At 31.9% G+C, this 144179-nt stretch overlaps 3 protein-coding genes and 1 long non-coding RNA gene across 4 annotated transcripts; all 4 read right to left on the reverse strand.

Moving 5' to 3' along the window:
• Positions 1-44941: 44941 nt before the first annotated feature.
• Positions 44942-54067, reverse strand: LOC143078176 (uncharacterized). Its single transcript, XR_012979088.1, has 3 exons — positions 54026-54067; positions 52692-52765; positions 44942-44971 (listed from the first exon to the last, which is right to left on the reverse strand). It is a non-coding gene; the product is annotated as an uncharacterized LOC143078176 (long non-coding RNA).
• An 81-nt stretch (positions 54068-54148) lies between these two features.
• LOC143078607 (peroxidasin homolog) lies at positions 54149-72121 on the reverse strand. The gene is made up of 8 exons (XM_076253462.1): positions 72082-72121; positions 70024-70284; positions 65387-65647; positions 64657-64947; positions 60175-60459; positions 56721-57026; positions 54902-55039; positions 54149-54168 (listed from the first exon to the last, which is right to left on the reverse strand). Exons 1-8 carry the CDS (start codon positions 72119-72121, stop codon positions 54149-54151), a joined length of 1602 nt encoding a protein of 533 aa, XP_076109577.1.
• An 11851-nt stretch (positions 72122-83972) lies between these two features.
• Positions 83973-118469, reverse strand: LOC143078608 (uncharacterized). The gene is made up of 13 exons (XM_076253463.1): positions 118302-118469; positions 116111-116197; positions 114316-114528; positions 113546-113695; positions 112163-112375; positions 108272-108487; positions 107398-107685; positions 103416-103599; positions 88328-88512; positions 87609-87863; positions 86790-86829; positions 86050-86176; positions 83973-84378 (listed from the first exon to the last, which is right to left on the reverse strand). The coding sequence occupies exons 1-13, from the start codon at positions 118467-118469 to the stop codon at positions 84153-84155; spliced, it is 2352 nt and encodes a 783-aa protein (XP_076109578.1). The 3' UTR covers positions 83973-84152.
• On the reverse strand, positions 91339-102363 carry LOC143079816 (uncharacterized). Its single transcript, XM_076255429.1, has 7 exons — positions 101868-102363; positions 100250-100434; positions 99638-99704; positions 97648-98197; positions 96928-97098; positions 95512-95596; positions 91339-94182 (listed from the first exon to the last, which is right to left on the reverse strand). Exons 1-7 carry the CDS (start codon positions 102313-102315, stop codon positions 93133-93135), a joined length of 2556 nt encoding a protein of 851 aa, XP_076111544.1. The 5' UTR covers positions 102316-102363; the 3' UTR covers positions 91339-93132.
• Positions 118470-144179: the final 25710 nt, after the last annotated feature.

Below are 144179 nucleotides of genomic sequence, written 5' to 3' on the forward strand. Positions count from 1 at the left end.
ATTACCATCAGGACGGCATTTTAAAGAGGAAGTGGAGGCCTCCTGATGCTACCCCAGAGGAGGAATGGAGAGTGGTGTACCAAGTGGTGGTGCCTAAAGTTTATAGGCAAGAAATTATTGGTCTTGCCCATGACACCCCCTTGGCTGGACACTTAGGTATAAGGAAGACTTGCCTAAAAATATTGCAACATTTCTACTGGCCCAGACTTAGAAACGATGTTGCAGAATACTGCAAATCATGCCATATATGCCAGGTTGTTGGTAAGCCTAACCAGAAAATACCACCAGCACCTCTTCTGCCTATTCCAGCCTTTGACGAACCTTTCAGCAGAGTTCTAATTGACTGCGTTGGACCTTTACCAAAGACCAAGACTGGAAATGCGTATTTATTGACGATCATGTGTACATCTACCCGCTTTCCTGAAGCTATTCCGCTCAGAAATATCAAGACACCTACTATCGTCAAAGCTTTGATCAAATTTTTCACATTAGTAGGACTTCCTAAGTCTATACAGTCCGACCAGGGATCAAATTTCATGTCAGGTTTATTTCAGCAAGTCGTATACCAGTTAGGGATTGCTCAGTACAGATCAAGTGCTTATCATCCAGAATCTCAAGGTGCCTTAGAACGTTTTCATCAAACATTGAAGAACATGATTAGAACTTTTTGTCTTCAATTTGACAGAGACTGGGATGATGGAGTTCACTTTCTACTTTTTGCGGTTCGAGAGGCTGTTCAAGAATCCCTTGGATTCAGTCCCTTTGAGTTGGTATTTGGTCATACTGTAAGGGGACCGTTAAAATTGATTAAGGAAAAGTGGCTTACTGAACATACTGACTTGAATCTTTTAGACTATGTATCTAGATTTAAAGAAAAATTGTTTACTGCTTGTCAAATTGCTCAGAAAAACTTAAAAAATGTACAGAACAAGATGAAAATATGGTATGATAAAGATGCCAGGGACAGAATTTTTGAGCCTGGTGATAAGGTACTTGTATTTCTGCCAGTCCCTGGACATCCTTTACAGGCTAAATATTGTGGTCCTTATACAATAGAGAGTAAAATTAATGATTTGAATTATATTGTAAAAACTCCAGGTCGGCGCAAACAAAATAGAGTGTGTCATATTAATATGTTAAAACCATATTTTGAGCGTACTAATGTATGTGATAGTAAACCAGTTGCCACTTTAGGCATGGTTCAATTTGAGAACAATCATGACAAATCAGATGTAATTGAACAACCTTTTAGTTCTAAATCTATGGAAGAGACAGTTAGATTGAAAAATTCAGAAATTTTGTCAAATTTAGACTCAAAAGTTGCACATCTGTCTTTTGATCGTAGAGAAGAAATAAAAACTTTGGTATTTTCTTTTAAAAATCTTTTTCCAGATGTGCCAAACAAAACCACTTCTGTTTGTCATGATGTTGATGTAGGAGATGCTTCTCCAATTAAGCAACATCCTTACCGGCTCAATCCACTCAAACTTGAAGTTATGAGAAAAGAAATTACATATATGCTTGACAATGATATTAATGAGCCGAGTAACAGTGAATGGAGCTCTCCTTGTCTCCTTGTGCCAAAACCAGATAAAACCTATCGTTTCGTGACTGATTTCAGAAAAGTAAATTCAGTCTCAAAATCTGATTCCTATCCGATTCTAAGGATAGACGATTGTATTGACAATATTGGTCAAGCCAAATTTGTGAGTAAATTTGATTTATTGAAAGGTTATTGGCAAGTTCCATTGACACAGAGAGCTCGTGAAATATCAGCTTTTGTTACACCAGATGGCTTATTTCAATATACTGTAATGCCGTTTGGCATGAAAAGTGCACCAGCTACATTTCAAAGAATGATCAATAATGTTATAAAAGATTTAGACTGTTGTTATGCTTATATTGATGATCTTATTGTATGTAGTGATAGCTGGGAACAGCATTTAAAACATTTGTATGATACTTTTGATAGATTGTCAAAATCAAATTTGACTGTTAATCTTGGTAAAAGTGAATTTTGTCAGGCCACTGTTGATTATTTAGGGCATACAGTTGGCCAAGGTCAAGTAAAACCTATTATGGCTAAAGTGGGAGCTATTTCCAAATTTCCACCTCCTACAAATAGAAAGCAACTTATGAGATATTTAGGCATGACTGGATTTTACAGAAAATTTTGTTCAAATTTTGCTACTGTTGTTCAACCATTGACTAATCTTTTACGGAAAGATTCTAAATTTATCTGGAGTGAAAATTGTCAAAAAGCTTTTGAAAATAGCAAATCACTTTTAATTAATAGTCCAGTTCTGATTACTCCAGACTTTGAAAAACAATTTAAACTTGCCGTTGATGCAAGCGATGTAGGAATAGGAGCTGTTTTATATCAAGAGACAGATGATAATGTTGAAAAACCTATATCATATTTTTCTAAGAAATTAGATAAACATCAGAAAAATTATTCAACTATTGAAAAAGAGTGTTTTGCAATGTTGTCAGCACTTCAACATTTTGATGTATATTTGAATCCCACTGTATATCCTATTCTTGTTTATACTGATCATAATCCTCTCACCTTCATGCATAAAATGAGAAACAAGAATCAGAGGTTGACTAGGTGGAGTTTATTGTTAAAGGAATATGATGTAATTGTAAAACATATTAAGGGTAAAGATAATGTAATAGCTGATGCTTTATCTAGAGCTTATTAAATCACTTTGTATATATTATGTATTTTTGTTCATATTATTCATGATAAGTTTTTGTTACACTAAAACTTCTTTTAAGGGGGGAGGTGTTATGATATTGTAATTATTATGTTTATTTATGTTGGCCTAATTTGTGTTGTATGGCCTGATAGTTGTTTACCAAATAATCTTATAACTGTGCAGTTTATGAATCACTGGAACAATAACAGAATGATTGGAACTTTCTAGAATGATCCTGATAAAAGATGCGTAATTTAAACTTCTACGTTATTCCAGAAACTTCCGTTGTAACTTTCCAGGATTTTCCACAATGTTCCATTATAGAGTGTTCTAGAATTTTCCATGACAACACTATATATACAGACACTAAAGTTAAACTCTCATTATTAAACTTGGACATAGACATTGATAGACATTAGTATTCACAGCATTTGGATTGACACTTTTATTCTACAAACAACATCATACTGGATTGTGACATTAGTAGTGAACGTAATATTCAAATTGGATTCCGAAAGATTTCCGGATACAGATAAAGATAACAGATTGGACTCATATTTTGACAGTTAAGTTAACAGTAATATTTGTGTAATACCTTTTGTAAACATTTGTATAATAAATCTTGTTAATTTTTATAATTGATTTGTGTCTTTTGTTGGCTACAATTTAAAGGCGATTTCTGGCCGTAACATATATATTATTAATATTACGATTGCATGTATATATAATTTTCATCTATTTGTATATGATAATTCTATTCTACTATTATTATAGTGCAGTGCAAGTGCATGGTGGACACTCTTCTGTAAAAAAATCAAAGCCTTAAAGGCTGTAAAAGCAATTGCTGCCATGTTAATGTTTTGGGGACTTTTATTTTTCATCTACATATATAAGAATTAAACCTGACAGGACATGGTTGTCTAATGAAAAGCAAGAAGGTTTTGACTTTGTATCAATAAAAGACTTAAGCAGGAAATCATTTTTAATATGCTTTATATTTCACAAGGAGACAACAAGTTTACCAGGCTAAAGTTGGGGGTAATTATGGATTATCCCCTGATAGTGTTTGTAACTGGGCAATAATTACTTTTATTTATTTAATTTTAACAATTTTCATAATTAATTTAAATTAACCATTCAGTTAAAACATTTCACCTTTCGGGACGCTAATGTTGAAAAATGGGACAGAAATAAAATAACTTACAAGACATATAAAACATGTAAAAAATAAATATATATTTCAGCTTACTAAAAATATTTTCATAGTGTTACTTTGACATCATTTCTTAAAACTAAGTCCCACACATAATTGTTCATTTGATATGTGTCATCCTCATGCGATACGAGAAGTTTTCATGTCGCTAAATAGTCTTCTTGTCGCTTAATTTATTTTTCTTGTCCGTTCTTGACGCTTCTTGTCGCTAAAATTCTTCTTGTCGTTATTAGTGAGACCGCTATTTTTAGATTACAGGTGGTCATTTACACTACACGTATAACCTGTGTAGTGATTTTTATTTTACGATAAATTTATGAATGAGCGATAATTTTATGAATGAACAAGAGCACCTGACCTCTTTCTGAAACAGCAATTAAACATATAAAATCGTATTTATTAAGATATAATTCAGTCAAATTTTCACCACTAAATCAACAACTGAAATGATTCCATATTTTGTTGAAACATCGTACAACCGGAGAACAGAAATCGCAGGTATGAAAATGCACTTTTTTCACTGGTGTTGAAAACCATAAACTAATTTGACTATTTATGCATGACGGAAATTTAAGCGATGACAATACATCGGAGTCAACCTCAAGGTCATCCTCTGTAAAAAGGAGTCATATCATCACGATCATAGATGCTAAAGAACTTGATCATGTAAATGCAACAATGTAATTATCAATTGAAAGAAGGAACGAATGAAAAAAAATATTAGTATGTTGTTGTCCAAATAAACCTGCTTTGTCTTCTCAATTGAATCGCTCCATCCAATAAAGATGTACGGAGGAAGATCTTTGAAGAACAGATTGAAAAATGTTTTGTCTAAGAATTGCGGGAATATTCTAGTGGATGAAATAATTTATTGACTTGACTCTTAGGCAGCAACCATTTGATTTTCTGGGGGGGGGGGGGGGGGGGGTGGGGGGGCTATGGTTTTTTGTGGAAGAAAAAGTTTGTTTTTTTTTGTTTTTGATTGTGAGAAAAAAAAATTTGTTTGTTTCACCCTCAGCTGCCACTATATGTAGTGCTAAAATTGAAGAAAAAAATTGTTTTCGACTTGTCGCGAAAAAAATGGATTGTTTTTCGCCGCAGGCGAAAAAAAAAGTTTGTACAGAAAAAAAACCATAGCCCCCCAGAAAATCAAATGGTTGCTGCCTTATATAGTGGACTGAATAATTGTACATAGCAAGCAGCGAAAAAGAAAACTAAAACTTTAACACAAAAAGTGTTTAAATTATAAATTTGCAAATATAAGCATAATATTATGTACACCACAAAGGTATATAATTCAAATTGTTTGCATATTCATGTATTGCAATGAAACTATAACAAAGAAAACCTTACTTCATGAAAAGGGTAAACTATTCAGTCAGAATATGAAATATTTTTTTCAGTTCAATTTTTCATTATAAAATAAACAAGACAAAGATTTCAAAACAATATTTTTTCATTTATTTAAACATGTCATCATTTTGTTTCAGTGAAAGAACTTTACTCTTTGACCTTAAATTTTATTATACATTCCAAAATCAGAATTATAATCTTTATTGTCATATAACAAATAAAAAACATGTTTGTGACATATCTATATATATATATAAAAAAACTTGTATACATTTAAAACTTTTTACTACCAAACAGCATTCATTGCAACATACACATACTGTATATTTATATCTATATATTTATTATTTGAATCCCATAGGATTTTATTTTGTCCCATGGGATATTAAAAATCCCATGGGATAATAATAATCCAAAGGGATTTTTTTTGTCCCATGGGACAACAGATATCCCATGGGACTACAATTATCCCATGGGACCAAAAAAAATCCCATGGGATTGAACCAAAATCCCATGGGATAATGGTAAATCCCATGGGATAATGGTAAATCCCATGGGATTTTGTCCTGTCCCATGGGATATTGAAAATCCCATGTTTTTGTAAATCAAATAGCAAAATAAATATAACAGTAACAGTAGAAAACTAATGAAATTATTGAATCCCATGTAATTCCGCACATTTTGGTTATATACATGACACTGTAGTTTTATTTGAGGCGGCGGCGGATTTGCAAATGAGTGTTTTGCAAATTTAAAGTGTCCAGTGTTTATTGTTATTTAAAAAATAGTTTTAAAACAGTGACAAATACAAAATAAAAATCCCTTCGGACATGTTGTGCATTCAATGACCTTGAAGATGACCCTAAAGGGCAAAGGGTATTAATGATCTTGACTTTGACGTTCGGTCTTTTTTTTATTTTTTGGTATAAATTTTATCAAATAAACCCAAAAAAGTATTTCGAAAAAGTGTTTAAACAAATTTTGCGTATATTTGGTTAGAAAGCAAAATTCAAGAGGTCAAGGTTATGTTAAAAGGTCTTAGCAACGACCCTTATTTGATATAAAAGTACCTAACAACCATACAAAGTTGGGTTCAGATTGATATGAACTGTGATATACATCCTAATTAAAAGTAAAGGGGTCAATATTTTCAATACAAATTTTACCAGCCATTCTCATATAATTAAAAAATGCATAGCAACCATCCTTGTATTGGTGCTTTACTAAAGTTATAATTCATATTCCATTTAGACTCTCAAATTTCTTTGAAGAACAGGTATTGTGTTTCTTAAATAATTCGCATACATGAGTTTACTCATGTACATTTCAGTTAACCGCCAGCTACTTTTCTCCTGTTTTTACTTGCATTACAACTGCTGTTTTTTCAAAGTATTTTATCAATTTTACGGAAAAAATACCAATTGAATCATAATATCGTTTACTAGTGGTCTCGTGTTTAACTTTTATGTTCTTAATCTTAAATATTCAATGCATGTATAAAAAGGAATGTAACAAGACAGAATTTTTATTGAAACTTATATGGTTAAAAGAACAATTTAATAGTAAAAATTATCAATCAGATAGTAAAGGGGAGATGACTCTTTCAGTTAAAAAATTATACTGGACTAATAGGATTTTTTTAATTTTTACTTGTAACAAGAAAACAAGTTCGGTGACACCATTATTTTTTTTCTTTCTTTTAAAAAACATATAATAAAACCTAGTATCTTCTCACACTTATTCAAAATTCTATCTCGAAGAATGCACACACACGTGTATTTTTTTTCAAGAACAATCTAACCAAATTAAAGCAATTTTCAACGACTCGTAGCTTGTAAAAATAGCACGGTGACCCTTCCTTTTTTTTTTTTATAAAAAGCATAGCAAAATCTTCATTTTAGCAACTTAAAAGAAAAATTTGTCCCAAAAAGTCTATACTTATGATCTACCTTAACTACATCTATGTTAAATCATTTGTAATCGTGTCTTGTTGATAATTTTCGAATTTTAAGTTTCAGTCTGCTATAATATGGTATTTTTGATATAAGACAAAAAAGAAAAGACAGAGAAATCGTCTTTAAAGGGCAATAACTCCTATTAAAATGAGCTAACGATTTCAACGAAGCAGATCAAGTGCTGCTGATAAACTATTAATATAAAATTAAATGTTTCTCTTTTTCTTTTATTGTTTTCATGATAATAGACAAAATAGACAAGACGTAAATGGGGTATGTGCCCGTGGAACACAAATGACGCACCCGCTTGCATATCATATTTATGAAGTTATCAAGGAACATAACTAATGTATTTAAAAAGTGCAATTATTATGTTTTTAAAGGCATACAACTCCAAAACGGTAAAAGTGACGCCACCAAATTTTGAAATTGATCTGTAGTATGTGGCAATAAGCATGGTATACAAGTTTTTCAACATTTGGCTGAGGAAAAATAAAATTAGAACGATAATGAAAAATTCAGCATTTTTTAAAGTTTATAAAGGGACATAACTACAAAACTGTAAAGTTGACCTCACTTAATTTCGAACTTGATCTGTGTTTTGAGGTAATAAGCATTATGGATTTCGTATCATTTGGTTGAGGCAAACTAAAATGAGAGAACCGACACGAAAAATTTAGCAAATTGTATGTCTATAAAGGGGTATAACTCTAAACTGTTAAAGTGACGACATCCAATTTCGAATTTGATCTGTGATTTTTGGTAATAAGCATTGTGTACAGTTTTATAACATTTGGTTGATGCAAACTTAAGTTAGAGAACGGAAACCAACCATCGTGACGTACGTACGTACGTACAGACGAACGGACGAACATACAGATGGACAAGGGTAAAACTTAGTGCAATGTCTGCTTCAGCGGGGCATAAAAAGGTTAGAATTCATCTTTTCAGGCCAGAAACTCCCCTGTAAATAAATAATAGGTAAACCCCTTCTCTCGGTATATTAAAGGTCCTTACAGGGTTTTCTATTTATAACAATTTTAATTAACATTGTATTCCTATATTATATTTTAGCCATGTAAGCCATCATGGGATACACTTTTAATGTACATACTCTAATGATGGTTGTGTCCAAATCTGGTTTGAGGAGAAGTCCGGTTAAAAGACAGTTTTGCCAAAAATTTTATATTTTAAACATTAAGAGTGTACTGTATTTGAATCAATCAGTAAGAGATATAAGCCGATAACAGTCGAGAAAGAAAATCGAGACAAAATTACGTTTCGGTAACATTTAAAAACACAAGGGACTCAATACACAATATGGTAAGTAAATATAAGCCTCTATTAGTCCATTCTGTAAAATATTGAACAGGTCTTCGGCCTGCGGCCTCAGAAAAAAACCTTTTATAAAACGATCACTGCGAACAAAGTGCGGATCGGACACACACTTGGTTTGTTTGACAGATAAAATGCGGTAATGTCTTTCTTTTTTCTACTTCCCATATGCGTTGTCGTTCATAAGCGAAGTGTTGCATTATATTCATATTAAAAAAATAACTTAAAAAATCAACAACTTGTAAATCAATGCCGAAAACTGAAAAATTCTAAAAAGTATTATAATCCCCTAGTTTAAAAAGGAAGTTCTAGATTCGCTCTTTGTACACAGGATAAGGTTTAGGTTGTTAGCGGCCCTTGTATTGCGGCATGATCTATTAGATTTAAGAAGCATTACTTTATTGCTTTTTTCATTTTAATTGTAGTTGAAAATGATGTTAGGAAAAATAACAGCAATACCAGAGGTCAATTTCGATTACCAAAAGACGGACGAGGATAAATCGTTTGAAAAAAGATATTCATAAAGGCAACAAAAACCAGACTGGCAACAAAAACAAGACTTACAACGAGCATAATCAACTTATTGAAGGAGTTCAAAAAGAGACAACCAAAAAACATGAGAAAAAGGGCTGTGATATAAAAATTGGTAGCGTTAAAAATAAATTTGAAAGTGATTTTTTTCCCTCAAGAAACTGTTTTGATGAGTGACAAAATTATTGTATTGGAAGTTGACTTTGATAAAAAGGTTTTTTTGATTGTCATTTGTTCTTTGGTTGTATTTTTTCTTTACATGATCATGATGAAAACAATAAGGGTCATTAATAGTTTTTCTATTTCAGTGATTGAACTAAGATAAATTATAGTCCAATCACTGAAATAAGGAACAGGTAAAACAATAGAATGACGTCACAACAATGTTTTAAGTTTGTGTTAAAGATTTGAACTGATTTGGTAATCACAAATACTAAAATTCCAGTTTATATATGAAAATCTATCAAATTTGCTATTACATTTCATTTTCATTTTTTAGGCTAAAATGGAAGTTGCCGAATTCATCTTCAGTCTTAACATTTATATATGTAAGTGCTACCACTTCCATTTAAAAAAAAAAAACAATTAGCCCAAATGCTAACATTTCAGTATTTTTGCAGGACAAAATGACTCAGTTTCCTGACACGTGTTTCACTGTGTTGTCAAAGACGACTCATATTTATCTAACACACGCTTTCTAACTTCTTATTAATAGCGTTACAGTTTACTTTTTAAGCAAATTTGTAATAATTCTATAGTTTGGAGCCAAAAAGGGGTCCTGATAGGCTTAGTCTGTTCGATTACTAATTTCAAAGGAGCGTTTAATTTTAAGTAAACGACGACTATCCCATTGTTATGAGTAACAATTGGCTCTGAGACTCTATTAAAAATAACTTTTGCTTAAACAAACAACGTGGTTTTTTTTAATATTTTTTTTTCATCTGCCACTGTTGATATATAAACATAGAAATGAGCAGATGCAGGGTAGTTCTACTAGTTAGGAAAGACCATTTATATTTTGTTATGGGGATAATGGAAGTTTAATGAAATGGATGTGATAGTATTTTGATCTGAAGATATATAATATTGCTCAAAACATGCTAAAAAACAATTTTCTGTTTATTCAGATGCACATCAGCCAAACACTATTTAAAATACAAAAATCAGTGTGTACGCAATGAAAAAAAAATCGACGAAAAAATTTGAAATAAATAATCAAGATTTATAACGAGTGAAAATGAATATTTTGTCTATGCATAACTTCTTTGCTCGAAAGGCCAACCCCAACCAAAGAAATAAATTGGTCGATCTCTTAGCAGTTATATTCACTTTCTCTTCTTCTTGCAGATTCAAAAGACCTGTCTTAAAATAACATTTGGTTGTCTTCTGGAGAGTTGTCTCACCAGACGACATCTTTTAATTTTTTGTATATAATTATGTGTTATCAGTCTCATGCAAATTAAATTTGCTATATACATGATATAATTTACTATTCTTGATTAGACATGTGTTCTTAATATTATATTTTCCCCTGATTTTGGTCCCAATGAAACCTACAATATACTGTTGCTGCGCAGTTTTTCTGAATAATTAAATGGTTGCTATGGACTTTTTCAATATAAATAGATGGTTGCTAGGTATTTTTCTTATATAAATAAATGGTTGCTAGTCATTTTTACACTTCAAATGAATGATTGTTTACAACAAATGAGATAACACCCCCTAGACCTGTAAAGTTATGTCTATGTAATAGTTTATATAGTTCTGAAAGAAAGGTACTTTTTTTTAAATGAGGGTAGTTGCTGAGCACTTTTGACATGACATTGACTCTTTATTTTTCATTTGTTAATAAATAGTAGCTTAAAACGTACTGAAAATTGTCTCCATTTTCTCCATGCCTCTTTCAATTCATTTCCTTTCAAAATTCAATTATTATACACAAGGTCAAAGGTCAAGGTCATCAATGACCTTTGAACTGTGGACAAATTTACGATAATTTTATTGTCAATATTATATTTTGCACGTCATAGTCATTCAATAATTATTACTTTTTGATGATTATTTTAATAATATGGACACATTTTAGAGGTAAAAAGGCAAAAATGTCACATTTTTGTTTCCATAGCAACCATCATAGAACCCAATTTCCTAAACGTTTTGTTATAATTTTTTATTAGAAACAGTCACACTTTTCATTCATAATCACCGGTTAAATAGAGGTGGATTTAAAAATGTCTATTTTGTTCATACAAAATGTGTAAAATTTGTCTTCTGAACTATTATACTTAAAAATGACCTCTGCCTCTGCGGTTGTGACAATATTCAGCCAAAATATTTTTTGTATATGACATTGCTATTTTGTTTGTTAAATTTCATGTTGCTGAAAAATATTTATAAGTCTCATTAAAAAAAAAACTTGTTTTGGTTCGAATGACTGCAAAGTAGTTGTTTTTTCGATGCTAAATTCCTCAAAAATTGCGAGAAATCTCATTCACTTGGTTGCCATGGCAACCATTGCCTGGCAAAATATTAGTGGGCATTTTTCTTACTTTTAATTACACGATCACATATTTTGGCAAAGTTTCATGAACATCGGTGACTATGCGTGCCGGACCCCCTATATAAAATGGTTGGCGGTAATAGAGAATTGCTCTTCAAAACGTTAGATCTGACAAATAATGCATTTCTAATAGACGATGAAAAAAATTTGATGAACTTGTACCCCGCGTATCAGTGGACACAACTCATTTATAAACAACTTCGTACAAAAAATGCAGGACGTCTTTGTTACTACTTACTGTGCGAAAATCAAGGAATAATAAGATAAGGGATAGCATTTGGGAAGAACAACAAAACAGTATTAAACTTTTACACATTGTTTGGTGCTAAAAAATCGACAACACCTTAAAAATATTATAATAATATTTTATTGAATTAGAAGTGGGACATTTAAAGACGTATCGTATCCGTATCTAAACGTATATATGGCTTATTATTATACCTTACATATAATACAAACAATTCTATTGGATAACAACTTATCACGTGACATGGAATAATTCGGTTAATTTTCATTTAAATGCAAGGGAGGACGAATAACCCTTAAAATTTACACCAGCAGTGAATAACCCTATTATAACTCTATTATTCACCGTTGAATAACCTTTTTCGTGTCTAGATTTGCACTCGAGTTACCTCCCATGTATTGACGTCACAGACGTAAATAAACAAGATGGGAGCGTTCACGTTACACTGACAGCCTATCGATAGACGAGGAAATGAATACAGTTGGAAAGCAAGTTCTTGGAAACGTCCGTTGTCGTCAAGCTCTATCAGCAACAATAGCAGGGGGAATTAATTAGGTGGCGCTACAGTCGTCCGTAACGTCAAAAAGTCCGCCAAAACAATCGGCTAAAAGATTGACGTTTAAAGTATTTTCTCCAACTTGTCATGCTTTTATTATAATTAAATTTTTAAATTTGTAGGTTTGTTTACCAATATAATTTCTTTACGACATACACTTATTATAAAAAAAATAGCTTGTTATTGCTATTCCTTTATCCTGTCCGTTCAAAAAAAATAGCCATCTTTTTTGTTCGCCAAAAAAATCGATTTTTCCTAACTTGACGTATGCGTATCTAAATACAGAAAAGAACGGTTATAATTTTAAATAAAACCGAGCATTTTCATTAATCAAGTATATGCTGGAGTATCCGTATCGACGTATCGTATAACAAGTATATGAGGAAAGGCTATATTAAGTCAAGTTGGTCCCGATGAAAATATCTTATAATGCATTTAATTTTAATTGAGATCGGGGTTAAATCATTATTGTAAACAAATCTGTCTGATACGTATACGTCGATCTGTGCAAGTATTGCGATACGTGAATAATGCAAATGCTCTATTAAGGTAGCACTCCACAGTTAGGTGTTTAGTTTCGCATTTTGGCCCCTGTGGATTTTTCAAATATGAGAGCTAGTGTGCAATAAAATTAATTTTTGGATAGCTGAGTATTAAAACAGCCTTTGTATTGGGTTTATATGAACATCAAGAGTATGTAATGTATGTAATATAGGCTGTTTTCTGTATGACAGTCCGTATTTGCATGTCCCTACCATACATTGGTCCGGCAATTATTGTAATGTTTTTTTCCAACTTTTTATCGCACGAACTTTGTGATTGGATTTTACGAAAAAATGAGGCGAAAGACACCCATTTTTTATTTGATCATTAGGAAGATTTATGAAAACAGTTTCTAAAACGGTATTACTCAAAGGCATTGAAATTCTAGTTTGATCCAAATTTTGGGGGGATATGTGACATGTCCACCCCCCTTTTTGCAATATTTTATGGTAAATAAATGCAGAATGTTGCCATGGATACACATAAAAGGAATTTATTTTCACTCTTTTAACTTTTGAAAATCAAATCTATGGAATATACTGATTACATACATATGCACATGTACAACACAAACAGTTAGGTTAATGTATTAGAAATCCAGGAATAGGAGATGATAAAACATTTTGTGGCTCATTTTTAATTTTATTTTCTAACTGTGGAGTGCTACCTTATGGCACATCAGAAAGCACAGAAATGCACTTTTTAAGATAAAATTGACCACAAATCTTTAGTCTTTTATGTTCTTGTTTTAGTTCTGAATGTAAAAAATCTGCTAGGAATGCAATTTATGTTTATTTTATTGTTTACTGTCCTTAGCAACCAAATAAACACATTTTGACACTTAGACATGTTGCGGTCTTAAATTTGTACTCCATTAGCTTCGCCATTGTAACCAAAGATTGCGCTTTATATGATATCCTCAGAATGTATCGCTTTATATTTTTGAATGCGAATAAGTCAAATAAACATTTTTAGCAGGATTTTATATTATAATTTGGCATTAATTAAATTTAATGATGCCAGTACTGCTAGAAATTAATACCCTGCTTGAGAGCTTCTAAACCATGGTTAGGTATGCTATTTACAGCAAAATTGACCTATAAGTGCTTTCAAATACCTAAAAGTTATACAATTTGTCCTCTTTTAAGGTAATTTTATGATTTTAAATTAAGATAATGGGAAAAGTTTTAGAAATTTACCCAAAATTGAGACAGACTTGAAGTTTTTCACTATGATCCAGCATTTATTTTTAAATCACTTTTTGTCGCGTTTCAACATCAACTGCTAACCTTCATAAAATCTTTATTACTGAACCAATTCTAAAAACTAAGGTACCATTTTCATCGTAACAGCTAGTAGAACACAGAAAATATAATAAAAATTGAGGCAGGAGGGGAAAAATTTCACCTTAAGGTAGCACTCCACAGTTAGGTGTTTAGTTTCGCATTTTGGCCCCTGTGGATTTTTCAAATATGAGAGCTAGTGTGCAATAAAATTAATTTTTGGATAGCTGAGTATTAAAACAGCCTTTGTATTGGGTTTATATGAACATCAAGAGTATGTAATGTATGTAATATAGGCTGTTTTCTGTATGACAGTCCGTATTTGCATGTCCCTACCATACATTGGTCCGGCAATTATTGTAATGTTTTTTTCCAACTTTTTATCGCACGAACTTTGTGATTGGATTTTACGAAAAAATGAGGCGAAAGACACCCATTTTTTATTTGATCATTAGGAAGATTTATGAAAACAGTTTCTAAAACGGTATTACTCAAAGGCATTGAAATTCTAGTTTGATCCAAATTTTGGGGGGATATGTGACATGTCCACCCCCCTTTTTGCAATATTTTATGGTAAATAAATGCAGAATGTTGCCATGGATACACATAAAAGGAATTTATTTTCACTCTTTTAACTTTTGAAAATCAAATCTATGGAATATACTGATTACATACATATGCACATGTACAACACAAACAGTTAGGTTAATGTATTAGAAATCCAGGAATAGGAGATGATAAAACATTTTGTGGCTCATTTTTAATTTTATTTTCTAACTGTGGAGTGCTACCTTATGGCACATCAGAAAGCACAGAAATGCACTTTTTAAGATAAAATTGACCACAAATCTTTAGTCTTTTATGTTCTTGTTTTAGTTCTGAATGTAAAAAATCTGCTAGGAATGCAATTTATGTTTATTTTATTGTTTACTGTCCTTAGCAACCAAATAAACACATTTTGACACTTAGACATGTTGCGGTCTTAAATTTGTACTCCATTAGCTTCGCCATTGTAACCAAAGATTGCGCTTTATATGATATCCTCAGAATGTATCGCTTTATATTTTTGAATGCGAATAAGTCAAATAAACATTTTTAGCAGGATTTTATATTATAATTTGGCATTAATTAAATTTAATGATGCCAGTACTGCTAGAAATTAATACCCTGCTTGAGAGCTTCTAAACCATGGTTAGGTATGCTATTTACAGCAAAATTGACCTATAAGTGCTTTCAAATACCTAAAAGTTATACAATTTGTCCTCTTTTAAGGTAATTTTATGATTTTAAATTAAGATAATGGGAAAAGTTTTAGAAATTTACCCAAAATTGAGACAGACTTGAAGTTTTTCACTATGATCCAGCATTTATTTTTAAATCACTTTTTGTCGCGTTTCAACATCAACTGCTAACCTTCATAAAATCTTTATTACTGAACCAATTCTAAAAACTAAGGTACCATTTTCATCGTAACAGCTAGTAGAACACAGAAAATATAATAAAAATTGAGGCAGGAGGGGAAAAATTTCACCTTAAGGTAGCACTCCACAGTTAGGTGTTTAGTTTCGCATTTTGGCCCCTGTGGATTTTTCAAATATGAGAGCTAGTGTGCAATAAAATTAATTTTTGGATAGCTGAGTATTAAAACAGCCTTTGTATTGGGTTTATATGAACATCAAGAGTATGTAATGTATGTAATATAGGCTGTTTTCTGTATGACAGTCCGTATTTGCATGTCCCTACCATACATTGGTCCGGCAATTATTGTAATGTTTTTTTCCAACTTTTTATCGCACGAACTTTGTGATTGGATTTTACGAAAAAATGAGGCGAAAGACACCCATTTTTTATTTGATCATTAGGAAGATTTATGAAAACAGTTTCTAAAACGGTATTACTCAAAGGCATTGAAATTCTAGTTTGATCCAAATTTTGGGGGGATATGTGACATGTCCACCCCCCTTTTTGCAATATTTTATGGTAAATAAATGCAGAATGTTGCCATGGATACACATAAAAGGAATTTATTTTCACTCTTTTAACTTTTGAAAATCAAATCTATGGAATATACTGATTACATACATATGCACATGTACAACACAAACAGTTAGGTTAATGTATTAGAAATCCAGGAATAGGAGATGATAAAACATTTTGTGGCTCATTTTTAATTTTATTTTCTAACTGTGGAGTGCTACCTTATGGCACATCAGAAAGCACAGAAATGCACTTTTTAAGATAAAATTGACCACAAATCTTTAGTCTTTTATGTTCTTGTTTTAGTTCTGAATGTAAAAAATCTGCTAGGAATGCAATTTATGTTTATTTTATTGTTTACTGTCCTTAGCAACCAAATAAACACATTTTGACACTTAGACATGTTGCGGTCTTAAATTTGTACTCCATTAGCTTCGCCATTGTAACCAAAGATTGCGCTTTATATGATATCCTCAGAATGTATCGCTTTATATTTTTGAATGCGAATAAGTCAAATAAACATTTTTAGCAGGATTTTATATTATAATTTGGCATTAATTAAATTTAATGATGCCAGTACTGCTAGAAATTAATACCCTGCTTGAGAGCTTCTAAACCATGGTTAGGTATGCTATTTACAGCAAAATTGACCTATAAGTGCTTTCAAATACCTAAAAGTTATACAATTTGTCCTCTTTTAAGGTAATTTTATGATTTTAAATTAAGATAATGGGAAAAGTTTTAGAAATTTACCCAAAATTGAGACAGACTTGAAGTTTTTCACTATGATCCAGCATTTATTTTTAAATCACTTTTTGTCGCGTTTCAACATCAACTGCTAACCTTCATAAAATCTTTATTACTGAACCAATTCTAAAAACTAAGGTACCATTTTCATCGTAACAGCTAGTAGAACACAGAAAATATAATAAAAATTGAGGCAGGAGGGGAAAAATTTCACCTTAAGGTAGCACTCCACAGTTAGGTGTTTAGTTTCGCATTTTGGCCCCTGTGGATTTTTCAAATATGAGAGCTAGTGTGCAATAAAATTAATTTTTGGATAGCTGAGTATTAAAACAGCCTTTGTATTGGGTTTATATGAACATCAAGAGTATGTAATGTATGTAATATAGGCTGTTTTCTGTATGACAGTCCGTATTTGCATGTCCCTACCATACATTGGTCCGGCAATTATTGTAATGTTTTTTTCCAACTTTTTATCGCACGAACTTTGTGATTGGATTTTACGAAAAAATGAGGCGAAAGACACCCATTTTTTATTTGATCATTAGGAAGATTTATGAAAACAGTTTCTAAAACGGTATTACTCAAAGGCATTGAAATTCTAGTTTGATCCAAATTTTGGGGGGATATGTGACATGTCCACCCCCCTTTTTGCAATATTTTATGGTAAATAAATGCAGAATGTTGCCATGGATACACATAAAAGGAATTTATTTTCACTCTTTTAACTTTTGAAAATCAAATCTATGGAATATACTGATTACATACATATGCACATGTACAACACAAACAGTTAGGTTAATGTATTAGAAATCCAGGAATAGGAGATGATAAAACATTTTGTGGCTCATTTTTAATTTTATTTTCTAACTGTGGAGTGCTACCTTATGGCACATCAGAAAGCACAGAAATGCACTTTTTAAGATAAAATTGACCACAAATCTTTAGTCTTTTATGTTCTTGTTTTAGTTCTGAATGTAAAAAATCTGCTAGGAATGCAATTTATGTTTATTTTATTGTTTACTGTCCTTAGCAACCAAATAAACACATTTTGACACTTAGACATGTTGCGGTCTTAAATTTGTACTCCATTAGCTTCGCCATTGTAACCAAAGATTGCGCTTTATATGATATCCTCAGAATGTATCGCTTTATATTTTTGAATGCGAATAAGTCAAATAAACATTTTTAGCAGGATTTTATATTATAATTTGGCATTAATTAAATTTAATGATGCCAGTACTGCTAGAAATTAATACCCTGCTTGAGAGCTTCTAAACCATGGTTAGGTATGCTATTTACAGCAAAATTGACCTATAAGTGCTTTCAAATACCTAAAAGTTATACAATTTGTCCTCTTTTAAGGTAATTTTATGATTTTAAATTAAGATAATGGGAAAAGTTTTAGAAATTTACCCAAAATTGAGACAGACTTGAAGTTTTTCACTATGATCCAGCATTTATTTTTAAATCACTTTTTGTCGCGTTTCAACATCAACTGCTAACCTTCATAAAATCTTTATTACTGAACCAATTCTAAAAACTAAGGTACCATTTTCATCGTAACAGCTAGTAGAACACAGAAAATATAATAAAAATTGAGGCAGGAGGGGAAAAATTTCACCTTAAGGTAGCACTCCACAGTTAGGTGTTTAGTTTCGCATTTTGGCCCCTGTGGATTTTTCAAATATGAGAGCTAGTGTGCAATAAAATTAATTTTTGGATAGCTGAGTATTAAAACAGCCTTTGTATTGGGTTTATATGAACATCAAGAGTATGTAATGTATGTAATATAGGCTGTTTTCTGTATGACAGTCCGTATTTGCATGTCCCTACCATACATTGGTCCGGCAATTATTGTAATGTTTTTTTCCAACTTTTTATCGCACGAACTTTGTGATTGGATTTTACGAAAAAATGAGGCGAAAGACACCCATTTTTTATTTGATCATTAGGAAGATTTATGAAAACAGTTTCTAAAACGGTATTACTCAAAGGCATTGAAATTCTAGTTTGATCCAAATTTTGGGGGGATATGTGACATGTCCACCCCCCTTTTTGCAATATTTTATGGTAAATAAATGCAGAATGTTGCCATGGATACACATAAAAGGAATTTATTTTCACTCTTTTAACTTTTGAAAATCAAATCTATGGAATATACTGATTACATACATATGCACATGTACAACACAAACAGTTAGGTTAATGTATTAGAAATCCAGGAATAGGAGATGATAAAACATTTTGTGGCTCATTTTTAATTTTATTTTCTAACTGTGGAGTGCTACCTAATAGAGCATTTGCATTATTCACGTATCAGGATACGTACACGGATCGACGTATACGCATCAAACAGATTTGTTTACAATAATGATTTAACCCCGATCTCAATTAAAATAAAATGCACTATTATAATATTTTCATCGGGACCAACTTGACTTAATTTACCCTTTCCTCATATACGTGTTAAACGATACGTCGATACGGATACGCCAGCAAATACTTGATTAATGCAAATGCTCTAGAGGTCGGTTATTTAAAGGAGTATCAACCGTATCGTTTACGTTGACGTATCCGCATCTGCAGATTTTTCAAAAAACAGTATGTCATATATCTTTATAACCAAAGTCTATATAAACTTTAAGCCTCGGTCACACCTTACCGGATAGCACGAACGGACGCCTAACGGATGAACATAAAAGTTGTCCGTTGACAAAATTGTTATCCGTTGGGAGTCCGTTGATGTTCTGACCGAATAAAACGGACGTATAACGGATGCATAACGGATACACACCGGATATGCAACGTACGAGAAACGGACACGTACCGGACAGAACGGATGCCGAACGTACATCCAACGGACGAGCACCGCATAAAACGGACACCTAACGGAAGCGTACCGGATAAAACGGATGAACAAGATATACGGAAAAATTAAAGGCGACAATAATAATACATGTAAATCGCATAAATATTCAAAATGTTTCTGTGTAACTGGTTTTGGTTTGTTCTTCAAAATTCCGCCAAAGGGCAGTGAATAAGAACTGCTTAATTGTGAAGACGTGCCTATACTCTAAGATCGATTATGAATAATAAGAATTCATGAACCTTAAGAAATCTGACATACCAATAATTGGCATTTCTGACGCGAAATTTTCAATTGGCATTTATCCGTTTCAGATCCGTTCATCATCCGTTTTATCCGTTATACGTCCGGTAGAAGATCGTTTCTCACCCGTTCAACATCCGTTTTATCCGTTAAACGTCCGGTAGAAGTCCGTTGGTGAATTTATCTTTCAGACCTCCAAGGGATGTATAACGGACATGTAACGTATACAAAACGGAAACGAAACGGACACGTACCGTACAAAACGGACATTTTATCCGTTGGACGTCCGTTCAAAGTTTTGAACATGCTCAAAATTTTCAACCGGACAGAACGGACGTCGACGGATAAAACGTACGCTTAAGGTAGATCATAAGTATATATTTTTTGAGACAGAATTTTCTTATAATTTGCCAAAATGAAGATTTTACTATGCTTTTTTCAAAAATTAAATAAAAAGTATGGGTCACCGTGCTATTTTTCAAGCTATGAGCCGTTGAAAATTGTCAAAATTTGGTTAGTTTGTTCATGAAAAAACACATTTGTGTGCATAAAAAAAATTCTATGAGATAGAATTTTGAAATAAATTGTGAGAAGATAGGTTTCATAATATGTTTTAAGAAAATAAAAAGAAAACATGGTGTCACCGAACTTGTTTTCTTGCTACAAGTAAAAATAAAAAATTTCCCTATTAGCCCTGTATAAATTTTGTACTAAAAGAGTTATCTCCCCTTAAATGGCTCATTTGATAAAAATGATTTTAGAACCAAAAATAAATGATATTTGTTAAAATATTTTGAATAATACAATTAATTAACAAGTTTTCTTTATAAAGAAAAACAGTCTAACCATTGAATTGCAAATCTCTCTCCAAACTTGCAGATTTAGGAAAATAACTAGACCGATTTTGTACTGTGATTGTACAATCCAAGATGGCGGTATACCATGAATCTACCTTAACGGACATGCAACGGATATGGACGGACGTCTAACGGATAAGAACGGACGTCTAACGGACATGAACGGATTGAAAAAAAAGTTATCCGTTAGGCGTCCGTTCGAGCTATCCGGTAAGGTGTGACCGAGGCTATAGGTATACAATTATATCAACATCAATAATACATATAATACATACATAAACACAGACTATGTGACAGCAGAAGGTGTTGTAGTACATGTAATAAACAAACATTATTTTAACATTTCGGATCTAAGCTTAAAAGATCTAATAAAATATGAATTTACCTAAATTACACAATTCTTTTACATTATTAGTACTCATCAGTTTAATAAATTTGTACATGGGTCATCGACGGTTTTTTCCAATAAAATGGCTTTATATAAATTGTTCTAAAACCTTGGAAACGTAGACATTTGAGGATGAAATGAAACTAATACTCAGTGAGTCTATATCGTTTTTACAAAAAGTACAATGTTCTATTATTTCTTGTTATACCATAAAATCTTCCATTTTCTATGGCTAAGTTGTGGCTACTTAATCTTATTTTTGTTATACATGTTTTGTAAATATTTGGAATTGGTTTCTTAAATAAAATTGCAGACAAAAATTATCTAACATATATTTATAATTAGAACATTTGGAGACATATGCAACTGATCATCAAGTTCTTGTTTTAGACAATCCTACACACGTTACTTTATGACAGCTTAATATACATCAGACAAGTCACAAATAAGGTTTTGACTATACCATACATCACATAAACCAATAAGAAAAAGTTCATTCTTCATAAAATACAGCCAGTTACACTTATTATTTGGACATCTCTCTAATTCACAATACAAGTAGTTATAACAATTTTTCAATATACAGTTTGAAGTATTTCGCAATTTAAACCAATATTTGAAAATCTTACATTTTCTTGCGAAAATAAGTGGCAATCTACCTAGTTCTTGATATATCATAACATTGTTAGTAGACAACTTAACACCAAGTATATTTTTACAATAGTGCATGTGGACTCTCTCTATTGCCGGGGCTTTATGTATACCCCATATTTCGCTTGCATAACTCAATAAAGAATTTATATAAGTATCAAACAGTGATAACAAAGTGACATAGTTTAAAAACATACTTTTCACATTTCTTCTTAAAGCAAACATTGCTTTTCTAGCTTGTTCTGACAATTTCTGTTGTAACATATTATATTTGCCATTAAAATTTAAAAGTACACCAAGGTAGGTAAAATTATCAACAACTTCAATTTCCTTATTATCATAATACCATTTCTCATCAACATGAACTCTTCCACCTTTCCTAAACACTACAATTTTAGTTTTATCAAAATTAACACTCAATGACCATTTTGATGTAATTATACTCATATAATGTAAAATGTATCAAGCATATTTTGTAACCCCAAAACAGATTCTGAGAAAATAACCATATCATCAGCATACATAAGCAAAAATAAATTCAATTGTGTCATCTCATATGGTATGGCATTCAATCTTTAACATATAATGAAAAAAGTATGGGAGATAACACCTCTCCCTGCATCAAGCCCAATTCATTGGTAAAGTATTCAGAATTAAAACCATCAGCACATACACAAGTAGACACATTAGTATACATAGATTTAATTACAGTTAAAAGTTTACCTTGAATACCAATTTGTGATAATTTATACCATAGCATTAGCCTTTGAACAGTATCGAATGCTTTAGTGTAATCAAGAAAACAACAATAAAGACGTTTGTTTGCTGATAGGGACTTAAAAATTACAGAAATTAGGGCAAATATTGCATCTACAGTTCCAAAACCTGGGCGAAAGCCGAACTGGGAGTCAGTAATGACATCAAAAGAATCGGACCAGTCCATCAAACGTTGATTTGTTTCACCATATAGATTTTTAATAGCATGAAAGAAATTATTCAGTCATTGTTTAGAAATAAAATTTCGCAATGGTACCATATTATTTTATTTTGTTTATATTGACGCAGTACAGTGCAGTACTAAAAGCCGAAATCAAAATAAAAAATTAAATCCAAAAACTTACCAAAAATAAAGAAGTAAATGACGTGTGAGGTGAACATCGCTCACTTTAATCAGTTGTCATTTAATAGAATGCGATAAAATCAGCAAAAACAAGTTAAAAGGTAACAGGTAAAGTGATTTTTGATCAACTTATGTTTTACATCCCGGTAGAACCAAATAAGTAATAGTTATCCCACAAAGACGCGGTGTGTCAGTGTAAGATCACCCCGTGTCCGTAGGCCAGAGGGTGATCTACCACTCAGACTTGGTCTGAGTCAAGTCTGAGTGGGATAATTATTTTACATCCCAGCTCTTTTAGATTAGACGAAAAAACATTTACAATTCATAAAATCTAGTTTAGAACACCACACAACCATTATAATATACTTTATATATTCCTATATGATGTATACTTGTACCCTTTATGACCCCCCCGAACACGATGCGTAGATATAAAATAATGTCAACTCGCCCCACTTGCCTATCGGCCCACACTATATCGCCACTTTATAAAAAAAAATCGCCCCACTTTTGAAAAAGTGTAAAATCAAATTGAACAATCAGTCTGACAACTCACTCATTAACGAAAAAGGTTTAAACCCCACTGAGTAAAGGTGCCAACTGACCCCACTTATTAAAAGATCTTGCTTCCTTTAAGTATGTTAAATTACAGTGAGTTCGTAACCAGTCGTCCTGGTGTAGTGGTTTGTGTCGTGGATTGATATGCTAAAGGTCTCGAGTTCGAATACCAGCATATACACTGGATTTTTTCTACGTAAATTTTCTTTATAGTCTTGTCCGTATAATTAATTATAAGTTTTATAGTGGATTTGACATTACCGCCAAAATGTTAGAGAACAAAGGAAAGCACGCATAACAAAGAAACTCAAACTGGGGTGATCTGGCAGGGACGATCCGGCTCAGATCACCCCTTTTGGAACAAAGGAGCTGGGGTGTAATTTACATCCCAGCTGTTTTAGATTAGACGAAAAACCATTTACTATTCATAAAATCTAGTCTAGAATGACACATAACCATTTTAATATACTTTATATATTACTATATAATGTATACCCTTTATGACCCCCGAACACGATGAGTAGATATCAAACCGTGAATGTCAACTCGCCCCACTTGACAATCGGCCCATTCTATATCGCCACTTTATAAAAAATTCGCCCCACACTTGTTCCCGACTCGCCCCACTGTTGAAAAAGTGTAGAATCAAATTGAACAATCAGTCTGACATCAGTCTTATTAACGAAAAAGGTTTAAACCCCACTGAATAAAGGTCTGCCAACTTGCCCCACTTATAAAAAGATATTGCTCCCTGTAAGTATGTTAAATTACACTTAGTTCGTATCCAGTCGTCCTGGTAAGTGTCGTGGCTTGATATGCTAAAGGTGTTGAGTTCGAATCCCAGCATATACACTGGATTTTTTCTCCGTGAATTTTGGTAGATAGTCTTTTCCGTATAATTATTTATAAGTTTTATAGTGGATTTGACATTCCCGCCAAAATGTTAAAGAACAAAGGAAAGCATGCATAACAAAGAAACTCAAACTGGGTTGATCAGGTAGAGTCGACCCCTGTTTAAAGGAGCTGGGATGTAATGAATAATACAATTTGTACTAAATAAATCAATGTTAATAGATTAATGATGATCAATAGAAATATGTCATAAGAGTCTCAGTTGCAAACAATAACACACATGACGTAGCATACACAAAGCATTAACAGCAAATTCCGAAACACATTATTGCGTCTAACATGTGCACATACCTTATACTTATACAAAGTGATACGCATCAAATCTATTATCAAAAGAAACACACGTTTTTTGTTTTTTGAATAATACTCCTCTCAGCATTTACCAATGTAAAGGCTGGACTAAAGTAAATCATTTATAGATTGCTTTTTGTTCTTTCGTTCCAATTTGTTATACCCATGATTTCGCAGACACACGTAATTGATGATTAATTTGCTACTGTTTTACGGCTAATCAAATAAAAGGACTATATCGCAGCGAAAGTTTTTTTTTATAAATATGTTCATAAGAAAATCAGAAAACATGAGTTTTCAAGTTATTCAAACTATTGTAGCTTTAGTCTTAGATATATGATTATTTTAAAAGTTGTTTTTTTGTTTTGAACTAGCTGTCAGTCAACTACGAGTACTCTCAGATCTGTGCCTAATGTCTTTTTGTTATTGGGATGTACAAGTACCCGGCCACATTTACTTGTATTTTTGTTAATCTAATGAGCCTTTTTTAACTCATTTTTAAAGTTCGTTCTTATGTTGTACTGTTATACCACTGTCCCTGGTTAGGGGAGGATTGTGATCCCGCTAACATATTTAACCCCGCCACATTATGTATGTATGTACCTGTCCCATGTCAGGAGCCTGTAATTCAGTGGTTGTCGTTTGTTTATGTGTTACATATATGTTTTTCGTTAATTCTTTGTACATAAATAAGGCCGTTAGTTTTCTCGTTTGACTAGTTAAAATACATCGTCATTTCGAGGCCCTTTATAGCTGACTATGCAGTATGGGCTTTGCTCATTGTTGAAGGCCGTACGCTGACCTATAGTTGTTAATTTCTGTGTCATTTTTTGATCTCGTGTGGAGAGTTGTATCATTGGTAATCTTACCACATCTTCTTTTTTTATATTAATCATGTCGAATATTGACAAAATATTCATTGAGCTAGTAAACAAATTATTTAGAGCCAGCTGAGGACCCCTTCCGGGGTCGGGATTTTCTTGGCTGCTTTTAAGACCCATTGGTGGCCTTCGGCTGTTGTCTGCTCTTTGGTCGAATAGTTGTCTATTTGACATATTCCCCATTTCGATTCTCAATTTTATATAGGCTTGTTCTTCGTTTTTGTTAAATGGGACAAATATCGATATCGTCCCTAGGAAACAAACTATTAGAAAAACCAAGAAGTGCGATAGTTTGTCGATACCGACCGTGTAAGTGCTTTATGGCCAGTGAAATTAGGTTAAACCCCCCATTATCGATTATGCCAATACGACTAGTTTGAAATTTCAGTCGAATTTGACTATTTTGTACAGTTTCAAGAGACAAAATGAAACCTTGTATTGTACATTTACCTCTAGTATCTTACAGCCATACATTTTGAAATAAGTTGTAAAAAGTAGGTTCATATAGTATGTTTTGTGACATTTTTAAAGCAGATGTCTTGATTCCTGAACCGTTTTTTTACTCTCTAATTTCTAAATTTGTATATGACTTTAGTTTATGTTTGCATTTTCATTATTATTCACTTATAAACCGTAAAACATTTGTGAATTAAAAAATTGCAGATAAAAAAATCAAAATCATATTTATAAATAGAAAACAGTAATTATTATTATATGGATATTTGTATTCACATCAGGGGCCTGTTTATCGAATTATACTTAATAGATCTTAATATAATTAGGACATTATCAAAGATAATCTTTGGATGTATCTTTGTCCTAAGTGCGTTTATCAAACATGTCGTGACTAAGGAAAAATCGTAGGAATCGTCGTAACTGTATACAACCTAAATAGTTGTCTTAAGGATGTACTTAGGTGAGGTTTAAGAATTTGTGTCAGATATTCGGACTCCTTTGGGGTTTCCCCTGCTGTACACTGTGAAATATTTTACCCCATAACACCCATTTGTCTTTTCATATAAAAGTCATTCATCAAAATTTAAGCATATTCTTGATTTTCTTTCTTTTGATTTGAGACCCAAATAATACCAATGCAAATATAAGGTAAAGTCCGAGTCAGCTTTTTCCCGTCATATTTTAAAAATCAAATATCTCGAAAAGAGCCCCATGACCTATCTATATATTTAGCTTATTTTGATCCTTATCTAAAGATTTTCCGGGTTATAGTATTAATTTTCAATTCGTAATTTATTTAATTTCACCAAAGTACATTTTTAAGATGTTCTTATGATGGTTCTTAATTTAGGATTTATTTTATGTTGTCTAATTCGTAAATACGAATTCCACCTATGTCTACCTGTACCTTTTTCCAAATATTATTCTATTTTTACTTATTAAATGTGTTTTTGCTCCTATCTTAAAGGTACATGCACAAAAAGTTTATGTATGACACACCGCTATTCGTTTTTTCCATGTGGAATAAATTAAGAGTTAACAGGCATTGTATACATATAAAGCAAGTACAATTATTATACATCGGTTAAAAATTAAAATTTTCATAAATATTATAATAACACATGGATATTTTACTTCATTTAGTATTCTTGTAAAAAAAATATTTCACATAATTCAAATATGTTATTGCATCTTTTCACCGCATTTATACACGCTTGTGATCGTCTATAATTTACCAATATCTTAATGTATTTGATAAAACTATAAATCAAAATAGTTTTTGGTGCTTTGGAATTTTTCTTTTATTGTATTGGAAATTAAGTTAATATGTTTGTTTCACATGTACCTTGATGTGTGTTCAACAGTCAACATGGTCATATGCTATTTCTGGCTATAAATAAAATTTTTGTAAGACATAAGTTTTGAATTGTTTTATTGTGTCATGATATCAATCATAAGTACCTGTATAAATGTTAAATTATACATATTAAAGTGTCGTTGTAAAAAAGTACTTCTAAACGATTTATTTGTGATTGTTAAATGTTTATTGTCTCGTGTTGATTGCTTTCGTAAAATGAAATAAAGTTTTAAATTGTAGTACAATTCAAATTATTTTCTTTTATAGAAAACCCCCAAAAATATATATCTTTCTGTGTGCTAATGTTTTTTGTAATAGCCTCTCAATATTTTTTTGTAGATACTATCTTTGGTAGAACCCCGAACAATTGCCGTATACAAAATGTATCATTAATACTTTTATTAAGGACCGACCGCTTATTTGTAGGTTGTTTTAAACTATGCTGAAAGCATTCGATACATGTAGGATATCTTAATCGAAAACCAATAAAAATTCGAAATACTATTTAATAAAAGATGAATGCGACAGTTTTAAAGGTAACATTTTCTTCAATTACGATATATTAGAATGCAATTATTTTCAATCTCGTTCAAATATAATGTATAAAAAGTGTTTTCTGATCTTTGGTCGGGTAATTGTCTCTTTGACACATTCCCCATTTCAATTCTCAATTTTATTTAAACAAAAAAATCAAGCAACGAAGAAAGTTAGTTTCGGACAAAAAATATTCTATAAACATACTCTAAAATGGTAGGAATGTAGTTTGCTGGACACAATACCTAAATTCACTCTTAGTTGTACAGGTCCACATTAGCATGAAAGTTCTATAATACTTTTTTTCAGAGAAGATATGTCTAAAATGTAGGTGTACAGTACTATGTTTAAAACATTTTCTGAAATTATCTGTATAATGTATTTCCTACATGTAATTAAGATCACTTCAGCTTAAAAATTAAAGATAAATATATACGACAATTTATTTGATTTCATTATTTTATCCGAATTGTTCAAAGGAAAACAACTCTGATCATCTATACATTTTATGTTAAAATTGTTTCTTTTTGAATAAGTGTATGAAACCAAAATGCAATAAATAGATTTAACGTGTGTTTTCAATATGAAATTGCTAATGATAACATTTTACACTGGTAAAATGTTATCATAAGCAATTGGACTCACCAGGTAATATATATATCACATATAAGTTAACAGAGTTAACAGACCAAACAGTAGAATTATTTTTTCACATTTAGGTTAAGAGGAATACAACGTGAAACCGAATGAAATAAAATTGTATCGAAGCTGTTAAAACTAAAACTAAAATGAAATGAAATGAAATGATAGCTGTTGAGGTACCAGCCTTCAAAATTTTATTTTTAATAAATTTTAATTAGAAAAATACATTGCAAAGGTTAAAATGTAGGATTTTGCACTTTTAATTTTATTGATATAAAAAAATAATCGACAATAATAATTGTTCGCGTTGTGAACCCCTTGGTCCATCCAACGAAATAATCATTGTTCAATATAGCGTTTTTGATGGACTCGTTATTGCTCTACAAATAAAGTTGGACCATCCGTCAAAATACCAATTAAACCTTGTTCACGGCCGTTTTGTTCTTTATCGACAGTTTTACGAGACGTGTATGTCCAATTGGTTGTGAAGCTTGCGCGATGGGCTACAACACTTATTGATACCTTAAAAGCAGAGGCGCTATGATACAGGGGCCGTGTCAACGAAGCTGTCCTAGGACTAGGACATGTCTTAGGATGGTCTTAGGACACGTCTTAGTCCTAAGTCAGGTTAACGAAAGTCTCCTATAATATGATATGTCCTAAATTTTGTCCTAAAGTTAGGATGTACAAATAGGTGTCTTAGGATAGTCCTAACGGTTACAATGTCCCAAAACGTAATAAAAACAACAAATATGACATATTAACCTCAATACTAAAAATACTAACACATTATTAAACTATCATACTGTTATTAGAATTAAATTAATAAAAAACAATTTATTTTTTTGATATTTGTTAAAAATTCAATTTTATTATATTGAATTATTTCGTGCTGCCTTTCTTGAAGCCTAACAAAATACTATCACCATAAGCAACATTTTAAGACTTAGTCTAACCAAAACGGTACAATATCAATTTAAATATGGGAAACAAATAACTTCTTTTTTTTTTTTTTAACTAATTCTGATTCGTTACATGTAAGGAAATCGAGTGGACCTAAAGACAAAACAAGTTTATGTTCTAAAATTGCAGCACAAATATCGCATTTAACACAGTTTTTTGACTATTTACTTTTTGTTTTCGTATTAAATTCATTTATATATTTTATCATATCTTACAAGTGTGGACACATATGAGTGTGGATAGTATGTTTGGATGTTTGACAGTGTTTTATGACAAAAGGAGTTCAATGTTTTTCCTATATGGTGTTATTAGTTGTGTTGCACGATGAAAACTAATCTGAGCATTAGGAGTGTTGTTTATTTATTATTTAGTTTTTATGTTCAAGACGGGCATGGAAGAGACATTAATTGCATTAGTTACCAAATGATTATGATAGAATATGTTCCACATCTTTGATTTTGGATACATTTTGTAGCTAGGAGAGCAACACATAATACATTTTTCTAGGTTAATTTTTTCATGTGTTTTTTTTTCTAAATGGGAGATGATATCTAGATTTGAGAACATGATATAAGGAGCCTGTAATTCAGTGGTTGTCGTTTGTTTATGTGTTACATATTCGTTTTCATTTATTTTTTGTACATAAATAAGGCTGTTAGTCTTCCCGTTTAAATTGTTTTACATTGTCATTTCAGGGCCTTTTATTGATGATTATGCGGAATTGGCTTTGCTCATTGTTGATGGCCTTACGGTGACCTGTAGTTGTTAATTTATGTGTCATTTTGGTCTCTTGTAGAGAATTATCTCATTGGCAATCATACCACATCTTTTTTTTATATGTATTTGCTTACTATTTGTATGGTTTTATTTATATTACTTTGTGGACGATCGTCAGTATCATTAGTAAAAAAAATTGTTAAAAGGTCGAATTGTTCCTCAGATTAGAATACATTTATTGGTTTTTAGTAATGACAATTCCTGACAAGATGCTAGGGGCTAGATGAGCTAGGAAGTAAACTTCTGTGCTGATTTTTATCAATTATTTGATAATATTTCCTCCAAAGCTGGTCGAAGCAAAAAAAAATGACAAATATGAAAATGATTTCACCAAAAGAACTTTTTTGAGCATGCTTCAAAGACTCAAAACTGCTCCAAAAGTAATCTAAAAGAATTTCAAGCATGTCAAGTGGATATTATCAACATCTACTTAATTAGTCTTAATATGTCTAAATATCTAAAAAGTTATAGTATACAAAAGGTATTGCAAAATTATTCTCTTTTCATTTTTGTTTGTTATATAGATACAAATATAAGTGATACATGTACCACAGTATTTGTTGTGGTATGAAAGTGTAGTAATTAACATTTACTGTTACAATGTTAATTCACACAAATTTATTAGAATAAACAATTGAATGAAAAATGTTGAACATGTACAATGAAACATAGTTTTAGAAATCAATTAGGCCAGATAGGCCTTATAATTTTTTTTAAACATAATCGAATGACCATTTACACTCAGGACCAAGTCATCAGTAGGCAGTACAGATGTATTAAAACAACCTAGCATCATATTGCTAGTAGCGGGAGTAGCATGGGGTGGCTTCTAGCTTTCCAAAGGGCTGCCCACTCCTGTCAAGCTTTAATGATTTCCTATATAATCAACTAAATTTTTCCCACCAATAGGAGGATCTAGGGGGCAGACCCCCCCCCTTTTTTGTTGGAAAAATTTTGTTGATTATATAGGGAATCACTGAAGCATGACTGGAGTGGGCCCCACCTTATGAAAAGTTCTGGATCCGCCACTGCCACCCCCTGGGTCTGTCTATGCATCTGTTTATGGTTCTGCGTAATAGTACCAATACTGGTTTTTTTTTCACCTTCCTTACTTGGCCCTAGACGGTTGCTTATCTGGTTAAGGTTCTATCACTAGCTTTTTTTAGACTAGAGATTTCATGCGTACAAATTAAACCGGAACTCAAACGCATGTACTACAGACGAAAAGAGACAAAAAAAATTATATAATAACCTTGAGTTTACTTCAACTACTGATATGCAAACCAAAAAACAGACACAAAAATATCATAAAATAGCGATTGAAAGATTGATTGCACTTTGAATGTATATTTCAGACTGAGACACGTGTTACATGAGGAGCTGGTTTGTTTACAAATAATAATGTCACGTGATCACTCACTGACGTCACAATTTGCATCGATCTTGCAGTACACTAGACAGTTCGCTCAAACAGTACCCATTATCATGCAACGCAAATGTGATTGGTTATCAAATAATACAGAAATAATGCATGTACAGTTTTAGAAGAAATTAGTTCATCAAATAGATTAGATTTTCACTTTTGACACGAAAATATTGAGATAAATGGGATTAAACTGACCGTCAAATATGTCCAGAGAAGCACATCTGGAGAACTTTAACATAAATAAGCCATACTTACCAAAATTACTCTATATTAATAAACCCTATGTCAGTGAAATTTCACAATGATTACGATAAACAATTTTGATACTGACGATGATGCTGGTCACGGTTAAATTGGCGCAAAAAATATTCTTACTCCTATTGCTTTACGTAATAAAGTTTGTATAGAATTGAATTTGACTGAAGTTCGGCATACAAAAAAAACGTGGATATGCAGAAGCATGACAATATATTACTGATAAAGTGTGTATATATTTGTGCTGTTTCTAGGATAAACAACCAGATAACCAACAAGAATTTTATTTGCACAACTTTAATCATATAAGGCACCGACAAGACATCAAATGGGTGCGTAGTGCATCATTCTAGTATAAGGTAAAAACTGAAAAGAAAAAATAAACAACCTTTACAATCTGATCAAAACATCATAAAAGCATTCATAAAATGTTTCTCTGCTCAAAATTACAATGAAAATGACAAAAAATAAAATATTGATCAAAAGTGTCCCGAATGGCGTGCCATACATACCAAAAGAAGTGACGAATACATAAATGTCACGAATGGCGTTCCATAGATTTACAATTTGCCAGGAGTTTCATACACATTTCACAACTCAAAAATTTAACTTTACAATAGGAATATCAAATAAAAATCATTTACGGGGGTAGAATAAAAAATGATAGACAATATTATCAATATAAAAAACTTACCACGTTACGAGACAGTGAGGAAATAACAAGAAATAGTGGTCAAAATGCTTTCAAAACAATGCAGGAAGTGAAGAGATGTTACAAAAAATAGAGTCATATACGGAACATAAATGCCGGAATTCCGGATACAGAACACTCCCCGTCTGATATACACAGATATCACTTAATAAAACCATAACAAACACATATGAGTGATCTGCCATCTCTTTCAAATGGTTATGTCTGATAGCAATATCTGGTGTGGGTATTTCCTCTCTATTATGCGGAAGATTACCACATTCTATCAATGTGGGTAATTCCAACTGAACTTGTCCATCTAATGATTCAACTACAAAGCCCTACGTCCTGACATTTTCACGCGTCCTGAGCAGGAAGATAACACATATTCTTCTGATGTACCATGCACTCCAAAAGTGTCAAAAAAAAAAAATGGTGATGCCAATGAGTGATTACTCTGGTCGTCTTATATAACATAAAGTTTCAAGTTCTCATAATGTCCATGTTGTCCAGGTCTAAAAACTCTCACTGGCAAGATTTTTGCGCATGATCTACTATGAAATGATGTCCCACAAATTTCTGTGCACTTAGTTTCTATTTCTTCCTCCCCGCCGTGGACAGGCAAACTTGATTCATTATTATTCTGATCTATAGAGTCGTTAGACGTGTTAGAGCGATTTATATGTAATGCTCCAGGGTGGCGGTCACTGCCACATTCACTACAACTAATTGCGCTAGTACATGTTCGTTTTACATGTTTTGTCGATTCACAACAACCGTAACAAATTCTATTATCATTGATAAACTTCATACGTGTTTGGAAAGGTTTTGCTTTGAATGCTCTACACTCGTTTAACGAGTGTCCAGTATTATGCAAAAGACATTGTTTTTGTAAGTCAAGGTCACTACTAGAAACTTCGGTTTTGTGAACTGAAATAGCTGTCTTATACATGTATGCTGGTGATTTGGCTGTTGTGTTTGAGTTTTTAGGTTGATTAATCATTTGTCTGGTCATACGCCAAACTAGGGTTGTTTCTTATTTGGCTTAATTCACGAATAAACTTCACAAAAAATGTAAATGGTGGAAAGGTTACTTGTTTTTCTCTTTTGTATTGAGATGCTTTATTTGTCCATTTTTCTTGAATGTTGTAGGGAAGTTTATTCAATATAGGGAGAACTCCTGACGAGGAGTCAAAATACGCTAAAAGTGAATAATACTTGGAATCTTCCTTAATGGATTCAATTTCAGAAAGAATGTCTACTAACTCATACAGTTCTTTGTTGTCTTTCTGTGTCAATTTCGGAAAATTGTTTAATTTGGCAATTAATGAGGCTTCAACTGACTCTGGAGAACCGTAACGTTCATCTAAGCGTTCCCATAAACGTTGTAATCCTTTCGTTGGATCATGAATATTTGATGCTCTAATACTGTTTGCATGGCGTGTAGATTCAGGACCTAACCATTTCACCATAAGATCTAACTCTTCCATCGCTGTAACGGAAAGTTCACTTAATATGTTTTTGAAACTAGCCTTCCATACCGCATACATTTCAGGTTTATCACTGTACGTAGTTAATCTTGATAACAGCAAATCTTTCTTTAGAAGAAATCGTGTGAGATCTGTAGCAATATTCTGATGTGTGCTTATATCAGGATGAAACTGAGGTGTGTTCTGATGTGTCTTCATATCAGGATAATATTGAGGTGCGTTCTGATAATGCTTATATCAGGATGAGATTGAGGTGCGTTCTGATGTGTGCTCATGACAGGTTGAATTTGAAGTGCGCTCTGACGTGTGCTTATGTCAGGTTGAAATTTAGGTGCATTTGGATTTAATGCATGTTCTTAAACTTGTATATTAATATCGTTATCATTACAACCTGCATTTACCATGCTTACAATCGGCACATCATATTTTGGCTGTGACGGTTTTGGTGTTGGCATATGTGAATGTCGATGGACTGCATCACCTGATGTCTGATTTGTGAACGGATCACATGGTACAATATTAACGTCTGGGGTTAATTTTACATCTTTTACTTGAAGTATCTGCTGTTCAACATATTGATTAGTTCTTTCAAAAACAGTTTTTGATAGAAGAAGGTCAGACTTTTTACTACCACAAACATTTTGGTCATATTCTTCAAGCGCATCAGCCTCTGCAGTAGCAGCCGCCGCTTCCTTCTTATAGTTGAGCAATTCTAATTCAGCTTCCAACTCAGCCTTTTTAGTAAATGTCTTTGCACTTGCAACTTTTTCTTGCTCTTCTATGTAAGCCTTCTGTTTTTGTAAATCTGCCTCCTTCATGGCAAATTCAAGCTTAGCCTGGGCTGCTTCTGCCTTTGCACGTTTTCTGATTGCAACTGAGCTTGAGTTTGAAGAAGTTCTAGAATGAGCTTCAGATCTTTGTGTAAATTTAGATTCTTTTTCATCCTTGTCTGACACTTTCATTTGTTGAAGAGCTCGTTCTAAAATATTTTTGCACTTTGCATCCTCAATTTTGTGCTCCTCATACACTTTGAGACTTTCTTCTGTTTAAGTGTTCTTTAGAAATTTCATATATTCATCTGAATAAAGACTGTACTTGCAGTAACACAAATTTAAAGTTTTCTTTAATTCTAATAATGTGTTGGTGTCTTCTTGTTTTGTTGTAGAAAATCTCTCAAGACAAAGTTCTACTTCAGTTTGTACGAGTTCTATCTTCTTAGAATGTGTATTCACATTAGCTCTGTAAAGCTCAAATCCACGTTCCGTAAGAGTACGTTTTCTTGGATCCCTGGTATCACCATTTCCATGTTGTGAATCCATTGTCTCGTGTTTTTACTGTGCTATTTCTAGGATAAACAACCAGATAACCAACAAGAATTTTATTTGCACAACTTTAATCATATAAGGCACCGACAAGACATCAAATGGGTGCGTAGTGCATCATTCTAGTATAAGGTAAAAACTGAAAAGAAAAAATAAACAACCTTTACAATCTGATCAAAACATCATAAAAGCATTCATAAAATGTTTCTCTGCTCAAAATTACAATGAAAATGACAAAAAATAAAATATTGATCAAAAGTGTCCCGAATGGAGTGCCATACATACCAAAAGAAGTGACGAATACATAAATGTCACGAATGGCGTTCCATAGATTTACAATTTGCCGGGAGTTTCATGCACATCTCACAACTCAAAAATTTAACTTTACAATAGGAATATCAAATAAAAATCATTTACGGGGGTAGAATAAAAAATGTTAGACAATATTATCAATATAAAAAACTTACCACGTTACGAGACAGTGAGGAAATAACAAGAAATAGTGGTCAAAATGCTTTCAAAACAATGCAGGAATTGAAGAGATGTTACAAAAAATAGAGTCATATACGGAACATAAATGCCGGAATTCCGGATACAGAACAATATTTCTGTAAACGAAGTTGCCTGTATAACTCACTTGAGCGAAAGGATATCTCTATTTGTGAATCGGTTTATTAACCCTTTGAACCCAGGGTCGAAGTTCAAGATATTAACATATTAACTGAAATTTTTTGGGTTGCTTTTACATCATTGAGGCTATCTATTTTCATTGCGGGGTTTCACATATTTCAAATGGAATTATAGAAAAATTAGAATGTTGTTAGCAGAATCAAAACAGAAAATGATGAACACTTGATTATTTTTAGCAATACATAAATTTGATTGAGGGTCTGTGTATTCACATTATTTGTAAAACTCTCCTTAATTATTCCTGTGAAGCGTGTGCTTTACATCGAGGCTTGCTGTGCTTTACATCGACGCCACAGTGCTTCAACCAATCAGGGAATGTTTATTTGGGGCATTCGACCTATTCTTATTTCTACTCAGATTTTTGCACATTTTAATCCAAATTATAGAAAAATGTAATATTGTTAGTACATATAAAATAGAAAATGATGAATACTTTTATTTAAAGATGAATTGGATGGGGCTTCTGTGTATTCACATTATTTGTACAACTCTCCTTACTGATGCCATATTTTGGAATTTCCGTGACCTAAATGGTTCGCGAAAATTAATATTTTTATAAATATAGTATAGTAATTAAACTTCAAAAAGTAAATCGGTTCGATTGAAGTATTATACGGCGGCTTCACTGTTGTGCCTTTAAAATACACCTATTCACCATACTGCACGTACAAACTATGCTAGAGGAAAAACGATGATTTTTCAGTGTTATTTTCAACCCTTTTCAGATGCATAAAGCATTATATTTAGGACTATTTGGAAATACCCTTAAATTGTATGAAGATCAAGAATAACTGTATTTACCAATTTCATTCACAAATTATTTCTAGAACGGGTTTGTTGTGACGCCTCCGGGTGTGGGAGCTTCTCGCTGCATTGAAGACCAATTAGTGGCCTTCAGCTGTCGTCTCCTCTATGGTCGGGTTGTAATGGGTCTTTCCCGCATAAGCAATTTCACACAGCAAAATATAATGAACATGTTTACTTTTATATAAAGTTTCTTTAACAAGGGAGTTTATTAGTAAATTGTGATGTTTTCGCATCACTTAAGTAATTACATGTAACAAACTAACATAGGTCCAAGTAATGTGCAGTGGCTGATCCAGGGGAGGGTTTTCAGTTGGAACCGCCCCTTTTTTGCACAGGTATTTGAGGCATGGACCCCCCTTTCTTGGAATGGATTGTTGAGACTTGATATATGTTCATACATTGTAGAAAATTGAAAATAAATAAAAAAACACCAAACAATTTTTTTTTTGTGAGGTCCAAAAAAAGGGGGGTCCATGCCCCAAATACCTGTGCTTTTTTGGGGTGATCAGTGCATTTGAATGGGTACATGGTTGGACCCCCCCTTTTCACAAAATGGCCTGATGTGTTTCAGTTTAGATTAGAGTAACTGAGACAGATCCAACCATTTTTTTAAAGGGGGACCTCACCCAGGATAAGCAGAGGCGGATTTAGTATTTTTTTCAAAAAGGGGGACCTAATGTAAATTGAGTTTTTTCGCATCACTCACTAAATAACATAGGTCCGAGTAGTGTGCAGTGGCGGATCCAGCAGGAGGGTTCCCGGTTGGAATCGCCCCTTTTGTGGGGTGATCAATGCATTTAAATGGGGACATGGTTGGACCCACTTTCAAAATGGCTAGATCTGCCACTGATGTGTTTCGGTTCTGACTTGACTAGCTGAGACATTTCCAGCCATTTTTAAAAGGGGATCCTAACCCAGGATAAAGGGTCAGATCCAACTGATATCCCTATCCAAATGAATTGATCGTCAACAAAAAAGGGAGGTTCAACCTCCGGAATCCCCCCTCCCCTAGATCCGCCACTGACCAGAGACTTAATGTGTACAAACCTGACGTAAAATTATGTACTATTGAATAATAAATAATATCACATTACCTCAAAAAATCAATAACTGTTACAGTACATTTCACATGTTTCAATAATCCAAAAAACGATGTTTATGTAAGAAGTTCCCGCGCAAATGTCATGTGTTACCGGAACGGGAAACACACAAAAGAATTGTAGGTGCATGTTGTCATTCGCATTCCGATTAATTTACACAGTTCAATAAAATATATATGTTAACATTATCTATATTGGTTTTTAATTTAGTTACTAGATCAGAAAAATGATTTGTTTCTCGCAGACAACACAAAATAATATACATATTAACTCGACACTTAATCTAAACATCCCTACAACAAAATGGGACGACCAAACAGATTTCCTAATTTTGATAAAGGTGAAATATGTAGAATAAGAATTGTGCACTCTGGAATAAGATCATAAATAAAGCCCTATATAAAGTGTAAACCAAAAAAAAAATAATGTATGAAATCATTGTTTATTACATCTGCTTGCATGATAATATTGAAGTTGAAACTAACAACGATCACGTGTATCCTGTCAACCCCTGAAAAACAAATTATTGTCTTCTTGACTACTTCCGCAAACCGTGGTCTGGTAAAATGATATATTGTTATAGGTCTTATAGTGTATGTTAATAACGTATTATTAGTATTATGTTACATATTTAACTTTTATTTTGCGTTAATTGTTTTCCATATAAGAGTCATCCTCCCTTTCTTTACATATAAATACTAAAATGCAATAATATATATGCCATAAACATCTCTACATTTTTTTTCTCAATTAAATAAATGTGTTAGTATAGTTAGGACTGTCCAAGGACAGCTTTGTTTTACATCCTAAGACATGTCTCAGACACGTCCTAAGACCATCCTAAATAATGTCCTAAGACATAACTTAGGACATATCTTAGGATATTTTCATTGACACGGCCCCAGTATTTTGACATTTTGTTCATTCTTTGCAATGATATTCAATTTTCTATTTATATATCACATGCATATTTTGAGTGAATTTCACAACTTTGTTATTAGCAAAGTCAAACAGAGCAGTAACATTAATCTTTCATTGAGTTTAATTGAGGTCTGGATCAGACATGCAATTAACTGCTAGTAATCCGTAGTTTATTTACTTACCATTGTCATTTTGTTTAGTTTCTCCTGCTACCTATTCTTAAATCGGAATCTGATTTAGTTTAACTGTGCCTACTGATGTGTTTTTTTATATTCTACATTGCTAGAGTTACAGTGGAAGGTTGATATTTTTCAAAACTTGTTAAATTCCGATGCTTTTTGGCACCTGTCACTATAAAAGAGCCTTTGGACTTTGTAAGACATGTATATTTTTTTAAATTTTGGTTGATTTATATGTTTCGGGGTTAAGTACGACATCCATTTTCGCTGCACTAGAACAGCTTTTTGTTTAGGGGCCAGCTAAATTAAAAACCCCGACTCTGGACACAAGATTCCCCCGCTGTGTTAAAGACCCATTCGTGACCACTGCTTTTTTTCAACCAAGCAAAGACATCTAAAAATGAAATCATAATCTAGTCTGACACCTCAATCACCATGCAGTTTCCCACTGATCTTTTGGTATTATTTTTGACTTTTTTTTATGAATTTCAACGTTACACAAACATAAACAAACACAAAGATAATTTTCTATTAATATTTTATTCAAAACGAAGTAGATAATAACATGCTGTGTAGAATATGTCATTACAAAATGTGTAAACATGATAAATAAGTAATAGTTATCCCATAAGGACGCGGTATGTCAGAGTCAGATCACCCCAAGTCCGAAAGGGATAACTATTTTACACCCCAGCTTACAATTTTTAAGGCCTTGATAAATAAAGAAGAAAAAATTTAGTCGGAAAAATATGACATATTTACTAACCTGAGGATGACAGCATCTTCATTACACAAAAATCGTTTCGAACAGATCAAGGTAATTAAAATGTTTAGGTTTCGACTTTCTGTTGAAAATAATAATTATTGGGAGGGGCAATATCCCTTATCTTTTTTTTTTAATTCACCGGCATTGATTCGCTACTGTTTTATGTGAATTTGTTGTCTATATCAGTTATAGATCATATCACTCGTTTCCGGTATTCATGTATAGTATAAGGGAGTAACCATTTCATTTTTAATATGTGGGTGGGGGTTGGGGTGGGGGTGGGGTAGGATGAAATGATGAATTTTGAAAAAGGGTTGACAGGAGTTTTGAGTAAAAAAAGGCAGGGTGACAATTTTTGTAAAAATAAGTCATGATAAACTAATAATAAGGCAGGACTGTATATAATGGAATATAAAAATGCAGGACAGTGATTACCAATGATAAACAAAAAAGCGGGACAATATTTTTTTTTAATTTTTTTTCCTCATACCCCCCCCCCCCCCTAATACAGATCAAATTGTAGCTCCCTAAGAAAGTTCAATAAAAAAAATTGTACGGATTTTAAAGATCTACGTCTGAATCTATTTCAAAATTAATCACAGAAGCATGTAATTGATTGACCTGTGTGTTAATGTGTAACGTACGTTTAATTCATTTTCCTTTTAATTGATAAAAGTAATCGCCCAAGGAACCAGAAAGGTTTACAATATGAAAATTAGAAACCAATTGTTCAGAGAACAATTGAAGGTCTTTCCACCAGTTAATATCTATTTTGATATTTAAATATTAAAAATCAGTCTAAAATGTCAGTTCATATGGCTTTATGATGTATAGATATGAATTTAAAGCAAAGGTCAAAATCTAGAACGTCAAATAACCTATGACCTTGACCTCAATTTCAAGGTCACAAACTGAGGATCTCAAATCAAAAGACCCGAGGTCTCTAATATGTACCGATTATCAGGTTATCTGCATGTTGATATCGTAAAATATCAGCTGCGAGACATAATATGAAGTTTTTTGTCGAGTGAGCGTAGCGAACGAGATCAAAAAGCCTTCATATAATGTCAAGCAGCTGATATTTTACAATATCAATATGCAGATAATCTGATAATCGATTTATCCGGCTATATTTGCGTGTTTCAGAAGTGTTTTCTTTGTTTCACCAGCACACAAAAGATGACTTGATAAGTTCGGGTCAAAGTTATTAACGTCGGTTCAAACATTATGACGTCGCTGATATGTTCGGGTCAAAGTTATTAAGGCCGGGTCAACGTATTTGACGTCACAAAGACATGATACGGAATAATATTAAGAGCTGAACAGAGTGATATAGACAGTGGGACGACCGATAAGTATAGTTAATAAGTTATATCACTTTACACATAATTTTAGATATGATAGGGGCAAAAACTCCCATTCATTGTCTACGCACCCTTTCAACTTAAATTATTTAGTTACGACATGTCGCAACTAACAATTTAGTCAAAATAATTTGTCGATATCTTATACGGTTTCTGGAAATGAGTGGAAATAAGCCTAATTCAAAAATTAGAATATGACCTTGACCTTTGACCTTGACCTAATTTTCATTTTTTTGGACCAAGGACCTCAAATCAAAAGATCCTAGGTCTCTATCACTTATGGTGTTCCAGTTTAAAATACATTTCAAAATTTCAAATACAAAAGGGGAAATAACTCTCATATGGAGCGTTCATATTGCTTCGGTCGAAATTGGACAAATCATGCGAAGGATATAATGAGCAATTTTATAAAATAAATTTGTCGTAATCTTTTACGGTTGCGAAGGAGTCATGGACACAAGGAAAACAGTGTTTGGGGAGATAACTCCTACAAAGAAAAGTATTTAGTTACGCAGTGTAAATTTCTAAAGCGCATAAACTGTTCGATATTATATACCAAATATCTAAGCGACATATTGCGAAACAAATATTTATCGCAAGAACAAAATTAGGCGGAAGAAAAAAAAATATAATCAGAAGAAAAACAATAAGTCTTTCCACAGAAAAGTGGAAAGACCTAATAAAGCTAGCAATGCGTTTTCAAAAATGTTTTATTTTCATGAAAGTGTTTTTACGCGATTCTCTCCTTGAATGCTTGTTAATATATAGTTTAATGTTTAAACCCGTATAAAATAAAAAGATTGTTTAATCTCAAAGAATTGTACTATGAAAATAAGGAAATGTAGTTGGATTGCCAATGAGTCATTGTTGTCCAACAAAGTTCAAATAGAGTGAATGTTAAGTATTAAAGGCAATCATACTGCCTTTAACATTGAGGGAAAAAAAACATACTTTACAGTTTATTCAAATGACATGCTAACGATGCAAAAGGACAATAAACAAAACAAAATAAACAAATATGCAAGACAAATGTTTCAGGAACTACAACCAATTGAATGGCACCAAACGCAACAACAGCAATGAAATACAATGACTCATCAAAATGTCCAAATTTATAATAAAAATTATTTTATAGAACTTTACCGAATAACAAAATAAAGACACACCAATGATAAAAAAAAAAAAACACTGATGGTACCTACTTTATGACGTGAGTCAAAGATCAAAGTTGAAGTCCGTACTGTGATCTTTAATTTTATAATTAATTAAGAGTTATTTCACTGGCAATCATAAAACATCTTCTCGATAATATGCTTTCTCTTCTGTTTGTAGATGAGAGTGACACATTTGACCCTGGTGATATAAACTTTGCTTTAGATGCTAGCAATTTATTTGAAAACGATGCTCCTGTATTCAATCAAGCTACCAGATCACACACAGCTAGCGGTAAGTGTTCAGTATGGTTACGTAATATACTCAACAACATGAATAACGCATCACATCTTTCCATAAGCAGATAATCTATATAATTTATGTTTGATAACATTTTATGAACATGCAGTATATTTTCAACATGCTATTTGAAATAATTGACTTTTTTAGGAACAAAGTTCCTGTTTTCCGGCGTTATTGGGTATCTGAATTCCTTATAAAAAACTTTACATTAGAAAAGAAATTGATAGAGATGATGCTTTTTCAGTTGTTGAATATATATTTGAAAAATGATGACTCAGTTTAATACGAGCAAGAAAAAGTGTGTTATTATGTTTGTTAAATATTATATTCCGATTCTTAATATATCATAAGAGTTGTCTCATTGGCACGCATACAACATATACTTATATCCATTAAAAAAACAGTGGGAAATGATTAGTTAAAATACAAAACGAAAAGTGTTGTAACTTGACTAAAGAGTTTTAGAAAAGCGACTCCTAGCGATCCTACATTGAATTTCCATCGCCGTCGTCTGCGGCACCCGCAAATATTAGAAAAGAACACTGGTTAAAGATTTTGAAATTTTAGTAACTTTCTTTTACTATCTACCAGATTTTGACAGAAGCTTGTTTTTGTTCATAAGATAGTATCCAGAAGTAAATTTTGTAAAAATAAAATTTCATTTTTCCGTTATATACTTATAAATGGACTTTATCTGCAATGAAACATTAGATTCACTGTGTGGTTCAGGGTTTTAAAATGATAACTTTCTTAAAATATCCGGGATTTGTGACAAACTTGGACAGGAGCTTATTAAAGATCATATTATTTTACTTATAAATGGTATTTTTCTTTCAGTTATTTTACATAAAGTCTGCCGTTAAAGTTTTTAAAACATTTATAAGATTCATAAACTATCCTGGATTTTTAATAAGCTCATGCAAAAGCTTATAATAATCAATAGATAGTATCGAGAGGAATATTTTTATTGTGTTTTTTTTCCTTTTTTGTTGAGTGTGCGAGGCACTGGGTTCCGCGGCACCCTTACAAATTTTATTTTGCGAACTCAGGGAACTCGCTTCGACGTTGTTATGGTTAACGTGCTCGCCTCGAGTTCAGAAATGTTTAATCCTTTATGGGATCAAATCAAAAGCTTCAACATTCGATGGCATGAGGGTCTTGAGTGAGATCCTCAATTCTAAATTCTTTAATTTTAACATAATTTTACATTAATTCAGTACTTATGATTATTCCTATTGTTAATATTTCCCCACTCCATTATTCTCTATTTGATATTTAATGCATGGTTTTCTCTGCGTTTTTTTTTCTCTGTATCATTAATGTGTTATTCTTTCATCTGTAAACCATACATGTTTTCTTGCGGACTATTACTTCATGAGCTAGCAACTGTGTATAAATTTCTCATTACCATGTTCTCGTCTTTATTATGCATCTAACTTGCCACTGGACGACAAACAACCATCCATCCGACCATTTTTGGTGATACTATTATTTAATCAAATTACGACCAATTTAAATTTTTAAGAATGGAAATGTGTTATCCCCTTTTTGTCTTGATAACATGCTTTCTCTTCTGTTTGTAGATGAGAATGACTTTATTTTTTTCCTTTATCCACGAAAATTTGAACCCACGAAAATAAATGAATCCGCAGTATTCCATAACAATCAACCTACTCGTGATGGCCTCCATTCATTAAAGGACAGGATTCAACTTCCTTAAGTTTCATCATCTTGTTTTTAATATTTCTGATTTGTTTGATTATTTGAGTTCAGAGAAACAGTAGTCTACCCATTGAAATAAAAATGTTATGCATCCATTTATAAGATACAAATGCAGGCAAAACATAACACTACGTCTTAGAAAATCCAGAATTATAATACATAAGAGAGAATCTATCAATTTAAAAGTAAATTCTAGCTTGAATTTAAAAAGAAGAATACTTCGATTTTAATCTCAAATATTCATATTTGTATATACAGGTGGTGTCTCAAGTTGCTGTCTTGAATCTGAAAATTGATAAAGAAAAATATTAAAGCAATTATATCAAAATAAAAGTTAAAAAAATAGCTTCTTTTAAATGATGATGATGATGTCTATGGAAACTCGCATTGTCTATATATACAGAATTGTAACCTACATAATAGGTTGTTATCTGTTGTTTTTGAGGGGGTATTGATAGAAAAAGATGATAAGCCTATTGTCAAAAATTATAGAATACACAAAGTGATAAAAAAGACATATGACACTCATTGGCACTCACACCACATTCCTATATCTATATATGAGGAAAACCTAATACAGTGTCTGAAAAAAATGATCTTCATGGACGAAACAATTAAATCACAGTCACGAATAATGATTTCAAAGGATAGTTCGTATATATATTAACCGAACCGTGTTAAATGTGTGTCGTAAATCTTTCTCTTTTTTTGTGTGTGTTTTTTTTTTTTTATAAAATTACAGATGTGTACTATTTAAAATGTGCTTTCGCATGGAGCAATAAACATTCTCGCATGTTCTTTCTTAAAAATTAATCATAAGTCGTGTACATTTTCTAGTTCAAGAAAGGGGGTCGTTATTTTTATGGAATAATTTACAGAAATGGATTTTATATTATGATTAAGCAAGATATATAAAAGAAAACATACGGTAAAGTGGCATAGGTCGTGCAAGTGTGTCTGTTTTACAACCAAAGACGAATTTTCATATCGCAAGACCCGTTTTTAGAGATAACTTTGAAAGGGGATGATATTCATATAATTTAATTTTATTAAAGGAATTTATATATATCGACTGGGTCTGTGTACACTATATATTGAAATCTAACTTGCAAAACCCAGAATGTTGTATACCTCCTTCAGTGTCGATGTGGCATGCAGTATGTTGGCGAGACAGAGCAGCCATTCAACAAACGCATGAATGGTCATCGAAGTGACTACACTTGCAAGCCCGACCTACTCGTAAGTCGTCATTTAAGACCACCTGGGCACACACAAGCTGATCTCAAAAACCTTACCATCACAATCATAGACCACAACGAGGGTTGGTCGAAGGTCGACAGAGTCGCTCGGGAAAGATTTTGGATAAGAAAGTTACGAACAGTTTCCCCAGAGGGCATAAATGAAAAAAAACATAGAATGAGTCCCTCATTTTCCTGTCATCACCTGTTTCCAATAACTCCGGCTTTAGTACTGGTTTTACAGTTCGAAATTATTTTTAAAAATAACAGTTTAAATTGCAGGGTTCCATTCATTCGGGATGGATGTAAAAGTATGTAGCCACGTTCAATTATTTTACCTCATTAGATAAAACATTATTTTTCTTATCATTATTAGACTGCTATTCATTTGGGAGGCTTAAATATGTAGTTTCTGTTGCAATTGCCCAACCGTTGTCAAATTTGAAATATTATACCAACTTGGATCGATTAGGACATTTTTGATTTTTTCGTTTGAGGACTGCCCTCAATGCAGTTATAACATCTAAACTGTCACCAACCTTTGGCAATTTAGAGTTGTGCCAGTTCACATCGATAATAACTATTTTCATTTGGCATATCTTTGTAATCTTTGCGCCGTGTTTGGAAATTTAAAAATTGTATCAGCGTCTGGTGTTCGCTTAAATTGTATAAATTCAAGATTTTGAAAAAGTTTCTCAGTTTGAATATATTGACATGATTCATTTAACATCGTGCTATTATTGAAGAAGGATATCTGTATCCGAAATATCTAATATTTGTTCATTTTATAGTTATTTAATGGTAATGTTGTACCCTTTTTGACTTGTTATATATTATATTTTGTAGTGTACAGGGGCCGTGTCAACGAAGCTGTCCTAGGACTAGGACATGTCTTATGATGGTCTTATGACACGTCTTAGTCCTAAGTCAGGTTAACGAAAGTCTCCTAAAATAAGATATGTCCTAAATTTGGTCCTAAAGTTAGGACATACAAATAAGTGTCTTAGGATAGTCCTAAAGGTTACAATGTCCTAAAACGTAATAAAAACAGCAAATATGGCATAAACTCAATACTAAAAATACTAATACAATATTAAACTATCAAACTATTATAAAAATTAAATTTATAAAACAATTTTTTTTTTCAATTTTTGTTAAAGATTCAATTGTATTACATTAAATTATTTCGTGTTGCCTTTTTTGAAGCCTAAAAAATACTATCAGTAAAGCAACATTTTTGCGACCTACCAAAACGGTGCAATAAAAAGTTAAGATATGGGAAAAAAATTACTTCTTTTTTAACTAATCCTCATTCGATACATGTAATGAAATCGAGTGGACCTAAGGACAAAACTAGTTTAGGTACTAAAATTGCAGCACGAATATCGCATTTAACAAAGTTTTGTGACTATTTACTTTTGTTTTCGTATTAAAATCTTTTATATCTTCCATCATATTTTTAATTAACGTATTTATTAGTATTACGTTAAATCTTTAACTTTTATTTTGCGTTAATTGTTTTCCGTATGTACAAGTCACCCTCCCTCTATTTACATATATAAATATTAAAATACAATAAAATCTATGTCATAGAAATCTCTGTATATTTTTTTCAATTAAATGTATATGTGTTAGGATGGTCCTAGGACCATCATAGTTAGGACTGTCCTAAGACAGCTTTGTTTTACATCCTAAGACATGTCTCAGACACGTCCTAAGACCATCCTAAACAATGTCCTAAGACCTATCTTAGGACATATCCTAGGATACTTTCATTGACACGGCCCCAGAATCATATTACATGATCCATCGCCCTGTAAGATTGATCGTTGACTATTTATTCAGTCATTTTATATATAGATATATTATATATATATAAATTCCTTTAATGATATTCATATAATTTAATTTTATTAAAGGAATATATATATATATATATATATATATATATATATATATATATATATATATATATATATATATATATATATATATATATATATATATATATATATATATATATATATATATTCGATGGATAAATCTGTTGTAGAGTTGTCACTGACTCAGACGTACTTATAAATATAATTATTTTCTGTGACTGTATCTTACATTAATTTGTAGGATCCTTTACTATAGATAATTGAGCTGATCTGTAACAATAACATCTCCATGCCTTATATATCATGTACTGTAGTACGCCGCTAGATTAAAACGGACGAGGAAAGGTAACACACGGCCACTGAAAGCTTTATTATTGTAGAGCCCAGGTGGTCGTGTGGTCTAGCGGGACGGCTGCAGTGCAGGCGATGTGGTGTCACGATATCACAGTAGCATGGGTTCGAATCCCGGCGAGGGAAGAACCAAAAATTTGCGAAAGCAAATTTACAGATCTAACATTGTTGGGTTGATGTTTAGACGAGTTGTATATATATATATATGTTATATATATATATAGATTGCCTAACAATGTAATTTTAACACACTATTTAGTATGTAAATATAAGAATGTTTAAAATATTTACAAAATGATGAAAATAAACGCAATATTTCGCTAGACCAACTAGCTGTATCAAGCGTGCATCTATCCAGGTGAAATCAGATGTAGATGATAAGAAACTTTTGCAGCTCAACGTCTATGTTGTACTGAACTGCCTTTAAAATAAGAAAATTTTGCAGCTCAATGTCTATGACCTCTTGCATTTAGCTGCTTTGAAAATAAGAAAGTTTTGCAGATCAATGTACATGTTGCACTTGGATTTAGCTACCTTAAAAATACATAATTGGTAGTTGAAGTGAGCAACGTCCATTGGCCAATATTACGGGATAAAAAGGACGATGCTTTGTTTTAAATTATTCTTTATCTTTCCTGTATCTTTTTTCGTCTTTTTCGTTAAGACCATCAGGTTCTAAAGTGTGGAGTTGGTGGATCCAAAAGTTTTCTCTTCTCCTTCTCGCCGTGGTGTCCCATTCGGTGTTGACTTCTATAATTTGGAAAGTGACATTATCAAAAGGATGTTTCGTTGAACGAAGATGTCTTGTGAGAGGACAGTTTTTGTTGGTTTTGTACGATGAACGATGGTTATTGAGCCGAATATTAAATTTGTCCATTGTTTCTCCCACATACTGAATGCCACAAGTGTCACATGTTAATATATAAATTGAGTTCTCCGTTTTACAGTTGGAATTAGAGTAGATGGTATAATTTTGTTTTGTAACGGAACTGATGAAAGAACTGCTTGTATTGGCAGCTTTACAACACAAACAATTCCTTCGACCACATTGTTTGTAGCAACCAGGCGATGGATTAGGCTGCTTTGCTAATACAGATGTCACTAATTTGTCACGGATGTTTTTAGGTCTTCGGAAGGCCATGACTGGTGGTGAAGAAAATACTTTTTTTAGATTTAAATCATTTTCTATAATTTTCCAATGCTTCTGAACAATGGATGACACATTTTTAAAATCAGGATGGTAAGTGAGTACAAGGGGTGTTCTGTTAGCTGCTTTATTCTTATCTTTGTACTCAAAAAGTTCTTGGCGACTAGTTTTGTTTGCTCTTTCGAAAGCGCTATCAATGATGTTGTTATTGTATCCTCGAACAACTAGATGTTTACGAAGTTGTCCAAGTCTAGCATTTTTCGTATTTTCAGTAGAGCATATTCTCTTGATTCGCAATGCCTGGCTGAATGGGATACCACGGGAGCAGTGTTTAGGATGGCAACTTTTAGGAGAAAGGAATTGATGTTTGTCCGTTTGTTTGGTATGGAGGTCCGTTATAATGGTTCCGTTCTTGATGTAACTCGTAGTATCGAGGAAGTTTATTTTCTCCATAGATGATTCATATGTAAAATTTATTGAATGGTGGAAAGAGTTGCAGTGTTCTAGAAATTCATTAAGATGTTCTTGTGAATCTGTCCATTTGAAATCAATATCGTCAATGAATCGGAACCATGATAAGGGCTGATATGGAGCACTAGCCAAGAGGCGTTTTTCAAGTTGGCCCATAAATATGTTGGCATATGACGGGGCCATTTTTGTGCCCATACTAGTACCGTCTATCTGGAGATAGTGTTTTTCATTGAAAGAGAAGTTGTTTTTCTCCAGTACTAGTTTCAGAAGTGTAACAAGGCACTCAGTAGGAGGATTTTTTTTCACTACGAATGTTCCATGCCTCTTCACAGGCTGCTATTCCTTCGTCTTGTGGAATGTTGGTATATAAAGAAGACACGTCCATGGATGCAAGTATAGTATTGCTTGGTAAAGGATTGAGGCTTTCCATTTTCTTGAGATAATCAGTTGTATCTTGAATGAATGAGGGTAGTTCTTTCACATGAAGTCTCAATTGAAAACTACGTTCACACCTATGATTGCGTTGGATAAAAACCGCAATTTTTGTACGTGTGCATGTAAAGCAAATTTCGTTGTAGAAGGGTCTAAATACAGCACAAACAACATTTTCCAAAAGACCAAAAAAGTGAAAAAGTATGTTTAAACAAAGCGCATTTGACTAACAGGTCGAAAAACTGATGTTCTTAAACCCTGCTGACTGCCATTGGCGATTGCCAAATAAAATTGATCACGAGATGTAACAAAATGAATCTTAACATAAATTTAATACTAGTACTAAACAGAAAACGATAAACTTGTCACCAAGATGTCATGCCACAAACACAAGGTGTCAATATTTATTTTGTACACCAGATCTAGATTTCGACAATATATGTCTCTTCAGTGATGTTCGGGATCGAAACGGTATTTGGAAGCCCATATAATTTACTCTCAATTTCAGATAGACTCTTGAATTTTAAGAGTCAATATAGAATGAACGGATCATATAAACAGGAGGGAAAATATGATACAAGCGCAAACGAAAAAATATAAACGAATATAGTGTCTAAAAATAGCAGCAATCAACATTCAATCTATCTAAGTGTGGATCAGTTTGTAAATAAACTGATGCAGTTACTAAATTAAATTATATAAGTGTCTAAGAATGTGACTTTAACAAACTAATGAGTGTTATAAAATTAGTTGTTATACATTTTATATATTATTCACGCAATATTTCGCTAAACAAATTAGCTTCATCGGGCGTGTGCATCTATCTAGGGTAAATTGGATGCATGACAAAAATATCTTTGTAGCTTGACGGCTACACAAAATGTGTGTAAAGGTTTAACATATTGATTGATGGTCTATATAAAATATATTTTTGCCGTTTATTGTACATACCAATTTTTAAATCTAAACAAATAGTTCTTTTATTTAAATAGAATGAAACTCATGATTTATTCCTTTGGTTTTGTGTAGAACTGTTCTCATTAAGTCCATCAGGTTCAAGAGTACGTAGCTGATACATCCAGAACCTTTCTCTCTGTTTTCTCCTTTCGGAGTCCCAGTTTTGGTGTACCTCAATTATTTGAAAGGTGATATTATCAGAAGTATGTCCTGTTCTTAAGATTTGTCTCGTAATTGGACAGTTTCTTCCTTTTGTATAGAACGACCTGTGATTGTGAAGTCTGATGTTGAATTTAGTTTCTGTTTCATTAACATACTGCAGCTTGCAAGTTCCACAAGTAAGAATATAAATACTATTTTCCGTTTTGCAATTAGATGTAACATAGATGTTGTATCGCTGCTTTGTTACTGTGCTGCTGAACGAGTGGTCAGTGTTGGCGGCTTTACAGCACTTACAATTGCTTCTTCTACCGCATATATATTATCTATTTTGGTATATAGTTAGTAAAGCAACGTTGTGTTTTGGTATCAATTTTCTGATAACACTTTATGAAGTTTCTTCTTGAGCCTTTTTGAAAGTCATTCATTGAATGATGATTCGATGCCTCTGATGGTGGACTGATAGTTCCCGAGAGTATCACCAGCCCAGTAGCCAAAACTATAGTATTTTGGATTTTGTTTTATTAAAAATTGTTGTGACGAAATTTTGAAAATTATTTCAAATTAAGGAATGTATCTCCGTTACCTCTGATTCCTTTCCAGGATTTGTCTTAACATTGTTTGTCCTCCTTGGTTTATAGGTCTTCATCTTTTTAATAAGTTTTAAATTTTCATATATTTCGGCCTCAAGCATCACTGAAGAGACATTGATTGTCGAAATGCGCATCAGGTGCAGAAAAATTAGTACCGTGTATGTTATTACCTTTACAATACATATTTAAGGAATACACATTTTGAAACCTATTAACACATGAATAATGCTTATTCATGTAAATTTGTATTAGGATCCTCGTTTGCATATATTATATGCCAGTTTTCAATTTTAATTCTTTTGTAGCACTTTTCGAGATAGTAATCTAGAGAAAAAATAAGAGGAAACCGTGATTTAGGAAAAGTGCAACCTACCAGGAGTTGCTTGACAACTTCAATTATAATTAACTATTCGTGGATGTTGAATCAGTGATTTTCGGTTTGATAGTTTCAGTCTGAAGGTATACATTTTTATACTAACAAGTACAAGTGCAAACTAATTTAAATTTATCTTTTAGAAATTACTCTAATAAGCAGTAGGTTTGCAGGTTTATTCTAAATAAATATTATGAAGACCTTGAACTTTGACTTGTTTCATTGTTTGTGTTGAAGTTCAATTATCAACACCAATTTTCAAATTGACAAAATAAGCCGATTGTGTGTTTTTGGGTATTTTGTTTGCAGAATGGCTGTTTTCACTGAAGAGGATAAAAATAAACACCAACAACGGCCGATAATGGACGCAAATTGATGACATGTGACAACTTAGCTCAAACCTTTGTTGTCTTTTGTCAATTCTTGGTAACTGTGTTCGTCCTTTATTCTTCCAATTTCGTCGTAATCAGATGAGCTTAAAATGAAAAGTTAATATTTACAAAAACAGTAGTTTTATTTGATTTCAAATACTATGCTAATAGGGAAATAACTATTGCTAGTATTTTGAATTATGTTTTCATCATGTTCATTGGAAGTTCGTTTCAGCATTTAAGTCCAATCGATTCATTTAAAATTTATGACTGTTAAAGTGTACCATTATAGGTCAAAGTACGGCCTTTAACCTTCAAGTATAAAAACGAAGATGTGGTATGATTGCCAATGAGACAACTGTCCACAAGAGACCATAATATACCAAGGTGTATTTTCAAAAATGATTCAAATGCAATTTCGATGTAATTAATGTTTTCATTGGAAAAAAGTAATCATCATACCCAGAGTTGACATGAAAAACTAAAGGAATGATCTCATAGTTCGAAATTCATTAATTAACACATTTTTTGCCTCTTAAATAATATTATCGAAAAAATAACAAGACCTACCTTGAAACCGCTGTTTTGATGTTAATTTTTTTTTGAAGAAAATGAAAAGCGTAAAATCTTCGGTTTGAAAGATGTCATTTGTGTGACGTCACGTATAGTCCAGGCAACATAGAAATGTGATTTCTTTAATAATATATATATATATATATATATATATATATATATATATATATATATATATATATATATAAAATTCACACTTTTCAACTAAAATTTTTTATTTGTCAAAGTATACTTAGAGAATGGAAAGTTTTTGAATGAATTATGCTTTGCCCCGGAACAGGAAACATGACTTATCAACATTAGTTTGTTCAAAAGACTAGAACAAGGATTCGAGAAAAATTTGAAATTCATACAATGAGAATGTTTACCATAAAAACAATAGGTTTAACTCGTTAGCATTGGATATCGATTAACCTCAACACTTGTTGTCTGATTTAAATAGTTATTGCTTTGCGCCATGCAGGTGAGTAAAAAAAACATTAAAAGTAAGTTGAAGGTAAACAAGGAAACTAAAAAATAAAATTCACTTCTTACTGTATCTTCTCTTTTACTTTTCGTCACTGTTGCACAGTTATCTTGTTATAGATAATTCTTTAAAAAAAAGGTCAACTATGCAGTACATGATGGAGTTAAACATTTCAAATATAATCAGGATATAAATGTAGGAATGTCATACAACTGCACTGTTTCATTCTTTTAAAGAGTTTTATATCACCGTTACATGAAAAATAGGCAAATTTGAAAATCATCGCAACAATTCATTTTATTTGAATATATTATGGTATACGTACCTTGTATCCGGTTGTGTTGATTGATACAACTTGCTGTTTTCTAAATATATGATATAATTTTTTTAATTAATATAATAATCAAAAATAAAATTTAAAGTTTTTTCTTCAGAATGACTAATCATACTAATCATACCAAAATAAGTCTTTGTTAAAAATAAAAAAGTTGAAATAAACATGGTTTGTGGTCATTTTTATAAATTTCCTGTTTTCAAAACTTTGAATTTTTCGTAAAAACTAAGGATTTTCTTATACCAGGCACAGATTACTTTAGCCGTATTTGGCACAACTTTTTGGAATTTTGGATCCTCAATGCTCTTCAACTTTGTACTTGTTTGACTTTATAAATATTTTGATATGAGCGTCACTGATGAGTCTTATGTAGACGAAACGCGCGTCTGGCGTACTAAATTATAATCCTGGTACCTTTGATAACTATTTGAACAGTTAGACAGAAATGTGAGTCGACACTTTAACCTTAATAATTGAATTCATGACAAATTTACCGAATATAGTGATAGAAAAAACTCCATACAACATACCTAAAGATCAGTTTGTTCCGGTTTAGTTTTTAAAAGCAGAACATTTTATATTTGGACTTTTATTCATTTGAATATGTCAAACGTATTTCTTATAATAAACTTTAACTGCATTAGGTAGCGTTCATGATTTTTACACTAGGTAACTGTATATATATTTCTTGTAATATTCCAACTCCCGGCCGCCCCACTTTTTTTTAGTAGAAAGACTTACCTTATATACTAATTTGTTTAAAAAAAATCATTACTTCAAGAATAGGGCGTCCTCTTTTATGAAAAATGTGAAATGTTAATGCAATGAAGAGATCTCACAAGAACTTTATTAATTCAGAAACCTTACCTCTTTTAATGTTAGCCCTTCTTTTCATAGTCTTTAAAACAATTATCGTCAGACCTGCCACTATTAATATAAAAAAGAATGCGCCTACGCTTGCACCAATACTCTTGAATAGATTATTCTCCGATCTGTTATTTGAACCTGAAAGAATAACATACTATTCTTTTGTCTGGTCATTCTCAAATATATAACTATATTACAAATGGTGTAGCATTTTACTATTTTCATTGGACATTACGATCACGCGTTTCAAAGGTTATTTAACGTATCCGTAGCCTTGTTTCTATTCTTACGTATTTGGACACTATGTTTCCATTTATATGTTTATTGGTGGTCAATATGAAATAATCCGGCTAAATTTAGTAAAGTTTTTCACTGGATATTTCAAGAATTTTATGTTACATGTAGATGCTTAGAAAACAAGAGAGGCGAAAGTTACCAGAGAAACAGTCAAACTCGTAAATCGAAAATAAACTGACAAAGCCATGGCTAGAAATTAAAAAGACAAACAGACAAATAATAGTAAACAAGAAACAACATAGAAAACTAAAGGTTAAGCAACATGAGCTCCACCGAAATCTGAGGGTGATCTCAGGTGCTTCGAAATACAAGAAAGCTAATTCAACAAGCTATGACGTTCTTAAAAATATTGGTATCGTCAATAAAATGTTATAATTCTTGCAAAATACAATTTGAAAATACTCAGAAAGAACATTGAACGTCTTTTCCTAAGACATGATTTAAATATGTTATATAGAAATTAAGGACTTTCAATCAGTCACTATGTTATATATTAACCTGTCAGATAATATTGACAATCGGATTTCGTCATCGGTCAATATGTACTTTTTGGTTAATATGTCCTGATAAAACAAATATAAAATGCGTGTTGGGTGTCCAAAGATTTTCATTGCTAAAATATAACGTAATAGAGAATTGTTCAATAAGTAACAGAAAACAAACTGACCATATATATTGATCTTGTATTCAATACCAAGAAGCAATAGGTAACTGAGCTTTTGGTCTATATTTCAGAGTTGCCAAGTTAATATAAATATCTTTATTTGCAAAACATACAAAAACCAATTTTGGTTGTGGCAAATACATTGACAAACAAACATAATGAAACATAATGAAAACTCGACAATATTATAAGAAATATGATAAAAACAGTTACTGTTCTCCTTTCCTCAGTTCTAATGACTCTTTAATAAAAGAAACAACTGCTTTTACATCATTTGGTGTTGATGGATTAAGTATTATCACGAGTTTATCAGTAAAATTAAGTGTATTAACATTTACATATTTTTGTATATAATATTTTAGAAAGATTTCTCTTGTATTTTTATTTATTTTACAGTTGAAGAAAAAATGAAATTCATCGTCTAAGATATAACATATTTTACAATTTCTTTCATTTCGTGGTATTTTGGTATATCGTCCAGTTTCTATGAAGAGACAATGTTCGCTTATTCTAAATTTGGTTAACATTTTTCTTGTCTCTTTACTTGGGTGTGATAGGTAGTATTGCATTTGGTTATTTATATTAGGTTAATTGAAAAAAACATTTAACAAAAATATAACATAATTTTTACACTATACCAAGTCATTTACAGATGTGTTTCCCTGAATAAACGCCATCAATTTTTCTCGAATCAAAACATCCACAGCCAGTTAATAACAGGAAACGTGCAAGATTAGCAGTCTTGTGACATATAAAAAGATTGCTTGTAACCTACGATAGATTATGTTGCGCATATGATAATAGATTATATATTTGTATTAGGTAGTAGAGGATTAAATGCCTATTAAACGTACTCACCTTGTGGCTTCACTGTGAAGGATTTAACATACGGAGGCCCTATTTTGTTATATGCAATAATTGTATAGACACCATAATCTTTTGTTGAAACTTCGGTTATATTCACAGTTGAAATATGTTCGACATTGTTAAATGAATTAGTATAGTTCACTGTATAATCTTGTCCTGTGACAGAATGTCTCATAGTCCAAATGATTATAGGTTCAGGGTAGGCTAAGATATATACTCTAATATTCAAATCGCCATTTTCCATAACTGCAATATCTTCAAGTTCTTCTTGGTATCTTTGATCTATACGTGCACTGCCTAAATCGAAAAACGGATTTTACATCTTTTACATTTCTTTAGAAGAAAAATAAAACAACTTAAGGTAGTATGGGTGTCTGTTGCATTCTTCGATAATTAAACATCAGAGCAAAATAGGTCAATATTACACCAACATAGATCATTCAGAGCTGTTTATTTTGACTGTTTTTCCACGCAGTTGTTGTAATATCCTAACTGTCTTCACCTTTGGAATTTTAGAGTTTAGCCAGTTCATATCGCAAATAACTGTTTTTATTTTTGCATATCTATGCAGTCTTTGCGTCGTGTTTGGAAATTTTAAAATTGTACCAGTGTTCGCTAAAACGGTTATTTGGTATAAATTCAAGATTGTGATAGTGTTATAATTAGGATAGATTGACATGATTCATTTTACATCGTGGTCATACTGAAGACGGATATCTGTTATCCGAAATGTCTAAAATATCTATAGTTACATTTGTTCATTTTATTGTAATTTTTTGGTGATGCTGTACCCTTTTAGACTGGTTATCTATTATATTTTGTAGTGTACTGTATCATATTTATATGATCCATCGCCCTTTAAGATTTATCATTGGCTATTTATTCAGTCATTTTACATAATATATAATATATAATACATATGCAGGGCTGTAAGTGACAACTTGGTTTTGAAAAAAAGAGACCCTACAATTGTATCAATGGACACCGGTATCAGTCCTGTCAACGTATATTTGTTCCTTATAATTTTTGTTCCTGAAGGAAACAATATTATAATAATATTTGTTCTGCGGAAATTATGTCATGGAATATTTTTTCCTTCTGTATTATATTTGTTCCACATATATTAGGAACTTATCTTATATGTTGACGAGTATAACACATGTTCCTATTATGCTGAAGTTTAGTTTACACCTGATTGATTATTATATAAGTCAAATCAGATTTTAAATGCTGATTATATTCTAAACCAAAACAGATTAAATGCTAATTATTTGATTATTATGTAAAATGAAAAGTGTTAATATGAGTTAGACATATTCACATGTACGTAACACCACCTGAATATATACTAAAACATGAAGGCTGATGAGTATAAGAAAATATGTTTTTAAATGATGGGACATATGTTGAAGGTTAGTAAATAATGTTTATTATAACAAGTTCAGCTGTGAAATATAAATGTTAATTCTAATGAGAAAAGTATCGTTTAAAGGTCAAATATGCATAAAACATTTACTAAATTTTATCATCGGTATAAGGACATCATTCGTAAATATAGCTCAACACGCAGACTTCTTATACGTTCAGATATTTCACATCCAATTTTTTATGGAAATATTCTTAATAAAGCACAAAGGTGTCAGCATTCACCTCAAAAACTAACAAAACCTTTGAATAGACTTATTAAGAAGGAATATAGTTACGATACTGTTGTCAGGTCATTAAAAATTGCATATTTTGGCGTTAATATTGATTCACTTATAGGGTCTTTGCATCGGAACTAAACACATTTATTCAAAAACCAGTTGTTGGCATGACACGGGTTATGTTCTTCTCATATATGTTATGATGTTATGATACTAAACCCCTAACGGGAAGGATTGTGCCTGATGTTCATATGATGAAATCATAATCTTTCAGTCAGTTTAATTGAAGTCTGGAGCTGGCATGTCAGTTAACTGCTAGTAGTCTGTTGTTATTTATGTATTATTGTCATTTTGTTTATTTTCTTTGGTTACATCTTCTGACATCAGATTCGGACTTCTCTTGAACTGAATTTTAATGTGCGTATTGTTATGCGTTTACTTTTCTACATTGGCTAGAGGTATAGGGGGAGGATTGAGATCTCACAAACATGTTTAACCCCGCCGCATTTTTGCGCCTGTCACAAGTTATGATCCTCTGGCCTTTGTTAGTCTTGTATTATTTTAATTTTAGTTTCTTGTGTACAATATGGAAATTAGTATGGCGTTCATTATCACTGAACTAGTATATATTTGTTTAGGGGCAAGCTGAAGGACTCCTCCGGGTGCGGGAATTTCTCGCTACATTGAAGACCTGTTGGTGACCGTCTGCTGTTGTCTTTTCTATGGTCGGGTTGTTGTCTCTTTGTCACATTCCCCATTTCCATTCTCAATTTTATACTAGTAATTGTCGATAATTCAGAAATGATTATTCAATGTCTACAACATTGGGAACAATTATTCCCCATATTCATGATACCTGTTCTTATAATAATTGTTAATACCAATTTACCATTTCGGCAGCAGTAATGGATAGAATATAATAATAATTTTGGGTCGGAAAAGATATTACATAATATTTTTTCCAATCAGGAATACATATTACATAATACTTTTTCCAATCGGGAATAAATATTACATAATACTTTTCCTATCGGAATAATTATTACAAAAGATGTTTTCCATTTTTTTATTAATTTTAACATGTTTAATGAATAATATGTCAAAATGATACAAGTCAAATTGTAACACCAGTCATGAGACAAAATTTCCACCATAATATTTATTCCAAAGATAATTTATTATGTAATAAAACTTCCTTTTGGAATTTATTTTATGTGATAAAAATTCTAAGTCATTGGTCCTTTTATTATGCTGATGGAATAAATATCACATAACAATAATTCCAATTGGAACTTTTGTTATATAATACATTATCTTTGGAATAAATATTATGACGGAAATTATATTCTGTGACAGTTCAAGTCAGTCATATTAGGCATCAAAATTCCGCGAAAAAAAATTAATTGCAATATTGATACATTGAGCAAAGACAACATTAAAATATGTTCGGAAAATCCGGAAGCGTCATCTTAATTCGAAAACAATAGCTAGATTTGTATTTCTGTATCCAATGATGGTCCTCTTTATAACATAAAAAACCCACCTCTCATATGCAACTTTATCATAACCTCATTTCAAAGTATGAAACATTTTCTCAAATCAAAACGACTAGGCGGCATAGAAATATACATAAGTTGTTTATAGAGAAATATTTAAGGTATGCAATACGCCTAAATTGCATCACATGTAACATTGCACGTTTTGGTTACTGAAATGATCTCATATGAAGTCCTTTAATGTATATACTTTTTATAGCGAAAATGCAGTGCTTAAACACTATAATTATAATATGTACTCACAGAGAACAAACAAATCAATTTCGCTGAATGCATTTACTAATTCCCCATCAATTACGTTAATGCCTTGACAACGATAAGATCCAGTATGTAGACAATTAGCTTTCGGGATTAAATAGTTGCTTTTGAAAACATGTTCATCTTTTTTTAAAACTGTGTTAGTGCTAGACAATATCCAACTTATGTCTGGTACCGGGTAACCATTAACTTCACACAGAAAGTCAACAGATTGTCGTTCATCAACAGTATTACCGTTTAAAATTTCCAATCTCAGTATCGTCGGTGAATCTATAATATGATATGAAAAATTACAGCTCGCACAAATATATTGTATATACACAATGAAAACTTTTCGTTAAAACCGAAACACGTCAGGTTAGTAAAACGTATGTTAGAAGACAATACTTGTGATTGTATTCCTTTTACCTTATATTTCATATTTTACGAAGACATACATTCAAATGGTCTATACAGTTCATGTATGTATACACATATTTTTTGGATGATATTCAAATTGCATATTTCGATCGTTTCCTTTTCAAGCGAATCAATGCAATCAATATGTTGAAAAAGACATGACGATGAGAGAGACTGAGCAGTACAACTGGGCGTTTCAACCCCAGTAAGCACCTTTTCCAACCAACAAACAAACAAAAAACCAAAAAAATGAGATACCAACGATAACGTACAATTGTTCACCATAAATACATTGTGTCTATTTTTCCATTATAATAATTACCATATCCGTTAATAAACAATGAAAATAGACAAGAGACAACACATACACACACAGGCGCATACCCATTAGAAATTATAAAGAAATAGGAACACAAGAAATGGAACTTTACACGAGAGAAGGTAAAACTTGTCAAGTCGGTATAATTATTTTCTTCTGTTTCTAATGCCTTTGAAATTTAAGGTATAACTTAATTCATTTCACTTGATTGTGCGGTGTAAAATCTAAGACCAGTCCATCTATGGACAGATGTTTCGGGATGAACTCATGAATGAAGTGTCCAGTTATTCGTCACAAATAAAGGCAACAGTAGTATACCGCTGTTCAAAACTCATAAATCCAGGGACAAAAAACAAAATCGGGGTAACAAACTAAAACCGAGGGAAACGCATTAAATATAAGAGGAGAACAACGACATAACACCGAAACGTAACACACACAGAAACGGACCAAGCATCAGACAAAACACCACGAGAATAACAAATATAACATAAAAACCAAATACATGAATTTGGGATAGACAAGTACCATGCCACGTCTGATCTCAATATCTCAAAAATAAGAGAAAACACAAACGACTCAACGTTAAAATGCAACACACACAGAAACGAACAATAAATGGCCATCTCCCTGACTTGGTACAGGACACTTTTAAAGGGGAATAAAAGTGGTGGGTTGAACCTGGTTTTGTGGCATGCCAAACCTCGCACTTTAATGGCAAAGTTAAATATAACATTGAAATGACAACATAATATTACAGGACTACAATACAAATAAATAGGAGAACATATTAGACAAGGAAAAACATGATTAATAGATAACAAAAAGCATCAGGTTTAAAATTCAATACGCCAAAAACGCGCCTTGTCCACACAGGACTTACAAGTGACGCCCAGATATAAAAGATCGAAAGTGAAAAAAGTACAAAGTTGTACAGCACTGGAGATAAAAAGTTGAAAAGGTTTCGCCAAATACGGCATTGTTTTTATGCCCGGGATAAGAACATTCTTATTATATAGAACAATTCATGCTATTGCAAACAGTAAATTTTATCAAATGAATATGAAAGAGATATACATAAAGAAACTGAAGTATTAACTAATTACAGAAAACTAAACCCGAATACATAACGCCCAGATATAAAAGATCGAAAGTGAAAAAGGTACAAAGTTGTACAGCACTGAAGATCAAAAGTTGAAAAGGTTTTGCCAAATACGGCATTGCATGTTTTTATGCCCGGGATAAGAACATCCTTATTATATAGAACAATTCATGCTATTGCAAACAGTAAATTTTAACAAATGAATATGAAAGAGATATACATAATGAAACTGAAGTATTAACTAATTACAGAAAACTAAACCCGAATACATAATGCTATTAAAGTTTAACACAGAATAGACACACCCGAATCAGTCCAGGCGTCAACGTAATTACAAAAATGTGACGTCACATACGATGGCGAAAAGGTACAAACGTTATGCCACATTTGAATTTATGAAATTTAGAAACAGCATGACGTCACATATGAAAAACTATCAAAGTGAGATAGAATTAGGATTGATTTAAGATTATATCATAACTAAATACTGATAATTAATTTAAACAAAATGCATATTGCAATACTTATTAATAGCAATTAACTGTAATATATATATGTCCATTTTGTTATGAATCCAACTTCAAACGTAAAAAATCGTACAAAATTTAATATAATTAATAAAGGCGGTGATTAATTTTTCTATCCGTAACACCTAAATATAATAAAAAGACGTCAACACATTTGACAAAATCCGATGAGAATTACAAATCATACACTCAGTTAAATTGTATATCGGTTTTGTGACACTTAGGTGATTAGAAATCAACGGTCATCATCCTTATCACACACATCTTCGAGTTGACTGTTCTTATGCAAATTAAAATGTAAGCTCCGCCCGATTAGTTGAAAAGATATTGGTAATAGGTGCTTGTACATGTCGATTTTTCTTACGGGTTCATACTTTTTGAAGAAATAAAACTGATTTCAAGATCTGAATCGACAATGCAGCATCCATACAATGACTCCCATTTTTCACGATTTATAAAATTAGGTTCCGCATTGATGGGGTGATCATGTTTATGAATTTAAATTCTGACTAATAAGACCTTCATCGGACATGAAGCAGACATTTCGATTAATATAGAACGGAACAAAAATAGTAAAGACAAGAATTACGATTGTAGCAGGAAACCTGAAATAGTACGGCAGCTTTGTGAAAAATTGTGCACATCCTGGTAAAAGCATGAAATATGGCAGAGACCTTCCTCAACTATTACTCTTTTATTTCAGATAGGGAGGCATTTTTAAAAAATGTCTCACTTCCGGTTAAATCCAAAATGGCGAACATCGTACTTAAATCAGCCAAATATTAGAGGCCAGTGTGTGAAAAGGTGTTTTTATCATGCTGTTATAATAATATTTTGTACAAAGCTTTGTTATGTACTACTTTTGGATATATATTATTGATTAGATGTCTTTAAAAACCCTACACTTCAGGTAAAATCCAACATGGCGGACAATGTACTAAAATAAGTTTTTTTTTAGGGAGGGCGAATGAAATGTGTTTTAACGTATCGCATTTTTTTAATTGAGTATATGTAAGTTGTAGATTATCTATCAAAACAGCGCCTAGGAATAAGGAATACATTCAAATCAATTGATAGCTATACATATTAAATTATTGTTTCTATATTACAGGACAGCCTGATATACCCACACCTTCCCGTTTTAATGGTTTTACACTAGTAATTTTGGGGCCCTTTGTAGCTTGTTGTTCGGTGTGAGCCAAGGCTCCGTGTTGAAGGCCGTACATTGACCTATAATGGTTTACTTTTTTAAAAATTGTTTTTTGGATGGAGAGTTGTCTCATTGGCACTCACATCACATCTTCCTATATGTATATATATCTATATACATTTTAGCACCGAATACATACAAAAGATCTTGTTGTATATGAACGAGACCGATTAAATTGAGTATTGAAAAAAACTAATTGACCATGGAATTATTTCTTTATATGTTGTATGCATACTACTGTTCCTATCCACAGTAACCTTTTGCAGATACACTTTAGTTCTTATTGTGACACTACAAAATACACCAGCACTTCATATTGTCTAATTTATTACAACCTTACTTGTCAATGACTGTTGTCGATATTCTCTCATGAATAAGGTATTTTTCACACTAAGACATCTGCTTTTGACACCATTCGTATATACTATATATTATAAAAGTTAACAGCAAGATGTAAGCAAAATATATTGGGCCAATATCCAAAGAAATATCCAACCAGTACGAATTAATATAAAATTATGTAACCTTTCTTTTAATTTTTTCATCCAATTTTAGTTTTGTTTTTGAAATGCGTGTCCATTTTATCGAAACGGAAAGTTCAAATGATTAAATAAAAAAATCAAACACACCAGACAAATAGGAAACAAATGTTATATTCCTGACTTGGAAATGGCCTTTCCTTGGTGGAACAGACCTGCTTTTTAGCTAGCTAGACTTCTTCTAAGGCTACCATCTGGTGTTTATATATATATATATATATTTTTTTTATCTTTTTAGAAACAAGTTTCAAAATTGTTTAGATTTCAAATAAAAAACATAAAGCTGTTAAACTGTGAATTTAGGTAAAGCTTTAAAACGTAGTCAAGATGAGACGAATCAGCTCTGTATGCCTATCACTGTAATTACTTACGTTGTGGCAAGACCTCAAATGTGTGCTTTAGATCATTTTGAATTCCATTTGTTACTTTTAGAACGTACATTCCATACTGAGGTGTCTTCATATCAGTAATATAAATTGATGATACATGTTGATATATGCCAATTGTATTATTTGATCTCACTATTTCATTGGAACCATTTTTAATAAAAGTCCAAGATATTTTTGGCTGTGGGTAAGACAAAAATATCACATTTATTTCCAAAATACTATCATTGCCGACTGCAATTCTTGATTGTAGTGTAGCGACTGGTCTAGGTGAACCTAAAACAGTATACACATATCAAAGTTTGTTTGAGAAGGAACTTAAATGTCTAAATAAAACAGATACACGAAGCATTCATATTGCAATAGAACAGTAAGTAACGGAAAGAATTTTATAAAATTAAAGCTAATCCGTAGTCGTTTACTTAATTTCAAAAAATAGAAAGTTACAATTAATTCTTTGTTGCATAGTACTTTTATCATTATAAAGCTGCCAACAGAATTTAAATTGCTCATTGATAAAGAATACAATTGTCAAAACGGTTAAACTAGATTTTTCTGACGATATTTTGATAAATTATTAATTTTGTCCGTTAGTTACTATCTTAATGTATTCTGTCTCGATATGAATAGATCAACAGCTAAATAGCAGCACCAGCAATATAACTTTAAAACACGTACTCATTATTACAAAGGCATCAACCAATTCAATACTTACACAATACAAACAGTTCTTTAGTTTGATTGGACTTTCCTATAGAATTCTCTGCTGCACATGTATAATTCCCAGTATCATTACACAAAGGAACCAACCCGTAAGTAATTGGATTTCCAGAACTTTGTTTCTCTTCGTCATTATAAAACAAGCGTCCATTAGGCTTAGGAATACCATCAATTTCACAAGCAAGTCGTGTTTCTACATGTTCAGGAATTGTAAAATTTTCACCGTCGATAGTAAGGCCTTTAATTTCTGCACCATCTACGTTTTCAAAAATATAAATAAAGCAGCGTTTTATCACATGGATATTTAATTAATGTAGCCACATATAACCACTTATATATTTTAATATTTTAATATGTATTTTAATATTTTAAATGCATACAAAAAATTGAATAAATTAAAAATCAATTTAGTCTGTTGGGTAAATATGCCGACTACATGTATATAAAGATTCCACTTCAAATACTCATTAAGATAGAATTCACCTAGTTCAATGTCTTTTAATCATTAACCTTTCTGCCAACAATCCCATATCACACACTATCAAAATTTTAAAAATCAAGGTTAGATAGGCGTACATAAATGTGTTTCTCTGAACTTCTTCCATCCATCACTTCAATCGAAAAGTGCATTTTCGACCTATTCTGAAATGAAACTTAAAAAGGATACTCCGATGTGTCGTGTAGGTTAAACAACATGTAATTGTCATGATAAAGAACTTCACGACAGTTCGGGATCCGTTCCTAGATTTTTTAAGGGAAACGTTATGTTGCTTTCCAACATGATTATTTTCCCAGTCTCTATCCAAGTTTCTATTTCGCTAGTCTTATTTTGGACGACATTCTATGTGTATACATGGCCGATTTATTCTCATCCTATACTTGAATTTAAAAAATACATACAACTGTATAATAAGCTATAACTTATAATCCTATGCTGAATAGTAGTTTTACTGAGAACTAAATATTGATCCACACAAACATAAGCAAACAATGTGATACGGGTTTAGCTATGCGATAAAGGGTAAATTATAAAGACTGAAGAAGAGAATCTTATTAAATATACCTCATTGTGTAATTAATACTAAATATTGGATAATGAATTATATAACGTAAAATTGAATCGAGTAATCTACATGAAACAATGCATATAAACTTACATGTAACAATAACAGAAACATCCATAGATGTCATGCTGCTAACAATATTACTGATATTACATCTATAGAACCCAGTTTGGTTCCTTTTGATGGCAGGTAAACTTAAGTTATCGTAGGATACAAATTCGCCGGTATGTATGGTCCATGTTCCCACACAAGGGGGTTGACAGGTTGCAGTGCATGAAATACTAGTTTGTAAAGATTCGTTTTCCTTTATTTCATATTTCGTTTCGTTTGGAGAGAGTACAACACGAGATGGTCCATTATTTCTTACTTTATGGTATGTAAGTAGGCAAGACAATGGGTTCCGTGGATTCCTTACAAATCTTAATATATTGGTAACAGGAAGTTAGTTAACTTCTTTATTTCTTTTCTGTCGGTTGAGCGAACAAAGGTGGTTAGCTTTAGTTACAAAGAATACTGGGGACTCAATGGTTGAACGATTTGAGTAATTTGTCTACTGTATCACTTGTCCCTCAACACTGAGGTGGTCAGTTCGAACACCAAACGTGGCAGGTGCATTTGATCTCAATCTTAAATTGCTAGGATCGTCATTTTTTCTGGCAGGTGGTTGAAAGTTTTCTCAATGCACCCAGGGTTCCCCAACAAACAAAAATGACAGAAATGATATAGCTAATAGATATGAAAGGGGTGTCAAACATCAGCAATCAATCATAAATTAACCATGTGTAGCATTCTTGAGTTAAGTGATTTTTCGTTGTTATTGTTTTTACTTTAGATTTTATTTATTAATTTTCTGGCTGAGACTAAGAGTAAAAAGAATTAAGAGGGTTGCGATCTAACATAATGGTTTAATACATCACATTTTTACGTTCCTGTCATAAAAAATGCTTACTCGTCTTTATAAGACATATCTGAAAATAATCTTCTGGATTTTATCGACTTCATGTTTATTGATATAACGTATACAAGTGAAAATATGAAGAACAATCTTGAGTGTTGACTTTTACCTCGAAAATAAAATGCACGTGAACTGTCCATTTCAGCATATTTATACTTTTTATTCAAATTAAGCACAGTTTATATAGTCGTAAAGGATGATTTCGGCAAATGATTTGCCAATGTTACAGAATTGAAACCGTGATCACGTACATATGTAGACTAATGATTTTTTAGTAGTTCACCATATAATTTATTTATCTCTTTTCATTTTTTTCAAACATTGATAGTTTCAGAGGAAGCATTAACATAGTCACTCATGGTAACTCGAAAAAAAATTTTTTTTTACTTTTCTTTCAGACATGCACTTACATTTTTGGTATAAGGTATAAAAAACAAGGTTATACTGGGTTTTTGCCGAAAAATTCATGTTTAATTTGAGGAGGTATAGTGTTTTTCTGGTATTCTGGGTAAAATAATGGACAGCTCAGAAACAACTGCTGCGTTAAAAATGACCAAGTAACAAAACTATTAAATGATATTAGATATATTAGATACATATCTACTCACAATGTACTATAACATCTATATCCGTGGACAACATGCTGCTGACTTTATTATTTGCATTGCAATTATATATCCCGGCTTGACTTCTATTGATGTTATGTAAACTTAACTCGTTAGACGGCAAAATGTGTCCCTGTGGTCCTATCCAATTCAATATACATACTGGCTTACATTCCGCCGAGCAGTTTATTTTAGGAACATGCATTCCTTCAATTACGTTGTATTTTGTGGTATTCGGTGAAAGTGTTACTTTTTCTGGTCCATCTGGAATTATTGTTTATTGTATCATCAAAGATAAAAAAAAAAAACACCGATTAAATACATGTATTTTGTTAAACTGACTTCAGTAAAGGAGACTTTAAATAATAAATGTTTGTTCATCACTTTGTTGAAAACTGTGTCTTTTTATTGATTAAGCTTTCTTCAAAGTACTTGTATGTATGCTTTGTCAGAATGTACTTACAATAGAAATTATGGGGAAAATGTATAGCAATAGTTATAATCTAGTTGGTTGAATGCTATGGAGTAACCGTTTCACAGATGAGATCAGATTTGTTCTTACATCGTAACTACAACCCCCTTCCCTTTGAATGAATGTGACCTACCAAATTAGACTATTTACCGGGTGAGGAACATGATGAGCAACACGAAGGAGGCCACATGTGGAGCAGGATCTGCTTACCCTTACGGAGCACCTGAAATTACCCCAAGTTTTTGGTGGGGTTCGTGTTGTTTAGTCTTTAGTTTTCTATGATGTGTCATGTGTTCTTTTATTTGTCTGTTTGTCTTTTTCATATACAGTCATGGCGTTGTCAGTTTATTTTCGGTCTATGAGTTTGACTGTCCCTCTTTCCGAAATTAGAAACATCAGAACAAAAACAAAGAGGCTTTCTGATTAACAAACAATTTCACATCATGCGCATGACGACCACATCTATTAGTTTAATACGAAATACACACCATCTTGTGATAATCACTCGACACAAATATGTTCTGATTGGTATCCTGTGATTTTGCTTAGATTCTATTGATTCGGATGTATTATAAGATTGAAAATGCCTGGTTGACAGACGAAGACGAATATTATATGGAAGTCTATTTCTGCCATCGAGATATATTTAAGTTAGCATAATTCATCGCGATAAGTCAAAATAAAATAGGTATTTTGACGAAACATTCAGATTTTATCTCAACAAGTCATGAAATCTCTTCGCAATCTATCTTGATATTTTTTTTTAACTTGTAAAGATTATTATCTTGTTATCATGTTTTTTCTTATGCCAAAGCCAATTTGTAGCATCGGCATAAATGATAGTCGTGGTGAAGTTTAATGTTTTTAAACCAATATCACGACCTTGACGCCAGTTTTCGAGAAAAACTCGAGATATTATCTAAACAATTTACGATAAACAGTATCGCGATATTTATTATGATGAGATGAAATATCGTAAATTATTGCGAAAATTAGCATCAAAGTCGTTTTATTTGTTTAAATACGTTGAACTTCTATCACGACTACTCTTTATGTTGATTCTACAAATTTGTAATGGCATACATCAATCACGATATCATTATAATTATCTACATATTTTTTCTTGATTGATTGTGAATTGGTGTCTGGATAAAATCCTTATAAGTCGTCAAAATACCTGCTTTATGTTGATTCGTCGAGATAAAAATTGTCAGCGCAAATTTACCACGATGGCGGAAATAGGCCACCATGATATTGCTATATATGATTGCAAGGTTATAAACTTTGTCTGATAGGCACACTATGAGGAAGGGATCTCTTCTTTTATAAAGGTAAACAAAGATGATGCTAGTTTTAGTAACTTTTGTTCAAATGATATATCAATTTGATGCAAAATCACGGAACTAATATAATAATGGGATGTCATTCATTAGACATAAATACTAATCTTTGGTTGAGTTGTCAGTTGTCTTAGTGCTTCAGTTTTTAATTCTTGTGACTTATAATCAATGATAACACATTGTTATAAATACGTACAACGAACACTGATGGTTACATCCGTGGATACCATATTGCCAAAGTCATTACTAGCATTACATTGATATGTTCCAGCTTGGTTCCTCTGGGTCTCCTTCAAACTTAAGATTTCAGTTGATATCACTTGACCAGTTTGTTTTATCCACGTTAAAGTACAATCTGGCTGACAGTCTGCTGTACACGTGATATCTGGAACATCACTATTCTCATCAAACGTGTAGGATGTTCGATTTGGAGACAGTATCACTTGGTTAGGTCCATCTGTAAATAGAAATGTTTCAGAAAAAAACAGATACATACTTATAGTGTTGAGAAGTTAATATTTATTTTATTTTAGACTGCAGATAACTAAAGCTATTTTAATGTTTTTTACTTGCGTCTTCTCTCCAGTTTTAATTTAATTTAGTAAAATACCATGAACCTGTGGTATCAAATGTAGAAAAGATGCAAAACACATTTTTTATACTTCTAGGTGCTTACGGGGGATCGATATCTGAGGAGGGCTGTAGCATCACTAGACCTGTTTTAGTTTTAGTTTCATGAATAAAGGCAAAGTAGTTTACCGCTGTTCAATAGTCATTTATAGTTTAACTGAAACAAATACTAGTCATAAACAAAAATCGAGGAAGAACATCAACTCTATGAGGGATAACAGAAACACTAAACCGCTACAAAAAACGCCAACATACATAGAAATGGACTATGTGATACTTAAGTTAAGAACTGTGCAGTTTTTCCAAAACGTTTATATTTATTTCAAGTGTTATATGAACACAATAAGTGAAATGCTATACTCTCGTTTTTGTACAATACACTGATATTACAGATTTTCTTCACTTGGTTGTCCATTATTTTGTCAACGGAAATGGATAAAACAATGCAACCTATCTATTTAGCAATACAATAGGCATCAATTTTTTTTTATTTCTTTGACTTTAAGAAAAAAAACTTGCTTAACTGTGATTTTTAAGTTTCAAGATTATGCATAACAATCAGCCAATGCTTTGAAGTAGCTTCAAGGGATTTTTTTCGATTTGTGAGCATTCTAAATTTCACACCAGGTGCATTCGAACAATTATTGTATGCAAAATATTGGATTCTAAACTATATGTTAGACTTTCTATGATTAATAATGCGAACTGCAATGAGTACTATTTCATTTTTGTACGACTTGTAGCTTTAAAATAGCACGGTGACCCATTATTTATATCATATTCCCAAAAAAAGAACCCACAAGTTAAATCTTAATGTTTATTAAATTATTAGAAAATTCTATTTGAATAAATGTGTACCGATGACCTTAAACAGCTAAACAGACTGATTATTCGAGACAGTATGTATGTGCCTGTCCCAAGTAAGGAGCCTGTAATTCAGTGGTAGTCATTTGTTGATGTGTTACATATTTGTTTTTCGTTCTTTTTATTTATAGAAATAAGGCCGTTAGTTTTCTCGTTTGAATTTTTTTACATCACCATTTCGGGGCCTTTTATAGCTGACTATGCGGTATCGGCTTTGCTCATAGTTGAAGGCCGTACGTTGACCTAAAGTTGTTAATTTCTGTGTCATTTTGTTCTCTTGTGGACGGTTGTTTCATTGGCAATCATACCTTATCTTCTTTTTTATATGTACTGTTTCATTACTAGTATTTCATCATATGATAAAAAACCGATAATGAACTGTTAATGTTAGAAAATATAATGAATTGGACCTCTAATAGCATGTCTTACATAAAATTTTAACTGTAGATTGTGCGTTGTGACATAACATGTCTGAACAATAAAACCTTTCGATATGTCATCCAATGGGTAACTTAGCATAAAGATTTTAATGATAAATTCGCTACAAACAAATGCAATTGATTATATTATGAATAGTACGGGTGTACTCACATATCCGGTTTAACATATAACCATACAAAGAGGAAACACAAACTGCATAGAAAGACGTGTTATATTGATCGACAGCAAAGCAATCATTATCATACTGTCTCATTGATATGCGCCATATCTACTCAATTTTAAAATACCATAACATTGTCTAATAGTTATATGAACTTACAGTTAATAATGATAACAATATGTCCTTTTGATGTACCCATTTTATTCGTAGCTTCACATTGATATATGCCATTATCTATCAGTGTTGCATTATTGATGAATAACTCACTGGAGTTTATGATAGAAGTAGGTCCAACCCATCTGAAAGTGCATGGAGGACCACAAGAAGCATTGCATATTAACGGTCCGAAATTACTGCCTTCATCTACTCGGTAGATCGTATTATTCGGATAAACATTTGATGGAATGGCTGTAAAAATAAAGTTTGAAAGGTATGAACATAATTTTTCAACAAATGTATATTAAACAAATTAAATGGCAAACTGTTTCTCATAAAACAATTTAGTTGTTAAGGGGGCTCGGGTGTCTTCCTCCATCTTGGAATTTGAAGAAACAGATAACTTTTGTCTTGATATTTGATGAGATGTGCAAATTTTGAGAGTTGTATGTAATTTTTGTAAAAGACTTGATATAAATATAGAAAATTGTGTGTTTTATTATAATTACAGCCGTAATTTCTCAAAAACACCTTGTGTGTGTGTTTGATTAGATTTTTTTCAACTTTGCCAATAAGCGGAGATAACTAAGATAAAGTAATTTTTATATTAGAAAGTGTTTTACCTATTTTGATATGCAGCAAGAAAACAAGTTCGGTGACCCTGTTTTTTTCATTTGAGAGCATATTATAAGAGCAATCTTCTCACATTTTATCTTAAAGTTCTGATAGTACGTTTTCTTTTTATCACACAAAATTTGATTTTTTATGCATTATTTATACAAAATCTGACAATTTTGCACAACCTGTAAAGTGAGAAAAATCCGGTGACTCATACCTTTTAATATGGTTTTGAAAAAAGTATGATAAAAACTTCATTTTGACAAGCTATCAAAAAATTCTATCAATTTTAATTAAGGCGCCCGAGCCACCTTAAATTTGTACAATTTGGTCTCTGGTGGAGAGTTGTTTTATTTGCAAATATACAACATATTATATTTATATGATCATGGTTCTATAGTGTCATTAGTGTATGATGTACTGATTCATGACAATAAATTTAACAAAACTACGATCAACTGATTTTAGCTGATCATCGGTTCTTTTGAAAGAGGGACGAAAGATACCAATGGGACAGTCAAACTCATAAATCTAAAACAAACTGACAACGCCATGGCTAAAAATGAAAAAGACAAACAGAAAAACAATAGTAAACTCGACACAACATAGAAAACTAAAGAATAAACAACACGAACCCCACAAAAAACTAGGGGTGATCTCAGGTGCTCCGGAAGGGTAAGCAGATCCTGCTCCACATGTGACACCCGTCGTGTTGCTTATGTGATTACAAATCTGGTAAATAGTCTAATTCGGTAGGTCATATTCATGAAAGGGAAGGGGATTGTAGTTACGACGTAAGGAACATATCTGATATCATTTGTGAAACGGTTATTCCATAACGGTCAACCAACTCGTGATGAAAGTATCAATAACTTTATCAAACATACAGGGCTTAAAATATTTGTACACCAGAAGCTCGATTTATCAATAAAATAACCACCATAGGCTCTTGTATCGAAAACGTTTAAAAGACCATATAACACGTACATGTAGTTGAAGACCATCAACGAACATAATGATGATCAATCGATTCAAAATAATGAGGTTTATCTACACTGAGTATAACATCGGCATTTTACTCTCACAAATGCTTTAAGCAGAACACTTTTCGTTTTTCGTTTAAGAATAGGATTTATCTATTTTGCTTTAAAATCAAAATAAGGAGATATTTGTATGATTGCCAATAAATACAATTAATATATAGAACATTGAAGAGACGAAAAAAAAAACGAATTTGGCTTACTTGACCTTCGAATGTTCGGTTTTGAACGCTTAAAATTAGTCAAGCGCATTGGATGCATCACATTTATAAATAGTAATTTTCTACATTTGAAAATGCCTGTACCAAGTCAGGAATATGACAGTTCTTGTCCATTCGTTTTTGATGTGTTTTGTCATTTGAGTTTGCCATGTGATTATGGACTTTACGATTTGATTTTCCTCTGAGTTCAGTATTTTTGTGATTTTACTTTTTACGCTGTCATCGATCATTCTACTTTTCATTTGTTACTAGTATAAAACATAAACAGATTTGGCATGATTGCAAATTAGACACATTTCCAGCATCGAACGGCACTTATCAACAACCCCAAACCGCATATACAAATTTCAGACATTACAAATGTAAAACAAATCAAACGAGACAAACTAACGGCCTCGTATGTGTACATCACATGTTAACCACTGAATAACAGGCTTCTGACATGGGTTTTGCACATACAAAATGTGGCAGAGGTACTCATGTATCTGACGTCAAAATATCATTGGACTAAGGAAAGTCATGCAACAGCTAAACAATAAAACAAATCATGAAAAACATTTAAGAACAAAAACTACTATGCAAAGTTTCATGCTTTCCTCATCAAGTGAGCAATTCTGCTCTATAATTGCACCAATCGGCCGGATTAAGAATAGCTTTGATCGTTTTGCATTACTTGACAAAACGTTCGATCTTATTACTAAGCGGGCTTTCTTTTCTACATAAAAAAATGCCTGTACCAAGGCAGGAATGTGACAGTTGTTGTCCATTCGTTTGATGTGTTTGAGCTTTTTATTTTACGTTGTTAATATCAATGGTATTATAATAACATGTAGCCTTTACCTATGAAGGAGGCTCGCGGGTATAACATTTCAGAAAAAACATTTCTTTCCATTACAAATTTTATTTATTACTTCATTAGTTGTAAGTTTATCATATGGTTCAACAATCATTCCAAAAATCAAGTCGTTGTGGCCAAAGATGACTCTTAAAATGTATGCATCATTGAAAAAGCTCCAAATTATCTCCCTTTGGTGCAATAATGCCGTTTTTTGGCATTAAAATTGAAATATCGTTTTTTAACTCATCGGTGACCTATATTTTTCATTATCATTTTCAAATAAGCTGTACTTAAACTAAACTATGGTAAAATTTAAGCTATTTCTGTCATTTAGTTCTTTTTTTTTATTTCGATATTACCTCTGTTTCTCCTAGTTCAAAAGAAAAAAGTACCTTTTACAGAAATGTGTGCTTCTTTCGAAGGCAGACTCTGAGCGTAAATGAACGGTGATCCCATTTTTTTAAAAATTTTTATAGTAAGTATAAGATAAAGTTCATTTATAGTAAATATAGCGAAACCCAGATTAAAAAAAATCGATTTAGACACGCGAGCCCCTAAAAATACACGAAATAAAAGCGAATTTTATTTTGTACGTTTTTCAAACAAATTAAATAAATGTAACACATTGTATACCCGAATTTCTGTTTGCGTTATGATTATTTCCAATATTCCCCCCCCCCCCGAAACACTACCACTTGGCCGGATATTGGAGTTCATGATTTTATGAGATTTATCATTTAATGATGCGCCGAAAGTTTTCATAAGCACTTATGTTTATGAGTCGTCAGTCTACAAAGTCTTTGCAACCATCATTGTCAGCTATTTTGATTTTGTAAATATTTGTCCTGGTTTGAAAGTTTAAAATATCTCCTACTTTAATGCAATAATAATTATCACTTTAAGGGGGCTGATATTTTTATTGTAAAGTAATAATAGTATGGAAATGCATATAATTATGTTTGATTATGCTATCATAAATAAAATGAAAATACCTGCAATAGTTACGAACGTCTCCATTTGTTCTTTATTTGATTCGCATCTAAGTGTTAGTTGACCTTCTCCACCACTGGTATGGTTATAACAGATCCGTGTTGACAAACCGTTAGGATCACACCAACAAATTCCAATATCATTACAGTGTTGTTTACCATCAAGAGTACACTAATTGGAAGATAATTTTTGGAGGATGTTATGTGAAAATATGGAGTTTCCATTTGCAACTACAACATAAGTTGTTGTCCGTTGATCTATATACGACTCATAATAACATGTGATGTTGTTGCAAGTATTTGGAAATATGTATTCTGATGAAGCTATAGTTAAACCTTCTGTTGGTCCTGCTGTAAAGTAAAGAAAATCTGATTTTTCAGAAAATGTATTGATAATGAGTTTCACGTAATTTCATGTATCCAGGTGAACTAATATCGAAGGTACAATACAGAAGTTAGAAAAAATATGCCATTGAAACATATGTTTGTGAAAAATCAACACAAGCTTGTCCTGCATTACATGTAACAGTATTCGTCCATACCAATTTTAAACAAATTAAGTCGTCTCGCAGGCCTGCATTTTGTTTGGAAAATTAAGTGTTCACCCCAAGAACCGGTTTGGCCAGAACATAACAATTTCAAGTTTATTGATAATTTACACATTGTGTTTATGTTAAGAATGTTAAAAAGAACATGTGTTTTCATAGTTTAGGATTTTATTCAGTATAGGTTGAAAAATACAGACAAAGTTTATATGTTAATGAACTGTCTTATATTTTGACCTTAGTGGAAACATAACAATGTAATCAGTTTATTGCAGTTTCCATATTTCATTGTTGAACAATAATAACATTAAACCAATTTTCTATTTCAAAAATATTCGTATATACAATTTATATTCAGTACGTATAAAGAAATTAACAATATAAGTTTATTTTAGAGCAACTGCTATTTGGTTGATCTATTGTGAGACATTAAGTAATCGAATTATAGTCGTTTCGTACCCTAGCCATTTCGTGCCCCCCATTTCGTACCCTGGCAAAAACCATTTCGTACCCTAAATGTTGGGTACGAAATGAAAAATGTGGGTACAAAATGGCAGAGGTACGAAATGGTAAAGGTACGAAATGACTTGCTTCCAAGTAACCCTTTTTAAATGCTTCCAATGATTTTTAAGTGAAGCTGTTGTAAAAGTGATGTTTGGTGAAAATTTATTTACACAATTTCTTTATATTAACTACAAAAAAAACTAAAAAAACAAGCACTTTCGCATTCTCCGTTGGTGTAAATGACACTTTCACATTCTCAGCTGTGTTTATGACACTTGCACATTCGCCGTTGTATGTAAATGACACTTGCACTTTCGAATTAGCCATTGTGTGTAAAAATGACACTTGCACATTCGCCGTTGTATGTAAATGATGATTGTTCATGCGACGACGACCATGATAACTTAATTTCAGTCAGTCTTGCGTTGAATACTTGAGTGTCATTGGATAAGGCTTGTAAGTTTTGTCTGTATCAGAAATGCTCATGCTCGTTAAATTCAATAGCTCGTGCATCACCGAAATATTTTTTGACTTATGAGCTCGTGACTATAACTGGTACAATCTCACTAAACATAAGAGTAAACATCTGTGAAGTCATGACCGCAACAGAATTTTCGTAGATTATTACAAAAACCCGTCAACGATACACCATGAACGCTACAGATAACCAACAAATGCAAGCACTTCGTTCATTATTTTTTTTTCATACGTTAAAATAATGTCAGACAAATAATGCATTTCTAATATGCGATGAAAAAGATTATAATAAACGATGAAAAAGTTTCTCACTAACGATGAAAGAGATTCTAATAAACGATGAAAAAGTTTCTAATAAACTTATACCCGGTGTATCAGTGGAAACAAATTATCACGTACACGGATGCCAAATCCGCATTATCATTTTCTATGTTCAGTGGACCGTGAAAATGGGGTACAATCTCTAATTTGGCACAATGTTTAGAAAGATCATACCATAAGGAACACGTCTACTAAGTTTAAAGTTGATTGGGCTTCTACTGCATCAAATACTACCTTGACCATGAATTTTAACCTGAAGCGGGACAGACGGACTAACGAACGGATGAACGGACGATCGGACGAACGGACGAACAGACGGACCCACAGACTGGAAAACATAATGTCCATAAATGGGCGTTTAACTTCATATGAAAAATGCAGAACGTCTTAGTTACTATACGTCTTAGTCACTACTAAGTGTGCGTACATCCAGGAATATCAAGATAAGGGATATCATTTTTAAAAGAAGAACAACATAACAGTATCATACTTTTGCACATTGGTTGGTGCAAAAATAAAAGAAACCCACAGTAACCGCTTAAAATATTATAATAGTATTGTATCGAATTCAAGTATCTTTGGTGACTGCTTGGTTGTTCACCATTTAGATATTTGTATAAAACAAATTATACACGTCAGTCATTATTTAGAAATTTATATTACGCAATGGTACCATTTTGTTTTCAGAATCTTTCGAGTTTATTTTTTTAGTTATTAGAACTGTACTGTGCAGTCCTATGTTGAATAATTTTAGCTTACAGCACAATTTATTATTAAATCAGTTAACTTACCAAAAATAAAGAAGTAAATGAAGTATGAGGTAAACATCGCTCACTATAACATGTATAATCAATTGTCATTTTATAGAATGCGAAAAATCAGTTTGAACAAGTTTAACAGGTAACAGGTAAAGTTATTTCTGATCAACTGATGTTTTACATCCGTGAAGAACTTAATTATGAATAATTCAATATGTACCAAGTAAATCAATATTATTAAAAATTGAAATATGTAACGTGCGTCTCAGTTTCATACAATATCGCACACCAGACATAGCATACACTTGCAGCATATTCATATACATATTATAACGTTTTGTGAGATGGCGAATCATCGAAACACGTGTACATACCTATCAATTTTATACAAAAAAACAAAACATTATTAACTCGGATATCAAAGGAGACACACATAATTCGTTTTAAAATAAGACTATCGGTATTCAATTTACTAAAATATGTCAAAACACAAGGGAAGGCTGGACATTAGTAAATCGTTCAGGGATAGCTTTTTTGTTCTGTCATTTCAATTTATTAAAATTATTGTTTCGCAGACACATTTGATGGATTGATCAATTTGCTATTTTGTTACGACTTATTAAATAACAAGTCTTTATCGCGGCGAGAGATGTTTTACAATAATTTTTTATCCAAGAAGTTTTTACAAATCAGAAAACGGAGTCTTTCAATTTATTCAAACTCTGGTTTAAAGCGAATCTGCCCTAAATCATGTGGAATGATTATGTCGAAACCGACCGTGTGAGGGCTTTAGTCAGTCGAAGTAGTTTCACCCGCATAATCGGTTATGTCGATATTATTAGAATGACATTATAATCGAATTTGACTATTTTGTACAGTTTCAAAGGCCAAGGTCTTGTAATGTTCCTCTTGATTTTGCAGAGCTAACATTGGTGGAATTAGTTTAAGACAAATACATGTAACATGTAATTCGTACTGTCTTTTTTTCTTTCAAAAACTATTTTTCATTATAAACATACAGTAGTAAAATAATGAAAAGAAAAGTAGGTGTTTAAGGTCAAAATTTTAAATGGCCCTTCATGGATAACACCGGAGAATTCCATATATCCGATAAAAATTCAAAAATAAGAAGATCAAACCTCAAAACATTTGTGTAACATAAGCGATGAGCATTGCATTATACTTAAAACATTCATAAGGAATTCCGCGGAACCCTTTGTCTAGTCTGATTGCTCAGTGAGATATAAGTTTATCATCAGTGTTTTTCTTAACCTATTTATGAAAATACAGCCATAAATTTTAAAATCAATTGAAATAACTAGGTTCATATAGTATATTTTTTGACAGTTTTAAAGCAGATGTCTCGATTCCGGAACAGTTTTTGTACTCTTGCCATTTAGAATGTTTAAATCTGCATACTACTTTAGTTAATGTTTGCATTTTCGTTATTATCTATTTACTCAACAAACACTGTAAAACATTTGTGCATTAAAAAATTATAGACATGCAAAAATCAAGATTATATTTATAAACAGGAAACAGTCATTATTATTAAATAACTATTTTTTATTACATCAGGGGCCTGTTGATGAAGTGCTCACATGACAAGGACCATCTGTTGACGTATCGTTGTTCTATGTGCGTTTATCAAACATAGCGTAACTAAAAAAAGGCGATGAAAATGTTTTTGCTTCTATCTAAAATATACAGCACAAAATAGTAGTGTCTGTATGACACCCCGGTATTCATATTTTCAATGTAGAATAAAATAAGAATAGAGGGGTACATTCAAATTGAAGCTAATACAATAAATGGCCATTGAAAAAATTATGAAGGAATATTTACTTTGAAACACAACATAGTTTTGTTTTGCTTTTTATAAATATTACAATATCACAACATGATGATGAAAGATCGATATTTTATACTTGTACAAAAAAATATATGAACAATTTCAAGTATGTTATTGCATCTTTTCTGCACATTTATACACGCTTGAGTGTCGATAATTTACCAATATCTTAATGTATGGATGAGACTATAAGAATAACTTTTGATACTTTAGAACTTTCTTTTATTGTCTGTGAAATGTGGTTATGTTTGTTTCACATGTACCTTGACCCATGTTCAACGGTCAATATGGTCATATACTATTGCTTGCTGTAACTAAGAGTATTTGCCAAACATAAGTTTTGAATAATTTTATTGTGTCATAATATCATTCGTAAGTACTTGACTGTATGAATGTTAAATTTCACATAATAAAATGTACTTCAAAACGATTTATTTGTGTTTGTTCAACGTCTATTGTCTTGTGTTGATTGCTTCTGTAAAATGAATTAAAGTTTTGTATTGTAGTACAATTCAAATTATTTTCTCTTATAGAAAAACCCCAAAAATATAAATATTTCTGTGTGCTAAAAGTTTTTGTAATATCCTCGCAATATTTTTTCGTAGACAATATCTTTGCTTCAACCCCGAACTATTGCCGTATAAAAAATGTATCATTAATACTTTTATAAAGGACCGACCGCTTATTTGTATATTGTTTTAAACTATGCTGAAAGCATTCGATACATGTAGGATATCTTAATCGAAAACCAATAAAAATTCGAAATACTATTTAATAAAAGACGAATGCGACAGTTTTAAAGGTAACATTTTCTTCAATTACGATATATTAGAATGCAATTATTTTCAATCTCGTTGCAAATATAATGTATAAAAAGTGTTTTCTGATCTTTGGTCGGGTTATTGTCTCTTTGACACATTCCCCATTTCAATTCTCAATTTTATTTTAAAAAAAATCAAACAACGGAGAAAGTTTGTTTGGACAAAAACATTTTTTAAGCATACTCTAAAATGGTAGGGATGTAGTTCGCTAGACACAATATCTGAATCCACACTTAGTTGTACAGGTCCACATTTCCATGCAAGTTCTATAAAATTCTTTTCAGAGAAATTATGTCTAAAATTTAGGTGTACAGTACTATGTTTAAAACATTTTTCTGAAATTATCTGTATAACGTATTTGCTTATTAAGATCACTTCAGCTTAAACATTAAAGATAAATATATACGACAATTTATTTGATTTCATTATTTTATCCGAATTGTTCTAAGGTAAACAACTCTGATCATCTATACATTTTATGATTAAATTGGACATACGATTATCTTTCTTTCTTTAATAAGTGTATGAAACCAAAATGCGATAAATTGGTTAAGCGTGTTTTTTTTTCATTATGAGTTTTGTCCCTTTTACACTGGTAAAAAAATTATCATATGCAATGGAACTCATCAGCATTGTTAACATATAAGTTAAAAGACAAAATAGTTGAAAATAGAAAATGACCATGTTTCATATTCTAATAGACATACAATAATAACCGAATGCAATAAAATGCCGTCGAAGCTGTTAAAACTAAAACATAAATGAATGAAACGAAATAACAGCTGTTGAGGTACCAATCTTTGAAATTTTACTTTAATGAATTTGAATTAGAAATACCGGCATGCATTGCTCTCTATCAACATAACATAAAGGTTAAAATTTAGGATTTTGCAATTTAATTTTATAGATATGAAAAAATCATCGACACTAAAAACTGTGATACAGGAGTTGAATGTTGGTCAGTTTAATTGAGGTCTGGATAAGACATGGAAGTAACAGTTACTGTTAGTAATGCTTTCTTAATTCACTTCTAATTGTCATTTTTCTTAGTTTCTTCTATTCTTAATCTGATTCTGTTGTTTAAACTGATTTTTTCTGTGCCTACTGATGTGTGTTTGTTGATTCTACATTGTCTAGAGGTATAGTGGAGGATTGAGATCTCATAATAAACATGTTAAATTCAGCCTTTTTTTTTAGCCGGTCACTATTTAGGAGTCTCAGGTCTTTGTAAGTCTAATATGTTTTTTTTTGGTTTATTTATATATTTCGGATTTTAGAATGACGTCCATTTTTGCTGAACAAGAATAGATTTTTATTTAGGGGCCAGCTAAAACCCGCCTGCGGATACGGGATTTTTCGCTTTGTTGAAGAGGTATTGGTTGTCTTGGGCTGCAATCTGCTCTTTATTAGAGTTGAAACTCATTGACACATTCCCCATTTCCATTTTCAATTCTGTTTACGTTTAAATTCATGGGTCCTTAACGATCTTCGACAGCTTGCTTTATTTAGCCAGTTAAAACTGTTTTTATTCGAACGTCACGGATGAATATTTTGAAGAAGAAAGGAGCGTCTTGCGTACAATATGATATATATGTTAACATTGATATTTTTCAACCGGGCAAGGACATCTTAAAATAATATCAAAGCAAGTGAGACACCACAATCACCATGCAGTTTCCTACTGATCTTTTGGTATTTGCTTCGTCTTCATTCTATGCATTTTCAACGTTATTAAGCAAATAAAAAGATGATTTTCAATTAATATTTTATTCAAAACGAAGAAGATAATACATATTGTGTAGAATACGTCATTACAAAATTTGTAAACATCATAAATAATAATGCTAGTATATCACTCTATATAATAATCAAATATCACAGCTCAGTAAATATCAAAACAATAAACATTGCATATTAGATAGACCCGTTCACAGAAAATTAATATATCTTATAAATATTTAGCAATACATTGTACATATCCAAGAGCAAGATTTCTCACTTAAATATTATAAGTGTTTTCATAAGCCGAGGTTAATAAATGCAATATGAAATAAGATATATATTATGAATTCTATTATACCTTTTTAGTTATTTGTACAACATGGGTGTCGGATCATTTTGATGTCAAGAGAGACGGAATTAGTTGAAAAAAAGCACTTTTTATAAATGCAAAGTTTGGATAAATATTTAATGAAATTCTAAAAACAAATTTGGTTAAGTTTGTCCCCACACCATTAAATAATTGTAGCCGAAGTAGCCTGAACATACCAGGAGATATTAAAAAAAAGAAGGAAACCAACAACGCCATGGCAAGAAATGATTTTAAAACAAGTCAAGTCAACAAAACACCACATAGAAAACACCCCAACAAAACTGGAAGAACAATGATGACTTTTTTGTGCTTATAGTACACGGTTGCCCTACTCAAACTATTATTTTCTTTCTTCGATGTACCTTGAATTGGGGTCAAAACTCTAATTTGGCTTAACAGTTCGAAAGATAATATCGTAGGGAACATGTGTACCAAGTTCAAGTTTAATCATGTTTATCAAAATTTACCTTGACTAAAAAAACTATAACCTAAAAACTTTCACCTGAACCGGGACAGGCGGCCAAACGGGCAGACGAACCGACGCACAGACTGATATAAAATAATGCCCATATATGGGACAAAAAAATCTATGGAAATTCTAACCTTAATAGCTCTGAAGACGTCCGCAACAAAGACATTTTTTGTAGTTAGGGAACAATGTTGTAAAAATCCATATGATCGTTATATAGACAATTATTTTTTTGTCAATACACTATGAAAAAGTGTGATACTATGACAGTAAGTGACGATTCAAAAACTTTATCATATCGCATCATTTGCTAAAATGTTTAAATACATACATACATACATACATACATACATACATACATGCCACAACAAAATCCCGAATTCTAATGAAAATATAAAACGGAAAGCCTTGAAATTGTCTTTGATACTTGTATCTATACTCAAGCTTTGCACCATACCATAAAAATATACCCAATTTCAAAATAAAAAACAACATAGATTTACAATAATCCAAATTACTTGAAGTACACTTAATTGTATTTGTTTTCGACCAGAAATAGATGATCTGGTGTTCTTCTGTCACCGTCCTGGAAGTCGAGAGAAAATCTCGATGCTGATGAATATTCATTCTTCAAACGTGGTGTATACCTCTGATCTAACACCTTCATAGTTGGTGGTATGTTTTGTGTTGCGAAATTAATTGCGAATATGTCATCTGCTGGGTTTCCTTTCGCAGACGTATCAATTTGTCTATGCCTAAAATACAAAACAATTTATTGTAAAAATACAGCTTTGATTAAGTTATTTTCTCTTTTTTTCTCTGAACATAATCATTTGATCCATTTCATTTTACATTTAGTACATGTAATACATGTTGTGGCATTGTTGTTGTCTAGCCATAGGTTTTCTGTTTAATATTATGTGAGCTGTCGTATGTCTTTTCTACTATGTGATATATCTGGTCTGGTTGAAAACCAACGTCTGTCATTGTCCAACAGTTTGAATGTGCTGGATCAACAAATACGCAGCCATTTCAGTTCGGAATGGGGACGAAACTTCAAAGTCCTATAGATATATATATATATAATGTCATGTTTTCGTAGACGGAGAGAACCTTTGCAACAACTCATTTATTGATTTCATAGTCTGCCTGTCGCAATTCAAGATACCATCATTTTCCAATTATCGTCTTAATTCCCAACCATCATTCGGTTGACCCATCTGTGTTTTGATAATTGGATGACGTTAGCAACAATAAAGTAATTAGTATTTTTAACAGGTGTTTCTGTCAATCTTTAACTGCTTTGTTTGTTTTATTTTGTTTAACTATCAAGGATCTCATGGTTGTTGTGTTTGTTAATAATTTTGTATTAAATAATTATAAACGTCGGTGGAAATGTTAACTTTCATATATTTTGACATAAAAAAGATGTATAAAATTCCATATAAGAATAAGATGATGGTTTATTAATGACAACGAAGGCTGGAAGATCAAATGATCAACTGAAATTTTTAAGAAAAGTACATTATAAATCATAACAGTTCGGAAGAATTGACTACTGAACTGATGATACCCTCGGGGACTAACAGTCAAGTAGCAGTGGTATATACCTAGTGCTAGTAAATGAACATAAGACTTTATAAATTTCGTACGTCAGGGGTACCTTTTTTTTTATCATAAACAAATCAAAAGCCAAGAATTTTCAAATATCTAAAACCGTGTGGAGCTTTATATAAATTTTTTTTTTAAAGAAAAGCCAATCTTATCAAGAGCCAACTTTGTCTGAAATAGAAAGAACCTTAGCGTCTAGGTAATTTCTTAATTCATCAATGCAGAATTTTAGAAAAAAAATATTGTGTTTTTGTTCTTGCGTCAAATTAATGAAAGTTGACTTTAAGCCAAAATAGTCCATCAAGAATCTATCTTGTCGTTGTCATGGACCAATTAAAGAATAACCTTCTCTATTTGTTTTCAATGTAGCCATTTCATAAGAATAAAAATGATAATGAAAAGAACGTTATGTTTGAGCTGAAGAATTTATCAAGGCATTTAAGGCAAAAAGAAAGAGATATTACCATCTTCATAGTAAGCTACTTAACAACCATGAGTTTGGGTCACATTTATGAAAAATCGAAAGCTTTTTCAAGTAAGTATCAAAAATGTTCTCAACCAAACACAAAATTTTGGTGCATTCTTTTTAAAATATTAGCCGGAATGCAATAGATTCTAAACGCAAAATGAACTTATTTGAGAACAAAATATACAATTGTCTCCGTATAAGAGTTCATAGTCGGCTTAAATATCACATTTATGTACATTATACATCGTCGCAAATCTTAATTATGGTTGAAAGACATCAAAACCATGTGAACCTATGTGACCCAAGCAAGCATTTATGAATAAAAAAAGACACTATTTGTATTTACCCGATATCTTTATGTTTGACCTTGTAAACGATGAGACCAATCAATGCTCCTAGCACAACAAGTCCAGCTATGATACCAAACGGAAGGAAAATATTGTTTTCATCTTTTTCTTCATTTTGTTCCTTTTCTAAAAATGTATTTCATGTAAGAAGTGTAGTATTCTCAGTTGTTGACGCTTTATTTTTTCGTTAAGCGGCAACAACTGGGAACTTCCCAAACAATCGTTTAGAAAAAATGTCTACAAAATGTGAACCAAATAATGCAAATTGTTTACGATTTGTAGGTATGGTCGACAGAGAGGTCTTATAAATAACATAAAAAAACCCACATTTGCCACTTTTTAACACGAGGACATACTTCATGTACTTTAGAAATCAATTTTGTCATGACAAACAAGCAATCTGAGTTTTTATTTTTTACTGATTCCTATCAGTTGAATTCTTTATTAAAGAACTTTTGTTTCATTTTAGCATATGCAATTTTCCAGATACAGTATGCAATTTTCCAGATACGGTAAACGATTCTTTTATTGATGTTTCTAACAAGCCATAGCGTTAAAACATTTCCTCTTTTACCATTATATTCATTTTATTTGTAATGTCGTTTTATCATTTAAAAGTAATTGGTATCTTTCAAAAATGTTTTATTTTAATAATTGACATTTGAAAAAAAACAGAAATCCAATAGTAACAAATGTCGTGCTCTTTCACACGTGATATCTACCATATTACTATACATACCTGTTTCCGTGTCTTCAGCTCTTGTTAGAGGACACGTTTCCTTGAAAAAAGAAAACAATCATTTGTAATTTAGCATACTAAATTGTATGCTAATAACAGTGTTTTACAAGATAAAAAGGTTTTTGAAATGTGTAAATTTTCACGTAGCGTAACAATGACTATCTTATCACTTATTCGAACTATATAACTGTATATCATGTAGGAATATATATATCAAAGGTTAAAATTGGCGGCTTATTCTCTGCTACAACAATAAACAAATAACAAATTTGAAAGACTGCAACATCAGACAATCGTGAGCAGGGACAGCCATAACGAGAATAACGGGGTTCACAATATGTGCGAGCAAAATCTCCCCTCAACCTAGGTCATTATGTTTAAACAACAATATGACAACAGACTGCAAATATTTGAAGGAGAGGGTGTGTGCCTGTCTCAGGTCAGTTGCCATATTGTATCAGGAAAAAATTGTAAATGAAAATCTTGATCTGGTTAGAACTGAAAATAGAAAGCATTGAAAGAGAGAATGAAAATGAACATTCTGCAGGAAGAAAAATGAAAATGACAGAAATCGCATATAGTAACAAGAAGTAGATAGTCAATCTGCAAACCCTAAAATTATGATCGAGAACAAAAGAAACCAGTTCAAGAAAACAATGGAATTAAACCCAACGATGTTATCTTGTAGGTGTTAAATTAACAGCAATGTACATATTTTTCAATGGGTGCATCCCAATGAAACTTGTACCATCTTATCACGTATAACTAATTTCGAGCTACCTACAATTAAAAGATAAACGAGAAGAACAATGAACTTACAATAGCAGTACATGTGAAATTGACTGTGGTACAGGTATAACATTCCTCGTCATACACAATTAAAGTGACGACTTCACCGTAATTGGAACCATCATTGGATAACCTGATCTCAAAACCATCGGCAAAGACCGTTGTGTTGGGCGTTGATCTCTTTCGTCTAGCATTTGCAAACTCACACGACACCATGTAAGAATGTTTTATTACTGCTTTCGAAATAGTTGGTGGTCCTAAATACGATCTGTTATTTTCGAGAATCTGAAAACAAATGACATGTTGAAAGTTAAAATACAAGTGATGATTGAATAGAACGACTACTTAAGACATTTTTTTCAAAGCAATAGAACATAAAAAATGTCATCTATCTATTCAACTTTGGCTAAGGTTTTATTGTGGGTCGGAAGGAGACTACAGTGACATTATTTAAACATTCTTATTGCCCATGGAGTATTACTTTATAAGAGAAGGCTCCACTTTTTGTTTGATTTTTGTTTTTTTTTTTGCTTATTTGCATATATTCATATTCAGTCGGTTTACTGTTGCTTGCTTAAATTCAGATGCAAAGACCCACTTTACGGTGTAAATTGGTTGTCTTATCCTGAGACTCCCGATTTTTGGTAGGGGTTTTGTTGTCCTATCGTTAGTTTTTCATTTTGTGTTTGTTTTGTTTACCATTTTGTGTCTTATGGTCGTTCATATTGAAAAGTCAAATGATAAAATACCTCAAAATGTTGAATGTTGCACCAAACATCAGGAGGCATGAAATACCCCATAATGTTAGTCTTTTTACAGGATCTTTTTCGTGATTGACATAACCCTAGTTCAGGTACGCTTATGTTGGTAGGTGGTGTGGTCCTTGAGGTGGAACAATCCTCCCCACCAAACATGGTGTTACATACGCATTCACCTGTTTATTAAAAGAAGCAAGAATTAAAGCCGCCTCATCACTGAAATCAAAAAAATCTGAAATGGTAAAAAAATTAAAAATAACACATTTTGTTTGTCGCTTCCGAACATGATATCACATTCATCCTAAAGAATGATTATGTCTGCAACCAGCATAGTAAACTGTTAAAACATTATATTTAAGGTAAGGTTTGCATGATATGTGGATTTTTTTCTTAGTGGTATTATACCAATATGATACATCATTTTGTTCAGGTAGGAGTACCGGATAATTTAATGAAAAAAAATCAAATATCGCCCGTCCCGTTTTTTTGTAAGAAAAGCTCAAAAGTTCGGTTTTTGGCGTTTTCAGGGGAACATTTATTTGCACTCTACTGATTCAATAATGTATGCAAGTGACGATAAGCAAATAAAACTGAATAAAACATGTTTAAACAATTGTTGTCCCTTTATTAATAACAAATTTCAAATCAAAAGTTCATAAAAAAGTACTAAAAATCAAAAACTTTTTTTTTTTGGTAAAATTTAAACCGTTGCCATGGCAACAAAAAGCAGAAAAAATCATATTTCCCGTTCCACCGTTTTTGAAAAAAATTGAGGAGGTAGAGATTTTAGTATTTTCAGTTTGATGATCTAATAAAATTGATATGTCACCGAACTCGTTTTCTCAGAAATGGGCGTTATATCTTCATCATGTCATCTCGGTAAAATGCAAAAGTAGCTTTTTTGTGGATCTTCAAAGAAGATTTCACTGTCAAAGACTTTAAGTCTTGTTAGATAGCTTTCGAAGAGGCGGATTAAGAGGGGCACCTAGCCCCTCTCCCCTTTCTCGGGGAAAAAAGGGTTGAATGTATAGGGAATCAATAAAGCATGACCAGAGCGAGTTCCCTCTAAGGCAGTCAGTAGGCCCCAGCTTATGAAAATTTCTGGACGTGCCACTGCATTCTTTTAAGAATCATTCTGCCTTGTAACCAATGAGAGCAAACCGTGATTAACTTACCTTTTATGCTCACATCTATCTGCCAGTAGGGGAGTTATTTAACTTTGGTCAAACTTTGTTTTACATGTACAAGTATCTGATTTCGAAGGAAACAAAAACACTTTCCGTGCTTCTAATGTTATATTTTAATTCATAGAATAATATTATGATTGACATTGAGAGTAACAAGTACTTCTTTATTATCCAATGGGGGCCTCCAATGTTTGGTGAATTGTTTGTGTGCAGCAATTGGATTAAAAGACATAAGTTGTGAATATGAAAGTCATGTACAGCAGCAGTGTTTATTCCATTCATTTCAATCTAGACATAAACAAATATTATACAAATATTTATGAATAAGCAGAAAAAAGCCCTGCATGAAAAAAGATAGATTTCTGGTATGATTTGTCCAATAGTTACACTTATAATGTTCAGATTTGGAGTCTTTTTTGTATGACAAATATGTACAGTACTGTAGTTGTCGTTTGTTTATGTAATTTATACATGTTTCTCGTTTTTTATATAGATTAGACCGTTGGTTTTTCCTGTTTGAATGGTTTCGTTTACACTAGTAATTTTTGGGCCCTTGATAACTTGTTGTTCGGTGTGAATAAAGGCTCCGTGTTGAAGGCCGTACATTGACCTATAATGGTTTATTTTTATAATTTGTTATTTGGATAGAGAGTTGTCCAGATCCAGACATCCTGGCATTTAAAATTTTCAGGGGGTGATGCCAACAGGAATCCTCTAGATTTTTCATCTATTTGAAGGTGATACTTGATTATTTATATTGCATGGCCAATTATTTTGTAACCAGAGGATAAAGTATGTTAAAAATAAAATTCTAATGCAACAACGTTTGTAACGTTCATTTTGATTGGATAACGTCACTTATTTACATGGCATCAATTGACAATTGATGCTATGGGACGTACGCGCAAGCGCAGACGGCAAATGGCAGATTTTAAATTCATGTTTTAACGTTGTTTTCTGTCAGTTTCATTAGAATGGAGATAACAATATTGTATTTTAAGCTCCGACGGCATCAATTGGGGATTTGATGGTCGCAAATTAAGTTTACTGGCGACGCGGAGCTTAAAATACAATACAGTTATCTCCTAAATGGAGATATTATATAGTCTTTAACAATTATATTTAAAGAGTAAAATTACTATATTAAACAGGTATCGATAGATATCAATTGTATTGATTTGCATTGAAGTCTGGAAAATCCAGAGGATTCTCATTGGCATCACCTCTCAACATTGCTAACGTAACACACATGTTAATCATTGATTGGTCAGTTACATGGTGTGATGTCACTGCAAATCTGAAAATTGGCACTCACGCCACATCTTTCTATATCTATATTCTTGTTTATATACATGAAGATAGACGAAACAGAAGATTGACAGACAACACAAAGCAGTTGTATATGTATTGTTCTTATATAAAATAACTAATGTGGTTATGTAGACCTGTAATATGAAAATCTTACTTTTAATTTAATAAATTAAAATTAGTTCAATAAAGACCACTTCTGGATATCTGTTTTGTATACCCCATTATGTGATTTGTGGTGTGTTTGTGTGATTGGCATGAACATTTTATATATGTCTTTTTTCACATCTGCTCCCTGGTATAGTATGTTGGTTATTGTGTTGTTCAGTGATTACAGTATTTATGCAAGTTTAGATGAAATTTTATAAAGTGAAAAATTGTCCAACTTTCTGAAGTATAAAAGTGTTTTGGGGATCTTGTCACTTTTTTCAAACGTAGCACTATGACCTTCACCTTCAGTTGAGTGATCAATACAACACTTATATTCTCAAAGAAGAACAATGAAACTGAAGTATAATTATTTCTTTATCTTTTGAAAATAACTTAATAAATGTTCTTAACATGAACAATGTAAATTAAGAAAAATAACAATAGGATATATATATATATATAAGCTGGTCCAAAACTACCAACATCTTCAATTACACCCAATCCATTACATAGCCAAAAATACAAATGGTCCTTTATCTGTCACCCTGTCATATCTGTTCTACTAAAGTACCTATAACTGTTCCAAACCCAAACTGACTATCACACCCTCAAAACATCATACTGAAGTTCCCATAACTGTCACACCCTCAAAACATCTTCCTGACGTTCGGATAACTGTCAGATCCTCCAACCATCATACTGAATTTCCAATACCTGTCAAACATTGGTAATACCATACCAAATTTCCTACGACTGTCACATCATCATGACATCATATACCCAGGTTTTTATAACTGCCACACCCTCATAAACATCATACCAATGTTCTGATAGCTGTCACAAATTGGTAACATCAAACCAAATTTCCTATGACTGTCACATCCTCATAAACATTAAACCCAGTTATGATTTTCACACCCTCAAAACATCACACCAAAGTTTCTATAACTGTCACACCCTGAAAGCATCATACTGAAAACCCGATAACTGTCGAACCCTCATAAACATCATACCCATGCTCTGATAGATGTCAAACATTGGTAACATCATACCAAAGTTTCTATAACTGTCACCCCCTCATAACATCACACCAAAATTTCTATAACTGTCACACCCTCATAACATCACACCAAATTTTCTATAACGGTACCACCCTCATAACATCACACCAAAATTTCTATAACTGTCACACCCTCATAACATCATATTCAAGTTTCTATAAATGTTACACCAACATAAACATTAATCCCAGTTTCTATAACTGTCACACCCTCATAAACATTAAACCAAGTTTATATGACTGTCACACCCTCACAACATCACACCAAAGTTTCTATAACCGTCACACCCTCATAATATCATACCCAAGTTTCTATAACTGTCACACCCTCATTATATCATTATACCCAAGTAGTGGAAGGGGCATTAAGATTTACCATTGTAGGTACACATAGGCTATTTGGAATTTATTGAATATTTAAAGAAAGTCCCTCAACCTGTACAGATGGACTGGACGTACATCCTATAATTGGTTTCCATTCTCTAACTTTAGTATGCTTTTATGAAACTTATACACAATGCTTATTACCAAAAAGCACAGATCAAGTTTGAATGGTGTAGCATCGCAGTTACCATACTAAAATTATGCCTTTTTACAAACAGAAAAATTACTGAATTTTCGTTTCCATTGTTTTCCTCAAATAAATGTTATGAAACTTATACACAGTGCTAATAACCACAAAAGCTTATCAAGTTGAAATTGGTGTAGTATCACTTCTACCATTTTTGAGTTATGCCCCTTTTCAAATTGAAAAATTGCCTTAACCAAATATTTTGAAACTTATACACAATGCTTATTACCACAAAACAAAGATATAATATGATTTTTGGTGGCCTTACTTTTACTGTTCTTTAGAAACACCCCTTTTCAAATTGAAAAAAATGCTGATCTCTTTGTTTTTGTTTTCTTCCTTCAAGTTTGCCTCAAATAAATGCAATGAAACTGATATGCAATGATTATTAATACAAATAAAATTGAGAAAGGAAATGGGGAATATGGCACAATAGTTTCAGAGAAGAATTTTGTAAAAAATAGAGTGAAGACAATATTAAGACAACTACGGACGCCAAGTGATGCTAACAGTATGAAATTCACTCTTCTTTCTCCAGGAAACTAATCACAGATGTTAAGTTCTTGTTTGTTAATCTTATATGCAGATCAGTTAATAATAACTTTAAACCAGAGTTTCTGTTATGCGCTAATCTAAGATGAAGTGGAGAGACACCATTTCTGGCCAACTTGGTCACTGCTGCTAATGACATAAATTTCTGTTGTAAAATTTCATCATATCTTTTCTTCACATCATGAAAGGATATGTGGAAAAGGTCTTCATCAAGCACTTCCTTCTCTATTTTTTCTGTGAATAAAGTAGTCAATACTCTCACATCTTCTTTTGCATCATGTGCTTGATAAGTGCAGTTTGTAAGTTTACTGACGAGATTTTCCTGCTTGTAGTTGCCAACATCACACTTTTGGAAGATTCTTTTTGAAATTTTCAGAGTGTCAACAAAACCAAAAACATGAGAAGAAAATTCTGAAAATAATTTAAATTCAGACATTCTATTACAAACAATAGGAATGTCAAAATTACAAGCATTGTGTCCAACAAGTATGGGTTGAGGAACTTTCTTTAGATATTCTATAAAATCCAAAAGAGCTTCCTGTATTGGTTTTGATAAGACTGGAATACCTCTATGGAACATAGTATTTGTTCCCCTATCGTATCTTAGCATATTCACAGCAGATGCCTGTTCAGAAATTTCACAACGTGGCTGAGCATACACATTAAAATCATCACCAGCTGCTATTTGCAAAATGTCACTATTTCTCCCTCTGCCAGTTGTTTCTGTATCAAATACAACATATGTAAAGGCATTTTCAGGTAGTGTTAATCTATTGGGAATTTCTGTTGTTTGGGTTAGTTCTTCATCTTGATGTAATTCAGCAGCTTGGTAGTAGGTAACACCTTCATGAATTTCCTTAGTTGCTTCTTTCCGACTTTTCAATATTTTTTTCAACAGACGTTTCCTCTTTGCTTGTAAACTAATCTGCTTCGCTTTTTGAAGCTTTCTCTTAGCAGCAATTTTTAAGGCCATTCTGAAGGTAAATTCTCCCGGTGATAATCCTACAGCCTTGTTAACCTATAAAAAAGAGACAAAACTTTATATTGCCACTAGCTTTATAAATCAAATATAAAGATATAGATTGTAGAACATTTGATGAAAAAGTGACTAAAGTCAATTCTTTTCCCTTATGGTCATTAAGGTAAATAAAAGGTCAAATTTCCTCAGATAGATCTTTTTTATACTTTGCCAAAATAAATTTTTGTCTATGCTTTTTAACGAAAAACTAATAAAAAGTCAGGGCTATTTATCAAGATACAGGTCATACAAATTGTTCAAATGTGCCCAGATTGTTCATGAAAAAAACACATTTTTTGGCATTATTAAAGAAATCTATGAGAATTTTGAGACAAAATAGAAGAAGATAACTTTTTTATATGCTTAAAGAAAGTTGAAAGAAAAAATGTTGTCACCAAACTTGTTGTATTGCTACAAGTAAGATACTAAATTACTCTTCCAGTCCAGTATAAAAAAAATAGTAAAAGATTTATCTCCCCTTAAATGGCCAAGCTGAAAAAAAATAATCTAAAAACACAAATATTTTGTATTCATTTGAACATTTTGAATAATGCAATATATATCCCCAGGTTTTCTTTCTATAAATCAACAGTCTAACATATAAATTCCCAATCTGTCTCCAAATTAGCAGATTTATACCATGAATCTACATAAAAAATTTCAATTAAGGGGAGGTAAAAGATCTGCAAAACCTATAATACATCCATATCCAGGACAGTATGATGATAGTGGACTTATGATGAAAATATTCATGATGTAAGTGTCATACTAACATATAAAGTACACAAGAAGACAGACTACTCAGGCGGATTAACAGCAAATACAAGTTTTAAAGCCTTTTGTTAGACTCAGCCAGGAATCTAATCCCAAACCTTCATTATGGGCAAGGCATTGACTTAGACAAGATTTCTACTTGATGTTGTTGAAAAGTAACAGTTTGTATCAAGTTTATTAAATAATGTACACAAATGTAGCTCAACAATGTGAACCAAGTTTTGTGTGAAATTTTAATATCCATATATCTTTGTCTCTGTGTCATTAACTACATGACTTGGCATATTGTTTCCTTTATTTTTCTTAGGTCAGGTGAAGCCTGCAAGACTGTACAGAGTATAATAATTCTATACTCAAAATGTAGTTGAATTAATGCTTTTAACATGTGAAATACAGACCAAATTACAAAAACTTAACAATAACCAAAGAATCATGAAAATGAAACCATGGTCAGATGAAACAAAGCCAGACAGACATGTAAACCTTACAATCATTCCACATACCAGGTTTAATCTGCCTGCCTGTCTATCACTTATAGTTCTATCTAACACAAACCTTTTCTAAATACTTGTGACCCTCGTTCTTCTGCAGAACAGATGCTGAAATTCTCCCTGTCAGAGATTTGCTTGATCCAAATGACCTGTAAATATTAAGGTTGAAGGTCCCATTTATAATGCAGTTGAAATAGTATTTTTTGTATGAAAAATTAAATGCAAAACAACATGTTTACAATGAACAATGAGGCAAGTGTTGACAGAATAAACAAGTGAAACTGCGAGCTACTGCTCACTGATGATACCCCCGCCGCAAGTGGATAATATTAATAGTGTAAAAATATCCAAGTGTTTGGTAAACAGGAAATTGTCGAGTGATAAATCTGAAAACGCATCACACGGTATAGCTGACTTATATAAATCCTGAAACCAAATTTCAGAAATCCTTGTATTGTAGTTTCCTTAGAAAAATGTGACGAAAATTTTCAACTTGGCTATCATGTGTAAAATCATACAAGTGTTCGGTAAACAGGAAGTTGTCAAGTGACCAATCTGAAAACGCATCACACGGTATAGCTGACTTATATAAATCCTGAAACCAAATTTCAGAAATCCTTGTATTAGTTCCTGAGAAAAATGTGACGAAAAATATTCATTGGACGGACGGACGGACTGATGGACTGACGGAAGGTCAGACAGTGGTAAAACAGTAAACCCCCCTTTTTTTAAAGCGGGGGTATACTGATTGGTTTGATGTATAAATTATTAAGTGGCTAATTAAATGCATATTAAAGGATAAAAATATTCCAAAAATTTGGTTGCTTATATAGGGAATCAATGAAGCGTGACTGGAGCAGGCCCCTTTAAGGCAGCCTTTGGCAGTGATATTGTTGGCTTTTTTCAAAACTACATCTACCCTTTTTATAAGGAAAATATGCGTCATTTTCATGGAATTGGGAAATCTGAAATAAACCATAAATTTGACTGAAACTCCAATTCACAGACCCATTTTCAAGAGTCAAACCCTGCTTTAAAATAAGACCCCATTTTGTCAGTAAATTAATGATACATAAATATACCCTCAAATGTGCACATAATCCTAATACTGAAATTTTAGGCAAGAAAATTGATCAAATGATTGTTTTTCAGTTTGTATTTATGCACAATTTCTACTGAGACTGCACTGTTTGGGGAAAAGGTTGTCTTTTTGGGAAAAATTTAGTCATTTTTTTTTCAAATTTGGATTATTCTCCAGGGGGAAAAGACTTTATATAATTATTTTCCACTTATTTAAGGCAAACAAATATCACTGATTGGGCCCCCATTTATAAAAATTTCTTGATCCGCCAGTGATAGTTGTTGATTTGTGTGTTATTTTGATCTCGTGTGGAGAGTTGTTTTATTGGCAATCATACCCCATCTTCTTTTTTATATCATTTAAATTCTTATTCATTATGATTATGAACAGATATCTTACTTGTTTTTTGGAGCTTTTGTTGAAACTATGAAATTAAAATTCTCATTTGCTTGGGTTGATCCTAAGTTGGTCAAGCAGGCAGCTCTATCTTTTTGGCTGTTTACAATGGCTTTAAGATCTGTCTGAAGACTTGGACATGTGAGAGGCTTACCCTGCGGTAGACTGCGGTACCTATAAAATTGATTGTTTAAATGTTAAGGATAAAAATCACAACCCAAAACAACTTTTTAGACACAAAAAAAAATCAAATAATCAGTTGTACAATACATGTCAGTAAATCTGACTTCTGTGTTTATTGGCTAAGAATCTCAACATATATTTTTTTATTCTTGTTTTATATTTACCTATATATATACATTATATATTAACATAGTGGTATCAACTAATAACTTTTTTTCCTTGAATATTTTGCACAATTGGACACCTTATTGTTATTGAACTTGTTATATGTAATCTGTATAAGAAAATAACAGACTTTAAACAGATTTTTTAAAAGAACTTTATCCAGGCATCTCATCTAATTTCCCCCTGTTCTTTGGGGGGTTAACGCTGCAAAGACTTTACAAGGCATCATTGTTAAGAAGTTAAAGCTGCAAACCAATTTTAAAGATATCCAGTTCAGAAGAAGATTAAATGCTAAATATTTACAATAGTATTAGTAGCATTAAACTAATTGAAATAAATATTTTTTTCTTTTTCTTAAAGTACTTTGTACTATACCTGAATTGAGAAGGATTCTTCTGATAACTGCACCAGGTAGCATCTTCACTGGCACAAAGAGAGTGGTCACCATATAAATGTGGAACTATAATATCCAGTGATTTTCTAAGACTCTCTGGCTCTTTTGTCTGGCATTCTTTTATGGCGTACATGAAGCATCTCCCAATGTAAGATATTACATTTGGTTGTTTTAGAACTTTATATTTGTGGCTAAGCTTATATAGTTTTGATGTGATGCCTTTTTTAGTGTGGTTACTGTCATCTTTCTTCTCAATGGAAGGGAAAACAGCTTTCAGTCGAGAAGTTGTGGTCGAGTCATTATCACCATGGATGACATCTATTGCACATCCAGTTTCCTCTAACTCTCTGGCCATTGATATTGCCATGTCAGGCTCCATTGCCTTACTAGAACCATCCCAGTTTTTTGAACATTCATGTACAGGTATAGTGTGGTTTTTGCTCTGATGTAGGGCACATATCTGGCAAGATTTACTTCTAAGAGAGAACTGCAGTACCTTTCCTGTTTCTTTCCCAATTAATGATGCATGGCCTGAAATTATGGACGTTGTTTTTACATAAAATGATTCCAAACAGGTAAATTACCGTGAAGGCAGATGTAAAAGTTATGTCTCTTGTAAATATTAATTATATATATACAAATATATCATGCTTACAAGGGGTATTTGCCAAAAATACCGGTTGAGAGGTACAAATTTGATTACCTCGAAATCGGTATTTTTGGCAAAGTAACCCCTTGAAAGCATGATATAATTGTTTAATTCCACCGAATGTTCCACCTCAGAAAGTTTATTATTATTAGGTATCATATGAAATTTCGACTTGAATGTAAAAATTTTGTATACACTGCAGCTGTGCTATTTGCGCAGTCAAATTGCATTGAATGTATAGTTCATTTTTTTTATGTACAGTCACTGACTGTATATATATCTCCCTTTTTATAATAAGCTGGTTCATCAGTTTCAGTGAAGGGTAATACAAGTGGATTCCAGTTTTATGTGACCGGTTGACAATTCGTTTCTGTTGATTTTTATTTATGACGTCATTCCCAAGATTTTTACGTCATTCGGTCCAAATTCAATAATGATGCTTTTTATCCTAAATATTTCATCTGTAACCATATACATGATATATAAAGAATGGCCATGAATTTGTCATATTAGAATAGAAATAATTCATTGAGCTATTTTTAGACATGGTATTCCCCATCTGCCATGGTATTTGCTATGGTATTTCCCATCTGTCATGGTATTTGCTAGCAAATACCCCAGCACATGGAATTCCCTAATGGCAAATACCCCGGCAGAGAAAAGAAAATCTCAATATATAGAAATTGGTGAAAAATACCATGGTTTTCATCCAATCAAAATACAGCATTATTACATAAGGTGGAATTACATGTAAAATTACATGTGTACAAGTTTTATCAGATTTTTATGACATTTATATCATTTGTTTTTTATCAGCAATGTTTAGGACAAATTAGAAAATCAGTGTAGATCAATTATTTTTAAAAGAGTTATGTCCCTTGAAAATATCAATTATATTGAAAAATGTATTGTAAGCATTCAAAATGATTCCAAATGCTTACATTTCTATAAGATAATAATACATGCAATATGAAAAGTTTAAAATAACTAAAAATTTAATTTATTTTTTGATTATTGATCTTGGAGTAAGTTTAAGTTGGACAGATAAAAAATGTGCAACATAATGAACACTGACATTGGTTATGTAATTAAATCCTGGCCATTAGTTTTCTCGTTTAAATTGTTTGCCATTTGTCATTTCACTGCCCTTTAGAGCTAGCTTTGCAATATTGGTTTTGCTCATTGTTCAAGACCACATGGTGGGACATATAGTTGTTAATATCTAAATGTTTTGGTTTATAGGGAATAAATGTCTAAATTTAGCAATCATACCACATCTTTCTTATTTTCATACAAGTAAAAATAAACAGAAAAATTCTCACCTGTATTACTATTATAATTCCATCCTGTACCCCTTTTCTGCCACCCACCGTCAAAGCTTACTTCCATCTTTAAAAAAAATAGATACATACATCTTAAATACATGTACTGAAGAATTCATGTTAGGCAAGAAATAAAATTTGAACTGTTTGATGTTGCCTAACCAACCATCTATAAAGCAGTCTATCTGTATTCTAAAAAGCTGTTTTTACAGAAGCAGATTTTGGCAACAGATTATAAAATATTTTCTCTTTCAATGATGAAAATGATGAAATACATAGTTACTTTCCAAAATATTGTTCCTGATCAATATCAAGCCAGTCCTGAATCAGCCCCTTATTTAGAAATTTTTAGTGTTTATATATGCAATTGTAGTGAGTTTAAGTGTGCACTTTTCCAATAATCCCTATTTTCAAGTAAGTAACCGGTCCATGAGTTTTATTTGCTACAAAACAGGAGAAAAGCTCAGCAATTAGCCTTCCTTTTCGTCTGACATGTTTTTAAAGCTCATAAAAAATAATTTTTGTATTTTCCAACAATGTACATATATATTGTATATATTTATTCATGATAATTAATATAAAAATAATCATTTGGAATTTTAAGTTTATTACCTTTCCATTTCCCTTTTCAATTTCTTCCTTTTGGGCCTCAAGACAAGATTTTTTGGCTACAGTCTCCAGAGTTGTATCGATCTTTTGTTCCCTTCTCTTAAGAGTGGACGGCACAACTGGTGGTAAATTTAAAGCTGCAAGCAAGTTGTTAATCTGTACTGGGCCCATTCCTGTGTGTACCATGGCTACAATATTTTGCATACATATTAGTTTTAAAGAACAATTGCTTGCAAGAAAAGTCGCATTTTTATCAGATTAAATGCACCAACACTGAACAGAAATATCAATTCATTATTAAATCATGATTGTCAAATTGACATATTTATTCCGTATTAATTTTTCATGCAAGCTGATCATGAAGGAAAAGTTGAAAATGTATACATAGTATTGGATGAACGAAATTTTAGTCATTGAGCTTTATAATAAGTCACTTAAACTTTAATCCCTTTTTTTTATTACATAAGGAAGAAATCAAATTAGGGACTGCCTGATCCAACACCACTTTTTTTCCAATAATGATAAATCTCATCTTAGGGCGAAATTTGATGGGCATAAAATTTACATCAGTCATCATGGTAATATACTTTTCTTTTGCCTAATATAAATCATTATAATGTAGACAGGAAATGAGAAAATAATAAATTATAAAGCAGCAAAATTTAATCTTTAACCTAAGTATAGTATTGGATTCAAACTTTAACTGGTCATGATAAATCTATACCAAATATCAAATATCAAATTAATATCTATGTAGATCTTCCCACTACATCAGCTTGTCTTGCAAAACATGCATTGGACTTAGACAATCGCTGAAATGCAGTTGTAAGGGGAAAAGAGGGGGGTGGGATTAATCTTTTAAATGGTTTAAAAATAACAAAACAGTGTAAGATAATTGATTTCTTCCTATTGAAATCAAAGTGATTTTAATACCCCCACCCAGGGTTTGAAATTAGCAGGAGCCCACACGCCAATAGCCCCTAAAATTTGATGTGGACTACTTAAATTTCAGTTTTCTTGGGTATTGGGTCCGTTCGCCCTAATAACATGTTCTCCCTGGGATTATTCGTCCATAGCGTCCATTGCCCTACTAAAATAAATATAATATTCAGGGCATTGAAGTTAAATAAACTTATTCAGCAGTGGCGGATCCAGGGGGGGGGGGGGGGGGTTCCGGGGGTGCGCACCCCCCCCTTTATTTTTGCCGATCAATGCATTTGTATCGGGACATATGTTTTGCACCCCCCCTTTGCCCTGGGTTCCCTGGGTTAGCATCCCCCCCTTTCGAAAATTCCTGCATCCGCCCCTGTTCAGACAGATTCAGTCTATTGCTTGTTTAGGATCAGAAAATAATAAGACAGGGCGAATGTATCCTGAGCAAACAGGTATCAGGGCGAACAGGTACTAGGGCGAACATAAATCAGTGAGAAAGGACCCAGATTCCTTTTCTTATATAGGAATATATATTTGGCATACACAATTTAAGCTGTGGGCTACAGCTGCCAGTCTTCAGTTCAATCCCTGCCCACCCCATCCGTTACAATTGTAGATTACATAGTTGTTCCCTTTCATTTTTTTTTCTATAATATTTAAATGTATGTACACAAAACATTGTAATTACCTAGTGCTAATTTTGAATTGATGTCAAATGTTCCGTTGTTTCTCTTTCCTGTTTTAACGTCGTTTAATGAACTACACACACTGTTCTGACACCGTATAAAAAGTATGCTGCCTAAACCATATCGTCTCTCGCTCTCGATGTCGGCCAGGTGTAGTCGAGCATCACACGAGGTGCAAAACATCTGTTGGGCTAAGGCTTGAAGCTCGACTATCCGTCTACCTGTTTTCCAGTCATTATTAAGAGATGGGTCAATGGTACAGCTTGCACCAAGTTCAATATCTGAGTCTGAGAAAACTGGATAGGTGTTGGCATGCACGTAGTTGTGATCTTCTGTAATGGGCTCATCAACAGGATGACTTACTAATATATTTCTTCTGGACTCTTGAGCTTTGAATTGCTTCACAAATGACTTTTTCGATTGAAATTTTCCTGTTTTACTTCGCAACATTTTGCAGACGATAAGTAGAATGTTTGCAAATTAAGTTTGCATTGACAAGGTAAATTTCGTTGATTTCAAACGCTCGAGTGAATCAGCGTTATTCCACGATTTGAATACGAGTTGTCTCCCTGTGAACGCAAACCTTACCTTAATACACGCAGATTGTAAACATTTAAAACATATTCGTTTTGGAATGCTTAGAGAGTAATTATAGAAACTTGCAAAGGAGTTCAACACAACTCAGATAATGGCAAAATATGTATGGGGAGTGTAATCTCAATTTGAAAATAATTCCTCGAAGGACAATTTTATGACTACTTGAATATTATATAACAAGTGGATTTTAAGACGATAAAATGATAACTGAAACGTTTTTCATCAGAATCAAATAAAACATTTTTTTTCATTTGGTTTAATAGTGATTTCCTTTAAAAGTTACAGCAGGACAAAATCAAATATGTAGTAGTATTAACCACAATAAAGACCCTTCAGAAATATACAAAACATGGAGCATTTATAAGGGACACGTTTGTTATTATAGCACAAAGCTGTTTATAAGACTCTTAATGTCTAGCTTTAATAACTCTAGGAACTAAAATTTTGACAGACAATTCTAGGAATAAAAGAATAACACAATTGTTTAAAGGTAGAGTAATAAAAAAACTTGCACTCCTTTAGACTTGGGTCTAGTTACAAGAGAAATACATTATTATATAAACTTCATGTCCCCTTAGATAAAAACAAGATAAACACAACACTGACAATCATAACGGTCTGAAAAAGAGTAAAATCACAAAAAATAAGTCCCTAATCAGATGGCAAAATCAAAAGCTCAAACACATTACATATAGCTAGCTAAAACCCTCACGTGTATGACAGTCGGATCGAATTCCATGATATTGACAACGGTCCGTGAACAAAACAAACAGACACAATAGGCAAAAATGTCAAATATACAGCAGTCAACATGGTGTTATAATCTTAATCACTTAAATAACCCAAACAAATATGTAACAAAGAAGCACAATATGACATATATACCAAGCATATTAGCACCAATTGAAAACAAGAAAACACACATTTGCTATATTACAATGATATTAACGTACCGTTGACACAGTTCCCATTAGAACTACAGTTGTTTAAACAAAGTAGACTTGTAAGTTTTTCTAGCACAGTTTTACCGTCGTCTGTTATTTCTTCCTTTAGAGTTTGGTTCCTCTCCAATTCTTCTTTTGCCGTCATAAGCATGGTGTCCAAGGTGGTAGACATAAAAGATATATCACCTGAAGCCTAGATTAGAAATAAATAATTGAAAAAAAAACTATTATTTAGAATATTTCCATCATTTAAGCATGTATTTATCAGTGATGTCTTACTGAACTGATGATAAGAGTAAAAAAAGCTATACAATGTGTTTTAATTTTGAATCACAATTTTCACTTATGCATGGCGGTACTGTCAAATTTAGTTCGAAATATAACGGTCGTACCACTTGGAATGATTTTTTTGTAGACATGTGCCTTACAAAAGAACTTTTGAAAAAGATTGCTCAGTGTATCAATATATAATGTTTCATTAGAGTAGACATTTTTATCGTTCTAAAGAGGAATCAGATTTCCGTTTAGACATATACATCCATCAATCCATGCCTCAATATTAAATATTGCTATATACTTGTATTTTCGGTAACACTATATTTATCTTACAAATTTCAGCTAATAGTTTAATAATAAAAAGTATATGTTATTGTAATACTTTTATAAAATAACGAACTTTAGACGTATATACTTTTCTTCAGATCTTGTTATTATATATGTATCGTTTTGAAGTCACTAGCACACTTAGTGAGTAATAGTATAACCTACTATCGTAGGCGAGCCATAACGAAATACCTTTATATCATCAACACAGGTTGCTATGTAGTCACTTGATTTTTCCCCAGTTATTTCACTTAAATCTGCGGGAAATCTTTTGCTCAGATATTCATTACAAGTAGACTCTGCAAGTTCATACGTCCATTCATCAGTCCATTCCGGTACCTTAAATAATCGACAAATTATTGATACATGTGATATATCATATTTCTGTATTATATTTATACATAAGTTTTTACCTTAAAAATATACATGGAAAAAATCAATCAAAGTTCAAAAGATAAATGTCCGACTTTTTACACATGTTTACTAATCCAGAAAAAAAACAAAAGTTTAAAAGAACTCCAGTCACAGTTGGACAAAGTGCGTCGATAAGAAATTGTAAAATCAGCTAAAAATATGTTAGATATTAGATTGAATGATAATGATAACGTAAAAGCAGAGCAAATAAAATCATCGAAAGTATACCAGCGAGCCAATGTTAATTATCAGTCTATTTATTATATGCAGATCATTGTACTTATTTTTAACGACAAAGACATATATCATATCGTGTATGTGTTGTGTATACATTTTTATGTTGTACACATACTTTGTACATATTTTTGTACAAGTTATCAGTATTTTGTTAATGTCTCTACATAATTATATAAAATAAGCACATTGTCTTTGGTTCAGCTTATCATTGTTTTATTTCTACAACTTCATGCTACAGTCTTGCACATAGTACTGACACACAGTATATATATAAACACTAAGAAATATTTTAAACATAGATTTGGTATTAGTGAAACAATAAAAATGTAATCTAAACCAATCAGGTGTCATAGTTTTGTAGCTTCATGATATAGAGAAAGGGCGTAATGTGAGGCTGTATATGAATATAAATTTTAATATTAATTGGTGAGTAAACCATCAAACTGGATAAATATTGAAGATAAACTTGTATCACCTGATGAAAAGTAAAATCACAAAAATACTGAACTCCGAGGTAAATTCAAAACAGAAATTCCCTAATCAAACGACAAAATCATAGGATAAAACACATCAAACGAATAAAAAACAACTGTCATATTCCTGACTTGGTACATGCATTTTCAAATATAGAAAATGGTGGATTGAACCTGGTTTTATAGCGCGAAACCTCTCACTTTTATGACAGACGCATTAAATTCCGTATTTATTACAACGATGCGTTATCAAAACAGACATAATCGGTAAAAAAGTCAAAATATGGTTACATCAGTCATCACTGTGTTACAATCTCAAGACAAACAAACATATACAAAAAAACACAAAAAAGCACCTATCAAATTAAAAAACACATTCCTTGTTTCGCGTGTTGGGCGTCAGAAAATGCAAACGTCACAAAAAAGAAATTTTGTCGTTCAATGTCTAATCAAAACAATTATAATTTCACATGAAGATTGGTGGTATCCAGGTTAAAAAATCAAAAGTTACGTTAGAATTAATTACAGAAACAGACCGAGATTAAAAATTGTCCAGCATTTCTTTACAATTTGTAAGAATCAATATATGGTTAACACTACTACCCGAATGAAATCATGTTTTCGTTTGTCGTTCAAAGTAATATCAAATCTATAATAGAACGATACCATAAAGACATAAAATAGACCAATAATATAACGTTAGGATCTTTCAAAGTACAGAGCCACGTTATAAGAAATAAGGAAACACAAAAAGACGCATATACAAAACACATCAGCAAAAATGAAAGATAATACAAACACATTTGCGGGATGTAGAAAAGGTATGTGTCATAACACCGATAACGTGTATAAAAATCACGTACAAATCATAATTTGTACGAAATAACAACTTTGCATATTTTTGTATTGAGTACATCATTTTCAATATGAAACCAGCAACCAGCACAAAATACACAGAATGACAAGATTAATTTAGTTTTGTTGATATCCCAAAGGGTTGACTGAAATATAGTTATTTTATTCTGTAAGACTTTCCTCATAGAGGGCCAAAGTTTCGTTTCGCGGGAGTTTTTTACACGCTGAAGAACTATGGCTTATACTGTTTCAGAAATGCTAAGGTAGCCTGCTCAATAAAATTAACAGTAACATATTGTTTGCATCAGCTGGGGATTTCAACATAATATGTCTAATCGGTGATACTCGAGGCCAACATATTTGAAAGTTCAGAACTAAAAAAGGAAGTTGCAAAATCCAGGTAATCAAGGAAATAAATTCCTTAATTGAGAAGAATTCCCAATTTGTGTAACAGTCAAAATTTCTGTCTTCATACCTTGCAGAACATAACTCTTTCCATTTAGATTTTAGAAAAACATTAACCGTTTAACTAGAATTACCACGTCAAACAATATGACCTAGGCTAAATAGGGTGTTTGTTTGACTTTGCAAAATGTATAAATAATAGCAACAGTAATAAACCGGTGTTCAAAAGTCAAAAATCGATTGAGAGAAAAAAGAATCCGGGTTACAAATTAAATTTGCAGCAACAATAGAGCTGTTAAAAGCAGCACGTTGCACGCTTAAAGTGACTTCTCCGAGGGTCTGTCTGTAGCTAGTTGTACTGTTAAATAACCAAGTGACAGTGCAAGTGTTCTACTTTCAATTCGATATCACCACCTTCCAAAACCTATTGTTTATTTTTTGCTAACTTGTTTTATTCCCATATCGCATTATAGAGAGAATCTCATATGGCTTTTTCAATAACGCAATTTTATCAATCTGAGACACATATGTAATCACGAGAGCTATGCTCGAAGGATTGTCTTGGTTGAGGGTTAATACGATGTGTGACATTGAAAAAGCCATATGATATTCTCTCTATAAACGCTTTATCATATAAACTTATGTAAATTTTTATGTTACATGACGTCATACCGATTCGGGGTTTGATAATGTCTTTGCCACAGTTACTGACATTTATGACGTGACATCATACTTATAATAGGTGTGATAAAGACTTTGCAACATTGACTGATATTGGTATCATCACGGATAGCCTGATACAGCACGATGGTCATTGACCGTATTACACATACAATTTATCTGTATTTACTATTATGAGTATATAATAAAATATAAAAAGTAAGAATGATTTCATGATATTTTCTAATTCATATAAACAAGGACCCTCTTTTGTCACTTTATTTATCAATGTGTTCTGAGAAAAGGTTTTATTAAACATTTGCTTATATATAACCCAAACATACCCCAATATAAATAGAGTCATCAAAAACATCATCTGAAATAATCAGTGGTGTAAAATCTATAACATCATCAGTATCATCTGTACTTCTTATCCCCCTTCTAAGTGGATCACTGACTGCCTTTGGTTGAAGATTGCCATTTGAACATCTACTATCTAAAGATAAGTCAGTTTTGACATCATAACATGCTTCCATTGGCTGAGAGAGGTTACAGTGGATGTAATTCTTGTCTGCTATTCCTCCGTGGGTGCCAGCCTCACTGGCACATGTGCAGTATGATTGTAAGTTGGTCTGATATGATAATATTGGCGGATTTTCTTGAAAGAGTGATTCATTGGTCCCTGTGACACTATAAATGCAAATAAATAAACATTATTTCATTTAACTGGGTATTTAGCTTTACGTTTTTTCGTCCTCGGTTTTTGTACAATTTCAATGCAAACCGACATATTGATAATTGCTAGAAAAGCAAAACCGAACTTAATACTTCGTAATATATTTGTAAAAAGAAGTATGTTTGTATAAATATAAAATAGATTTCTTTTTTTTTTTCTGCAATATTTCTTGGATGTGGATAGACTTATCAGCTGGAATGAATTTTTCGGGAAATGCAAAACGCTATAATTAGCAGAAAATTGCTTTTAACCAGACCGGTTTACATCCACTTCATTGGAACTTTCGTGGATAGTTGTTTCATTGGCAACCATACCACATACCTAATTTTCATATTTAACAGATATCAAACGTCTAGACAGTATTTATTTCTTGTTATTAATTTGCCGTTCAAGGTATATGTGTTGTATATATATATGCATATTCTTGTGTGGATGCTATATTTCTAAAAAAATACCAAATTTGAATGTATATCAGAATTTACTAACTCCCATGATTCTGCAAAATCCGATATAGATGTTGTCGCAACTGTCTCATTCCGTTTACGAAAATCATCGTCCTTTTTTCCGTTTTGTGAGCTTATGTATCCACAAAGGCCTTCTGCACACTCTAGGTCAAGGACCGATGGTTTTACATGAATATAAGTTATATAATCCTTGGTATACTTAAAACTTATCTTTGTTCCTATAGGCAAAGTCACCTTTTGAATAAAAGACAAAATTCACAATAACTGGCTAAATATTTGAACACAAACACATTTATATGTATAACACATAGCTAAGAGGGTGAAAGAGAAGATTTTTATGACGGGAAAACATTGTCAACAGCGGTTACAACCAGCTTTATCACTCTCAGAGCTTTTTGTAATGTTAAAAACAATACGGAATGTTTTGTAATAGTTCATATTTACATATCTGTATTGTCTTTTAAATTTGAAGCGAGAACACTTTACTATTACGTCATGTTCATAACAACCTTATTACAAACCGGTATAACAAAAACAACAAAAGTAAACCAAGATGTACTGTTAATTTTGACAGTCTATGAAAAAGGTTTCAGGCTAAAAGGTATAACTTGAACATTGTTTTTTACCGAGCTGAATTCCATTCGTTGTCCTTAAAATTAACGTGTTTTTATGGGTCTACATAGAAGGGGTGACTTTACACAAATTGTCTCCCGCTGAATCAGGTAATTGTGAAAAATAATCACCTTCTATTAATCAATAAAAAACCATGCTTTTGACAAGAAGTATAATAAATCCCTTTCCATTTGACCAGGTGTTGGCATTTAAACCCTTTATCCAATAAATCTGACGATCAGTAGCTCCTCAAAGTGACTCAATATATCCGGTTGTGTTCTTTTACAATTAATTACAAAAGGTTCGACATCAAAGTAGGAATGCATTCATATTTATCTTTAGATCACATTGTTCTAATTGTTTGAAAAGCTTTATATTTGTACTTGAGCTTACAATTTAAATGCCTAATTGAAAGAAATCGGGCTCATTGTACATGCTACGCGCTTTTCAGGTTTCTAAATGTTTAACGGTTTTGTAACTTATTAAAGGGAACGGGTAAGCCTGGGTACTAGCATTCATAAAATTTTCCTGGCGTTTTTTCCAATTCACATCATTAAAAAATTTAAATTAAGAGTCCGTGTATCGTATTCTTTAGTCTTATTGAAATGCAACGTTGCATTTTAATTTTATGTTGAGGAGAACTCTGGAAAACAATAACAGGAACTTCTCTTGAACTGAATTTTACTGTACGTATTGTTATGCGTTTACTTTTCGACATTGACTAAAGGTTTGGGGAGAGTTGAGATCTGAAAAAAAAACATGTTTAACCCCGAGGCTTTTTTGTGCCTGTCCCAAGTCAGGAGCCTCTGGCCTTTGTTAGTCTTGTATGATTTTTAAGTCTAGTTTCTTGTGTATAATTTTTGTTTAGTATGACGTCCATTTTCACTGAACTAGTATAGATTTTTGTTTAAGGCCCAGCTGAAGGACGCCTCCGGGTGCTGGAGTATCTCGCTGCATTGAAGACATATTGGTGACCTTCTGCTGTTGTCTGTTCTATGGTCGGGTTGTTGTCTCTTTGACCCATTCCCAATTTCCATTCTCAATTTTATACATCATTGCTTGTGCTTTGAAAATGTTCTCAATTGGAATAATTATGACTGTATTAATGCGCACTATTTACAGCCTTAACGTAAATTAATGTTTTTAAAATAACGAACAATTTCGACAATACCGTCGTGTTGCTCATAGAAACAGGTGATAAGTATTATTCGGTAGTTCATATTTGAGGAAAGATGATAGGATCATTGTTACCACAATTGTTATATATCCGTCGTGAAACATATATTCGATTACGTGTGGCCAACTCGTGAAGGTGTGGGTACAAATTTGAAGGGAAGATTACAATTGGAACAAGTTTACATATCAAAAACATTATTATATACCAGATTGGTTTTAATTTTCGTCATCTTGAATAAATAAAGGCAACAGTAGTATCCCGATGTTCAAAGCTCATATCGATCGAAAAAAACAAATACGGGTCACAAACCAAAACCGAGGGAAACGCATTAAACATGTTAAATATAAGAGAATGACGACACAACATTATAATGTAACACACACAGAAACGAACTAAGCATTAGCCAAAATCCGATGAGAATAACAAATATAACATCAAAACTAAATACATGATTATTGTTACCACAATTGTTATATACCTGTCGTGCAACAAATATTATATTACGTGTGGCCAACTCGTGAAGGTGTGGGTAAAAATTTAGAAGGGAAGATTACAATTGGAACAAGTTAACATATCAAAAACATTATTATACACAAGATTGGTTTTAATTTTCGTCCTCTTGAATAAATAAAGGCAACAGTAGTATACCGATGTGCAAAGCTCATAAATCAATAGAAAAAAAAACAAATACGGGTCACAAACCAAAACCGAGGGAAACGCATTTAACATGTTAAATATAAGAGAATGACGACACAACATTATAATGTAACACACACAGAAACGAACTAAGCATTAGCCAAAATCCGATGAGAATAACAAATATAACATCAAAACTAAATACATGAATATGGAATAGAAAAGTACCGTGACACGTCTTATAATAATGTGAATTCACACTCAAATATAAGAGGAAACAAACGACACAAAAGAAACACAACGTTAAAATGTAACACACACAGAAACGAACTATAATATAACAATGACCATATTTCTGACTTGTTACAGGACATTTTTTAAAAAGAAAAAAAATGGTGGGTTGAACCTGGTTTTATGGCATGCCAAACCTCCCTCTTTGATGGCCATGTTAAATATAACATTAAAATGACAACACAACATTACATATAATAGGATTGTGATTTTTTTTACCGACGGTATATTATCCACCACTCAAGAATGAACCGCCTCGAAATAACACACTATTGCTGATAGAGGCGTTAATATATATCAGTCAATTATTTTCAAAACTCTTATAAAAAATTTTTTAAGAAGCATATCATTTATTCATACATGCTGATTTTCTACCTTTATCCCCGAATTTTCTAAATCTTTTAGAAATAAATCTAATTTCGTAATTGAATGCATGGTGTAGTAAAACCTGTCATTTTTTCTGAGATGCTGCTGATTTATTTTCATAATGATATAACACCACTATCAATGTTTGATCACTGTACTAATAACTGCTAGATTCAGACGCAAGAATGACTTCCAATATATGTATAAGAGTTAGCATAGATTTGAAGCATACATAAGAAAAAAAAAATATTTTCCAGGATTTCAACGAAACAAGCTAAAGGCATATGCTATTCTTAAAATTTAAACGAATCATAAAGGTATATTATGCAAATAACTTAATACAGTTTATTGCAAGGAATCACCTAATTCACAGAGGTCAATTTTCCTGAAGGAATAAAAAACTGTTTTTATCCATCTAATCAGCATTCCTCATTCAGAATTGAAAGAGTTTTAATGGGATATGGATTTATGCATAGTTAGTTTACTCTGGAACCTAAAAATGATAGTTCCTTTTTGAAGATCAACTGTTCACTTTCTACAAAATGGGCGATATCAAAAGGCCAATTTTGGATAACAAACTTAAATCAAATAGCTTAGGAGGGGGCGGAAAGGGTAACATTTTCTGCAAGTTGTGTTCATTTGACATCGATTTACATGTAATCCATATTAGTCAATCAATTTTTCCCGGTGATGGTAAGTGAAAACACAATGTGATTTTTTTTTTTTTTTTTTTTTTGTATCCTACATTGAATTTTTATGTCGTCCCTAAGAGTTATACATATTGATTTTAAAGCAACAGTTGTCAATATTTTTAAACAAATACTTACCTCAAATGTGTTTGAAGCGGTTTTTTCATCTATAATCATGCTTTTGTCGTCACAGATACGTTTATCGACGATAGGTGTATATAGCCCACGGGATGAAATTTTGGATATAACCTTTTGAGTTCTCACAACAAAAAGAGATTGACCAGACTGAATAGCCACTCCACAGTTGCAGGTTGCCCTTCCATTTGCACACTCTGTAAATAATGCATTAACCTGAAAAGGTATACACATGATCTTTTATTTGAATTATAAAATTAAAGAGACGTTTCAGCAATAGTTATAATTAATAACTGACACAAAATTGACACACCACATTATATGCACAGCTACAGCAATGCGACGTTCACAAAATTTATGCGTAATACTTGAAGAGTCTCATTTAACAATGATGAATTTTCGAATCCTAAATGCTCTTCAACTCTGTACTTGTTTGGCTTTATAACTACTAGTATTTTGATCTGAACCACACTGATGAGTCTTATGTAGACGAAACGCTCGTCTAGCGTATTAAATTAAAATCCTGGTACCTTTGATAACTATTACTAAACGTCAGAACTTTAAAAGCCGAGTAAATCTGAAAACAATAAATCTATAAAATACCAACTTGAGACTAGGGACTTTTAACCATGTATCTAATGGGAATGTTCATTTTTTAAAATGTTTTTTTTCCCCAAAAAAAAACCCACCTTAAACATGTTAAATGCATTTCTAAACTATCATGTCAAGAAATATTCACTGAACATTTGTACAATCAACTTTGTTTTTGGTGGGGTTCATGTTGTTTTTTCTTTAGTTTTCTATGTTGTGTCATGTGTACTATTGTTTGTCTGTTTGTCTTTTTCATTGTTAGCCATGGCGTTGTTAGTTTGATTTAGATTTATGAGTTTGACTGTCCCTTTGGTATCTTCCGTCCCTCTTTAGTAACTTTTATATGTAAGATCTCTAACTTTACAATAGTATTTCCAGTATAGCACAGATAGCAACATTGTGTTTCCGGCCATTGCGTACCTACTTCAAAAAGCCTTTATTTAGTTATCCATATGAACATAATTCATATGTTTGCTTACAAAGCATGCACCTTTTTTTTTTATGTAACTACATGTATGTTATTGTATCACAAGAACCCATCAAATGCAATTTAATTTTATCGAAATTGTTGCATTCTTTGAAAGATTTTAGTAAGAAGCTTTTTAAAATATAAAATCTTGGTTTTTAGTTAAGATGGTAAACAATTTTTTTTATAGATAACAATGACGAAAATTGTGTCAAATGCATGTCTTTAATGTCGCACTTATGACAGGCACACAAACAGAATACCTGCTACAGAAAATCTAAACAGAAAATAATAAAATCAAGAGAGATTTATAGTTCTAAACAATATACCTGATATGGATATTTTGTATTCTTGTACAGGATGTACTCGCCGGTACCATGGTAGTCATACTTTTTGCCATCAGCAGTCACAAAATGTGGGTCATTATAGACCTTACACAAGCGATTTTTCATTTTTTCATCAGCATCAGAAACACTTATCTATAAAGTAATTGTTCTGATATTTAGGTTTGCTTTTTTTTTCAGTTATAACCTTAACTTGTAAACTTTTATGTAGGACAGCCTTTAGCTTTTTACTTTTCTGTCTATACGCATATGCAAAATTTAGGTAAATGTTTTCGTTCATGCAATGAACTGGGTTGATCCAGAACAGCAAACATTGCTGGAGATTAGATCCAGAACAGTGACACATACATATTGAATGAAGTTGAGAATTGTCAATGCAACATTTCAATATAATGACAGTAAAATGAAACACTGTATGGTCTTAAATATAACATTTTCAACGAGTTATATAACCTTTTAAAGAGAATGTCGTCAAAGGGTGAAGAAAATCTGTTTTTGGTAAAATATGTACATAAATAGAACGGAACGGAATGAAATTCTCTTTGTCACATTTAGACTTTCCTGATAGGACATCAATTTTGCAGGTCTGATTTAGAAATAGTAACTCATTTCAGTTTATTCTAAATTGTCAGGACGATGTATTGTACAACATGAACTAGACCAAACGAAATAATTGAATATAACCTTAAAGTTATACATGTTATAGACATCTGACAACTCATAAATGATTTGAGATTTCATTTAGTGTTAATCACCTTTATGTCAGGAATTGTTATGTTATCCCAAGCACCTGATAAATCAACATTACTTTTGAGTGACTTAAGTCTTAATCTTGTAATTCGATGTATGCCTTTGTTGTATTGACCGTCTATATATCCTGTCACATTAAACTGAATTTTCGGATCTGAATCCTTGTATACAGCTGGAACTGTTATTCCACAGAACTGAAAACTGTTAAAAGCAATGTCCTGTTGTGAAATTTTGCTTGAAGAACAAGTTGCTGGTGATTCTTGGTACTGTGGCTGCGTAACGTAGAGTATCTGGTTACAATATGCGGTTTGGTCAGCTCTATAACAACCAACTGAAACGGTAGCCTCATATGTGATCATCGTACTTTCACCTTCAATTACTTGATAGTTTAATTCTACAGGCTGGAATATAAACAACAATTTAATAAAAACACTAATATTTCGTAACTCCTATATGTTCAAATAGTTCGGGAAATCCACCATACACTGTATTTAATTTTCTATTCAATACAAAATAGTGAAAAACATCCTAATGCTATCATGTAAAATATAAATCACAATACATATTTTTTGTCAGGTTATCGAATACCATGTATCTATGCATATCTATCAGTTTTGTAATTCATTTGTATACATTGTTGAATCTTGTCACATCTTTCATATGTTGTTAATGGGTTACTTTTTGCAAAAGGTATTATTACATTAATAAATTAATAAATACAATAAAGTCTCATTTATCTACATCATACTAATAGATTTCCAAAAAATCAAATTCTAAAATAACAAATAACTATTGTATAAACGAATCTTTTTTTTAAATAATAAAAAAAAAAAAGAAACGTCAACAAAATATAACACCATTAAAATTAAAGACATCTTGAAGAAATAAAACTTGAAACAAAATTTAGTAAACATGAACAGGCTCTAAATGATAATTGTTATAATACTTGTAAAAAAGAATTGAAAAATGAAGTAATGTCCATACATTGTTACAATTGTTTATACTGATTTTTGTTAACAACTTTTAAAGTATGCAGATTCAGTACCAGACAGTTAAACATGTCCGAAGAAGATATTTTGAAATCAGTTTAAAATTCAATCAAAAGTCTATATATAAATTAGAAATTTTTATTTGATCTTCCTACTTCGCTTGCTTACAGTATTACATCATTTTTAGTGTTAAAGAGAAAGTTCAAGAGTTTTCCAATCTTTTAATAACTGCCATACACTAACTCGTAATTCAGCATATCGGAAAACAGGAAATAGGTTACTGACAGAACTTACAAGAACTCAAACCTAAAACTCAAATTCCAAGACCAAATATAAAATGATTCTTTCACAGAGTACCTGAGATAAATATGTGACCAATATTCTAAAGTTGAAACAAATTAAAAATTATCCGCAAATAGATTTGAAAAATCCACATACGATACAATAATCAATGACAATAAACACGCGACTAATAACTTTCGAACGACGCTCAAATCCAAACAGTTCATGTTCACTAATTTTACTCAAATTATCATATACAACACACTCAAACGTATATCCAAATTATAAAGCGTCTAAAACATACAAATTACAAAGTCGGGCTGATTTGGCTCGATTATTTCAACGATCATCGTTTCGTTTACATGTGATTTTAGTTTTGTATCTTAAAAGAAATGATTCAAAGTACAAATAATTGAAAAAGACCTCTTTTTTTCATCATTTAATCTGTATTCAGTTTGTACAATTTACAACTTGCATTATTACAACTTGTAGTAATTAAAAGTGTCAGTATAAACTAACAGAAACTTACGTATATTCCAGCTTTGAACCAGTCACTCTCATAATAAGGACCTGGGAAGCTTTCAGCTTCATTTCGAAGTCTAACGGAGCACCTAACCTATTAAATGAAATTGATTTTAGAATATTTTATCCGTATTTTTTTCCTTTTATCATGTTTATACTACTGAACTGAAGTTTAAAAAACTTTACAACGTTTACAGTACATTGATTCATCATGTTCATACTTAATAAATACAAATTTAAGTTAGGCCAAAAGCACAAATAAATAGTTCTCAGAAGGCAACCATGTACTAATACTGATACCGTTGTACACAATATTCAGTCTTTTTTCCGTGTTACTGAATGTTATAAATGAAGTTGTTTAAAATTTAAAAAAAAAGTCCAATTAAAGATAATTGGGTACTAACTACAACAAGAACAAGAAAGGAAAGAAATCAACAACGACGAAAAATGTCAAACAATAGACGATACACATTCCATAAACCCTTTCACCAAAAACGGCAAAATATGAAACATGAACCTCATCTAACAATTCTCATAAAATGTATGGAGTTCTTTTGTACTGGTTATAGTAGTAATATTTGATTCTGGTTATTTGCTAGATAAACAAAAAAGAAATGAAAAAGATAGAAGTGTGACTACGAGTTATGGAACAAATCCCGTGTCATAGGTGACACAGATATTAATACAGGATAAACCATAGTGTGCTGGTTATCACCCAGGTAGAAACTCGGTTGAAATAGAACAAAAGAATCAAAGCTCTTTGTTAGAGAAGGCAATAAATGCTTACTGCAATGTTTACTATAGTGACAACATTTTTAAAAGTTAATAGAAACAAAAAAAATGAAAATTTTCTTCTCAATTACGAAGTGTTTCCTTTAAAAACACCATTTGCATAAATTTTCAATGTATCTGGTACATAGTTCAGCGGAAAAATTAGATATCAAGTCGACGACATGGGCATCTTACGAGTTGGATGTAGAAAATGCATTACCTCCGATTTTTACAAAAAAAATCCACAGACGGAAAACATAGTTATCTATTAGTTCAGTAATTTTCGTATCTGCCCTTCCATTATGTTACTCAAGAAAAAAATCCGAAAAATGGGTAACAATTGTATCGAAATTGGAAATCGAGTGCACCTTTTTATGTTAGGGTGTGTTTGAGTTGAATATTTTGTCTTGATATTAAAATTCGTCTCGCTTCAGATTCTATCATTTTAATATATCAAAATTATAGGTTGACTTTAAAACATAAAAAAATCACAGTACTAAAATGATGAAGTATATGGGTCAAGTGAAATACCTATCTAATGAATCACAAAAACAGAGTAGGTGTGTTCGAATAGCTAATATTTTACTAAAAGTACTTGACGATAGTCTTTCAAGTTGGATGATGAAAATGCATATCTTCGAAATATTTTATTTTTTGGTGTGGGATAACTAGTTTTCAACCACTAAAAAAATCAAATCTGCCCTTCCACGAAATATTTAATAAGATTTTTTTAAAAATGTTTATCAGTTTTTAAAAATCCACCTAACAACCGAGCAGACAATAGTTTTAAGTTGAATAAATGCAGACAAGATCATTAACTTGTGCTCATTAGCTAGTTGATACATTTGTCTTTAAAAATACAACTGACAAATAAAGATTGTAATAGTGTAATATGAATAAAATTATCGGTTTCCAAGAGCAAACTTGGCAGCGCGTCATCCCTACAATGGCTTCCATTTCTACTATTGTGAAAATGAACTGGCGTAATGGGGAGATACTTTTGACGAAGTAAAATCCTGACTGCAACTTCTATATAGAAATATGTTACTCCTATCTTGTATAAAGATTACATAATAACAAAGCATCCCAGCTTAAGCCATTTACGTTTAATGGAATAATAAAGACATTTTCGAAAACAAATGTATCTTTTTTCATTATATTTCAAAGTTGACAGATAGCTTTTTTCGTCTTATTTTGTTTGTTAACAAAGTACATCAATTGTTAAGTTCTTATACATCCTTGGCTTTCAAAAATTTGACTTTTAGCGTTACTAATGAAGGTTAATCCAGAAGAGTTTCTGAGGCAGGACATTTATAACGTGTTGTTTTCATTTTTTATAGACATACACATGTACACTTGAGATGTTATGAATTTATTTATCGCAATATTGACATTAGTTCTTTATCAACTTAGGTACATACACTTACTATCATATTCATGTGATGTTTCCCAACCCAGTCATCGGGACGAAGGTCTGTTTGTCTTCTATTACTATACAATATGTTGTTGTGTTCGGTGAGGTAATGTGCATTTATATACCAATAGACATCGTACACGTAGTTTGAAATTTCATCAAAGTTGCACTGGAAGACCATGAGAAGACTTGGAATTTTAAAATTAGGACGAGGTTCTTCTACTAATATCGAATCTACATGTGGTGTGACTTCTTCAGTTGGAAACCCAGTGTCTACAATTTCATAATAAATACTTTGATTAACTGATGTCATGAACAATTTTTATAAAACACTTACCTTTCATTTCATGAATAAAGATGTATTCCTGATCTCGAGGTGAAATCCATACTCTTGAGAACGTAAAAATAACCAAATAAAGATAGAAATAGTACATTATAAGTTATATATGATGGTATGGTATTCCAGGAACAGTTACGTATAAATTTAAATAAGAATTGTTTTTAAATAAGTTAAAATCAAGGTTTCGGAAGTTTTACTTATAATTAATGTAGTTTGAGCTCATTTCAAGTTATTTAAAAAAAGTTGATTCGAAGCTTACATAGAATTGTAATGTAAGTAAACAAATATCATAATTTAAAATCAGCTTCAAAAAGCCAAACGTAAAAATCATAAGCCTACCACCATTCTTATAAAAAGAAGATGTGGTATGATTGCCAATGAGACAACTGTCCACAAGAGACCAAAATAACACAGACATAAACAATTATAGGTCACCGTACGGACTTCAACAATGAGCAAAGCCTATACCGCATAGTCAGCTATAAAAGGCCCAGATAAGATTGAGTCCCGACTTGTTGTTTTGTTCATTTCTCCAGTTACAGAAATGTTCTATAAACATGACAGATATAAATTGAGTAGTCAAGAAACTTCATAACATTTCAGTAGAAAGAGGTTTCACGAGTGAAAAATTTGTTTACCTTTATAAAGCATAACTGCACTTTTTTTTATGTTCCAACTGAATTTCTAAATGATATGATTAGTTTTGCAAAAAAGGTTTCCATTGGCTAATTTCACAGTTTTAATATAATCTAATATTTTTTTTACGGCAATCAATAGTTCGACATCAATCAGCGTTGAAAACACATGTATACTGTACTTGTACTTTTTTTCAAAAAATGTTTATTTATTTTCGGAATTTTTTCTAAAAAATGCTTGATTTGTTTTATATACCATTTTGGTTGTTATCAAATGATTAAAGTAAAACTGTCAAAAAAAATATCTTATACTACATACACAATCAATCGATAACAACTACAAAATGCAAAATAGAAAATGTATATGGTTCTATATCACCACAGTAGCATCAACTCGTGAAAATGCCTCAACTGTATTGAACCCCTACCAAAACAACATATAAAAGAGCTAGAACTAGTGCACAGGAGAGCAGCTACATTCATGTACAACAAATATCATGACGTATCCCCAGGTTGTGCCAGCTTTCTTATGGAGAGACTTAAACGGGAACCACTTAAAGATTGCCGCACCAAAGCCATGGTCTTTATAATAGAAAAAATAGATTTGAAGTCATTTATCCATCTAATTATTACAAACTTGGAGATTAACAGACCACTTTTTAATTTTCTTAAATTTTCCTCGGAGTTCAGAATTTTTGTGATTTTCCTTTTCGAGGTCTTTGACATGAGCTTATCACATTTAGGAATTCATAGATCCCAGATTAACATAGTTTTAAGTTGTAAATATATATTGTAAAAAGCTACTGCTGAATTTGATAATGGAGGAGGAAAGCCCCCATGATTAAACCGAAGAAATGTCATATTACACCCACGACGAGTCCAACTATGTACTATGTATATTTATTTTTGGCGATACTGTGGTGCATTAACATTCGTTGGATACAAATTTTCTAAGTTTTCGTAGATACAGGGGAATCACGAATTTAAATATTCAACAAAAAGCACATTTCTTAAGAAGTGTATGCAGACTTTTCTAAAACAACGAAATTAAGTATCCATGATTATGTAAGTTTTAATAAATCCATGAAAATTGGTACCACGAAATCAAATAAATCCATGAAAATTGGTACCCACGAAATCAAATAAATCCATAGTAATATACTAACAGCGAAATCCGAGAATATAAAAACACCGAGAAAATAAGTACAATCATTCCACTATGACAATTTGCCATTTATAAGATATGCGCCATTGAACTACGTGTAAACAAAGAACACAAATGGAATGTGTATCTCGAATGGAAAATATTTAAAAATATCAAACATACTTACTATTGCAGCCTGGATAAAATCCATTGTATGAAGACCAACCAATTGGACATTGTACGCCTCCTGTGCCTTGAAATGAAGTATGAACAAGTGTAAGATTATAAACTGCTAAATTTCATAAATGTATTGCTTCATTCACCTTGTATGCTTTTAAGTTAAATACTGCTCCATTTGACATTTGTCCTCAAAACGATGTTTACGATATAAAGTCATGATCTGATTGAGGGAAAATGAAATATAATAACGAAATTTTCAGAAAAGTATTGGTTTTTAAAATCAATCAAGCGTCACAAAATATAGCCACATGTTGTTTTTTTTTAATTTGTCTTGCAGGGGTAAACTCTCATTTTTTTAATTCATAAACAGATAGGCTATGCTATATTATGAAATCTCCCACTGACTGCAGGCACAGTTTAGCATTCCGTCTACAGTACAATAAGAAATTTTACTGGCTTCTGTCAATTTCTGTTTTTAGATTTTAAAATGCTTTTATTTCATTTAATACAGTTACAGAAAATCATTTAAACTCACCAAAGCAGTATGCAGAATCTGATACTTGACTAGACTTCAGATAATAAACATTGTAGTCTGTACAGTTTTTAATATTGATGTCCCAGGAAGAGTCACACGAACCTGAAAAAGTCTGTGTACATACTGTTCTAGTTACGATCCCATCCTCGACTGATGGTAGGGCACCTGTAATATTGTTAGAAAAGCAAGTAATATTTATCACAGGATGCTGATAATTTGTCCTCCAAACCTTTTCTATTAAATATATCGGTAAGTGAATCAATCTTACAGCATGCCTATAACAGTCAATTATTTTGTTTAGCATATCAGAGAATAAAATAATGGTAAGTATCTATACCAATGACACAGACAAGGACGACAGGTAACTCTTGAAAGAGGTTTTTATAAGATTAACAATGGTCACAGATATGTATATAAAAATATATGAAAATCACGACTATATGTGGTGTGACTGGCAAACATTTCAGAAGTTGTTAACACGTTGCATAGCTTTTCAATACTGGTAAACTATTGTCGATTTCTTTTATGATGTAATGTTTTAAGTCATATGAAACGCGTGACTTTTGAAAAATGATGTTTATCCAATTCTTCAACCAATGCATGTATAAATCATAGACCAAGGCCGCGTTCACCATGTTCACATTGACCTAAACTATATATATATATATACCTAGGTATTGTTTTAGTTTAATTCACACATAAACTAAACACAATTACGTTCCCACTGATAAAACTCAATGTTTACATGTAGTTTAAATCATGTTTTGTCTATAGTCGATAATCAATGTAGACCTTGTGTATGTTAAGTGTACACAAAACTAGGCATTTAGAACATTAATTTTACCATGTATTTTTAAAGGAAGAAACGATTTTTTAATAAAATTGGTATTTATAACAATTATTAATAAATCAAAGTTCACAGAAATATTTGTCTAAACATGATATTTTGATTTGTTATAAAAACAAAACCACTTTAGGTTGCTTGATGAACCCCATATAAACTCAAATCATCACCATTACCGAACAAATAATTTATTTGAAAAGGTCTTCCCGAATCGACTGGACGTACACATAAATATTTGCCACTAGTCTTTACTCAAACATCGATTCACTCATAAATGCATTACTTAAAAAAGTGTGAGGCAAATTGTATTGTTTGTCTAGTATCTCAGGTCCTTTAAAGTACACTTAGAAAAAAAACCCTTACCCACTGCATTTGACAAATGTAGTAATTCTTAACATCTCAACCCTTTTTCTTCGTCTTTAAGCACGCTGCTGCAGCCGAAGTTTTTAATGCGTAATCGAGACATTTTGATTATCAGTAACTATTGCAAATCATCAAAATGGCTTGCATAAAGTAGCAACCACTTATCTTCAAAAAAGGGAGATAAAAATAACGTTTAGTTCAATTTTTTCGATGCTAGCAATTATTTTATTTTTCAATATTTAACTACTCTGGATTCAGTATATTTTTGTTTGTCAATTCTATGACCAGAATGATTATGAAATTGGGGATCAAAATATTTTTCCTGGAAACATCATTTCCTCCTCCCCCGCCCTTTTTTGAAGTCAAATGGTCGTTCCCTAACTGCTAGAAAAGTTGTCTGAAAATTTTGCATTCGGTTCTACGTAATGAACATTTAAATGACATGTTACATTACATTAAACTTATTGTAAACTTTTTTACTGTACATGGCGTTTGGTGTGAACCCGGCCTTAGTCTTCTGTGCAATATTTTATAATGTTTTACGCATCCATATCTTATAATAGTCCAGATTGTTTTTCTTTCGTTCTGTGTTGATGTGCAAATATGGCAGATAATTAATTGTCGTTGTTTAAGCCTAAGTTTACTGATTTTCAACTTTGTAAATTATCAACAAAGAAGCATGGATATGGATACACGTGTATAAAGTGTACAATAGGATAATAGTTTATTGTAATGACAGATACATGCAATAACCGCATTTTTACAAGAAAGTTCACTGCATACGGAAAACATATCGGCGAATTGTTTACTGGAAGCAAACAATAAAAAAGGTCAATTTGGACAAATTATAGAATTTTTCTTGAGAAAAAATGGATATATATATATATAAGTATAATATAAAAAAAAATATATATCATTTGTTTTTTTAAATTTTAAGTTTCATATGACTTTAAAAAAATCATCTAATCAAACAAAACGTTAATAATATTACCATTTAGCCATATTGGGAACTTTGTTCCACAGGAATACACATCTTGTGCTGAAGTCGGCATATCTGTACCCGATCTGCTTATAATCCTATACCAACCCTCATGCAAGACAACATCATTTATTGGTATTGCATCCCAGTCGTAACTATGATTTGTTGATCGTTGTTCTTGATTCTCTATTTTATCGTAAATCGTACAGGGATCATCTACATGTAAGTGGTAAAACATGTTTATTTTAATAAAAAGACATACATAAATATTGATATATGATAAAATGACATTAAGGTGATTTTGGTGTCTAAAAATAAAAATGATAGATTTTTCTCAAATTTTGCACTGTTGATCAATACAATATTTACAATTGTACATTAAAAACAGAAAAAGAGGGTCACCAGCCATATAAAAGAATTTGGTGAATACCATAACAGAGGGGCGAAAGATACCAGAGAGGCATTCAAACTCATAGATCGAAAACAAACTGACAACGCTATGGCTAAAAAAGAAAAAGAAAAACAGACAAATGAAAGAACACAAGACACATCATATATAGAAAACTAAAGATTGGGCAACACGAACCCCACCAAAAACTAGGGGTGATCTAGAATGCCCTGAAAGGGTAAGCAGATACTGCTTTACATCTTGCACCCTTCGTGTTGCTCATTTTATCACAAGCTCAGTAGATTGTCTAGTTCGGTAGGTCACATTTGTGAAAAAGGGAACGGATTGTACATAAAATATTAGGAACATATTTATATATATAATCGGATATCATATGTGAAACAGAAATATCATATCGGTCAACCAACTCGGTGTCTGTAAAACATACGAACGGATGATTTCCACTTCACCATTTGGTACTATTGGTTTAATAGCCTCCTTGTGAGCAGCAACCCTCTATCAAGGAAATCATGATGGGAAATACAAGCCCGGGAATATCGTATCCAATTGGGAGATATATACTCTATATGCAAGCGCTGCTTGAATATTGCTACATAAAAATGGAATCTTTACAATTGGGAAGCTAAAATCACTCTTCTAGATCTGACGTTAAGTTTTTGTCTTCGACCGACCCTCATTGTCAATTACTAGATGTAATTTAAGTCATGACATATGGCAGACTTAACTGTATCTGTAGTATTCTTTACCTCTCGGTCGATGGGAAAGATGCGTTCAACATAGCCACCAAGTTTTGAAATATTCAGTGAGATAAACATACAGTTTAGGACTATTGTGTATAGATATATAGGGAAATTTATTCATCTTGTTAGCTTAAAGTCGTATTTTCATTAAAAATCAAATGATAGAAATTGCTCATATTTTAAAGGTAAAGTTTTCATTTTATATGCTTTAAAGGGGCACTAGCTGTCAAATGCATGTTCACCGATTTTTTAATTAATTTCAAATTAACATATTTTATTTATACAATGTAACACGTTTATCCATATTATAATAAGTATAAAATAAACATTCTAATAAGACGTCCTCTTTACGCTTTGTTAACTTATCCGTGCTCTAATTAGCGACCGATATGTTTGACACATACGCACACACTTACTGTTTATATTAACGTTAGTTCCATTGTTATCCTGTAACATATATACCTTTTAGCAGCTTTAATAAACTTTTTGAATAATTGTTTGTCACGCAACCAACATTAACCCTGCATGTATTTTTGTTGTAAACTAACATGACTAATTTTATATGAAAATGTAATGTGCATACTTCTAGGGGAGGAAACGGTAACAGCCTAACATTTTTATATTATTTTGGTACGCTTCGACCTATTAAAATATATTTGTCCTACTGGAATCGAAATAATTTCTTCATGGCATGCTCTTTGCTCATATTAACGTGTGTATGCCTTAATTGCTACCGCTCAGTGTAAAATTTCGACAAATATAATGCCTACCCATGTTTAAATGATCATAGATCATGACATGAAGGAATTATTTCTTAAAATTACAGGGCATGGGCTCGAGGAAAAGAAACTTTGTTTTAGTTGTATTTCAGTCTAGACTGCATTTTAATAACTATTGAGTTGACCTCCGGAAACCTTCGATATAAACATAAATATAGATATAAATAGAAACAATCTCGTGCATTTGGATTTTTCTTTTTAATATTTTCTTTATATTTTGTTGATCGAATCAGTCGACGTCATTCAAATTTTGACATGACATGTCTTTTAATTATTCAACAGGCACAATGCATGCGTTATCTATCTCTAGCTAAGGAGTTAAATTGAAGTTCACATGAATACGGATTCAAAGGGTTAATAATTCATCATTAATGAATCAAAATTGAATCATACTGGCCACCAAAGGTGATTATTATTTTACAATTTCACTTTTATTAGTGAATGAACAAAATAATCATATTATAGATTATGTATTTATCTTGTGGCTAGTGCCCCTTGAAAAACGTGCAAAATATTTTCAAAGGTCACCGTGCTAATAAAAAAGAAAAACCTCACTTTTTGTTATTACCATGGAAACTTTTATGCACTATTTCTTGACATTTTTCAAATCAAGGACGCTATTGACTCAAATGGTGGCAAACATTTCGACAGATATCCCTCATTTTTTGTGGAAATAAACCTCATGAAATGGGTATTTTTCATCAATTGAAAAACGGATGCAATTCCTAATTTCTCTATGAAAAATAGTAACATAGGCAAACAACTTCCTTGGTTGAATAAACACAGCAAAGACAAATTACACAATTTCCCCATTTTAATTACTAAAAGCAAGATGTCTGTATTTTATCCAATTGGAATAAATTTTGGGGTCACATGCAATATAAGAGGATTATTTAGATTAATTCCTCAAAAGTCTTTATTTAGAAAGCATGTCTATCTTTTATTCGAGGTTATGAAAATTTTGAAAAATAAAATTTGAACCAAACTTAAATATAATTTGTTTCACAATTACGAAGGGAATTAAATTAAGCGTAAAACTTGTTTTGAAAACATTGAAGCAAGCTGGATGATCATTCATTGACAAAAAGGAAATCAGACACATGTATAAAAGGTATTTACTTTGTTGTTGAATATATACCATATTCAAGACTGAAAATATAAATATCAATGTAATAATAACATATAAAAATATTACAGGCTAAGGCAATTCAAAAGAGGGATCTGCTTCTAAAATACATATTATTGTTTTAAGAAAGCAGGGAATAACATATTTACTGACCTGACGCCATTTCTACATATGATACATAAGCAGTTAAAGTAAGAAAAATGCAACAAAACTGTTTGAAAAATCCCATCTTTACTGCACTGCTCTTTTTAAGTTATACTTTTAACAGGAAGTTATGTTTAATCATTCATATTCAATTTGAATACATTTCGGAGTAACGTTGAAAATTTCCACAGAAAACTATTAATTGTCTATTCTGGTCATTTATCGTATCGACCAATTAAAAAAAGGTTTAAAACAGACAATTGGATTCATGTCTATGATATTGTTATTGTCAAAACTGTTGACGCTCAATGAATATAGCTGTATGATAAAGATGCAAGATATGATCCTACAATGGAGTTATAAACAAAACAAAATATACAGATATATAGGACGTAGATTATTGAATGGATATATTCTAGTCAATTAATTAGCAAGTAGCGTCCAGTGGCAAATATTATATTTGTAGTTGAAATAACAAATACATGTGTTATGTAAAGCATTTGATTCAGTTTTGTTTTCGCTGTTTTGACCTTATTTTGTTCTAGAGTTATTGTACCAGATTGTCAGGTAAAATACTTTTGAGTGGCTTCTGAAATTTTTTTATTGCAACTCAAATTGAGTTTTTGGACAAGAAAACATCTTTTTAAATATAGTTTCTGGATGATAAATCAATAACAGATTTTGAAATTGTGAAAACCTCCATTGAATTTTGTTTTTGTTTTTTGTTTTTGACTTTTAGCAATCATTGCTGTTGTTTTTAATTTTTCTTATATGGTTTCTTAAAGCTAAATGAATAACAGATTTTTGCAAATTTGAGATATTCCTTATTTTAACAGGCGTTTATAAAATAAAGATGCATTACCCTTTATGATAATATGCATATATTGGTTTATTCCTTCCATAATTCAAATAAATGTTTGCAAATGGTGTTTGTTTGTTTTTCACTTTTTCACTTTTGTTTATATTGTAATACAACCTCAAGGTGAACTTAGGCATAGACATATAGGCAAGTTTTAACTTCTTCGATAGATGCAAAGTTTTTCAACCACTTTGCTGTTTGGGTTGTATTCCGGTGGGAGGGGGTTATGCAGCAATGTCCAGACAGATTGAGGACATACTATTCCGTAGAATATCATGCTCTTTTGACGTTAAAATCCTTGCCATAACTCTATGAGGGGTCAGCCGCTTAAATTTCTTTCTCTTTCCAATGTATACTTAATTTCAACAGACAGTGCAAATTTTCAAACGTTCCTTCCGGTCCACTCTTCTTTTATTACCAAACTATTGTATTTATTTTTAATGTGTTATTGTCTTGCACGTGCATGAACTATTTGCCTTTCGGTTAAGACAAATAGAAATAATTGAATATAGTTGTAGGTCTATCTGGTGTTTTTTTTTGTACAAATGAAATGCCATAGGCGAATTGAAAGAAACCAACATTACATATTCGCTTGATTTTACAACGAAAAATGAATATTAAAGTATAAAAACTTACTGGCATTTTAAAAATGATCAATATATTACTGAAAATTTACAAATGTGTAATATATAGCTAATTTTGATTTATGCAAATCCTCTGCCAAATATGAGTACATATAGAACGCAATATGTAAATGTAGATTAAATCTGTGTTTGTCTAATAAAGGTTTATTCAAATGATTCCCTTTAAATATGAAACTATACGTGTATCACCTAGTGCCAATGGAATATATGTAATACGATATTTTCTTCCTTGTTTCCGGATAAAATTAAAGTCTAATTTAAATGGATATACATCAACATATGATATTGATGTCATAGGACTACTATTGTTACAGATACTTGACATATTGGACATTTTGGGTTCATACAATAATAGATAAACTTTTTTTTCAAAATCGATGAAACGAAATTATCTGAATTTATCAATCAACAAGTTGAACTCACTTTCAATCCTGCTCAGATGAGGGAGGATAATTTATTAAAAATCTTTTGACATTTTTCTCTATTAATCTTTTTTTATTTTGCTGATTTTTCTTTATTCGTTATTTGTATTGTCCATATTTTTCTATTCTCTATTAATTTTGTAAATTAATCTATGTTCCTTATAAGCTCTTAAAGCACTCGGTTATTCTATATTCTTTGTTTATGTTAATTCAGCAATTTTTGTCCGACATGGTTTATTTGCTCAATCCAGTCTAGACAGCTTTTTTATTACAATAAATGTTGAAAACATCTTTTCTGTACAATACTACCACATACATTGTACTCTAAAAGTATAAAGGGTTTATGTCAAGGTAGGTTCTTTTTTCTAGGAATCTTCCTAAAATTAATTATAAGTTAAAACAAAAAGGTTCTTCTCCCTAAAAACAATATTTATACAATCATTTTTTTTCTTCAAGTTTTAAGGTTTGGTTGAGGAATTGTCAAAATAAAAACAACAAGTTATATAAATTTCATGCGACCAAATGGCTTTTCTGGATTTACCTTCACCATGAACGTTCAAAGTCAAATATTAAAAAACCAAGGATTGATAAGAACCGAAAGAATTGAAGAGCTATAGGACCAGAAATAACTTAATAAAAAAGCCAAATCCATTTAAGGCCAACCTTTTTTGTAATAATATAGTGTCATTTATTTCCGTTATAAGTGTAGCAAGCAATATATTTTCAAATATAACTAATGTTTAGTGTCTATTTTAATTAGTGTCAATTAATTTTGCTTTTACAAAACGAACCAAAAAAAACAAAAAAAAAGTGAGAAGTAATGTGTTCAAAAGTGCAGGTTATTTCAGTTCATTTCTATCTTAATCGATTTAAATTGTCTTTGCGAAACTGAATACACACAATCTTAAAACAAATGCAAACCGGACTTTAAAAGTTAAGCTTACTAAATATTTGAAAGATTTGTTTTCTCTCAATCGATTAATAACTTTGAAACAGCGGTATTCTACTGTTGTCTTTAGTTTCTTTCTTCGGAATTAGTTCGCATATCCACGCAGATACTTTCAGTATGTCTTAATTTAAAAGAAAAACTTCAAATGTGTAAATGCATATAATTACACGGAGGTCATTGATGTTTTTGATATTGAATAAAAGTCTATTTGCAACAGAAACATCGGTTTTTTTTTAAATCAATTTTCAAAATTCAACAAAACATCCACGGAAAAATTGCCACAGCGGAATTCGTATGTGTGGATAATAATATGCCTTTATATAATTAAGAATGGTAGGATTTGTTCGCACATACAAAGGTTTATTTACCCTATAAATGCAATTTCCCAAAATGTAACATGATATCACCATCCTATAGTTGGTTCTTTCTATACATTATTTAACTACTAATTTATTTCAAAATTTAAATAATAATTATTTTTGTCAACATGCTTTGTTTTAAACATGTTACAGTTTCGAACTTTCATCTTACACAAATGCATATTTGCAAAAATGGATAATAGTGTTACTGAACAGGGGCCTGTATATCGGAATTGTCCCAAGTTTGGTCCTAAGAAATTCCTCCAGAATATTTTGAAGTGAGCGGACTACGTATCCGGAGTGAAGGAACCGGGAATCAGACTGACTCTGGAATATTCCGGAGTGAGGGAACCGGGATTCAGTTGCATGGCTGACTCCGGAATATTCTGGAGTCGGGATTTACGTCAAAGCTAGAAAATTCAGGAATGAGGGAACGTGGTCTAGTTGAAGGGAATCGGGGTTCAGCGGAGAGAGAAAATTCTCTATTCAAATATAGGTTCATGCTATAGATGTTGATCAATAATATACCAAATGTAACCTTTGTTTGGTGTCAGTACGATGCTATATAAACCTAAAGAAGGATATCGACTTTGGACTTTGTCCTTAGTCAGAATGCTTCCCTTGGGAAGGTATCACATCGTTTTCACCTCATACGTATAGTACTTTTTTTTAGAAACAATTTGTTTACACATTTGTATAATGTACCACAATTTAATTTATATTAGAATTTTGTTTTTTAGAAAAATATTTAGCTTTTGCACTAATAACAGTATATTATAATTAATTTTTGTAGATAGATATTATTGCATTTTATACTGCTTATTGTACTATATGTATGTGATGCAGAACCTTATTGTAAACTAGTAAATAATACTACTTGACGAAGTAATGATGAATAGGGTCTCATTGGCACTAATAACACATCTGCCTGCAAATGTATCTATAGGGGAATCTTATTTAGCAATATATCAAATTTGGCGACGAAAACTTCTAAGGATAAGTCATATAATAGTACGTTCACAAAAATGAATTCTTCAAATATATGACTGAAAGCTCATATATGTTTTTTATTTTGAATTATGAGATAGTAACTTTTATGACAATCAAGACCATCCTAACCGTCAATTCCTATATCGTAACCTGAAGAATTTAGTTATTTCAAATTCATGATCAATTTACCAACATTTAAAACATGTGAGTTACATCATAATCGTTTGTATTGCAATACTCACACGACTATGTAGACAAATTATGACTGAACGATATGTGATTTTTTTTTTAAAGATAACTAATGGCAGTTCTATTATTTTGGAATGATTAAAGCATCAAAAGAAGAAGAACCAAAATGACATCCTTACTAAATATATATCATCAGTTAGTTGAATGAACTGTCAGGTGTTTCTTTGATATACAACTGTAACTACGTAAACCTCTTACCATATAAAAGCAGCTGAATAAAGTAACGACTCGTGATCTCTACACCACATCCGTAAATCATCTGATCACCAGGCTGAGCGTTTAATACATGTAAACTGGAAACCCAGAGAGCAGTACCGTATCTAGAAAATGATACTTTGTACTTTGTTTTATCAATAACAGTACTTCTTTCTGCTATCACTATAGCACGCATACCATACCATTTCATACTCTCTTTCCGGGTCTCGTATATACACTGAAGAATCGCGTCATGTCCTTGGATAACATACTGTTGAAAAGGGTCTAAATAACTTCCAGAACCTGCAGTATGAAAATCTGTTGTAATGCTTTCTTCGATGACTCGTAAATTAAAACAAAAGTTTCAAATCAACTGTTTTATCAAATGTTATTACATTATATATTCATTCATTTTCTATCCAACTTTAAATCAACTATGAATATTTTACTGGAATTTTTATTGTGTAAGGTTATTTAATATCTGCTGGGAACCATATATGTGGTTGCATTTTATGAATAATCTGGACATTGGTTTACGTATTTAATGCGTTCATTATCGAAATGTTCCCGTAAAAGGTGTGAAAGATATAAATGATGTTAAATTAATTATTAGAACTTGTTTTTTAAACTTTTTGTCACTATTTCTATAAACTTTGGATTTTTCATTCTATTGAAAATAAACACAAAGAAATTATATAAAAAAAACAAATCACACTCCAAAAGAGAGACGAAAGATACCATAGAAATATTCAAACTCATCAGTTGACAAAAACTGTCAATGCCATTTCAAAAAACGACAAAAAATGAACAACAGACCTTAAATTTAAAGACAACATAGAATACGAAAGACAGGGCAATACGAACCCAAACTTAAACACCACCTAGTGATACCGATCTTTAAGTTTTCGAAGGGATGCGTTTATTTCAACTTGGAACTCTTGGTTTAATAGCCTCCTTGTAAGAAGCAACCTCATACAAGGAAATGTTTTAGGAAAATGAAAGTACTAATATATTTTATCAATTAGAAAGATCGCAACTAGGAAGCTGAAATCTTTGTAGTAAAGTTTAATACTCAACCGACCTAGTATGCATATGAATTTGAATGACAAAAATGGTATGTTTTTTTACGATAACGCGTTAGTTTCTGCTAACCACGAAAGCCCTATGGTCGCTGAGGACCTTCAGATTCCTCGGATAGGTTTGGATGTACACTGACACTGATTTTTATCTATACAAAAAATATACGCGCCCTGTATATAGCAGCAGTCCTAGGACAAGAAAACAGCATAAAATCATATTAGAACTTATCATAATCCAAAGGAACGGCTAAGCAAGCATGCCGTTACGGAAATGTCTTTGTCCAAGTAAAGGACACCTATTGAGGTAAGTATACATTTAATGGTGGTTAGTTTGTATACAGATACGATTGCTATCTATAAACTTAGGTGATACTGACATAACACGCAATTAATGATAAACCCCTCCGTGATAAAATAGTTCAAGTACTCAGTATGTATATCAAAATACAGGAGATTTGCCTTTGCCAATGAAACCGAGACAATTCGAATTTTGTACTCTCAAAAAACTATAACGATTATCTCTGGTTATATCTAGTTATCACTTTTTACAAATAATATGTTCAATTCTTATACAATAAGCCGTGTTCTCAAAGCTCCCTTAACTGAGAATGTATCGCATTTTTCGTTCTAAATTTAAGACGCTTAATATACCTTTACAACAATTGCCAACACCTACGGTATTAAGGTATGAATGATTGTCTCAACAAGTAAAAATGAAAATAATAGCAATGAAGACTATTGATTGTATTGCTTGAAATTCATATAATTCGCAATGATACAACTTTTTAACAGAATCCAATTGACATACATTTTCTTTTAATTTAGTATAAAGAAAAGGATGGGCTTTAAATCACCTTTCATCTTTTAAGACGTTGAGATTCTAGCTGTCTTGGTGCAATTTGGAAAATGAAAAAAAAATGTATTGGTGTAGTTTAGTAAAACAATATGTTATATCTGTTGACAAGAGCAGCACATTTTTCTACAAAGTATATTTGTTTTGGCCTTTAGTGCCTTCATAATGTACTCATTACTTTACATCTTCTTCATTCACCAATTTGGTGTCCAACTTGAATTTTATATAAACTGATGACGCGATTTAACTTTTCTACTCTTCAAGTTTTCTTCTTTATGGTTAATCTGATTTGTTGTAAAATGTGTTACTCAAGGATGCCGATTTGGATATATTATGACTCCAAGGAGAACAGTTTTCTGTAAAGTACAGCGGACCATCTCTTCCAATTCCACGACATAGGGACACGAGCAATTATATCGGTCGATCAGTTCATGGAGACAACCATATAATAAAATGAGTAATAACCTACGTCGTTGGACCCAAACCCATTTTACAATGACAACAAGTGCTAAAGAAGCTAACGAGTTGAAATATAAATTCCATAAACAGCAGGTATTTACTGCTTAAATGTTGTTACACTGGAACGAGAGGTCAATAACATTTATACCCCAAATTTATCAAGAAAATACGAGGTATATCAAAGCGGAATATTCCCTTGTTTATAAAGATAACGATGTGATCTTTTCCTTCGACCTTTGAAATTAATCTGCGTTCATCCCTCCCGAAATTGATAGATGTACTCCAAATAAGGTGAAAATCGGTTGCAAAACACCAACTCGATCTTGTTTACAAGTGTATAACGTACCGACGGTCCAGTAAAACGTTTCATGAATTTCAAACAAATTAATCGTTATTGGAATGCGACACAGTATTTACTGCATGACTAAATACTCAAAGACACGTATATTTGAGAAGAAAGTGTCGATTTCGCTTTTTGTTCATTATTTTACATGAACATGAACATCAAATGAAACGCACTGTCCGATACATCCCAGCTCTTTTGTTCTTCAAGGGGTGATCTGAACCGGATCGTCCCTTCCAAATCACTGCAGCTTGAGTTTATTTGTTTTGCATGCTTTCCTTTGTTTTGTAATATTTTGGCGGGAAAGTCTAAGCCACAATAAAACTTGGAGTTATCATACAGATAATAAAAATCAAAATTTATGAAGAAATAATCCAGTGTCTAAGATGCGAGTCAAACTCAAGACCTTTAGCATATCAACCCATGACTCAAACCCCTACAGCAGGACGACTGAATACGAAAATAATGTTATTTTCACCAAATTAAACATTATGTCCGGGGCTCACATAAGGTATAAACGTTATAGTGATATATAATGTATAAATCAAGGAGTGTATGGCGTTCTAAACTAGATTTTATGAAGTGTACATGTTTTTTAATTAATCTAAAACAGCTGGGATGTTACATAGTTATCCCATTTCGACTTGTTGTGTCAGTGTAAGATCATCTACAGACCGTCGGGAAGATCTTGAACTGATACATCCTTTTTATGTATAACTTTATAATTGCATGCATTTTAAATCATGCGTTTTGTATTTAAAAATGTTTTATCAAAAAATCACTTTAACAAGTTCAAATTTCGCACTTATGATCTGTTATGGACGTCCTTACATTAGATGCGTCTTGGAAAGCTTCATGACACAACTTAAGAGTGTCATATGATCCTAGGTCCATTCTAAAATCTTAAAATCTGTCTTAGTAAGAATCTTAGGATACTTTAGCATGTTTAGAGAACACCATACAAAATTTGGGACTAAAACATATATATATATATTGATCCTAGATAAAAGCTGGTTTTACAAGAACATTTCCTTTATTCAAGTATTTGCTGGCGTATTCGTATCGACTTATCGTATAACACGTATATGAGGAAAGAATGAATTAAATAAAGTTGGTCCCGATGAAGATATTCTATAATGCATTTAATTTTAATTCAGTTTTAATTGAGGTCGGGGCTAAATCAATTTTCTTTTTACAAATTTGCACGATACGTATACGTGGATTTGTGCAGTATCCAGATACGTGAATAATGCAAATAGAAACCTTTATACAATACTTCTTGAAACTTTTAAATTCAGAGACAGCTATTGACTCGAATGGTGGCAAACAAAAATGACAGATATTTCTTATACTTTGTGGACTTCAACCACATGCCATGGGTATTTAAGAAAGACAGTAATATTATGGGATCGTTGACCTTCAAAGAGATTTTTTAACCAACTCAAAAACGGTTGCAAATACTGTGGATTTATTTATTTTCGTGGGTATCAATTTTCGTGGATAGAGAAAAAAAGACGTTTCGTGGTATACGTAAATTCGTGGATCGCTAATAACAACAACAAACAAAATTCAGATACCTAATTCGTGGATTTCTTTTTGATTTAGGAGATTATATAACCTCCTTGGTTTTATCAAAATAAAAGAAGGAATTTATTGAAAAAGTTTAGAATTGTCAAAATACTCGCTTGTTCATTCTAGGTTAAAGTGTTCATTGAAAACATCTATTACAATAATGGACAGAGACAACTAATTTTTTGTTTGTTTTACAATTTATAAATTATTGTCGGAATTCTATAAGGCATTAAAAACTTTATGATTGAAAGCGGCGTTTTACATTTGCGCCGATCTGCATTTCATTTGCGTCGATTTTTTCTTTCATTTTCACCGATTTTTTAACAGGTAAATTAAAGGTTAGTTACAGGTGAATGTTAATTTCATTTATCATCATAGGCCTCTTCCGTTAGCCAGGTTACAAATGTTATGAATTGTCCATCAATTAGGATAGGCATTTACCAATATGACTTAATTTGTCTGTATTCTCTATTCTACATAGTGAAAAAGCGCCTATAATTACATTATGCATTGCTTGTTCAAAATCAATTTGCATAACCTCGGCAACAAAGGAAAGTTGTTTTTGACGGCAGAGATCGCAAACTATTTTCCACAACACATCAGTGCACTATTCATCTTCCGCTGGTTAGAGGGCGTAAATTAGAGGTACGCAGTTTCCATTTAACTTTTACATCCGTGTAAAGTATATAACTGATAAATGTATTTCGGACAGCACTAAAAAATTCCATCTATAAATATTGCAGACATATCATTGCAAAGACATATTCAAGATTGATGTGTGTCATAAATCATTTGTAGTACCCATCCAATATGTATGGTCAGTATTTATTCACCTATTTTAGACTGAAGGTCTAAATGCAATTAGGAGCAAATATAAAATCGGAGCCAATGCAAAAATGAAATCGGCGCAAATGAAAGAATGATTTTTTCAAAATCGGCGCAAATGTCATACGCCCATTGCAAGCTCTTTTCCCTAATCACGATATAATGAACAGTCATATAAGTAAAAAGTGTGAAAATAAATGTTCCTGTCATAAACAATATAACCTAAGGGCAATATCCCCGTACTTAATCCTATTCAGTTTTAATCACTAGTAAACCAAACTATGACACGGTAATTACATGTAATCATTTGCAGTTATTTTTCATGAACAGTTTTAATCAATTTTAAAAAGTAAATAATCACTGATATTCGATATATTTATTATTGATTTAATTAAAATACTTGTATCTTTTTTCAATAAAAAAAACCCCTATAAGTGCATCAATATTAACGCCAAAATATGCAATCTTTAATGACCTGACAACAGTATCGTAACTATATCCCTTCTTAATAAGTATTTTTAAAGGTTTTTTTTATTTTCTGAGGTGAATACCGACATTTTTGTGCTGTATAAGGAATATTTCCATAAAAAATTGGATGTGAAATACCTGAACGTATAAGAAGTCTGCATGTTGAGCTATATTAACGAATGATATGATAAAATTTAGTAAATGTTTTGACTAGTTTGTGATATCCAAAACCCTGGTGTTATAATTTTTCAGTAATACATAAATTTTTCTCGTTAAAATCTAAAACATTGTTACATACACGAGCGAATCGTACAAGTTGAGATATATAAACACTGTAAGATGGTAACAAGGAAACTTCACAATCTAAAAATGGATAATTAACGATAGGAAATGAAAAATCATCTCTTTTATCATAAATTTTAGTACATGTATTCAGCTTTCCGTTAGTGATATAGATATCAAGATCTAGGAAAGGGCAGTGGTCATTGTTAGTATTAGCTTTATTTAAAGTAAGTTCAACAGGATTAATTTCTTTAGTATACATACTGAAGTCGTCATTATTGAGAGCCAAAATATCATCCAAATATCTAAAAGTATTATAAAATTTGTTTATCAGATGTTGTTTCGATGGGTCTTTGTTGATTTTTGTCCTAAATTGTAACTCATAGCAATACAAAAACAGGTCCGCAATAAGTGGTGCACAGTTAGTTCCATTGAAATTCCGATAACCTGACGATATACGGAATCTCCAAAGCGAACAAAAATAATATCTAGTAAAAATTCAAGGGCATATATAGTATCAAAGCATGTCCAATTGACATAGTTTTTTTGTTTATTGCTACTAAAAACTTACCTAAAAGAGTTTGAACATATATATTCACATTCTGACTTTTTAAATGCCCATTTAATTAGGTGTGTGATTTTTTTCTTAATGAATGTTAGGCAATGTAGTATACAAGGTAGAAAAATCAAAACTTTGAACAGATTCAAAATCACAAATATAAGCATGCAATTTATTAAATACTTCCAACGAGTTCTTGACACTCCAAAAGTAATTAATTCCACTATTTTCGAAGGCCTTATTTGAACAATTTATTATCAGGTTTCTGATTGTACCAAGTGTACTGGTAAGAAGAATAGACAATTTAGTAGTGGAACAATGGCTTGAAGACGAAATAAATCTATATATTTGTAAGGTGTTTTGTGTAGCTTCGGAAGCCAATACATAGTTGGGACTTTCATTGTATTTGGTTTTGCTTGTAAAGCGGCAGCTAAAAATTTATGTGTGTTACAGATGTCGTTTTCTGAAAATGGAGTCAGTTGGAATGTTGGTGAATTGGTAATTTCATTTTTCAGAACCTCAATGCAAAATTTATGTCAAACAATAATAATATTATTAGTAGCTTTATCGGCCGGGACAAAAACAAATTCCTTGGCTAGTTCTTTTAGTTTATGTTTGATACGAGAAATAGGTTTATTGTGGTTATTGTTTATAGTTAAATGTTCTTTAAAATGTTAAACAAGTATATCAACTATGTTCATTACTGAGTTAAAAAAAGAGTCCAAAGATTTTTTGTCAGCTTTTTTCCGTTTTCTCCATTTCAAACAGTAAGTACGGAGTGAGTCTTGGATGATATTACGACACTCATTCCAATTAATAATTGACGGGGGACGATATTTAGGTCCTTTACTGAGGAATGATTTTAACTCTCGGTCTTGAACGATGTTAAGATCTCCTGTTATAACATTGGAAATGGGTCCATAAATGTATTCGGAATTACTACAATTACATGAAGTAGGTGTATTTTCACTGATATTAAAAATCTTTACACAGTTGGTTATAATTAAACACAAATTGCCGGGTAGATTTCTTGTAAATATAACAAATAAGAGGGAGCTCAGTATTGTCAAAATATCCAGGAATTTGCTCTTTAACAGAATGGTCGTTAAATATACCGGCAATATTTACAAAATCAAAACCTTTATTGACATACTTTATTTTAATAAAATGTTTTTTATGATCTTCAGGGCGATCAATTTTGGGAAATAGTTTAGAATAACAATATGCCATAATAATTTGAACAATTTCATACTTAGGACTGCTATATGAAATTGTGTTGCAATCCTCCAAAATTTTATTTTACCTATTAACCGGTAATGAACAGAGCTTTTTTAACAGATAATGTCTGCCGTTGTTTTTGGAAATAGAAATTAAGTCCGAAATATTGGTATGATTGGTCCGAAATTTTCTTTGATTGTGATTTTTTCTACGACCGTGAGAATGGTTTTTACGAACAGGTTTAGAAACTATATCCAAAATGTTAACGGAATCGGTTTTTGATATATTACCAATTCACATGATATTATCATTAAGACCGAAAGGGTAGACTGTCTGTAATTTTTTAATCCAATGTAATTCAATTATTTTCCGTGATCGTACAAACTTTGAATGAGATTCACCAGGATGCTTATTTACTACCTCTAAAGGTTGAACTGCTAAATATTTAATAGGATGATTTTGCTTCTTAAGGTGTTGATAAATGATACTTTTGAATTTATTGGGTCTTTTAAAACGATACAGATGTTCTTGAGTGCGTTTAGATAAATATCGTTCAGTTTCACCTACGTACTGAATACCACATCGCGGTTTGTTTCATGTGAGTAAATAAATAATACTGTTTGTTTTTCAAGTTGTATCAGTTTCAAAATTTAAAGAAAATGTGCGACCATTAAACGTGGACCTTACTGTATTGTTGGTGGAAAGACGGGGACATGTAAGTCATTTTTTGGCATGACACTTAACGATAGAAGGGTAACCACGATTTTTATTGTTATGTTAGCGATGGTATTATTTTTAGATAACCGATTTTGAAGATTGAGACGTGCAGATACCCTTTGAACGAGTTAAGTATTTAATACTTTTCCATTTCTAAGCTTCATATTTGTTTTTTGTTTGTGAATTATATTATAAAAGGAGCAAAGACTGGCGTCCAGAATATGAACCAGCATACAATAAATTAAGTTATGTAAAAATGATAAATCTGTTCGGCTAAAAATGTCAAACGCTATTCGTATTAATTACCCGAAAAAGATAGGGTATATCAGGGTAGCGACTGGAGGCTGACTAAATAGTAGAATGGGGCTGAATATTGAAATACTACTTTTTGATAAATATTCATAAAGTAATGAACTAGAGAAGTTCTCGCTCGGATACACACTCCATAATCTAGTATATTGTAAGAGCACGGGGAGGCACTCTACTGTCTCCACACGGCACTAAAAGACAAACTCTGTAAAAAATAAAAATTGAGAATGGAAATGGAGAATTTGTCAAAATATATATTTATATATAGTATTACTACTTATATCATAACCGGCTGTCATTGAAAAGTCGTTAAGATCCATAGTAAATATGTTCCCTCGTGTTCGTTATATTTTAAGTTACGGAAACAGCAACTATATACCTTTGAGGACCTTGAATTCGATAGGGGCTTGGATACTCATTAATTTGAACACGGGTTATATTTGTTATCCATATTTATCCATCGCTTCACTTTCGCACCACATTTATTAAGATTAATTTTTCAAAAGTCTCGATTTGGAAAGCAAATATATATATTGTTTTTCGAGAATATGAATTCAAGTATAATAATTGAACCAAAACTTGTGTACTTTTGCGATTATTCATTAAGAACCAGAACCAGAAACAGAAACAGAAATCGGAAAGGACACAAGAGTCATGTATTCAAAGGATTAACTATGTTGTTGTTGTTAAATAGAAAACATATTGCAAGACTTTAAATTAAATATCATTATATTAATTACCTATAGAAATAAAACAAGCTAAGTCAGGTCAATAGAGGCATCTGCTTCTAAAATAAATATTATTGTTTTAAGAGAGCAGGGAATAAAATATTTACTTACCTGACGTCAATTCTACATATGATACATAAGCAGTTAAAGTAAGGAAAATACAACAACGATGTTTGAAAAAATCCATCTTTACTTTTCTTCGGTTATAATTGTATAACCGGTGAGCAGGAAGGTATGTTTAATTTATCTAATTCAATTTGAATACATTTCGGAGTAACGTTGTAAATTTCCACAGAAAAATATTTATTGTCTATACTGGTAATTTATTGTATCGACCAATTAAAAAAAGGTTTAAAACAGTCAATTGGCTTCATATCTGTATTATATTATTATTTTCAAAACTGATGATTAAACGCTCGATGAATAAAGGTATATGCTAAAGTTTAAAGATATGATGTTACAATGGAATAATAAACAAAGAAATAAAATACAGATGAATGACGTCGATCTTTTAGCGTATAAGTTTAATAATGCAATAAAATTAGTGAGTTGAGTTCAGTGGCAAATATTTCATTTGTAGTTTGACGATAACATATAAATATGATATGAATATAAATCCTGCATCCTATTCTTTTTAATACCTATATCACAAATTTTTAGAGAAAAATAAATGTGGTTCCTGAATAATAATTGGATAACGGATTTTGAAAATGAGAGTAATCTCATGGAATGTTTTGAGCATTATAACAGATACGCTTGCAAAATAAAGATATATAACCCTTAATTGTATGCATATATTTGTTTATTCTATCCATAATTGTAAAAAAAGCTTGTAGAGGTTTTTTACTGTTTATCTTTTGTTTATACTTTTTTCAAAACCCAGGGTTTATTTAAGCATATAAATGTAGACACGTTTGACCTTCTTCCCACAATTTAGCCATGCGAGATGTATTTAGATATGCAGCCACGTCCAGTCACAATGAGGCGTAGTTCCAAAGTCTCGTTTAGAATGTCACGTTCGAGGAAGTTAAAATCCTTGCAACATTTATGGGAGCCTTAATTTCTTTCTTTATCAATTACACGCTAGTTTTTTCCGCGGCAGTTCAAATAATTTCCCATTCTTTCAAAATCGACTCTTCAACGTGGCCTGCCTGTTGTATTTATTATTATCTTGTTCTTGTCTTGCACAAACATGAAATACTTGCCACTGATTAAAGATAAATACGTTTAGCTGTATTTTTGCGCAAATGATTCGCGAAAGACAAACTTTTTAAGATTTGTTTGATTTTGCGATAAAAAATAAATACCAAGGTGAACAATCTAATTCGCGTTTTCAAAATGATCAACATCTAACTGAAAATTCACAAACGTGTAAGTATATATAGCTATTTTTCATTCATGCAGACCTTCTGCCAAATATGAGAACATATAGGACATACGTAAATGTAGATTTAAATCTGTATTTATGCAACACATGTTTATTCAAATGATAAATTTAAATATGACACTATAGAACCTAGTGCTAATGGAAAAACATGTAATACGATATCTTCTTCCTTGTTGATGGATAATATCAAAGTCTAATTTAAATGGAAATATATTTACAGATTATATAGACGTCAAAGGACAACTTTTGTGACAGATATTTGACATACATATTGGACACGAGGGGTAATACAATAATTGATTTTCAAAATCAATGGAACAGCTTACTTCACAGACAAAAAACTCTTTTTTTGTACAATACTACTACATAAAAAATGAAAATGGATATGGGTAATGTGTCAAAGAGACAACAACCCGACCATAGAGCAGACAACAGCCGATCGAAGGCCACCAGTGGGTAAATGTTTAGTCTGCATATGTACAAATTTGGATCAGGAATTGTCAAATTATAGAGTTCACAATCATATTTCGAATTATTAAAAACTGATCTTAGGATAAGGTTTTTACGCACGCCTACATAATCAAGTCCCTCAAAAAAGTAAGTTGTGAGTTTTTTTCTCTTTCAAATAAAAATTGTTTCTGTAACAAATGTACCAAGATATTTATTTTCTAATGTAACTAATGAAATGTTTTTTGTTTTAATTGTTGTTAATAAAATGTGTGTCAAAAGCTAAAAAAAAAAACAAAAAAAAACCCACACACACCTCATACGCACCATTATGTCGTCAATAATGTGTATGAGGTCATTCACTTTTTGTTTTGTAACACTTAATTAATTCACAACAATTAAAACAAAAAAGACAAATAGTTACTAAACTGGTAAATACAGAACAATTCCTGGCGATTTAAGAGTATATGCACAATGTGGTGTAAATGACGAATGACAGTTCTTTTTTAAATGTTGATTAAATGAACAAAAACATGATTTTTTTTTATTGAAAATCAATCTTATATAAACTCAAACCACATGGATGAATAAAAACACATATTTAATCCTGAAACAAAACAGGATACTAAATCATTAGGCTCCTTTTTTGGAAAAAGTCAGAAGAACGGAGTCCCTGAAAATATCTGAAACTGTGTGATAATAAAAAAAGAATAAGATATAAGGAATAATGTGTCCACAAATTTCGGTTTTTCAGTCTATTTCTATTTAAACCAATTTTAACTGTCTATACGAGACGGAACACGCATTGCGTAAGTCTTGAAATAAGTGCAAATCAGAATTAAAAATAAAGCCTCCTTAATATGCCATTGTTTTGTTTTATGAAAGTATGTTCGAATATAAACGGTTTATCGGTCTTCGATAAGAAAAAAAACAAAAATTATTGCTACATATATGTTGAAATGAAACACAATATAGTCTCATATTTCAACAACATTCATTAATATTCATTCCCATATATCCTAGCAGATAATTTTAGTATCTTAATTTCTTAATTAAAAAGGAATACATCAAATGTGCATTTGCAGCTGTTTACTCGGAGATCGTTGATATTCATAAATCAATGCAATGTTAAAACACAAAAATATATTTATAAAAATGGGTTATTGTCTTGCTGAACAGGTCATAAGGCAAATGTCCACTTATATGCTAAAAAGAAACAAATAGTAAACTCATGCTACGGTCCCTGTCCAATTAAAAAATATCTTGTTTCCTTCTAAAAATGAAAGCATTAATGATTTGAAAGTGACTTATAGACCCAATGGGTCGGGTGTATTTTATTGTGTATGTAATATATTTGTACTTTACTGAAATGTGATTACACATTTCACTATAATACACATTTACTTACTTACTTACTTGTTAATAAATAACATATTTAATGAAATCCATATTGTTCCTTGTGAGCATGTGCAATGATGTGTCCAAATTGGTATGGTTGCTGTGCAAGGTTTTGAGAAATTGTTGAGAAAGCTTACGAGTCAGAGATTAAACGATAATTGACATTGCTTTCTTACTCCAATCACAAGATCTCAGAACCACCAACACCAATGTTGCTGAATTATTCTGTACTATAATAGTATAACAGGGTTATTTCTCTTACTTTGAGAAAATGATAATGTATTCACAAGTTTGTGCATTATTCTATATTACTCGGATCAAAATCATTAGAATAACCCAATTACATTAAAAGAAAATGTCAC

The sequence above is a fragment of the Mytilus galloprovincialis genome, chromosome 6 (assembly GCF_965363235.1).
Source record: "Mytilus galloprovincialis chromosome 6, xbMytGall1.hap1.1, whole genome shotgun sequence".
In the NCBI taxonomy this organism is placed as follows: Eukaryota; Metazoa; Mollusca; class Bivalvia; order Mytilida; family Mytilidae; genus Mytilus; species Mytilus galloprovincialis.

Excerpts from the sequence above, each read along its gene's own strand:
- LOC143078608 (XM_076253463.1), bottom strand. The coding sequence starts at position 118,469 with ATGGTCTTCCAGTGCAACTTTGATGAAATTTCAAACTACGTGTACGAT. Across the intron at positions 113,696-114,315 it reads TAACAATTCCTGACATAAAG|ATAAGTGTTTCTGATGCTGA; the intron begins GTGATTAACACT and ends ATTACTTTATAG. Across the intron at positions 107,686-108,271 it reads TTGCAGAATCATGGGAGTTA|ACCAACTTACAATCATACTG; the intron begins GTAAATTCTGAT and ends TTATCATATCAG.
- LOC143078607 (XM_076253462.1), bottom strand. The coding sequence starts at position 72,121 with ATGGGTACATCAAAAGGACATATTGTTATCATTATTAACT. Across the intron at positions 55,040-56,720 it reads CTTCACAGTGAAGCCACAAG|GTTCAAATAACAGATCGGAG; the intron begins GTGAGTACGTTT and ends TTATTCTTTCAG. Across the intron at positions 54,169-54,901 it reads AAGGGCTAACATTAAAAGAG|ACTTATTTTGGTATGATTAG; the intron begins GTAAGGTTTCTG and ends TTTTTAACAAAG.
- LOC143079816 (XM_076255429.1), bottom strand. The coding sequence starts at position 102,315 with ATGTTGCGAAGTAAAACAGGAAAATTTCAATCGAAAAAGTCATTTGTG. Across the intron at positions 100,435-101,867 it reads CAATTCAAAATTAGCACTAG|CCATGGTACACACAGGAATG; the intron begins GTAATTACAATG and ends AAAATATTGTAG. Across the intron at positions 98,198-99,637 it reads GAATTATAATAGTAATACAG|GCCATGCATCATTAATTGGG; the intron begins GTGAGAATTTTT and ends CCATAATTTCAG.